Source organism: Trichechus manatus, unplaced genomic scaffold (genome assembly GCF_000243295.1).
Source record: "Trichechus manatus latirostris isolate Lorelei unplaced genomic scaffold, TriManLat1.0 scaffold00077, whole genome shotgun sequence".
NCBI classification, from domain to species: Eukaryota; Metazoa; Chordata; class Mammalia; order Sirenia; family Trichechidae; genus Trichechus; species Trichechus manatus.
Window position 1 is genome coordinate 9,866,414 of NW_004444013.1, and position 144,179 is coordinate 10,010,592.

At 46.2% G+C, this 144,179-nt stretch overlaps 2 protein-coding genes across 2 annotated transcripts; one reads left to right on the forward strand and one right to left on the reverse strand.

Moving 5' to 3' along the window:
- Positions 1 to 7,636: 7,636 nt before the first annotated feature.
- On the reverse strand, positions 7,637 to 71,960 carry LOC101351427 (myosin-16-like). The gene is given in 46 exon segments (XM_012556777.1): positions 7,637 to 7,837; positions 10,136 to 10,336; positions 10,939 to 11,109; positions 12,632 to 12,757; positions 14,100 to 14,246; positions 14,248 to 14,304; positions 15,169 to 15,361; positions 18,933 to 19,036; positions 19,113 to 19,249; positions 19,788 to 19,875; positions 19,877 to 19,974; positions 19,977 to 20,013; positions 21,350 to 21,482; positions 22,869 to 23,065; positions 23,404 to 23,531; position 24,750; positions 25,225 to 25,341; positions 26,649 to 26,894; positions 27,152 to 27,238; positions 27,999 to 28,055; positions 28,672 to 28,762; positions 30,632 to 30,777; positions 30,996 to 31,082; positions 32,858 to 32,962; positions 33,879 to 34,105; positions 35,894 to 36,071; positions 37,603 to 37,684; positions 39,013 to 39,149; positions 42,725 to 42,845; positions 44,020 to 44,137; positions 44,523 to 44,610; positions 46,520 to 46,578; positions 49,064 to 49,190; positions 50,890 to 51,063; positions 52,524 to 52,694; positions 54,249 to 54,517; positions 55,346 to 55,484; positions 56,491 to 56,594; positions 58,402 to 58,500; positions 58,866 to 58,929; positions 60,291 to 60,389; positions 62,859 to 62,955; positions 63,279 to 63,306; positions 64,516 to 64,672; positions 67,471 to 67,614; positions 71,751 to 71,960. Coding segments are annotated over 46 exon segments (5,847 nt in total).
- Positions 71,961 to 107,173: 35,213 nt separating this feature from the next.
- On the forward strand, positions 107,174 to 142,764 carry KPNA7 (karyopherin subunit alpha 7). The gene is made up of 9 exons (XM_004380858.1): positions 107,174 to 107,239; positions 109,484 to 109,612; positions 115,937 to 116,019; positions 116,448 to 116,716; positions 118,690 to 118,772; positions 122,484 to 122,747; positions 125,121 to 125,354; positions 129,388 to 129,570; positions 142,558 to 142,764. Exons 1-9 carry the CDS (start codon positions 107,174 to 107,176, stop codon positions 142,762 to 142,764), a joined length of 1,518 nt encoding a protein of 505 aa, XP_004380915.1.
- Positions 142,765 to 144,179: the final 1,415 nt, after the last annotated feature.

The window sequence follows — 144,179 nt, forward strand, 5'->3', positions numbered from 1 at the left end:
GTTGCCGTTCGGTTAATCCCAACTCATAGCAACCTTGTAGAACAGAGTAAAACTGCCCCATAGGGTTTCCAAGAAGCAACTGGTGGATTTGAACTGCCCAACTGTTCGTTAGCAGCCAAGCTCTTAACCACTGCACCACCAGGGCTTCATATATGTAGATGTTGTTGTTAGGTGCTGTTGAGTCAGTTCCAACTAATAGTGACCCTATGTACAACAGAATGAAACACTGCCTGGTCCTTCACCATCCTCACAACTGTTGTTATGCTTGAGCCCATTGTTGTAGCCACCGTGTCAATCCATCTCATTGAGGGTCTTTCTCTTTTTTGCTGACCCTCTACTCTACCAAGCATGATGTCCTTCTCCAGGGACTGGTCCCTCCTGATAATATGTCCAAAGTATGCGAGACAAAGTCTTGCATCCTCGCTTCTAATGCGCATTCTGGCTGTACTTCCTCCAAGACAGATTTATTTATTCTTCTGGCAGTCCATGGTATATTTCAATATTCTTCACCAACACCATAATTCAAAGGCATCAATTCTTCTTCGGTCTTCTTTATTCATTGTCCAGCTTTCACATGCCTATGAAGTGATTGAAAACACCATGGCTTGGGTCAGGCGCACCTTACTCCTTAGAGTGGCATCTTTGCTTTTTAACACTTTAAAGAGATCTTTTGTAGCAGATTTGCCCAGTGCAATGCGTTGCTTGATTTCTTGACTGTTGCTTCCGTGGGCGTTGATTTTGGATCCAAGTAAAATGAAATCCTTTACAACTTCAATCTTTCTCCATTTATCATGATATTGCTTATTGGTCCAGTTGTGAGGATTTTTGTTTTCTTTATGTCGAGGTGTAATCCATACTGAAGGCTGTGGTTTTTGAACTTCATCAATAAGTGCTTCAAGTCTTATTCACTTTCAGCAAGCAAGGTTGTGTCATCTGCATATAGCAGGTTGTTAATGAGTCTTCCTCCAATCCTGATGCTGAGTTCTTCTTCATATAGTCCAGCTTCTCAGATTATTTGTTCAGCATACAGATTGAATAAGTACGGTAAAAGGATACAACCCTGACGCACACGTTTCCTGACTTTAACCATGCAGTATCCCCTTGCTGTGTCTGAACAGCTGCCTCCTGGTCTATGTATACGTTCTGCATGAGCACAACTAAGTGTTCTGGAATTCCCATTCTTCTCAATGTTACCCATAATTTGTTATGATCCACGCAGACGAATGCCTTTGTATAGTCAATAAAATACAGGTAAACGTCTTTCTGGTATTCTCTACTTTCAGCCATGATCCATCTGACATCAGCAATGATATCCCTTGTTCCACATCCTCTTCTGAATCTGGCTTGAATTTCTGGCAGTTCCCGGCCAATCTACTGCTGCAACCACTTTTGTCGCCAGCCAAGCTCCCTCAGGTGGACTGAGTGTTGAAGTCCCATGGAATGCTCGAAGAAACTTAGCAAGGATCTAACTGTCATGCACAATAGGCTCTGTGCCAAGCTGTCTTGTTTAACTTCACATTCCTATGAGGCAGATGCTGTTAGGATTCCCCATTTAGTAGTTGAAGAAACAGAAGGTTGGATAGATTAAGTTGTCCTGCTGGGAAAGTGGAACCCATATCTGTCTGGTTTCAGACTGTAAGGATTAGACTTGTTTTATGTAATCACAGAAATGAAGGCTAGAACAAAATGAGGGGAAAATATAAGGAAGCATATTCTGGTTCAATATCAGGTGGCATGTTTTGACTGTGATCATCAATCAAAGCTGAATGGGCTGCCTTTTTCAGGTATTAAGTTTCTCACCGGAGTGCCTGGGTGGTGCAAACGTTAACCATTAATGTGCTCCGCTATTAACCAAAAGGTTGGAGGTTTGAGTGTACCCAGAGGCACCTCCGAAGAAAGTCCTGGTGATCTACTTCTGAGAAATCAGCCATTGAAAAGCCTGTGGAGCACAGTTCTACTCTGACACACATGGGGTCACCATGAGTTGGAATCGACTCGATGACAGCTATTTTTTCTTTTAACGTTCTCATCCCTGGAAGGGTTCGAGTAGATGTTGGACTACCATTTGTTCAGTGATGTTATGGATGGGAATACCAAACTTGCTGAGAGTTGGACTAGATGTCCTCTGAATGTGCCTTTCAGCTTTAAAAGTCTAATTTAATTCTAAGATTAAGTGATTTGGTATTTCCCGGGAAATCTACACGCTCAGCAGTTGTAGACCCTGCCACCAGAGTGCAGTGTCTCCACATTTGGTCCAGCTGCACGGAAGGAACAAAATGGGTTTCCCTTGCGAGCTGCCTGGAGAGCACCAAGGTTAGAACCATCACAAGGGCGATGTGGCCCTGTGTGAAGATGGAAAAATAGCCACCAAAGAGATATTAGTATCCCTCTCCTCACCACCCCGAATAATCGACCCTTCTTGATTTCTGTCTGCCAGTGGGTTGGAGAGGAGTCAACGTGCTGAAAGGGAAAGGTAAGTCATGCCATTTCCGGAGAGCCAGGAAGGTGTGCTTTGAGGGCTGTGAGCCAGCAAGGAGCCCCCCACTCACTGCACTGTCCCCAACCCACCCACGTACTCGAAAGTGAGGAGAGGAACAGGGTTGGGGAGTGTTAGAAGGCAACAGTGGAAACCCTGTCACATAAGGGAGGGTTAAAGGACCTGGGGATATTCAGCCTGGAGAAGAGAAATCGTAGAGGGACTATGAGAACTGTCTTCCATGGCGCTGGGTATCAAAACCAGGGTCAGCAAGTAGACACCACCAGGGGGCAGGTCTCAGCTTGATTTATGGAAAAACTTCCTGTCAAAGCGAGGAAGGACTACCTTAGGAGACAGTATGTTCTCCATCATTCATTCACTCTACAGACATTTATCACATGCTCACTTCAGGCCTCGCTCTCTCTAGGAGCTGAGGATACAGCAGTGAACAGAACACACAAAACAGCCTGGCCTTACAGAGCTGACGTGCCTGTATCTGAAATCCTGGGAGACACTGAGGCAGAGATGTGAGCCACATGAGACGTTAGCCTGGACATGTCTTAGCATCCCTTCTGACCTGAGAGTCTATGATTCCGTAACTCTCAGCTTTAGGAAGTCTAGGTTGTCTTCATTTCTCTGATAAACCTGTTATGGTTTGAATGGTGTCCCCCAAAAGATATGTTGAAGCCCTAAGCCCTAGTACCTGTGAATGTGACCTTCTTTGGAAACAGGATCTTTGAAGATGTTATCAGTTAAGTTAACATGAGGCCATACAGGAGTAGGGTAGGTCCTAACCCATCTGAGTGATGTTCTTATAAAGGAGAAGAGACACAGAAAGACATACAGATAAAGATGCAGCTACAAACCTAAGAACGCCAAGGAACACCTGGGGCTACCAGAAGCCAGAGGAGACAAGACAGATCTTCCCCTAGAGCTTTCGGAGAGAAGATAGCCCTGCCAACACCCTGAATTTGGACTCCTTGCCTCCAGAACCGTGAAACAGCAAATTTCTGTATTTTGTTATGGTAGCCTGAGGAAACTAATACAGACTCTTTCAAAAATTGCAAAGAACCTCACCAAGACTGCATAGTTTTCACAGTTTCTAATAGAAACATGTACTATGAATTAGGACCTAAGGATACAAAGAAACTCTGATATATTGTAATTATAAAAATTGCCTTTGGATTTGAAAGTCTCAGAAAAATTAAATCCTGCAGTTAAAAACAAACTCCATCCCCAGTCAGGTCTATTTTTCACGTTACTTTTATTTTAGTTCCATTGGGCAAAACATTAAAATTGTCCACACGAGGGATTATTTCTAGAGAACAGCCAGGTCACACAGACATTACGTATTCCGTTCTTGACATGAACATGTAGGATCTCAGCTAAAACAGACCCATTGCCACTGTCATCCAAATGCATACACAGCTTGATGCTGCCTCAGAAAAGCCCTCTAATGACTGCATAGTTACACCCCCAAGCTCATCTTCCCACATAGCTCTCTTCCTTCTTCGGTGCCTGTCTCTTTCTGTCTCACACTTTCCTTTACATAGTAAACATTCCTCGGGTAGACCCAGTTTTCCATTTTCACATTATCTTCCTCTCAATGGGCTGCTGTTCAGATCTGTATCACCTTGGAAGGAGAGAGAGACATACAGAGAGAAAAAAAGGAAGTCCATGTGGGTAAGAGCTGAGATTTCTTTTTTATTTTTTTTAATTTTTAAAATTTTATTGTGGACCTCCATCAGACTGAGTCCATGACAACTAGGGGGTGCCCAGCTATCCACCACCAACTGCTCTAACAGGGATCACAATAGAGGGTCTCGGACACAGCTGGATGAAAAATGTAGAACAAAAATATAATTCATTAAAAAAAAAAAAAAAAAGACCAGACTTACTGGTCTGACAGAGACTGGAGAAAGCCTGAGAGTATGGCCCCCAGACACGCTTTTAGCTCAGTAATGAAGTCACTCCTGAGGTTCACCCTTCAGTCAAAGATTAGACAGACCCACAAAACAAAACAAAACTAAATGGGCACACCAGCCCAGGTTCAAGGACTAGAAGGCAGGAGGGGCAGGAAGGCTGGTAATGGGGAGCCCAAGGTTGAGAAGGAGAGAGTGTTGACATGTCGTGGGGTTGGCAACCAATGTCACAAAACAATATGTGTATTAATTGTTTAATGAGAAACTAGTTTGCTCTGTAAACCTTCATCAAAAGTACAATAAAGAAAAATTTAAAAAAAATTTATTGTGAAAATATATACCACAAAACATATGCCAGTACAACAATTTCTACATGTATAATTCAGTGACATTGATTACTTTCTTCAAGTTGTGCAACCATTCAAGAACTGAGATTTCTGACACCTTTGCACCCTTCTTTCTACAAAGACAGCTCCCTCCCCGAGGTGCCTAGGCCACTTCTGCACAGATTTCCGTCCTTGTAACCAACGCCCTTAAATCATACCTGGCTTGCTCTGCATGAGGTTATGAAGGTTTTGGGACCCCTTGTTTGGGCTTAACATGCCCGAGTAGGCTGAACTCTACACATGCTGTCCAGGGGCCAGAGTGTGACCCGCTGGGACACAGGGCTTGCCGTGAGCCTGCCTGTGGTGTCTCATGAAGGACAAAAAGGCTTGCTTTGCTATTGTGATGTGAGCATTTTCACAAGAAAGAAAAACTAGAGCTCATCACACTCACAAATAGATTTTAAAAATTAGCAAGATTACTTTATGAAGACTACTGAATTCTTGCACCCAATGGACAGCCTCACGTCTTCACAGCCTCACCTCTGCCGACCCCGCTCATCTCTTCTCCCTCACTGTCCAGCTCTCCTGCCTCCTCCGGAGCCCCTGTGCTCCAATCATGCTGAACCCTGTGCACCTCCCATCTCTTCACTTTTGCATGTGTCTGGAATTCCCTTCTGTCCTTCTCTGCCTGGTGAAGGATCTGCTTTATTTATTCTTTGTAATTTCTAATCTGTAGGAAACCCATACTTTGGTAAAATACACTGATGATGCACTTGGATGTCATGGCAGTGTCAACTGCTATGAACAAGCAAACAAAAAAACAAAGTAGTTGCTGTCGAGTCACTCTGACTCACGGTGACCCCGTGTGTGTCAGAGTAGAACTGCTCTCCATAGAGTTTCAATAGCTGATTTCTCAGAAGCAGATTGCCAGGCCTTTCTTCCGAGGTGCCTCTGGGTGGACTTGAACCTCCAACCTTTCAGTTAGCAACCGAGTGCATTAACTGTTTGCACCACCAAGGGACTCGCAAAGGAGATAGTTACATATTGATCATAGTACTCATCTAGAGGCAAGCCTCTGACTTCCTTAACTTCCTGCGATAAACTTTATATAAGAGTTGGAGAATGAAGAAAACGATTAGGTGTCCCATTTTTTTCCTTCTTTTGCAAATGGTAAGATAAGGCTCAGCTTAAATTCAAAGGTCACTGGGGTTATCACTTCTGACTAAAACCCGAACTGACCTCCAGTCCCCACAGGGAGCTGCAAGTGTTGCGGGGGGGCGGGGGGGCACCTCACCCTCACCACGGGCTGATGCAATCACATGCTTGAACATGAGACTGGAAATAATTCCCAGAGTCCGTGAGGTCAGACAATGGCACCTAGGGTCCGCCCGAGCCACATCTCTGAGGCTGAGCTGTCCTGGTTAATCCCAGACAGAGGACAGAGGACAACCATATCCGTCTCCACAGTAATTATAAACGGGGGATTGCCTTTTAATAGCTTGAGGCTTGTGTGACCTTAACAAGCCACTGAACTTCTCTGAGCTCATTTTCCTCACCTGACAGATGAGGATAGGGTATATAAGAGAGTGAAAAGCATTTACCACGTGCAGTGCCTGGCCCTTGTAAAAGCTGGAGAAATCTCTGTTCCCTGGTATCATATTTCTGGAAAGAGAGATTTCTACTACAGCAATGGTTCTCACACTTGATCCTGCATCTGAATTACCTGGAGGGCTTATTAAACCTCAGATTCCGGCCCACCCCCAGAGCTTCTCATCCCGTAGGTCCTAATAATTTGCATTTCTAAGAAGTTCCCAGGTGATGCTGATGTTGCTTGTCCTGGGGACCACATTTTGGGAACCACTGCTCTAGAATCATATTCTGTGCCTCTCTCCTCACCTCTCCTCTCATGGAGGAAGAATGACTTACTCTGTTTTAAAGAAGGAACAAGGAAGGTAGGGCAGAGCCCCTTCTGGCCTCCTTTTAGATCTACCTGCGGAGCTGATGAGTTCTGGCTGGTCCTCCTGTATTTTTTTCCAAATGGTTCTGAACTAAGGGGAGTAAGAAAGGACTATTTTAAATCCCCCCTGCACTTAGTGCTCAATAAATGGTAGCTGCTATTATTATCAGTCTTAGAAGAAATACAACCAAAATGCTCCTTAGAAGCAAGGATGGTGAGACTTTGACTTGCTTACTTTGGACACATCATCAGGAAAGACAAATCGCTAGAAAAACACATCAAGTTTGGTAAAGTAGAGGGTCAGTAGAAACAAAGGAAATCCTCGGTGAAACAGATGAACACAATAGCCATAACAATGGACTCAAACGTACCAATGATTATGAAGATGGAGCAGGATCGGACAATGTTTTGTTCTGTTATACATAAGATCACCAGGAGTTGGAGTCAATTCAATGGCAACTAACAATGACAACATTAGAAACCTAAATTCAACCAGTGTTAGTGGAATCCTCAATGGATAATGGTATTGTGGGGGATATGAAAGATGAATATACTCACTGTCTATAAGCTTGCCTATGTCCCTATAGTTCTCCAATGAAAACAAACATGTACTAAGCACCTATTTGCCAGGCCTAGTGTTGGGGCGGGAGGTGTCAAGCAGTATCAGACATGGAACCTGCCTTCAGAGAGCTCCCAATTGGAAGGGAGAATATCATGACCACCACCACCTGTGATGCAGGTGGACAGTATCATGCCTGAGGGCTGTAAGAATCCACAGAGGGAGTGTTGCAGCTGAATAGATGAGGGCAGCTTTGGGATTTCCATTGCAGCAGATCAGGATGTGGATCAGGGCAGAGAAGTGGGAAGGAGCAAAGCAGGTGCAGGGAAGGTGTGCTTGGAGTGTGGGGAAGAGAGTGGAGTCCACACCTACCGGCTGTGGCAGAGGACATGGGCCTCACTCCTCAGAAAGGGTTTTGGAGGAGCCTGCCTTGGACACCTGGATGATCTCCACAGAGGTGATGCCTTTGCTGGCCATGCGGTGTCTGGTGCGCAGCGTGTTCAGCGTGGTCTCTGCCGTTCCTGCCCGCTCCTCAGCATCATCCAGTTCGTGCACTGTCTTCCTGTATCTTGCCAGGGTCTGGTTGGCCTGCTCCTCCTGTGAAAAGGGCATGGTGGAAAATGGGCGTAAACCTGGCTGGCTCTTTTTAAAGTTACACATGAACGTATAAAGAGTCCAGTAAGGCTTGCTACAAAACCAAGGCTTTGAACCTGTTCTGCCTGGCTTAGCTATGGCTGACAATGGGAACCTGAATGGATCCAAATTTTTAAAATGTGGGTAAAGCAGAACAATAGGTGGAATGGGAAAAATTACAGGTTGAAGCCCTGCTAGAAACTTAATCTCCTTCTTAGAAAACAAGGGCAGCATGCACATTGCATAGCAACCAAATCTCTTGACCTGCAGAGTTGGAAACAGTGATGGCCCACTCAAAGATGGTGGCTGACTGTGCTGCCTTCAATGTGTGTCACTCTTCTCAGTGCTGGCCATAATCCAGTATCACAAATCAGGCTCCTGAAAGGACTCACTATGCCTGCTCGGAGTCTCCCATTCCAGGGCTTCAACCCGTAATTTTTCCCGTTCAGTTTACCGTTCTGCTTCGCGCAAATTTTAAAAATTTGGGTCTGTTTTGATTTCACTTGATTGGCCATGACTGAACCGGTTTGAAGTCCTATACAAAACACAGGCAGTCGGAGAAACTGTGTCCAGGGAGGAGAGGGGAGTATATGGCAACTCTCTGTACTTTCTGCACAGTTTTTCTGTAGCTCCAAACTGCTCTAAAAAACAAAGTCTGTATAAAATAAAATAAAATAAAATAAAACAGACACACGTAAAACACAGAAGTCCTGGGAGGCATCTTCTTGCTCCCTGGGAACAACTGCTTTCGACACTTTTAGCTGATTCTTCTTGGCCTTGACATCCATTTCTAAATAAAATGTGTTTCTGTTGCTCCTCCTGCACTTTGTAGTTTTAGGCATTATCTTTTGGTGCCCCACTATGGAAGATTAGGATTTAGTGCCTCCCCTAATCCCACCACACATTTCCCACCCCCTCAAAATACAGTCGATTTTCATTATTCACGGATTTCATATTTGCAAATTTGTTTACTCACTAAAATGTATCTGTAACCCCAAAATCGATATATGTGGCGTCATTCATGGACATGTGCAGAGCAGTGAAAAGTTTGTCTCTGGACATGCATGTTCCCAGCTGAGGTCAAGCAATGCTCTGCCTTCTTGTTTTAGCTCTCACACTGTAAACAAGTGTCCTTTTTGTGATCTATTTAGTGCCATGTTTTTCACATTTTTGTGCTTTTTTTGGTGATTTAGCTGTTTAAGATGATCCCCAAGCATAGTGATGAAGTGCTGTTCCTAAGCCCAAGAAAGCTGTGATGTGCCTTACTGAGAGAATATGTATGTTAGATAAGCTTTGTTCAGGCATGAGTTATAGTACTGTTGGCTGTGAGTTCAATGTTAACGAATTGAGAATGTATATTAAATAAGGTGTCTTCAAATAGAGACACATAAAAGACAATTGATCGATGAAAATGTTGTGACCAGAGGCTTGCAGGATCCAACCTTGTATTTCCTCTAGCAACAGTGGTTTAATGTTTGCTAATTCAGCATTTGCAGCGACCTTATAGAACATAACTACCACAGATAATGAGAATCAACAGTAGTTGTGGTGTAATTTTGGTTACAGCAATATTTACTGTAAGTCTGGCCTTTATTGAGCCCTTTGGGCAGGGTATTGGGTACGTTAGTGCCTACGGATTCAATGTGGTAGCCCCAGAACCAGCAGCAAATGGTGACGGAGTCAAGTATTTATGTCCTGGGAGGCAGGTGGACCTGTGGGTGTAGGGCTGAAACTTGAAACCACCATTTGCTAACAATCTAACTTTGACTTTGACATCTACTAACATAATGTAGCAGTACCACACTCTGGGTGTGCACCTCACCTGTGAAATGAATTAATATTATCAACCTTCCTGCCCCAGAGTTGGGAGGATCAAACAAGTGAAGGTCCTTGGTAAAGAGTACAACCAGGAAGGAGAGATTATCCTTGCTACAGGCCAAGAGAGTCAGTGAAACAGGACAAAGGTAACAAAGACCTTCTATGGGGCTTAGATCATACCCTACAGTAGTGACTTCAGTTAATGTGGGAGTTCTTAGGGGATGGTTCTGTTTTTTACATTTTCTTATCTCCAGTGTGGAGTGTTTGGTCCACTTCCCACACTCACATAGCAATGACAAAGTACCATGGACGCCAGGCTCACAGGAGTCATATTTTGGCCAATAGTTGATTTCCTTCCCTGCAGTTAATCCTAATCAAGGCTCGAGACCTGGGCTGGGAAGCAAAAGGAAGGGGGAGGGACAGGGCCACATGGCAAGCACCCACCACCTCCTCAATCTGCCGCTTGTAGACCTTCAGCTTGTTCTGCAGCTTCTCCACCAGCTCCTGCATGCGCTGGTTGGTCTTGTGGTCCTCCTCCATCTGGAAGACCAGCTCCTTGAGGCGGCGCTCATTCTTGCTCAGCGTCTTGACTGTCTCCGTGTGCTGTTTCTGCTCACCGTCCAGCTCTGTCTCTAATTCCTTGATCTGAGGGAGGAAAAGGAGAATACAGCTGAGTGAGCTTGTGCTTTGGAACTTCTAAGCACGGTGGGCTTGGATGAGGGTGTTGTCACTACAGGGTCTACTTCCTGCCCAGGAGTGAGCGAGCAGAGCCCTGGACAGGCTCTGCCTTTTGCGGGTCCTGTTGTGGTTGTCAGACAGTCACTTTCCCCTGAGCCTTAAGCTTCCGCCTCTGGGAAATGGAGAGAGACAGGAGGTTGGACCAGGTGACGGAAATTTCTGGAAACTTTTGGCTCTGACATTCTGTGATAATATGATGAAGGCTTGTTTTCTTTAAGTGAGTAATAACAGACAGGAATAATGTTGTGTGCAGAGACTCATCTGTAAGAATTAATGATAGAAGCCACTGTTCTGCTTTGGACATTCTAGGGAGAAAGGTGACTGGGAGAGAAAGAGGAGGAGAGACCTTTGGATAAATAAATTAGAGCTGTTTCTTAATTTCCTTTTCTTTCCTAATATTTGCATAGCCCAGCCCCTTGTGAAATGCAGGGCACAATTTTGGCAAAAGACATGCAGCCCTGGCCTCATCTCCCTTTCTCTTCCATGGCTTAGCTCAGCTTTGCCCTCACCCTGGCCTCCAGCTTCAGGATTGTACGCTTCCCTCCTTTCAGAGCCAGCTGCTCGGTCTCCTCCATCTTGGCCTGCAAGTCTTTGATGTTGGCCTCATAGTTCTTCTTGATTTTCTCCAGGTGCATGCAGTGGTCCTGCTCTTGCCGGAGTTCTTCTGCCATGCGGGTAGCCTGGGGAAGGAGACGAGTGTGAGTTGCAGCTGGGTAGCTGTTATGGGTTGATTTATGTCCCCCCAAAAAGAAATGTTCAAGTCCTAACCTCTGGTACCTGTAAATGTGACCTTATTTGGAAATAGGGACTTTGCAGATATAATTAGTTAATATGAAGTCATACCGGAGTAGGGTGGGCCCTAATCCAATACAGCTAGTGTCTTTGTTAAAAAAGGAAGAGACAGAGAGAGAGACAAGCACACAGGGGGAATGGCCATACGAAGACAGAGGCAGAAATTGGAGTGATGCTGCCACAAGCCAAGGAATGCCTGGGGCTATTGGAAGCTGGAAGAGACAAAGAAGGATTTTTCCTCTAGAGCCTTCACAGAGAACACGGCCCTGCTGGCACACTGAATTTGAACTTCTAGCCTCCAGAACTGTGAGGGAATAAATTTCTGTTGTTTTAAGCTACCCAGGTCGTGGTACTTGGTCACAGCCACCCTAGGAAACTAATAGAGTAACTAATACTAATCCAGGCTCATGGCACCTTTGAGGGAGGACGGACCCTGTCTTCCCAGTCTCTGGGGAACCACGTGGTTGATGAGAGAACCCTTGGTTGACATGCTGCCGAGGTCTGATGGAGGTGGCTGCCCCATGCTTCTGTGTCCCTCTCAGTGAAAGGGGAGAGGGCAGGCTCATGTACCCACAACCTAGCCTCCCAACTCCATGGAATCCCACCAGCCTGTTCCACTCAAGCCAAGCTCTTTGCTATGTCTCCAAGAGGGACACAGCACAGAGGGCGGGAAAAGCACAGGATCTGGAGTTGGAAGATCTAGGTCTGCATCCACCCACCTATGAGACCTTTGGTGAGTCGTTCATCCCTTCTGAACCCCCTAACTCTTGCATCCATTCAACAAATATTCACGGAGGGGCTACTGTGTGCCAGGCATGAGTCTATGCTCTCAGGATGTAGCACTAAATAAGACCAACAGTGTTCCTGTCCTCATGGAATTTCAATCAAGTGGGAGGAGGCTGACAATAAAAATCATATTCCCTCATCTTCAAAGTGGGAATAAATAGTACGTACCACCCAAGGCTGATGCAAGGATCCAAAGGGATGTTGGAGTGAAAACACTCAGTCAAGCAACTCTGTGTCTGAGCCTCCAGGCCTGGCTCCCATCCCCCTTTCACTAACCCCTCCTTTAAGTCTGGTTTAATGCTCATCCTTGCCAAAAAGCTGCCCAGATAGGCCCACTTAGATGGCTCCTTTGATCTGAGTCACCTGGCCTCTGCTCTAATCTCTTCCTTGATGTTGTAGAACTTGTAATCATTCCCTACTTGCTTGTGTTTGGCTTCTCAGAAAAGGCTTCTGACTCTTCCAGAGCAGGGACCACACCCCCTGCAACAGAGCACCATGACTCCAAATGACTTATTCCTGGAGGAGGTGGCAGTCCCTGCCTAGGGTGGCCTGGTCCTTGGCAAGCGTCCTGAGCCCAGTTGCCCAGGCCCCTCACCCACCAGCAGCAGCAGGACCTGCACTTACGTCTGTCATGGCTTTCTTGGCCCTCTCGTCAACTGAGCAGAACTCACTGATGAGCTCCTCCTGTTTGTTGGAGATGCGCTGGATGTGAGACTCCAGCTTGCGCTTGACCACAAGGAGGCTTTGGTTCTGGAGGAGGCAACAAAGACAGATGTAAGCCAGAGATCTTCATGACCCTTCCTGTTTCCAGGGAAGGAAACAACCCTCTCCCAGACACGCTTCCCAGACTCCCCAGCAGGTAATGGCCCTAGACCCTCTGCTTGGGGTGAGAGTCTCTCCCCTGCATTCCTCTCTGGGACTTAGAGCAGAGTTCGCATCATGAGTGGCCCTGGAATAACAACATTTAGGCCTGGGGTGGGTGGCAGCTCTGGAACAATTCAGAACTCAGAGCTGGGAAAAGCCAGATTCAAGCCCTGGCACTTGCACCTACACAGATAAATCCCTTACTGTCTGGGCTTCGGTCTTCTTATCTATATCATGGGGGTATAATCCCTAAACCTCTCATGCATATTTTTTCTTTTGGTGAATTCACATAAGTTGATAAGTAAGAAAGGGTTTTAGAAATGAGGCTGGTGAGGGGCTGCACTGGGAGTAGTAAGAAATTCTAGTGTCATCACTGCCAGCAGACGCGGGTCCCAGATGCTGACTGTGGATAAGCCACTCCACTCTCTGGACTACAGTTTTTCATTTGTAAAACCAATGTCAGACTATGGACTATTCCAGTTCCCTTCCAGTTCTAAAGTTCTATCGTCAGCTACACTGGGGGTCATGGTGGTTCTCAAAATTGGCTACATCATCAGAATCCCCTGTGGAGTTTCTAAAAATTCCAATTTCAGGGCCCCCACCATAACCTCGCTGGATCAGATTCCGTAGGGGAGGGCCTGGGACTTTGTCTTTTAAAAGCTCTGCAGGAGAATAGAATTTCAAATTCTTGTGGACCCCAGACTTTCTGGAGCCATGGAGGCTGGATGAACCCCAAAATAATTGCCTTGACATAATCTTTAAACCTTAAACCAAAAATTTCTCCTGAAGTCTTCAAAAAACCAAATAATAGTTTAGCTTAACTAGTCAAAAATGTCTGCCTTGAGCATTGTGCTATTTTAAGAACTATCTAAATTACAACAGCAACTCGAAAGATTAGATAGGAAACTTACAGGGCAGTGAGTTTATGTTATTGGGGGAGGAACAATTCAGAAAGGCAGAGTGAGAATGGTTGCACAACTTGAATGTAGTCAGTGTCACTGAATTGTACGTGCAGAAACTGTTGAATTGGTGTAGGTTTTGCTATGTATATTCTCAAAAAAAAAAAGGTTCCGTAGGTGAGCTCTGAGGATTTGCCAGGTGGGGAGGGGGCACTGCGTGCCACTGAGTTTTAAGGGGGACCCCTGCGGTTGGGGTACCATCCCAGCCTCTCCCCAGCCTCCCCAGTATGAGTCCGTGTGTCACCAGCCAGGGGGCCCTGCTGTCCTACCTGGACATTGAGCTCGTTGTGCCTCCCGGTGATCTCCACCACCTCCTGCTCCAGCAGCTTGCGTGAGCGCTCGCTGCCCTCCAGGGCGGAGCGCACCTCCTCCAGCTCCGTCTGCAGCAGGCTCAGGCGCCACTCCTGCAAGTTTTTACTGCTCCCACAGCTCCTCATGCTGCCAGGCGTCCTCATCCATCTGGACCTGCAGGTCCTGTGGGGCAGGATGGCAAAAGGGCCCACCTGAGCAGATTGCCTGGGGGCTGGCCAGGCTTGAGGGTGTGCTGATCATGGTGGGCCAGGCTCTGCAGGGAGCTGGGAGGAAGAGTTCACTGACTGGTTATGGCCTAGCTAGGCCAGGGCCCAGGAGTCCAGAGGACTTGTACAACGGGTGGTCAGCATGAGCTCAACCCTTTCATGATGGCAGAATGCCTGGTGTTTCCAGCAGGGCCTTCTCAAGGAGGCCTGCCCTGATGACCTTTGACAATTACTCCCTGCCCGCCTTCCCCTGCCCTCTTATTTCTCTGTAGCACTTATCACCATTTTTAATACTACAGTTTAACTTATTTGTTGCTTATTGTCTAGCTGCAGGGGCATTTGTCTGTTTTGTCCACTCTCATACCCCTGGGCAGGGCAGGGCAGGCCATCCATAACCATGTGTCAAATGCATGAATCTAGCTGTGCTTTACAAACAGGCAACGACATGGGGCTATAAAGGGGACTTCAACTCTATTTGTGTTGATTTCTTAGGGTGAGTCGTGGCTACAGGGATGTTTGTTATGTTCTCTGTTTTGTATGTCTGAAATAGTTTAAAATAAATTAAAAATGGCTGAGGCTCCACTTCCTGTTTCCCTTTGTTCTTCCTTCTTTCCCGTTGTCCAGGATAAGGACTTTGGTGGTTGGCACTCTCGTTTATAGACTACCTGAGTCCCTTCCCCAGCAGACTCTCAGCCGCCTCATGTTCACGCTCTCATTCCTTCATTCGTGTTACAGACATGTATGGAACCAGCTCCCTGCAAGCCTGCAGGCTCGGGGATGGCTTGCTCTGTGGTTAGTCCCTCCTCCCGCAGAGGGCTACCTTGATTTGCTGCTGCAGCCTTTTCAGTGTCTTCACCAGCTCGCTGTTATTCTTGTTGGCGTGGTCCAGCTGGATTTCCATCTCATCCAAGTCTGTTTCCATCTTCTTCTTGAGTCGGAGTGCCTCGGCCCAGCCCTTGGCCTCTGCCTCCAGGCTGGCCTGCAAGGACTCGATGGTCCACTGGTGGTTCTTCCTGCAAGTTGGAGCAAAGAAGACCGTGGCACCCTGCGCCTGCCGTTCAGTCTGTGCTGAGCAACCTTTCTATGTGAAAGGCCTCGGGGCGTCAGTGTGGGTATGGCCACCATGTTATGAAATTAAACAAACTGAAATTAAACCCTTAAAGGGGTTGAGTGGGGGAGCATCGTGCTTTGGGGAAAGGAAAGGAAGGTAACGTCTACTGAATATTTACCATGTGTCCTGTGTAATCTCAGGAGCCCTGGTGATGCAGCAGTTAAGAGCTTGGCTGCTAACCAAAAAGTTGACAGTTTGAATCCACCAGCTGCTCCTGGGAAACCCTATGGGGCAGTTCTACTCTGTCCTATAGGGTCATTATGAGTTGGAATCAACTCAACGGCAAAAGGTTTTTTGGTTTATGTAATCTCAATTCATCTAACATGCAAAACAGCCCTGCAAGGAAACTGAGGCTGCAGATGCTGAAACATGTGCCCAAGGTCCCCGTGTAGTCCACATTGGAAAAAAACGAGGTGCTTAGGCCCCTGTTTTTCCCATTGTACAATGTGGGCTTTGGCCATACAAGTCACATTTGTTTCTCTCTTCAAAACAACAGTTATTAATTGAAGGTATTCAATATATAATAATTATATCATAATCAATATAATAAACACTTCCATAAAACCCTCATATGAGTTGTATTAATCTCCTTTTATAGGATGAGACCAGATGAGGTAACTTAGGTGTTCAATAAACACTTCTTGAATTGAGGAAAATAAATGTTTTGCATGGTACAGTTTCTGCCCTTTCAGAAATGCTCAGCCCTAACTGTGTTCACCTCAGCTCAACCCTGAATGCCCTCCACATACAGGCACGTCGCTGGGTGTGCAGCACCTTGAGATGTCTTAAATCTGCAGATATGGGGGAAGATATCATAACATTCTCGTAAGTGAATAAAATTGTGATTCACCTTGATTTAAAAAATAAATACAAGCAAAATTTGGAAAACATTGTTGAAAGAAATTAAAGAAGATCTAAATATATAGAAAGATATTCCACACCCATAACTGGAAGACTTAATATTGCTAAGAGGGCAATACTCCCCAAATTGATCTACAAATTATACACATCTCCTATCAAAATTCCAGCTAGCTTCATTGCAGAAATTGATAAGCTGATCCTAAAATTCATATGGAAATGCAAGGGACCTAGAATAACCAAAACAACGTTAAAAAAGACAAAGTTGGAGGACTCACCCTTCCCAGTTTGAAAGCTTACTACAAAGCCACAGTGATCAAGACAGTGTGTACCAGCATAAGGATAGACATGCAGATCAATGGAATAGAATTGAGAGTCCACAAATAAACCCTCAGATTTATGGTCAATTGATAAATCTTTGTGACCTTGGATTAGACAATGGTTTTTTAGATATGACACCTAAAGCAAAGCAACCAAAGAAAAACAGATAAATTGGGCTACATCAAAAACAAAAACTTCTGCGCTTCAAAGGACACCATGAAAAAAATGAAAAGACAACCTACAGAATGGGAGAAAATATTTTCAAATCATTTATCTGATAAGGGTCTAGGATCCAGAATACAAAAAGAACTCTTACAACTCAAAGATAAAAAGACAAATCATCCAATTTAAAAAATAGGTAAAGGACTTGAACAGACATTTCTGCAAAGAAGATGTACATATGGCCAATAAGCACAAGAAGATGCTCAGCATCATTAGCCATCAGGGAAATCACACCCACTAGGATGGCTATTGTTAAAAGGGCAGATAATAACTGTTTGGGAGGAGGTGGAGAAATTGGAACCCTCGTATGCTGCTGGTGAGAATATAACGGTGCCACCACTTTGGAAAACAGTCTGGCAGTTTCTCAAAAAGTTAAACATAGAATTACCATAAAACCAAAAAACCAAACCCATTGCCATCAAGTCAATTCCAACTCACAGTGACCCTATAGGACAGAGTAGAACTGCCCCATAACTGCCAACCTTTTGGTTAGCAGCCTGAGCTCTTAACCACTGTGCCACCAGGGCCCCTGGAATTACCATATGACCCAGAAATTCTACTCCTAGGTATACATCCAAGAGAAATGAAAACATATGTCCACATAAAAACTTGTACATGAATGCACCAAACCAAACAAACAAACAAACGAACAAAAAACCCCAAACCCATTGCTACTGAGTCGATTCTGACTCACAGTGACCCTATAGGGCAGAGTAGAACTGCCCCACAGGGTTTCCAAGGAGTGGCTGGTGGATTTCAACTGCTTACTTTTTGGTTAGCAGCCAAGCTCTTAACCACTGCACCACTAGGGCTCTACATGAATGCATATAGCTGCATTATTCATAATAGTCCAAAAGTGGAAACAACCCAAATGTCCATCAACTGATGGATAAACAAAATGTGCTATATCCATACAGTGGAATTATTCAGCCATAAAAAGGAATAAAGTACCGATACATGTTACAACATGGCTGAACCTTGAAAACATTATGCTAAGTGAAAGAAGCCATTCCCAAAAGACCACATATTGTATGATTCTATTTATATGAAATGCCCAGAATAGACAAATCCATAGAGACAGAACGTAGATTAGTGGTTGCTTAGAGCTGGGGGAGATGGAAGAAATGGGGAGAGCTGCTTTTGTGGGTAATGAAAATGTTCTAACACTGATTGTAGCGATGGTTGCATATACTAAAAACCATTGAATCATCCTCTTAAAATATGTGAATTGCATGGTATGTGATTTATATCTCAATAAAGCTCTTACAAAAAAAAGAAAAAAACAACAACCCCCCCGCCCCGACAAGCCACATATTGGCATCGCCAGAAATTTAGGGTGAGGGCCAGGGTTGCCCTCCCGGTGGCTATGGCTACGACCCTCCTAGAAGGAGGTTTTGTGCAGGACATAAAATCAAGAGTGACAGGATGTCAGGAGGATCGTCTGCTGCCAGCAGGCAGGTTAGGCAGGGTGCCAAAGCGGACAGTTGCAAATGTGTCGGTCTGCGGAGAATCACAACAAATCGCATTTCTGTAAACTAAAACCTAGGAGTGAGTCCAAAGTTTTCTTGAAATTTGGTCACTGAATTAAAAAACAAAAACAAAAAAACCCTTCAAATCCAGCACTCCCACTCCTTAGCACTACAACAAACCAATTTTTTCGTGAAGTACGTGGATGTTTTCTAAGAGTTTGTTAACATCAATGGTGATGTATCTGTATTGCTTTGCAGGCTACAATGTGCTTTCCTACCTACAATCTCATTTAGTCTTCACCACATTCTGGAGAGATCATGAAGAAGCTGTCATCTTTCCCATCTGTTAGATGGGATAATTGCACCTATGTCATGGGGTTTTGTGACAGTTCACTGAAATACTGAATCTCAAAAGTATTTGTAAACCATAGAGTGCCACATCAGTGTAAGTTGCTATCGTTGTTCCCATTTTACAGATGAGGAAACTGAGGTTTAAAGAGGTTCACCTAAATTGCACAAGGTCACATGACTAGTAGGTGGCAGAGACCCAGGTTTCCTGACTCTACTCCATCATGCAACCCCCTATCCCTTCAGCCCCCGTACCTTGTAGCTTCAAATTCCTCTTCTTTCTCATGGATTCTCTGGTCAATGTTAGCTTTCACCTGAGCCAGTTCCAGCTGAATTCGAATCACCTTGCTGTCTTCAACCTGCCAGGAATATAAACATCAGGTCTACGGTCCCTGGACGGGGGTCCAGCACCCAAAACAACGGCCGTGTGGTTACCTCCAGGGAAGACTCCGCTTCCTCCGGAGCCACCTGGAGTTCTTCCTTCTCATTCTCCAGTTTTTTCTTCAACTTCTGCAGCTCATGCACACTCCGTCCTCCCTCGCCCAGCTGATCAATTAGGTCCTTTATCTCCTCTGAGGAAGGAATATTCTGGTTAATAAAACACCTAGGGACCACTAACTTTCCAGGGTCGTGGCATGTGGCTCAGACATGCCTCAGTGGGGTTAAGACCCACCCAGCCTTGAATCAAAAAGGAAGCAATTTACTCTAAACCATAGACTATGGGGCCTTTCAGGGCTTCGACGTTGGAGAACACTGGATTCAAGCTCCTCTTTTTATAGATGAGGGGTTAAGGCCTAGAGAAGAGGGAGCAAGCACGGAGCAGCTTTGGGGCCAGTGCCCAGGACTCTCCTACACACTAAGGCCCTCCTTTCCCAGCCATTCCAGGGGCTCAAAACCAACCCCACAAGAATACCCCTGGGAAGACTTTCTGATCTCCTTCCTTCACTCCTCTGCTGCTCACCCAAAGGAACTCCTGGGCACCTGCAGCACCTCAGAGCAGGTATAAATCTCTGGCTACAACCAAGGGTGTCCAAGAAATGCAAGTGTTTTGCTGTGTCCATGACCAAACTCAGCCTCTAGCTGAAGCCTCCTTCCCATGGTGTGCTGAACACTCAGACTCTCTCTGCAGGGTCTTGTTCTCCTTCTTGACCGACTCCAGGTGCTCCAGGGACTCCTCGTAGGTGGTCTTGATCTTGAAAGCTCTCCGTCATGTACATGCAGCACTCCTGCGAGCTGTCCACCTCCACCTGCAGCTCCTCACACTTCTGCTGCCACTCAGCCAGCATCTTGTCGAAGACCGCTGCTTCTTGTCCAGGGCGGCGGCTGCAGCATTGGCCTGGGGTGAGGTGGAGAGGGTCTCCTGGGTCTGCTTTCCTGTCCCACCCACGTCTCTTGCCTCGCCGTCCTGCAAGCCGCTTCCTTTCCTCCACCTCCCTAGTAACTCCAGTGACCACCGACTTCTTGGGATTTGGGATATAATTCTACGTTTATGGCACAACCACAGGAAGAGCTGTGCTCCAGTTCTAAAACTTCTCCTCAGTGTGTGGCCTTGGGCAAAATCCACCTTCTCTTCCTAGGCTAGAATTTTCCTGGGTGTGAGGTGAGGGGTTTGGGCTACAGCGGCCCTCCTGGATTTATGACATTTGGCCTAACTCCCCACAACTGATTTATCTATAATGTGATAATATATCACTGTGCAGTACAGAGATGGGTTTGGTTATTATTTTTCTTGTGAATCAAAGCTGACTGTTCTTAGACTTTGTTTTCTCATAGACCTTCCATCTTGTTTATAACTCCCCAGTAACTATGTTTTTGCTGTCATGAAATATTAGATTTTATAATTTTTTGCCTCATTTCTTCACTTGAGGGGGGAACCTTTGTGAGTTTTAGAACTTTTTTTTCCCTGAAGTCTCTCTTGTGGATTTCACTTCATGCCTATGTGGCCACTGGATTCAGCCACGCTCTCTGAGTCAGCTGCAACCTAGCCCCCACCCCTGCTGGCATAAAGCAATGTTCTCTCTAAACCAAGATTGGTAATTGTGTGCCAGTGTAAATTTTATTTAGTTCTGCTAAAAAAAAAAAAAAGTTGTTATCGAGTCAATTTTGACTCATGGTGACCCCACATGTATCAGAGGAGACCTGTGCTCCATAGGGTTTTTAATGGCTGATTTTTCAGAAGTAGATTGCCAGGCCTTTCTTCCAAGGTGCCTGGGGGTTGACTTGAATCTTCAACCTTCCGGTTAGTAGCCTAGCACATTAACCATTTGCACTACCCAGGGACTCCTATTTAGTTCTGCTAGAAACTGGAAAATCAGTCTGAACTAGGGAAGCAAACAGGAATGTTTGGCCATACAAAGTGGAACGTGGTTTATGCAAGAGAATGGGGAACAGGGAAGATAATGCTACATGATTTCCTGAACTAAGCTTTATTGTTATCAGGGATCTCCTTAAGTAGTGGCTTGTTGATTTTTAAGATCTCAGAAGAGTTTATAAATACATGTTCAAACAGGAGCCCGTGTCCAGCGGGCTTGTGAATACAAATCCTGTGCTCGACCCTCTCGGACCACCTGTTACTTCCTGACTACCCCAGCCGTGTGATAGTCTCTCCCCCAGACTCGCTGTGAGCCTTGGCCCCAATACAGAAGCAGCCTTTGAGCTTTTGGACCTCTGACCTTCCCTAAGTTGACGGTGAGGTCCTCGACTTCGGCCTGGAGTCTCTGCTTATTTTTCTTGAGGGAGGCGGCCCGGGCCTGGGCAGTTTCAGCTGCCTCTTCCACCTCCTGGAGCCTGGCAGCCAGCTTCCTCCTGCAGAAGAGGGCCAAAGGGATGGTCAAGGAAATACAGAAGCCCATGGTCACAGCCTCTCCGCTACCAAGCATGGGGCCTCTCTGTGCTGGACAGATGGACCACGCCACGTGCATGAGATGGAGCTCTGGGGTCATGTTAGAAAAGATTTAAACAAAATGGAGAGTGTTTAGAGGAAAGCAAGCACAGTCCATTCATTTTTTCATTCATTCATCAGGTGTTATTGTTCCTTCTCTGTGCCAAGTACTGTTCTAGGCAGTGAATAAAACAGACTAAAAGCCCTGCCCTCAGGAAACTTCTGTTCTAGTAGGGAAGACATACAATACAGAACATATAGAACATCAGACAGTGGTAAGTGCTAGGAAGACAAATAAAGCAGGGAAGGGGATAGAGAGTCCAGGCTGGGAGGGAGTGATGGCGAATTTAAAGGAAGGGTCAAGGAAGGCTGGCTGAGAGGGGACACATAAGCAAAGGCCCATGGGAAAGGAGGACAAGAGACCTGGAGGTGTTTGGGGAAGAGGGTCCAGGCAAGGGATTGAGGTTTAGATTTTGTGAGAATGGGTTTAGCTGAGGAGCAGGAGTCTTTGGGTGGGACCAGGCAGCTCCCAGCAGCTCTCAATAGAAGAGCTAGAAGGCAGGAGGTGGAAGTTACAGGAAGGCAGATTTAGGCTCAAGAGTTGGGTTGGCTGGAAGGCACTGTGCTTGTTGTTATCATGTCACTGGAACATCCAGTGCACAGAAGGGACAGGTAAGCAGGCGGGCATCGCCTTCCTTGCCTGGGCCCAGAGGGGCTCACACACAGGGCTTTCCTGGATGCAGGGGCCACAGGCACCCAAGGCAGCCTCTTATGCAAGAAAGTGGCTGGTAGCCACATTCAGGTGTGCTCGGCCTCATTTCCTCAGGTCCCTCAAGCAGGAGGTCTGCATCCCTAATTTGCAAATGTGGAGGAAAGCTCAAAGGAGTTGGGTGTTTGCTACAGAGCTGGTAAGCTGGCAGAGCGAGGCCTTTGCTGCTGAGCATGGTCCATGCTCCCCTGGCATGGCCCCAGACCCACTGAATGGCCTCATGCCTTTCAGCAAGGCCTGCAGACACTTCTTGAGCTCATCAGCATCAAGAAGCCCTGACTGGAGGTGGAGCCCCAGCTCCTGACCCACTGAAGAGAACCTAGGCACATCAAGGTGGATAAGAGGGTCCTTAAAAAAGGGAGACTGAAGACTGGCTGGTGCATGCAGTGGATATTCTGCTGAGTGGACACTCTTCCCTGTCCTGAGAGGATCCCATGAACGTGCTTCCCTTGGGCTTGGCCCTGGCTTCAGCAGTGGCCTGCATGGTGGTGAGATGCCAGTGCCCGCCTGCCTGGCCTGCCCAACACCAGGTGACGCTCACTTGGTCTCCTCTAGCTCCTTGGTCCTCTGGATGGCGTCAGTCTTGTATTTGGTCCTCCAGGTGGTCACCTCCGTGTTGAGCTTGGACATGAGGCGCTGAAGCTCTGACTTCCCGCCCTGCTCCTCCTCCAGCTGCTCCTTCAGCAGGTCCAGGTCATGCTTGGTGTTGGCCAGACTCACCGTGGCAGTGCTGCGAGACTGTGAGGACAAGCCCGTCAGAGCCCCGGGGGTCTCTCTACAGCCCCCAGGGCCTCTGCTTAGAAAGACATAACATTTAATCAACAGTGGCAGAAAGTGAAGCGGGGAAAGCAACCCTTATAATTCTACCATCCAAACCATCAGGATTCTGCTTTCCTTGTTCTCGTCTGGTTACTGTCCACAGGGATACATAATCTCATCTAGTTGTACACACAGCATCCTACAGTTTTGTAGTTAAGGTTTTACTTGTTATTACATCAAATGGTTTTCATGTTCCTCCTTCGCCTTATAACATCCTTTAAGGAGGCAGCTCGCCTTCACTCCCAACCCAAACACACCTTCGACTCTTCATCCAGCTGCCTCTTGTAATCATCCACTTGTGACGTCAGAGATGTCTTTATCCTCAGGGTCTGGTTGAGGCGGCTCTGGGATTCTTCATGTTCCCAGCTCACTTCACTGTTTTCAGCTGGGCAGGAAGAGCATTGAAGAAATATTGGAAGAAGAACTGGCTTCCCAGACAGATCCTCAGTCCCCCAAGACATTGCTCCTAAAGTACTCAGTATGGCGGCTTGGCCAGCTGAGATGGCCAACTGGGAATTTCAGTGAGCCACCATACTGGCCACCCAAATTAGGTGATCCCAGGTGGGGAGCAAGCGTAGGGTCACCAACATCCAGGTGACTTGCATGGGGTAAGGGGTCTCCAGATAGCGAAGCACTCCCCCAACTGGCCCCCCGCCCATAGCTATCAAGAGATTCAGCAAAGGAGTTTGAAGAAAACAGTGGGGCTGAGAACTGTAGAATGTAACAGTTCCAGAACCTACACTTGTGTTCTTTGTGAAGTGTTTGTCAGAGCCAGAGGCCAGGAAGAGGCTCATGAGCCAAAGAGAAAGTGCAAGAATTTCCAATCTACTCTGTAAGCCATTAGTTTTGTGACCCTGTGCAAGTCACTTCATCTCACTGGGCCTCAGTTTTCTTATCCATAAAATGGAGGGTTTTTAAAAAATATATACAGAATATATTTTATTGAGTTACAATTGACATACAGTGAAATTCAGAGATCTTAATTGCACACTACTATGATTTTTGACAAATGCATAAACCTGTATAACCCACACCTCCAACAAGATATAGAGCATTTTTATTTGGGGGTATTGATTTTTGAAAGTGTTCCAAATGTGGAAAATAAGGCAAAAGGATGTCTGCAAGTTCTCTTGATGTCACACCGGAGCCCTGTCTAACAGGCCTATCCTTCTAAGGAGTATTTAATTCTCTGGGGGAATGCACCTTTGACTGTTTACCCTTGATTAGGGCCCAGCCTCTACAAAGTTCGATGTTAGCTTGTATATTGATAAGTTGCAAATTATTTTTGTCCTAGAGAAGCAAAGGATTTCTGCTGGTAGGAGGAAAACAAAAAACCAAAAACCCAGAAGTTACAGTGTTATTGTCCTGTAGGACAGTAACCAGTTTTGCATTTAATTTAGCAAAGTTATTTTAGTTTAGCATTCATCTCCTGACTATGTAAATCTGTCCCTTAAAGTACGCTTTGAAGATTGCTTTACTAATTCTCTGGTTCTCTTATTAATGAGTTAAATAAATCTTTGACACATGTTCACTTTATATTAGTATGTATGTGAGTCACATTTTAAAATGTTTGAAAATTGTATATTTTTCCAGCACGAAGGACCCTCCTCCTGACAGCACAGGGGCAGCTGAGAGACTTGATATGAAAATGCTTTAAATAGTGTTTTCTGCTTTACAACGTGAAGACATTACTTTGAATACTCAACCAGTTGTAACCATTTGCCATCGAATGGATTATGGCTCATGGCAACCCCATGTGTGTCAGAGTAGAACTGTGCTCCATAGGGTTTTCAATGGCTGATTTTTTGGATGTAGATCACCAGGCCTTTCTTCTGAGGCGCCTCTAGGTGGATTTGAACCTCCAGCCTTTTGGTTAGCAGCTGAGCCTGCTAACCATTGGCACTACCCAGGGACTCCTAGAATGCTCAGTGGGTGGAGTATTGTCTTATCACAAGGAGATGAGAGCTCTGGGGAGGGGACCCAGGTATTTTCCTTTGTCTCCTTGTGGGACCCCAACTCCTTTCCATGCACTCTTCCTCAGGGAAGCTGCGAGGGCGTGTGGGGGGTGGTGAGCACACCTTGGAGGCGGTCCTGATAGCATTGATTTCCACTTGGTTTCTCTCCAGCTCAGCCACCTTGGAGTTGGCTTTCGACAAATTATCTTCCAGCTTCCGGATGTGGACCTCGGCGTTCATCTGCTTGGGAAGAATGAACCCAGTGCAGGGGTGAGGAGGCCCAGGCCAAGCCCTCCTGGCTTCCCACCAGGACTAGTGCCCTGCCTACCTTTCTGTTCTTCCAGCGCAGCCTCCAGGCTGCTGCGCCTAGTCTTTCTAGAACACAAAGCTGACACGGCCCTGTCCCTGGCTCACTGTGATCATCAACACGAACCCAGAGCCTTAGCTTGGCACCATGCCCTCACTCTCTGGCCCATCTCCCTTTGTAGCCACTCCAGACCCCTGCGGACCACACCCAGTAAGAAGACACAGTGGGCCAGTTTAAGGGAAAATGCTAACATTAGTGTCGAGGTCTGTAGAACTAGGAAGAGACCTCAAGAGGGTCTGAAGTTTGGGAACACTGTGGTTGGCTGGAATCGGGACCCCTGGGGCGTGGGTCGCTCTGCTCACCTGTGGAGCCCCCGCCGAGTCACGATGGTGCTCTTCATGTGGCAGGCGCTTGACACATGCATGTTGAACCGCTTGTTGATTTTCTTTGTCATGTGTGATGGTCACTTTTATGTGTCAACTTGGCTAGGCTATAGGACCCAGTTATTTAATCAGACCATAATCTAGGGGTTGCTGTGCAGGCATTTTGTAGATGTGGCTAACATTACGATCAATTGACTCTAAGTCAAGGTGATTATTCTTGATACCGTGGGTAGGCCTCATCCAATCAGCTGAAGGCCTTAAAAGTAAAAACAGGTTTCCTGGAGAGAAGGAATTCTGCCTCAAAACTGTAACAGACATCCTGCTGGAGTTTCCAGCCTGGTGTCTGACCTATGGATTTTGGATGCACAGCCCCCACAATCCCATGAGCCAGTTCCTTAAAATAAATATTCTCTCTCTCTTTCCATGTATACATATGTGTGTATGTACGTACGTATATATATCCTATTGGTTATGTTTCTCTGAAGAACCCTAATACATCACACATCACTTTTTCTTTGCATTGTGGTGATTTATGCATTTGTTATCCCTCTCCTAGTAGTCTCTAACCCCTTGAGGACATGGGCATAATAATGTAGTAACAGTCATAATAGCTAACATTTACTGAACTTTTCTTATGTGCCAGGGACTGTTCTAGCTCCCACAACGGTGTTATGGAGTAGGGATTATTACCCCCATTTTACAGACGAGGAAATGGAGGCACAGTTAGGTCATGTAAACTTGGGTGAGGTCTGTGATGGATTCATCTTGGCTTCCTTCACAGCATCTAGAACATGCCTCGGGCCTGGTGCGGGCCTGGCCAGCGTCGCTGTGGCTCTGGGGGAGAAGGTCTCCGTTACCCTGGACTTCTGCATGGTCTCCATGCTGGCGTTGAGGTAGTCGATCTCAGCCTTCATGACCTGCTTGTCCTTCTCCAGCTTGGACTTGACCCTCTGCAGGTTCTCCACGTGCTCTGTCAGCGTGGCCATGGAGTCCATGTGCTTTCTGCGCAGTGTGGAGGCCGTCGCCTCGCTCTGCAGGGCCGCCTCCTCCAGCTTGCGCCACAGCTTCAGCAGCTAGGCCTCCCGCTTGAGGTTCTGCTCGATCTGGGCATGGGGTGGGGACAAGAGGGCTTAGCAGCTGGGCGCCCTTGGGTCACTCAAGGCCCCCTGCGTCCATCAACCCCACTGAGCCCAGAACAAAGTGGACCCACTCGGCTCCTCACAGTCCTGGCCTCTATTCCTTGGTTTCTCCTAAAGTTAGCCCCAGGAATTCAGCAAGAAATAGCCGGTCTTTATCTACTACTCATCACTGGGAGTCTCCCTGCAGGCAGAGCTGGGGTCCTGGCCCCCAGGAGGGGTACCTGAGCAGACGTGGCTCCACCAGCCTCCTCCAGCCTGTTGCTGAGGTCTTCAAGGTCCCGGGACAAGTCGCTGTATTGTTTTTCCACCTGGGGTACATTTGGGAAAGAAAGTCATACAGATTAAGCTGTCTATGAACCCCTTTCTCTAGTCAAGACAGAGATTCCTACATTGTGTCTGTGAGGTAGGGGTGTATGTGCCTGGACTGGGGTGGTCCTGTGTCCTCCCTGCCACCCCATCCACTCAGTGAAGGATACTGTCCCTCCTTCTCCCTGCACTGGGTGGGTGTTAGTGCCCATCCTAAGCCCCCAGCCCACTTTGGCTCAATCTGGAACCCTACATCCAAATAAAGCATGCCTCCCTGCACCAGTGTGAATTATCTTCCACCAGCTCTGGCCTCACCCTTCTCTGGGATCCCCGCCCTCAAGCTCCTTCCTCACTTTGCTCTTTCTAACATATGCCCTTTACTTCTGCACCTCTGTACCTGTGCAGGAAGGGGCTATTTTATTCCCTTTGCCTGCAAATTCCTCCCCTGTGTCAGGCTCTCCGGTGTTGAACTGAGTGTCTGAGTTCCCACTCGAACGTTGCCCCATCCGCCCACCCCAGGCGCAACTAGCTCTTCTCTCTGGGCTCACACCACATGTAGCATCTTTGTGTCTTGCATCTTAATTAATGTGTACATGCTGCAGTGTCCAGCACATAGTAGGTGCTCAAGAAACAACTAGGCCTTTTAATTGGGAAGCCTGTCCTCCTCTCTATTGTTTTCCTGAGTAGAAGTTCTACTTATGGTCGGGTTTCCGCTGGCAGCAGATGCTTTGACTTGAGAAGAGGTAACAGCCTTTCACTTACCTTGGCTTTCATTGCCCTCTTGGCTTCCAGTTCTTTCTCCAGGTCCTTGATGCGGGCCTAGCAGACACACAAACAGACAGAGCAAGGGGGGATTCATCTCTTCCCTGTGAAGTTAGGAAGTTACCCACTTAGCCTTTTAGGATTGAGAGGAGAGAAGGGAGCTAAGCATATGACGGCCACCATCACAAGGAGAGAGAAGCAGCACAGAGAGCAAGTGCAAAGGTCCTGAGGCAGGAAGGAGCCTGGCGTGTTGGAGGCCCAGCAAGGAGCCAGCACGGCTAGACAGAATGGTGGGAGGATAGGAGGTGACAAGGTCAGGGGCTGGATCGTGGAGGGCCTTGTAGCCATGGTGAGGACTTTGGATTTGACTCTGCTGATTCGTGCAAAGAGCTCAAAAGAGAAAAAAACAAATAACAACTAAACCTGTTGTCATCAAGTTGATTCTGACTCATAGTGTCCCTATAGGACAGAGCAGAAGTACCCCAAGGGTTTTCTTGGCTGTAATCTTTCCAGAAGCAGACTACCACGTCTTTCTCCAGCAAAGCAGCTGGTGGATTCAAACTGCTGACCTGGTTAGCAGCCGAGTGCTCTAACCACTGCACCACCAGGGTTCCTATGCAAATGGCTCAGGGAATTCACAAGCAGAGTTTGGGCTGCTTGTTCCAGGACACACCTGGTGTTCCTTCAGTTTCCGCTGCAGGGTGGAATTCAGAGACTGCTTGTCCTCAGATTTAGAGTTGCCAGAATTGATTTCCATGTCTCGCCTTTAACAGAAGGTTTGGTCTCCTGAGCAGACTGTAAGGATGGACCAGCAAGCTAGAGAGTGAACAAGCCTGGGCTGCCTCCGAGAGGGCCATGAGCCTGCTGAAACCCACTCCTCACACCCCACTACCGACCCCGGCCTTCTGGGGCGACAGGCAGGGAAATGACCTTCTTACCCATGGAGAAGTCAGACCCTGGCATCTGCGCCGCAGGCTTGTCACTCATTCACTCATTCATTCACACATTTATTAATCTTGAGCACCTACTACGTGCCAGACGTGGTTCTGGGTTCTGGGGACACATCAGTGAACAAACGGGACAGAAATCACAGCGCTGGCGCAGCTTACATTCTAGGGGCTGCAGAATCACACTAACGCTTTGATATTTTGGCAAAAATTTTCCTCCAGAAACTTTTCACATAAGGCTCCGTCCTGCTGCTGTGTGAGTTCCAGGCCCAAGGAGCCACGTGTGGGGGCTAATATGCCAGAAACCAAGCAGGCAAGGAGGGTAGGCAGAGTCACAGTTTCTGAGCGGGCCACAGGAGAAATGAGCTGAAATATGGATTTCAGCTACACACGCAGCTCATGGCAGTCTGCAATGTTTTAAAACTGCCTTAGTAAAACAGACTTCAAAGACACACTGACCGAATTCTACCTCCTGCACCATTTCCTCATTTGACTCCTCAGTCCACCCCCTCGGCTACTGAGCTTCAGGTTCTCGCCTGGAGCCTCCCACTGTCTTCCTGCCTACACTTTTGTTCCACTCCATCTCTCCTCCACATTACTGCCAGAGTGATATATATTTTTAAGTTGTGGTAAAATATATATAACATAAAATTTGCCATTTTAACCGTTTTTAAGTGTACAGTTCAGTGGCGTTAATGACATTCACAATGTTGTACAATCACCACTATCTATTTGTAAAACACTTTCATCACTCCAAACAGAAACTCTGTACCCAAGAATCGATAACTCCCCATTGCCCTAGCTCCCCAGCCTCTGGTAACCGCTAATCCACTTTCTGTCTCTATGCATTTGCCTGTTCTAGATATTTCATGTAAGTGGGATCATACGATATTTGTCCTTTGACGTCTTTCACTCAGTATGTTTCCAAGTTTTATCCATGTTGTAGCATGTATTAGGACTTCATTCCTTTTGACGGCTGAATAATATTCCATCGTATGGATGTACCGTATTTTGTTTATCCATTCAACTGTTGATGGACATTTGGATCATTTCCACCTTTTGGGTATTGCAAATAGTGCTGTAATTGACATTGGTGCACAAGTATGTATCTGAATTCCTGCTTTTAAGTCTTTGGGGGCAATGCAATACCTAGGAGGAGAATTACTGGGGCCAGAGTGGTATTGACAAATAGTCCCTCATTTCCTTGTTATCTTTGGGATCCCGGTTCATATATTTCTACAAAGCCTCCCTGTCCCTGGTGCAGATGCATTGCTTAGTCTTCAGGGCTCCCAGAGCAGCTCTACGAGTCTCCATTCCAGCTCCCAACATGCATGGCATGAGCCTGGGGGCTTGCTGCGGACAGGGAAATGCCTACTCCTCCCTGTCCTCCCTGTATCCCCGTGCCGGGCGTGCAGCAGATGCTCAGGACACGCACTACCATCTGCGCATGCAGGAAACACCGCTAGTCTATCCTGACTCATGGCGACCCCATGTGTGTCAGAGTAGAACTGCTCTATAGTGTTTTCAGTGGCTGATTTTTTTGGAAGTAGATCTCCAGGCCTTTCTTCTGAGGCACCTCTGGGTGGGCTCAGACTGCCAACCTTTAGGCTAGTAGCTGAGCATGTTAACCATTTGCACCACCCAGGGACTCCCTAGGAAATGAAATGAATGACCACATAGACATACTTTTTTACCACCTCCTCCAGATCCAGCTTGGACCTCTCCATCTCATTGAGGTTATCGATGGTCGTCTTCAAGTCACTCTCGGCTTTCTGGCGAGCCTTCTCCACCTCCGCCCGGATCTTCTTTTCTTGCTCCCAGTTGTCCTCCAGCTATGGAGACAAGAAACGCAAGAGAAGTTAGTGGAGGGCAGTGTGAGGCCCACTGCAATACGGAGCTGTACTCAGCCTAGCTCCTTGGCCGTGGCTCCTGAAAGGACCTCTTGCCTTGAGGGATGTGTCAGTCCAGTGCCCAAAACTTGTCTGAGGACTGAGCCCAGGGGCCAGCTTGACCCCGGGTTGTAGAAGCAGCCCCAGCACCTGGGCCTTACCTGGTGGATCTGAGTACTGAGCTTGCTGTTGTTCTTGGTCAGGTGGTTCACCTTGTCTTCTTCAGCTTGCAGGTCGTCCAGGGTTTTCTGGAAAGAAAGATACACATGTGTGGCCCATGAGGCATTGCAGCTAAACAGACCTGGTTCTCCACTGGCCCCAGGACTTTGGGAGTTAAGGTGACTTCAACTACAGGGCACCTGCTCCTGTTGGGCACTGGATGAGGCCAGGCAGACCCAAGCATCTGTCAGCTGCAAGTGGGCGCTCCGGAGGTGAGAGGCTCTCATTCCCCCACAGGGCCCATAGGAAACCTGTGGGTGCTTCTGGTTGTCACAATGATGGGTCCCCACTGGCATTGAGCGGGTGGGCCCAGGGATGCTAGATGTCCCACCTGTCTTTGGAAAATCGGCACCATGAAGGATAATAAATCTGCAATCCACACGATCAAAGTCCCACCCAAGTACTCATGGGAGTAAAACAACCATTTAAAACCTCTGAACCTAGAACCCAGCACCACTTTACATGTAGCTGCACAAATTTCATTTATTTACCATACACTGTTTAAAGAATGATCTACCATAAAAACTGAGAGATTTCTTTGTTGTTCAAAACTTTACCAAGAGTTCTTCCGTTTTGTAAAATTGCACCAGTGATAGCAGCCCCACCTTGCTGTCTGAGTCCCCAACTCTCCCAGGCCACCTGCATTTGTGGTGTCCCAGCTCCCTGCTCACTGTGTCTCCTACAGCCTGACAGCCACGTTATTTATTCTAAATTACATCCCATTTATCTCTCCTTTATATCAAAGGGCATTACATGGACTTTTTTGAAGTTATGTATTAGTCGTATTGTTTACAATTTTTATTTTGGGATAGTAAGAGAACATTCCAAAATATGTGTTATAAAAGGAGACTTTGGGTCTGACGGAGTGCCCGGGTGGTGCAAAGAGTTTGCTCAGCTGTTAACTGAAAGGTTGGAGGTTCGAGTCTACCTAGAGGTGCCTTGGAAGAAAGGCCTGGTGATCTACTTCCAAAAAATCAGCCACTGAAAATCCCATGGAGTACAGTTCTACTCTGACACACATGAGGTCGCCATGAGTCAGAACTGACTCCATGACAACTTTTTTTTTTTTTGAGGGGGGAAAGGGGGTCTGATAGAATTTAGAATCGCAGTCTAAGAGGAGGTAATTCCAGAGGCAGCAGAGAGAGCAGTTTAGGGGACTCATTGTAGATTCGAGGTGTCAGCAAACATAGGAACGAGGGACCACTATCTGGCTCTGGGCTTCCACCTGCCATTTGCACCTGGTGTCCTCAGAGCTAAGCCGTGCTCCTTGGCCCATTAGCATTTGCGGCCTGAGGGAGCTTGCTCTGCTTTCAGGAGCCTGAACTCTTAATGGCAGCCGTTGGAAAATGGGGGGTGGGTCTCCTCATAACCTCAAGAACCTGTGGCCTGTTGTTACAATGATGCATCAGGGTCTCTGGGGCTTTAGAGCTTATAAGACACTCCCACGTACTCACTCCACTTCATCCTTGGAACTCTGGACTCTACCTCCCATTTTGCCTGGGACCACCCTGACTCACGCTCTCAGCATAATTACTAAGTGCTCCCCTTCCACTCTCAAAACTGTCCTAGTTTGGGCGACAATCACACGGTCACCCTGCTTATCACAAACCTGTAATGAAGGCAGCAAGATGTGGCCCCACCCTTGTACTGATGAAGGGAGAGCTAGGGAGATCCCCTAACTTCCTTGAAGCCCCCTAGCTAAGGGGCAGCAAAGCCAGGATTTGAACCAGGTCTCCAGTCTCCCCAACAATGTGGCCTATTCTGAGCTCCACCTCCCGCCCAGGGGAGGGCCAGGTGGCTCTACCTGGTGCAGCTCCTCCAGAGCCCACTTCTCTTTCTGGAGCTTGGCGATGGAGTCTTCACGGAGTGAGAGGTCCCTGGTCAGGGTGTGGACCTTATGCTCCAGGGCCTGGAAACCGGGGTGGAAATGCGAGACGGGGTGTTTATAGCTAGAAACAGCCTCTGTAAGGAGGAGAACAGGGTAGGCATCTGCTCTGTGGTGGTCCTCAGCACTCAGGGTCACCTGGGAGAAATCCCAATGCCAGGGCTCACCCCAGACCAACTGAGTCAGGTCCTGGGGGTAGAAGCGAGCAGCGAGAACCACCAATTCTTGCCTCTGCTACTCAAAGCCTGGTCCTCAGACCGTCAGCAGTGGTATTGCCTGGACACCCAGAACTGCGGACCAGGATCTGCATCTTACCAAGAGCCAGCTGATTTGGGTGCACCTCAAAGTTTGAAAAGCACAGGTTTGGGCAGAATCTACCTTAGCCTGTGTGGAGACCCGACCACATGTGAGGCCAAGAGTTAGTCAGAAGGTGTCAGGAGCCAGAGAGGCTTTTGGGAAGGGGAAAGGGTAGACATGGTGCTGAAGGGAAGAACATTCTGTGAAGGGCCCCAGAGAGGCTGAGTGGATGCAGGCTGGCCCAGACAGTATAGCTGCTGTGGGGCACAGCTGGTGGGGGGAAATCCTGGTCACGGGGAGGGCTAGCAAGGCCTCACGTCCTTGCGTTTGTGTGGCTGTCCCAATGATGGCACCAGCTTTTTTTCCTTTTATCAGATCTTCCCAGTAGAACTCTCTCTGCACCTGTGGAAATGTTCTCTGTCTAAGCCATACAATACAGCAGCACTGGCAACATGTGGCTACTGAGCCCTTGAGGTGTGGCCAGAGGAACTGAATTTTAAATTGCTTTGAATTAATTTACATTAAAAAGGCCATTTGTGGCTGCCGTAAGGGCAGCAGGACTCTGCAGGCTACGGGTTGGTGACTGTCTGCAGGGTTAGTGGCTGACGGTGCCCTGGCCCGAGAGGAGCATGGTAGGCCTCACCTGCTTCTCCTTCTCTGTCTTGGCCAGTGTGGTCTCAAGGTGCTCCAGGTCGCGCTGCAGGTCGCTCATCTCCCCCTCCAGCTTGTGCTTGGTGGCGCTCAGCAAGGCCAATATGCCTTCCTGTTCCTCTAGCCGCTCCCCCATATCGGAGATCTGGCTCTCCAGCTCCATCTTGGTCTTCATCAACTGGGTGAGGCGCTCCTCTGCGTCCATCAGGTTCTCTTGTTCTTGTTAGAAAAGAGCCACAGTCAGGGTGGGGGCAGTAAAATCCTGCTCCAGGCTCCTGCAAGTGACCCAACACCACCACCAAGATGGCGGACAAGCCTTGGCCTTACAGTCCCCAAACAAATGTGTCCTGGGGGCTGGGCTGTCTCTGAGCTCCATTGTAGCTGTACGACACAGCAGAGTGTAGGAAGACCTCGCTGCTCAGAGCTGGTGCCTGGACCAGCAGCATCACCTGGGAGCTGCTTAGGATGCAGAACCTCAAGCCCCCCCTCCTCCGCCCCCGACTTTCTGCATCCAAAAGTGCAATGTCACAAGCCCCGAGGCATCCAGATGCACATTAAGGTTTTGGAAGCAGGGGTCCAGGAGAAATCGAGGGTGCTCAGGCAGGACACTGTGGTCAGTTCGGGCTCCGCCACCCCAACTGCTGGCCCCCCGGGTAAGCTCACGTTTGCATCCATTAGTGGAGGGTGGGATACCTGCCCCAATGACACCATTGCTTTAGCCCTTTTGTGTTAAGGAACCATTTAGCATACAGCGTTTCTCCTCACAACAACCTGTGAAGTAAGCAAGGCAGGTATTACTATCTGCTCCTGTTCAGAGAGGAGGGGACGGAAGCCCAGAGGGAGTGCGTTGTAAGTCACAGGGACAGTAAATGGCAGAGGAAGGACAACCTGGGCCTCATAGCTCTGATCTGATACTCTCTCCAGTGTGGTATCCACTGGGGTCTCCCCCAAATGGGGTCAGGTATAAAAAAGCACTGGCCGCTGAGTCAAAAGACCGGACCAGCAGCATAACTTTTGGTTAAGTGGCATAACTTTACTGAGAATCAATTATTTGTCTTTAAAATGAGGGCAATGATCATTGTGAGGTGTAAAAGGGACGGAACACGTGGAGGTGGCTTGGAATGGAAGGTAAATTTTATTACTGTTGTCTGACTCGGCCTCAGTCTTCCCCAATATAAAATGCAGATATTGATTCGAGTGGTGTCTCAGAGGTATTGAGAGGCTACAGGGAAATGATATTAGAGGTGACTTTGGGAAAAATGGAAGGACAAGTGCGAGAGCTGGACACCCTCGGCGCACTCAGGAGCTGGCCATGCAGCGCAGAAAAGGCTTGAATCCCTTCCAGTCAGGGGTTTTCTGCTGGTGGGCTTGTGACCTTAACCAAGTCTCTAACTGTCTGCAAGCTGAGTTTTTCCCTCTGTATGTTACAAGTGAAAATCAGGTTCCTTATAAGTTGGTTGGGAGGGTCAAATTAGAGAAGGAACAAGAAAGCCCTAGCGGATCATATCCGTGAACACAGGTTTCCATACTGGAATGCTGGAGTGAGAGGCACCTGGTGAATGCCTGTCAGGCACCCTATGTGATCCATTTCCTGTGTTCTTCCTCATGGGGTTCCCACTTGGCTGGCAAGGAAAAGAGAGGCTCAGAAGGCAAGGCATTCGGAGAGCGGGGCTCTGGCTCCAGGGGGCGCTCTTGCCACCACTTCATGTTGCCTCAGCCTCATCCCTCGACACACGGACGGTATCTGCGAGTACCCAGCCAGCTGCTGTGGGCCAACAGGAATTCGGTGGAGACTTTCTGATAGTTGGTTCAAGGGTGGTTTTGCAATGAAAGGAAAGAAAGGGCTGGGGAATTTCCCAGTGGTTGGGCCAGACAGATTTTTCAGAAAAGCTCACCTCTCCCTCCGTCTCTCCTGTCTTCCTTCTGTGGCCCTGACTCCCAACCACCCTGGGGTGCTGGGCAGCTGCCAATGTCCCCTAGCCCCTACCCTCCCTTGGGGGACCCCACGTACAGCCTGCAGCTGGATGGTGAGGTCATTCTTCTCCTGGCTAAGCGTGGCTGTTTCCTCCTCCAGGTCCTTGACCTTACTCATCAATTCCTGCGTCTTGGACATGGCCACCCTCAGCTCCTCCTCCTCGGCCTTCGTCTCCTCCTCTTGCCGAGCCACATGCAGGAGCGGCTTGACCTGGCGACAAGCAACATCATTGAGGAGTTAGGAGGGGGGCTTTCTTTCCCAGGGAGCCAGGTGGTGGGGCATGAGGTCTCTGCCTCGGGCTCTGCAGCTGTGAGTTCACACCCCCGTCCCGGTGGACACCAGCTCTTGCTGTAGCTGGGAGGTTGGAATCTCTCCACACAGATGCCGACAGGCCGAGCTCCTTTCTGTAGAGCATCCCTACCCTCCATGCAGAAGGGCCATCTTACTTAGGACCAATTCTTAGGATGCGCTTGGAGCCTGAGAGACATGAGCTGAGGTGTCCTCAGCATCTAGGTGCGCCCAAGCCTCACATCCACTCCATTCGGTATGTATGCACCAGGAGGCCTGGCTAAATTCTCTGGCTTTGGTTTCCTTCCTTTTCACCCTTACTGATTCCTCTCTTCTCTCCTCTCCTCCCCTCTCTTTCCTTTCCCTTTCCTTTTCCTCCTCCTCTCTTTTTTCATCTTCTCTGCAACATGAAGTCCCAACTCTCAGCCTGGCCTTCTGTGATGAGGCCTTGCCCTCTGCCCTGACTCAATGGCTACTTCCTGCCTCTGGCCTTGGCCCCTGCTGCCCCATCTCTGCAGGGCTAGGCCTTCTTTGGCTCCCATTGGGAGCAGTGGCCCCTGGTCTGTACCCGCAGCATCTGCCTGGACCACTGAGTGCATCTGGCACCTCTCACCTGCCTCTGAGCGCCTGGGCGATGAGGTCCTGTTGCCTGTATTGTTCCACCCTTCTGGGCTGCAGGCTCCTCAAGGTCTCCCTCCTGCCTGTCTATGTCCTGACAGCACCCGGCAGAGGGGGCAGGACAGGCTGTCTGTGAATATTTCCTGAGTCAATGGATTCTTTTCCCAGGAGGGCACTGCCGGGTGGGTTCGAACCACCAACCTTTAGGTTGGTAGCCATTGCCGTGTTGCTGTCAAGTCAACAAGTACAAACTGTTTGCACCACCAGGAGCCTTGTCCAGGGCCCGTTCCCGTTTAGTGATGGCCACAGAGCAGGATGCCAGTACCCAAGTGTGGTCTAACCTGCATGGAGTAGGTGGCTCCTGGCCTCCTGCATTGTACAACAGCACCAGGTTGCTTGGGGTGCCCACAGCCCCTCCACTGGCTGACTCACACTGACCTCACTACTGTCTCAGAAGAACCTGAGAGGCCAAACCCGTGATTTCTGGAGCGCCCTCCAGCCTGATGACTCATGGGAGGAGTTGAAATGTCTCAACGTGCCCAGGTGCAAGGGGCCGATAACCAAGCCCACTTTTTTTTTGGAGGGGGATAGGGAAGCTCTCTCCATCCTAAATGGATTTTATTTTGAGAGATGAGGTGGAAGGTGGGGAAGACGCATCATGATTTATCTTAGGGAGGAATTAGCCTGTCTGGGTGGTAGCTAGACTCCTGCATCTTGTCTCCAAAGTGTCCTCATTTTCAGTCTATTCCTGTGGCCTCCTAGCCTCATGAGGTGCCTCCACCCAGAACCGAGGACCCCAGCTCCCAGGCAGCTGGCCCGGCCCCTCGGCCCTCACCTTATTGAAGAGCTTCCACCAGCCCCAGAAACGCAGCTGCAGGAACTTGCGTACATTCCCCTGGATGACTCTCAGGCCAATTCTGCAAAAAGAACCAGCGGTTGCGTGGGTTAAAATGAAGGTATCAACTCAGCAGGTCCACTCCTAGGTGTATACCCAAAAGATTTGAAAGCGGTAACTCAAACGGATACGTGTAGACCAATGTTCACTGCAGCACTGTTCCCGATATTCACAAGGTAGAAACAACCTAAAGGTTCATCAACAGATTAATGGAGAAACAAAAAGTAGTCTATCCGTGCAACGGAGTAGTACTCAACCATAAAGAGGAATGAAGTCCTGATACATGCCACGTCCTGGATAAACCTTGAAAACATTATCCAGAGGGAAATAAACCGGACCCAAAAGGACAAGTATTGTATGAACCCACTTATATGAAATATATAGATTAGGCAAGTGCGTAGGGACAATTTATTGGTGGTTACGGGGCGGGGAGAGGAGGCAATGGAGCATTATTGCTTGAGGACTACTGAGTTTCTGTTTGAGATGATGGTTATACAACATGGGAAATGATACTGCCAGCCTCCCCAGTCTTCTGCCCACAGCCAGCAGGGATGGACCGAGCTGTTTTTTAATTATCATCTTAGGAAATGGCTGGATTCTAAGGGCAGGTATTTGGAGCGAGAATTCCTGAGTCCTAATCACCAGAAGCCCTGGTAGTGCAAATGGCTAAGTGTTCAGCTGCTAATGGAAAAGTTGGTGGTTTGAATCCACCAGCGGCTCCACAGGAGACAGTTGTGGTGGTCTGCTTCTGTAAAAATTAAAAAACCCAAAACCATTCTCATAGCAACCCTATAGGATAGAGTAGAACTGCCCCACAGGGTTTCCAAGGGGCGGCTGGTGGATTTGAACTGCCAACCTTTTGGTTAGCAGTCGATTTCTTAACTGCTGCACCACCAGGGCTCCTCTGTAAAGATTACAGCCTATGGGGCAGTTCTACTCTGTCACATGGGGTTGTTATGAGTCAGAATCGACTCGATGCACACAACAACAATCCTGACTCCTACAAGAAATTGGCCCAGTCCCTTAACCCCTCTGACCTCAGTTTCCTCGTCTGTAAAATGGGGTACCAGGCCTACCACGGCCCTCTCACAGCTTCCTTCTAAGGATCAAGGAAGGGGAAGGCTGTGAAAGCAGCTTGTGAACCGTAAAGGTCCCTCCGTCTGAGTCTGTAAAAAGAAAGATTATTTGTTGGTCCCCAAACAGTGTCCTTTGGGCTAGCAAAGACATTGACGTCCACCTCTCATCCCACCACGCCATGTGGCTAATGGAGTTGACCACTGTGTGTGTGTGGTGCCCGGTCATTCTGGGTGGCTTCAGTGGCCCTTCCCTGTTGGTGTCAGTGAGGGCGACCTTCTTTCCAGCATCTTCTTGAACTCGACCCTCATGAGGAAGCCTCGGAGGCGGCACTGCAATGTGGTCATGATCTTGGCCAGACGCTCGTCCCGCATGTCCTCAAGCTTGGCCAGAATGCCCGCTTGGAAGAACACCTTGGGGGAGAGACACCTGGCTAAGAAAGCCCAGCTTTTACGCCACGGCAGCCATAGGGCAGGGGGGTTAAATCAAAGACCTAGAGGGTCAGAAGGGTCCTTAAAAGTTAAAAGTCCTGTTGAATGAGAAACTAATTTGCTCTGTAAACTTTCACCTAAAGCACACACAAAAGTTAAAAGCCCCGTCTGCTGCAGATGCTTGAGGCTCCTCGGAAATAGCTGGCCTCATCTGCCCACCTCTAACAGCAGGCCCGCGGCCAGCCTCAGCATCTGTTTCTTCTTGCCTGGGTGCATGTTGGATTCTCCCAGAGTCAGGTCCTGGCTTTGCACTGACTAGCTGGGATACATCCTAAAGCTTCAGCTTCTCGTCTGTGAAATGGGTTGCTGGTCCCTTGCTCAGAGGGTTGCTATAGGGATTAAATGAGATAATGGATGGAAAAGTACATCTGTAACCAGCAAAGCTCTAAGTAACATGTCATCTATCATTAAAATCGTCTTTGTTATGGTGAATGCCAGGCAGCCAGGCTGGCAAAGAGTGTACTCATACCGGAGTAGAAAAACCCAAACCAAACCCATTGCTGACGAGTTGATTCTGATTCATAGCGACCCTACAGGACAGAGTTGAACTGCCCCCATAGGGTTTCCAAGGAGCAGCTGGTGGATTTGAACTGCTGACCTTTTGGTTATTAGCCAAACTTTTAACCACGGCACCACCAGGACTCCATACTGGTGTAGGGCAGGTTCTAATCCAAACGGAGTGGTATCCTTATCGAAGAGGACAGACAGACAGACAGAGGGAGCCAGAGATTGCAGTTATGTTCAGCTGCAAGCCAAGGAACACCTGGGGTTACCAGAAGCCAAGAGAGACAAGTAGTATCTTCCCCTAGAGCCTTCAGAGAGAACACAGGCCTGCCAACACCTTGAATTTGGACTCCTCGCCTCTAGAACCGTGAAACAATAAACCACCCAAGCCCATGGGTGGCACAAGTGGTTAAGCACTTGGCTACTAACCGATAGGTTTGCAGTTCAAATCCACCCAGAGGCACCCTGGAAGAAAGGTCTTGCGATCTACTTCCAAAACATCAGCCACTGGAAACCCTATGGAACATAATTCTACTTGGACACACAAGGGGTCACCTTGAGTCCGAATCAACTCAACAGCAATGGATTTATAAAGCACTGGAACTTGGTTATGGAAGTCCCAGGAAACAAATACAGGCTTGATTTCATAAAGTACTTCTTGCTATTTCAAAATGCATTGGGGTTAGGTTTGGTCTTTGACGAGCGCAAGGGGAGCATGTGGGTGGTGAGGGGACCACATGAGCCAGCAGCCGGGGTAGGAGGGACACAGTTTGCAGGCAGCCCGTTCTCTGTCCTGCCCCTGCTGCCAGAGTCCACCTGGCCCTGTGGGTGCCAAGCTGCCCTAGCATCCTAGGCTGTCACCTGGACCTGAGCTGCTGCACCTTGAGCAATAGCGGGATGCAGTTCATTCTCCCCAGGCAACGGCTGTGTCAGATATGGGGCCCATGACCAGCAACAGTGGTGTCTGGCCCCAGCTTTGTCCTCCCTCATTCTGTGAAACAGGGTGTGTCACCTCCATCCCCTCTCTGGGTTCCCTTAAGTTTCTCATATGTCAAATGTGAGGTGGGGAAAAGAGGGGCCAACTGGTCTCTGAGGTTCTTTCCAGTTCAAGTATTCCGTGACTCTGTGACAAAACCTGAAGCGTTCCCCATAAGTCAGTTGAGCCACAGGCAGCATGTCTTCATTGTGAAGGAAGCCAAAGTGAACAGTTCTGGCAGATTCTAGAGTGGTATCACAATTGTGCAAACCTAGAGTGGTACAAAGCAAGCCCTAGGGAGCTAGGGACTCCTGGTCACTGTCATATCCCCAGAGCCTAGAACCCTGTCTGGCATGCAGTATGTGCTCAGTAAGTCACCAGCTGCGTTGCGTGAGTCACCAGCTGCGTTGGGTGCACACACACGGGGGGCTTTCACGAGCACCACCCCACAACAGGCCGTGTAGATGGTGTCTGCCTGGCTCACACTAGGCTCGGAGAGGTTATTGCTCCAGGCTACACAGAGGTAAAGCCAGTGCTCCTCCTGTGTGACCCTGGCTGTTACACTGGAGTGCAGTGGCAGATGGATACCTACACCACTGGCTTAGCTGACCCTCACCACCCCAACAGGACTCTACAGGGCCAGAAAATGGGATAGAAGCAGAGAGCAGCCAGGCCTTGTGAGTCAGGGTCAGACAGTCCCTCCATGTGAGTCAGCCCCGACTCACTGGCCAGCTAGGGCGGGCTCGCTGTGTGGCTGGGCTGGGATTACGGTGACTTCATCCCGCAGCCCCTCCCATGTACCTACTGCCATGCTGGGTCAAATCCAGACCTTGATTCCGATTGGCTCTTTTTATTCTGCGAACTTTGGGGCTCATACAGTACTAAGGGGCAGTGGTGCTCCAGTGGCAGAATTCTTGACTTCCATGCAGGAGACTTGTGTTCAATTCCTGGCCAATGCACTTCATGTGCAGCCACCACCTGTCCCTCAGTGGAGGCTTGTGTGTTGCTATAATGCTGAATAGGTTTCAGAGTAACTTCCAGACTAAGATGGACTAGGAAGAAAGGCCTGGTGATCTACTTCTGAAAATCAGCCAGTGAAAACCCTATGGATTACAATGGTCTGATCCACAGCCAATCATGGGGATGGTGTAGGACCAGGCAGCTTTTTGTTCTGTTGTGCATGGGGTCACTGAGTTGGGTCCGACTCAATGGCAGCTAACAGCAACAGTACTAAGAAATAGTCTACCATGATGCCCGGCTTCCACCAATGACCGCCCTGACAGGGAACACAACACCGAGTCCCTGACGGAGCAGGAGAAAAGTGGGGTGCAGAACTCAAATGTACATAAAAAGACCAGACTTAATGGTCTGACTGAGACTGGAGGAACCCCAGAAGACATGGCTCCCAGACTCTCTGTTAACGCAGAACTAAAACCATTCCCGAAGCCAACTCTTCAGACAAAGATTAGACTGGACTATAAAACATAAAGTGATACGTGAAGAGTATGCTTCTTAGTTCAAGTAGATACATGAGACTAAATGGGCAGCTCCTGTCTGGAAATGGGATGAGAAGGCAGAAAGGGACAGGAGCTGGTTGAATGGACACAGGAAATCTGGCGTGGAAAGGCAGAGTGTGCTGTCACATTATAGGGAGAGCAACTAGGGTCACATAACAATGTATGTATAAATTTTTGTATGAGAAACTAACTTAAGCTGTAAACTTTCACCTAAAGCACAATAAAAAAATAATAAAAAAAGAAATAGTCTACCATTTGCTAAGTACCACTCTGTTCTAAGTTGGGTTCTCACACGTTACTACTAATCACCCCGAATCCCATGCAATTGATATTATCAGCTCAGATTTTTCAGAGGAGGAAACGAAGTCTCCTAGCAGCTGAGGGACTTGCCCAAGGCGGGCATCTGGTCAATGGCTGAGTTGGGAGTCACAGTCTGAAGCCACCTTCTTGGGACAAGACTGAGTGGGTATAAGGAAGGAACACCCCCTGGAAGACCCTACCTTGGTATGTCAAATTTTGTATTCGTTCACATCCAGGTCAATGGCCTTGAGCAGTAGCTCTGAGGCCTTCTTGTTGTCCGCAAAGCCCTGAGGAATCACATTGGGGTTCAGCACTTGGTACCTGGTGGGAGAGAAACAGCCAGCAGTCATCATCACAGCCAAGCCAGCAGCACTTGAAGCCCGTTCACACCATGAGACGGTCTTTGAGACAAGTGTTAGGCTTATTTTACAGATGCTCCAGGCAGGTGGGGTGGGACCAACAGGAGGCTTTGGGGCAAGGGCTACAGTTTGGGAGTGAACGTTGGTGTAGTTGGGGGATCACAGACGGAGTGTTCCTAGAAGTGAAGAAACCACAGTCCTTTCCTTCATGATAGAGCTTGGGGTAGAGGAGAGAGCATGGTCCAGGCATAGGAGAACTGCTTCTTTCCCTGACAAAGCAGCCCCCTTTGTGATCTTGGACAAGTTCTTTGCCCATTAGGGACTTCAGAGGGCTTTGGACAAGATGGCCTTTAGTGACCCTTTCTGCTCCATCAATCTAAGGTCCTAGCAAGTAGGGAAGACAGAAGTAAGACAATCCCTATGGTGGGGGTCTTAGTTTGGGTAAGAAGTAGACCCTGAGACAAGGATTCAAGTGCAAGTAGTTTACTTGGGAGGTGGCAGAGGGAGGAAGTGGGGCAGGGAAGTCAATAAAAGCCATGTTATCAAGCTGCTATTCACAATGGGAATGCAGTCCTTCTGGGGACCACTTGAGCAGTCACATACTAGAGCCAGCTCACACAGGCTTACAAGAGCTGATTGTGGGCACCTCTTTCTAACTCCACATTCAGTGACGTCACACTGGTAGCTTGAAATCAGCCATGGTGGGAGTATTTATACCATGGAAATAGGCAGACACTACAAATCAGAGCTTGAACACAAACAACACCAACAAAACCTAGAGAGCCTATTGTTAAACATTTACGAGCACATGCCCACCAGCATGGTGAGGGAGCTGAAGTACTTGTATACCATCTCTCCTCAGTCATTGGTTGAGAGCTGCTCGTGGGGAGGCATTACTTTCTGGCACCTCCAGCCTGCCAAATGGGGGGCAAAGCAGGCTCCAGCAACCAGAGAAAGCAAACAAATCTAGGTGCTGTCGGCTGAAAGTTAGGTCAACGTATACTAAAGGAGTAGCTTGGGGCAGTATTGATACGGCACCCATAGTGTCTGCTACGATGGGACTTTCTATTTATAGACTAGTCAGTACCATAGAAAACTGAAAAGGGCACTCAAGGCCTCAGGAAGACCCCACTCACCTCTGTTTGAACTCTGGGTACTGCAGCCTGTTGGGGAAGCCCTTCCTGCAAATACAGATGCCCTCCAAGACACTGTTGCAAGCCAGCTGGTGCATGATGAGGTGGGCATCCACCACGCCTGCCAAAAGTGAGGGCACAGGATGGACAGTAACTACCCTGGGATGGTACAGGCCACTCCTGGCCACTCAAGGGGGCTGAATTGACCATCCACGTCATCCACCCCAGTCTCTTCCCATTGCTGTCTCCTGGAATCCCAGGTCTCCCACAATTCAGCCAAAGCCCGAGGGCTCTTCTGAGTGTGACTTCTGGCTGGGAGGGCACCCCTCTGTTTTACAAAGCAGCTAGAGCACTATTTTCGGGTGATCCATTGTTGGGGATCCTCTCAGTGCCCTGTTTTACCCCCATCAGCCCTGGTGATTAGAGGTGGACTCAATTTTCAGAACAAACACTAACTTTGCAGATCCCGAGGATTTCCAGCAGGGAGACCCTTCCCTGCGATGCACCTGATTGCTTGAACTCATGGGGGACAATACAGCGGACAAAGTGGGGAGACGTGCTGTGGAGGGTGGTCATCAGCTTGTTCAGCTGCTCCTGGGGGTGGAGGAGAAAGAGAGTGAGTGAGTAAAGCTCAGCATTGGCGTTGCAGGACACCACGCTCAGAAGAGGTCATTTATTTAAAATTTAATTTATTAAATTAAATTTAAAATTCAGTTCTTCAATGACACGGGCCACTTTTCAAGGGCTCAATAGCCACACGTGTCTAGTGGCTGCATACTGGATGGCAGAGAGTGGATCATTATTGCAGAAAGTTTTTTTTTTTTTTTTGCTTCTGGAATCTTACCGTTTATCATTTTAATGGGTCCAGGGTGCTTGCAGCAGCCCCCATGTCTCTACCTGAGTTGCATCACCCCACGCCATCCCTCATTTTTAGTTCCCATTTTGAATTCATTTTCAGTCCACACTCCAGGTGCCCTCTCTTCCAGGCAGGCGGAAAGTCCTGCTGCAAGGTAGGTAACCACTCTTTGTTCTTGGCCAGGATTCTGTCTGGGTTAGGACTTAGGTATTTGCCCTCCTGCTGCCAGCTGTCACACAGCCCTACAGACAAAAGTCTAGGTTCTTAAAGGCTACCATGTTAGTGATTCCCCAGCTCTGTCCATACTGAGCTGGTTTCCTGCCACTTATTTATTATTGTGCTTTAGGTTTAATTTTTAGCTCAAATTAATTTCTTATTCAAAAATTTATACACATATTGTTTTGTGATATTGGTTGTAATACCCACAATGTGACAGCATGCCCCCCTTCCCACTCGGTGTTCCCTGTGTCCATTCATCCAGTTCCTGTCCCTTCCTGCCTTCTTGTCTTGCTTTTGGACAGATTTTGCGCATTTGGCCCCATATATTCGATTAAACAAAGAAACATGTTCCCCACGTGTGTTATTTTTTTGTTTTATAGGCCAGTCTAATCTTTGTCTGAAAAGTAGGCTTCGGGAATGGTTTCAGTCCTGGGTTAGCAGAGTGGCCGGAGGCCACAGTTTCGGGAGTTCCTCCAGTCTCTGTCAGACCCGTAAGCCTGATCTTTTTACATGCATTTGAATTCTGTTCTACATATTTCTCCCACTCTGTCCAGGACTCTGTTGTGATCCCTGACAGAGCAGTCACTGGTGGTAGCCTGGCACCATCTAGTTTTTCTCGTCTCAGGCTGGTGGAGTCTCTGGTTCATGTGGTCCTTTAGTCCTTTGGGTTCATATTTTCCTTGTGTCTTTGGTTTTCTTCATTTCCTTTGCTTTGGATGGGATGGAACTAATAGATGTATCTTAGATGCCCACTCACAAGCTTGCAGGAAGTATTATTGGATAGTACTGCTCTCAAAATCCAGTAACTTGCCCAAGATGACATAATCTATAAGAAATGGGGCCCAGGGCTGACTCATTGTAGAACCTCATTACTAGAAGGAAGCATAGTGCTGTGTGGACAAATTCCACCCATTGTTAACCTCCCTAATGGACTTTCCTAATGGATGATTCATCCTCCTCTATTTGCGTGCCTCCAGTGCAGTGGGCCCACTCTGCCTTGGGGCAGCCTTGCCCTCGGAAAGTGCTGAAATCTCTCTTCTTGCAACACTTCGTCTGTGGCTGCACTTCTTCACAACACGTTTTCAGTCACGCCCAAATTTGTGGACGTTTTGACAAGTCCCCAAGACCTACCAGCCAACTCTGGGGCACAAGATCTCAGGCATTAATATTTTGATTTGCTGTGCTGGGCAAGTTCCTTTACCCTCTGGGTTTCAGTCTGAAGAACAACACAGTCAGATGGGATCATTTCTAATGGTCTTTTCTACCCTACAGTCCTGTGGCCTGTTCGGAAGAAAACAGACTCCTCAGATTACAGAGGTGATCCCAGGCAGAGGAATGAAATCATCGTGTCCTTGGCAATGTGGTGGCAGGCAGGCCACCACACCATCAGAAGAGAAGGTGGGTGGCCTCTGGGGTAGCCCGACTCACCCTGTAGAAGTTGGAGACTATCATGAAGGAGGACCCTCTCTTCTGCTTCTTCCTTCCAGCTAAGAAAGAGAGACAAGGACAGGGCAGGAAGCCCCAGTAAGTGCTCTGTGCCAAATGACATGCATTTTCTTGTTCTAAAGAGACTTATCTTGGGACTAGATGAGGTGGGACCCTCACACAAGGAAAATGAGTTCTGGGCAGACAGTAGGCAAATGGATTGACTGTGATGTGATTGTCAAAAGAGGTGCTTAGCCTCCTGGAGAGTGTGCAGCTTCTTGTGATTTAGGCTGGCACAAGGCTCTCCCTTGGTGACAAGTTGCTCTCATTTTCTGGGGAGGAGGAAAAGCCCATAGACCAGCTGGAGAGCGTGTATGTAGGCGGTAAGATGGCTCTGGGTCCAAGGAGATTTATAGTGGTGCAAATCGTTAATGTGCTCAGCTGCTAACAAAAGGTTGGTGGCTTTAGTCCACCCAGATGTGCCTTGGAAGAAAGACCTGGTGATTGACTTCCAAAAAATCAGCCATTGAAAACCTATGGAGTGGGTTATTTACTAACTAGATACTAGATAAGAATTATCTTAGGTGAAGGGAAGGGCAGCACACACTACAGGGGAAGTCACCACAACTGGACTAAATCAGAGCTAAGAAGTTTCCTGAATACAATCAAACACTTTGAGAGACAGAGTAGCAGGGGTAGGAGTCTGGGGACCATGCTTTCAGGGGACATCTAGGTCAATTGGCATAACAAAGCTTATTAAGAAAATGTTCTGCATGCTACTTTGGTGAGTGGCGTCTGGGGTCTTAAAAGCTTCCAAGTGGCCATCTAAGATGCATCAATTGGTCCCAAACACCTGGAATAAAGGAGATTGAAGAACACCAAAGACCCAAGGAAAGTATTAGCCCAAGAGATGGAAAGGGCCACATAAACCAGAGACTTCATCAGCCTAAGACCAGAAGAACTAGACGGTGCCCAGCTACCACCAATGACCACCCTGACAGGGAACACAACAGAGAGTCCCTGATGGAGCAGGGAAAGGGTGGGATGCAGAACTTAAATTCTAGTAAGAAGACCAGACTTAATGGTCTGATGGAGACTGGCGGAACCCTGGAAAGCATGGCCCCCAGATTCTCTATCAGCCCAGAAGTAAAATAATTTCCGAGCCCAACTCTTCAGACAGGGATTGGACTGGACTGTGGGACAAAAAGTGATAATCGTGAGGAGTGTGTCTCTTAGCTCAAGCAGATGCAAGAGACTAAACAGGCAGCTTCTGTCCGGAGGTGAGATGGGAAGGCAGAGAGGGTTAGGAGCTGTTTGAATGGACATGGGGAATCAGGGGTGGAAAGAAGGAGTATGCTGTCACAGGATGGGGACAACAATTAGGGTCACATAACAATGTATGTATAAATTTTTGTATGAGAGACTAACTTGAAATGTAAACTTCATTTAAACTACAATAAAAAAGAAAAAGAAAAGAAAACTTAGAGCACAGTTCAACTCTGACACCTGTGAAGTCTCCATGAGTAAGAATTGATCCAGTGGCAGCTGGTATATTGGTAATGCCTGCTGAGCTGCACCCCCACTGGGAGGCTTCCACCCAGAGCAGTTCCCTATGGGCCAGCTGACTTCTACTGAGTAGTATGCAGGGCTGGCTGGGCTTGGGATTTGCCTCAGACATAGAACGCAGAGCAGAAAATAAGCACAGGGCATTTGGTGTCAATTTTTCTAAAGCAGTGTTGCTCCACCTAGGGGCCAGTGACCAATTCAGCTGGTGGAAGCTCCCAGAATGCATCCATAGCCCTCTATTGCAATATCTTCCATGGCCTACCTCAAGCCACTTGTCACTCATTCATTCATTCAACAAATCTTTGTTCAGCCTACTGAAAGTCCAGTCATCTATCTACTCTAACAGCCATACATTTGTTTCTTCGTGAAACTCCTAGAGTTCTTGTTGGGGATTACTCAGTAGATGTCAGCTCAAGTTATCTTACTTACTTTTGCAACTAGGCATGGTATGTATAACCAAAAACAAAAAACCAAATCCACTGCTGTCGAGTTGAGTCTGACTCATAGCAACCCCAAGGACAGAGCAGAATTGCCCCATAGGGTTTCCAAGGCTGTAATCTTTACAGAATCAGATTGCTACATGTTTCTCTGGTGAAGCAGCTGGTGGGTTCAAACTGCCAACCTCTTGGTTAGCAGACAAGTGCTTTAACCACTGTGCCACCAGGGCTCCTATGGTATGTATAAACATATGCACATACACTTAAAATATGCTGTACTTCTCCTGCCAAACTGGAAGCTTCTAGAGGCTAGTGATCACATCTTATATCTTTGCCCCAACACAGATGTTTGTTGAATTTTAGTGGAAAGGAGATGAGTTGAATTTTGAGGCTTAAGCTTTGGGGAACTGGTCTTCAGAGAGCAAAGCACTAAAAATGCCCTCTCTGCTCTTAAGGATAAGAGAGTTTTGTTTCCTTCTTTCCATTTTGGCAACTAAAGAGCATTGGCAGAGGGAGACTGGACACAACAAGGAATCAGGCATACTTAGAGCCTGCTCTTCTTTGAAGAGAAGGGCGAGGATCGCGACGGTCGATTTCTGGAACAAGCCCACCACGGTTTCATTCAGGGGGTCTTTGTTCTTCTCCAGCCAGCCCATGATGTTGTAACCCACCTGGAGAGGGGCAAACATGAAGGGGTGAATTTCAGGACCCAACTCTCCCTTTCCAGTTCCACAGCTAAGACCTCCATCTACAGCTCTACCATGCTCTGGGCTCCTAGGACCAATATTGAGCCCCATTTCCTTGGGTTATAGTTCTTGTCCTGATGACTTACCTGGTATCCTTGGTGTTCCTGAACACCATTCTCTGTTGGCCCTGAGGCTGCTCCTTGCTTTCCCAGGCATTTTCAGTTGGCCTCCCTGGGACATCTCATCTCTGAGCTTTGCCCATAAACCAGGTTACTCTCTCCTGAGCTGCGACCTGTCATTACCTCTTGGATGTTTTGCTGGTCACACTGAACCTCCCTGACCCCTGGATCTTCTTCTACCCAAGTATCCTGATTTTCCAGGTCCTGCCCTTACTGTCAGTGCCTGGCCATGGACAGTGGAATCCCGAGCTACATAAAGAACTCTTTGAAGGGGCATTTTCCTCTCTTTGCTAAGGAGCACGCACTCCCTCTCACAACACGGTAGGGCCATTGCCTGGTGGAAGGGGGCTCCACCCATCAAGAAATGGGGTTTATACCTGTCTGGGTAACTGGATAGCCACTAATTCCTGTTTCCCATTTTGTCATGCAGCCCCATCTGGAGGGACAAGAAGGAAGGAGCCTTTCAGACCCTTCTACCTGGGTTCAGAGAACCCAAGGCAAGTAGATGGGACACCAAAACCTTTGAGCTTTCCATCTCCTACGCAGAAAATAGATATTCATCATTCCTGGGCCTTATTTTAGAGCCTTCTTGCAAGTGGAGGTTCTGTTCGATCCTGAATATTCCATTGCTATACATACAGAGCTCTTCTAATTTCAGCGTGGGGAGTGGAAGGGAGAGAGACACTGTAATTAGGCCCCTAACCTGTTGTTTGCTCAAGGTATCAGCAAAATCCATTTTGTGAGTAGTTGGTATTGTTATGGTTGGTAATATTACAAAATCTTGGCCCTGTTACTCAATGCAGTAGCAGCTTTCCTCAAAGCTCTGTCCTGAGGCTGTTGCTTCCTGCAGCTAAACCCACGGACAACTCCACAAATCTGGTGGTAACAGGGGCGTTGTGTTTATGCCACTGTTGAAATCCCAAGGAAGCCATACACATTCTTATCAGCTGGCTGAACAAAAGTTGCCTCCCTTATTAATTATTCTAATAGAACCTGAGTTCTGGTTGCACTTAATTCCCCTCTTGCCCAAGGTCTAAGTTTGTCATGAGTGAAAAAGCCACTCCATAGATGTCACCTTGTTGGTTTGGCGGCCATGGGCTGTCAGAGGGATGAATCATTTCATTGGGGAATAATTAATGGGCTCATGGAAAATTTTTTTTTTCCTTTATGCAAGTGTTATCACTTCTAGCCAAGGCTGGGGTTCAGCTGTCAAACCAGGGAACACAGACAATGGGGTGGCCCTGGAGGGCCAGGTTGGACAGCACAGACCCCCGACTGCTTCCCAACAGGCATCCTTGGCCAGATTGATTTGGCATTCTCAGATGAGGGATTGACGAGGAAGTATGAGTCAGAGTTTGTTTCAGTCAGCTGTGCCCTCAGCTGTACTGTCATAGCGCTAATTGGAAGCAAGAAACTTCTAGAAGGGCATGTCAGGATGAGCCTCAACTGTGAGAGTGGTTGAACAGCAGTCAATGGCCACAGAGAAGGTCGAGGCTAGTACTTACAGTACCTGTGTAGTGGACGAGCTCGAAGTGGGCCCCGTGCCCCTTGCCCCCCTTGGGCTTGAGGAAGTTGCTGGACTTGCCCAGGCAGTTATCATACAGGACTGCCTTGAACGTGGCGTCCGTGGCTTTGGGGAAGACGTTCTGCTCCTCCAAGATGGAGAAAATACCCATGGGCTAGGAGGGAGGGGAAGAGAAGGAGGGGATGGCATCAGAAGAGGCTGCAGGATCCACAAGAGACCATGCCAGTGTTGGATTGGTTGCAGGGGTGCAATGTGCACCCATATGGCTGTCCCAGACTTCTGGGAATGGCATCTGGCTCTCCATGGGCACGTCTGCTGCAAATGCCACGGCCACCTACGCTTGAAAGAGGCTACAATTCATCAAGCCCCACAGGCCCCATTGTTTCTCAAAGGGAAGACTGAGGCCTGAAGGGGCCCAATGGCTTGCCTAATGCCAATCCCACCCGAAGAGTGGCTGTGGAGTAGCTCAGCCCTCAGCACAACAGTGAAATCAATGACAGCTGTCCTCTCTGCTTTGAATTCTCTTTTACGGGCTCCTCCTTGTCCCCACGGACCATCCTGGCTACCCAGTGCTGTGCTGTTCCAGGCCTCTTCTCAGACGGAAAAGGGGAGCTCATAAACAATGTTAGTGACTTACTATGCCCCCATCCATGGAGGGTGTGGATTTGAAAAGACTTCTGGAAGAAGGCAGTGCTTAATCGCAACGCTCAGCAGTGAGATTTTGGGCTCTGACAGGTGGACGGGGAGATGTTTATAGGTGTCAGGGGCGGCGGGGACGGGAATCTGTTCACACGGCCTGGTTTGGGAGACTGCTTTCCCAGGGGGCTCAGCTGGCCTGCAGGGGAGGCTCTTGGCTGCCTTGTTGATTGATTCTCCTCTGTGACTGGCCCAAGGACGTGCCTCAGAGATGAGATATACTCTTTCTTTCTCTTATTTTTTAACTTTTCATCTTGAGATAATTTCAGGCTTGCAAAAATAGTACAAAGAATTCCCACATACCTTCACCCAGCTTCTCCAAATGTTAGCACCTGTCATAGCCATCATGTAATAATGAAAGCCAAGAGATTAACATTGATACCACACTACGAACAGACTTCATTCACATTTTCTCAACTGTCTGATTAATGTTCTCTTCCTGCATTTAATCAAATGGTATGTATTCTTGAACTAGGGCATTTGCTAAAACAGTATGTGTGGTGTGATTATAAGCAAAACGATTCAATGACTTGAGTTAGAGCCTGGGTGTGCCACTCACAGGCTGTGTGACCTTGGACAAGTGGCTTCCCTTCTCTGTGCCTCAATCAACATGACATGTTCCCATCTGTGAAATAAGTATAATAAAAGTACCTCCCCCCACTGCCAATAAGGTAGGTTGTGATTGTCCATTGAGTTCAAGCATACAAGCTCAAACAACAGTGGCCATTGCAGTGGCTGTTGTACCCATTTTACAGAGGGGGAGACAGAGGTGAGACCAAAGTAGCTCATCAGCCATGTTGCTGACTGCCCTGATACCAGGTGCTGCCTTGCCACGGGCCCCAGTGAAATGCTCCCTTAGGCGTGCCTAGGTTAGGGCCTTGGCTTCACTCCAAGCCGCTCCTTCAAGAAGCAAGTTACCTTTTCCAGGAGGTCAATACAGGCCTGCAGGTCAAGGCCAAAGTCAATGAAGACCCATTCGATGCCCTCCCTCTTGTACTCCTCCTGCTCCAGCACGAACATGTGGTGGTTGAAGAACTGTTGTAGCTTCTCGTTGGTGAAGTTGATGCACAGTTGCTCAAAGATGTTGAACTGCGGCGGGAGGGCAGAAGGAGGCGAGTCAGCACAGACACTGGGTCTCTCCTGGGAGAGAGTGAGCCATTAGCACCGAGACAATTTGGCAGGGCCCACCAGTGCCAGGTGCTGCCCTACCTGCCTTAAAATCTACCATCCGTTACCGCTGCCCGCATCTGCCCTAGTTGAGGTACAGAGTAGTTTAAGCACCTGCTTTGGCCCACATGGTGGGGATGCTGGGGCCCAAGGCAGCCAGACTCTAGCACCCCATGGCTACCAAAAATCACTGTGGAAAGAACTATTTTTCCCCCCTAGGGATGTAAATCATCCGATGCTTCATGGATCTGACCCACTGTGTGACTTTGGGCTATTTTTTTTTTTTTCCTCTCTAGTTTATCTCATCCTCATTTGTAGGATGAAGAGGTTTGATGAGTTTACAAGCCATTTATTTTTTTTAAATCAGAGGGAAAAAAAGCTTTCTCCAAATGAAACTGCATGCTGAGGCCCCCTGTAAAAACAGGTGAAAGGGGAGATGTCATTGCAATCACAGCAGCTACATTCATGAAGTGAGTAATATGTGCTAAAAAACCTCACAAGGAAAGAGTGATTACTGAGGCACACAGCTTAGAAGTGGCTGAGCTGGGATTCAAACCCTGGTTGTCATTTCCAGTAACTGTACTGTTAGCTCAAGGGTGCCCTCCTTCTTCCCTTGCCTCACCCCTGCTAGTCCTCAATGGCTCCCCAGGACTTCAGGAATTACGGTTTGGAAACTCTTTCTAAGGCTTCTTCTACCCGTGAAATGAAATGATCCTATTGGATACAGCATCCAAATTATCCTTTTAAAGCCTGAAAGAAATTAGGCTGTTTTTAAAAAATATCTGCCTGCAGCTAGTAGAAATCTTAGAATAATGGGACAGTGGAGCTGAACTGGACCTTAGAGATCATCTCTTCCAAACCGTTCATTTTACAGTTGAGAAAACTGAGATTCAGAGAAGGGCAGTCACTTTCCCAAGGCCACACAGCTAGTTGGTTGCCGACCTGAGACCAGAACTAGATCTACTGACTCCTAATCATTGTGTCACCAAATTACATAGGTAAAATCCTTCTGACCTGCAACGCTAGTCTTATGATGAGACCTGAGACCATTTTTGTGAGCAAGAAGTGGAGGTCACCCATCACATGCTGGTAAATCAGCTTTCTCTCAAAAAAAAAAAAAAATTTTTTTTTTTTTTGATTTGCAGTGTTTGCCAATTTCCATGGTGTTAATACTCATACCACGGCCAATTTCAAACTGTCAACGTGACATCAACCGGCTCACAAAATTCCTAAAAACTGTGTTTGTACAGGCTGGCTCCATGGTTCTATCCATTATGTTTACACCATTGTTTATAATTTGGTGCCACGGAAATGAAGATGGATCTTTCTGGAGTCCAAAAGTCAGAGACCCAGTGACAAGCTGAGATGGGCTTGCCACAGACCTAAGGTGAGAAACAAGAAAACCACGGTGAAAAGTAGCTTATAAAAGGACGATGGTCACCCCAAAACAGAAACCAAACATGAGCCCAGACACACCTCAAAGATCTCAAAGCTGGCATTGTCCAGCACCCCGGTGAAGCACTGCCTCTGCATCTTGGTGTCCAAGGTCTTGTTAATCCTGACCACCAGCCACTTGAACATCTTGTCATAGACGGCCTTGCCCAGAGCCCCAATGGAGTTGTTGCACTGCTCCATGTTCTGGCCCTTTTGTACAAACTCATTGCCTACTTTGACCTGGGGTCTGGTGATGCCCTTCTGGAGCGCCCCAGAAATGAGACCCATGAGATGGGCAACTTTGTTGGCCACTGAGTAGGGATGGAAAAAGCAGATGAATGAAAGAAAGACGGCACCATGCTCAGGAAAAACCTACCACCATCTATTGTGGCTGAGGAGGAGACTGGAGGATACCTCATTTTGCCAGTGAGAAAACAGAGGTCTGAGGTAGTTTCCACACTTGCTCAAGGTCAAATGGAAAAGCAAGGTGTAGAAAATGTTATGGACTGAATTACACCCCTCCCAAAATATATGTTGAAGTCCTAACCCCTGTACCTGTAAATGTGACCTTGTTTGGAAATAGGGTTTTTCTTTTGCTATCCGTGAAGTCAAACCAGGTTACACTGGAGTAGAGTGAGCCCTAATCCTAATCCCTTCTGAATGGTGTTTTACAAAGGGGAAGAACAGACACAAAGAGAGTCACACATAAGGAGAAAACAGCATGTGAGGACCATTTACAAGCCAAGGAACGCCAAGGAACACAGAAGCTGAGAGAGATAAGGAAGGATCTTCCCCTAGAGTGGACAGAGAAAGAACATGGCCCTACCAACACCTTGAATTTGGACTTCCAGCCTCCAGAACTGTGAGATAATAAATTTCTGTTCTTTAAAGCCACCCGCTTTGTGGTATTTTGTCATGGCAGCCCTAGGACACTGAGTCAGAAACCAAGACCATGTCTCTGGCTCTCTATCTCGCCTCTCAGGGAGTACTGCTGTCTGGACTTGGAGCCAAGAAGGAGCTGTTTGCAGCCTCTGTTTCACCTGAGAACCCAAGGCGTGTCTCTGAAATGTCCACGAAACCCTGGAGAACGGGGAAGCCCTGCCACCAGCTGCCTCGTCTCTGACCAGCCAGATACCTACCCTCGGTGGTATCCACTTCAGCTTGCTCCTCTCGGGGCTTCTGCTTGAACTTCATGTTCCCAAAGGGCATGACCACCCTGGTCAGCTTACAGACGCCAATCTTCTCCTCGGCAGTGAAGCCCAGCACGTCAAATGCAACCTAAGAGGCAACAGGGAGGAGAAAGTCAACGAGAAACTCCTGGCTTCTTGTCCCACATAGCAGAGGCCGTGGCTGCCACTCTAGGCAAGGCATGGGCTCTGGACGTCAGACACAGCCCGACCAGGGGGAGGCCTGTTTTCCTGCAAGGAGCTCAGAGCAGATGCTTTGCAAAATACCCATTTTATTTATTTAATCTCTCTGCAAAAGGGGGATTATGGGTGGTTGTGAGAATTAAATCAAAATGATGTGTAAAATTTTTAGTACAGTGCTTGACATATAGTAAGGGCTCAATAAATGTGAAGTCTTATTATAATGGAGTCCCTAGGTACTGGAAATGGTTAACGCACTCAGCTGCTAACCAAAAGGATGGAGGTTTGAGTCCATCTAGAGGTCCCTCAGAAGAAAGGTCTGTTAATCTACTACCGAAAAATCAGCCATGAAAAACCCTATGGAGCACAGTTCTACTCTGATACACAAGGGGTTGCCATGAGTTAGGGTTGACTCAATGGCAACTGGTTTGGTATTATTATTATTACCTTTGTTGTTATTGTTAAGGCTTCCTGAGAGGTAGTAGGGGAGGAGGAAGACACAGATGAATCAGGAATCAAGGCTGTTGTCAAAGAGGAAAAAGGGCCTAGAACAGAGAGCGCCTAGAACTATCCTAACAGAAGTCTCAGGTGCTCCGTGCCATTAAGAGAGGGAGAGAGTGTACAGTGGGCCCTGAGGGGACAAGAAGGTCACTTCTAGCTGGGATGGGAGGAGGAAAAGCTGTGTGGAGTTGATGACCCTTTAAGTCTGTATGGAATTCTAGTTCAACAAACAGAAACCCTGCTTGCACAGTGGGCTTGGGATAAATACCAACTCCAGTCCCAGAAATCTCTGAGGAAGAATCTAGGATGCTGCTTGACACTTTGAGGGGCCCTCAAAGCTGGTGGCCATGGTGCAGCGCCCCAGCATTTCTGTCGTGGTTCCTCCCGTCTTTTGCTGGTCACCACTCCCGACTCACATCTGTGATCTGCAGCTCCTCCCCGTCGTCCATGTTGCCCACCGTGGTCACGCCTTGGCTCACCCAGTGGTACTCCTTGGGGTTGGGGACCAGCAGCAGACTTTCTGCCGAGAGAAGGAGGGTAGCGTAACAGCTTGGTGACAGGTGGTTTTCTTCTCTTTCATTGTTATCATCTCTAAATGCCTCTCATGTGCCTGCCAGGCATGACGGTGGGCACCATGGGGGTTATAGAGGCGAATGAGACTGGATTATCCAGAGTCATGGCAGGACTTGGACAGGGCTACACGAGGAGCAGTAGAGGGGCAAGAGGGTCGAAGGAACTCAGCTGTGTCCTCTGTCACTTGGCCCAGTACCTGGCACCTAGTAGGCGCCCAATAGATATTTTTGGAATAAATGAATCCTTATCTCCCATAAAGAGTAGGTCACACTCTAAGGCAGAAGGTAACATAATGACTGCAAGGGGCAATACAATCACTTGTATATGATACACATGGGAGTGTTGTCCCTTCCACAAGGAAATACGCTCACTCCGATTGTTCTTGAAATGTGTGCCTCTATTGGGCTGTCTTTGTTTTTTTCACTTTTGAAAGAGACATGGGCACAAGAAATATTTTCCTTTCATTTCATCTCCACTGGCACCTCGGAAGACAGGCTTGGCAATCTGCTTCCAAAAGGTCACAGCCTTGAAAACTCTATGGATCAGTTCTACTCTGCACACATGGGGTTGCCATGAGTCAGAATTGACTTGACGGCAACTAACAACAACAACAAATTGAGAAAAACTACAGGGCAAGAAGGAAGATAAATATGGTGGCTGCCACTCTGCTCCAGCATCAGGGAGGCAACAGGGCTTGGCAGGGAGTGTGGTGAACAGAAGTGCTTGTGCTCCATCCAAATGGGTGCCAACACTTAGCTGCCCTGATTAATGCCCCATGGGGAGCGCACCCAGGACTACCAGATCTTCTGCTACTCCACGAGGAGCCAGAAAACTGGATTTTATGTGAAGTCCTCCAGTTGCAAAATATCACCCATGAATTAAAAAGCGCACTATGTCCAACACAAGGAAAGCCCACTGGGGCTGGGAGATGGTGACCAGTGCCCTAGTCCAGAGGCTGGGTTAGGAGGTATGTATGGGAGACTGATTCTTCATCTCTTTCTCCATCTTACATCCTGAACAGGACTGCCATGGACAGCTGAGCATGTTGGGCCCTGCCCAGGGGAACCCAGCCGAGAGGCTGTGTACGCTCAGCTTGCCGAGCAGCTGTGTGTGCTTAGCTTGCTGAGCTATGCACCCGGTGTGGACCGTGTCTACTCAGAGGAGAGCCTGTTGCTACGTTATAGGCAAGAACTGTAACCCTAGTGGTGCAAACGGTCAAGCACTTGATTGTTAACCTAAAGGTTGACGGTTCGAGCCCACCCAGCGCCTCCATGGGAGAAAGACCTAGCGATCTGCTTCTGTAAAGACTACAGCCAAGAAAACCCTATGAGGCAGTTCTTCTCTGTCACATGGGATTGCTATGAGCCAGCATCGACTCGATGGCACCTAAACACAACACTCCCAGGGCTAACTGCCGTCATGGGCTGACCCCACTGCTGCTGTCTGAGCATCGGGCCCCAGGGCCACAGGTCTGTGAAAACCCCACATGCAAGGTCCATGTCTCCACCGTGAACCACAGGCATCTCACGTTCCCTCCCAAAGTCCCATCTGTGAAATGGCCAATGATGGTGTTCGGTCTCACAAGACGGTTGTGAGGTTGAAATGTGTGAGAAGAACTCAGAAAAAGTTCCCTGTGATCCATTCACATAACTCCAGGGGTCCCACGAGACCCTCCGCAAAGGAGAATTCTTTTGTTGCTGAAAAGAGAGGAAAAGCGAGTTAAGGGACAGGTGGGCAGACATAAAGATCGTTACCAATAAGTTCAGGCTTCTTGTTGGAGAGAATCTGGTAGAAAATGTGGTAGCTTCTCTCGGCTGACTGCTGTGAGAAGACCCGAGATTTCTCTAAGAGATCTGAGGAGGAACAAGCAGAGATGCCAGTAAGTGCAGACCCATCCCACCTGGAGCGCAGATTCTGTGGAGAGCAGCGCTTCCCTCTCCAGGAAGTCCAGGGCAATCTCCAGTCACAGACCCATTTCTTCCCTCATCCTCCAGACACACAGCCTCAGGGAGCAGTTCAGGAGCAGGCCCAGCCTCCTGGGTGGGCCACAGGTCCGTGCTCAGAGGGCCCCACATTTGGTTTAATGCCCCGCTGGTGCCATCTGGACATTCTTAACGCTTTTTGAACAAGTAGCCCTGTGTTTTTATTTTGCATTGGGCCTTGCAAATGATGTTGCTGGCCCTGCCTGGAAGACCCCTCCCTCAGGGGCCTGACTTACAGCTCTCGATGTCAGCTTCAGCCAGTTTGCCCGTTGTTCCAAAGAGGATTCGGATGCACTTGCCCTGGGCAGGGAGGAGAGGGGAGAGGTCATGAGGGAGAACTAATGTAACTTTAGAGCAATACGTGGCCGGGTTTGGCTGCAGGTTGCTCATCGGCAGACCCCCTGAATTCTAAGAAAGCTGTGGTGGATAGACCTGGGCCTGATGTCACTGTAGGTGGACCTCTATGTGGACTTCCCATGTAGATGGGCAGACAAAGGGATGGACAGGCCTCAGAACTAAATCTAGGGTCTGTGCAGTAGCCTATAGTTTGGGGACATTGGTGGGGGAGAAGAGCCCTCAGCAGCAGGCTGGAACCCTTTGGAATTCTGTTTAGAGATTAGGCATTGTGGGAATTTTGGCCAGCCAGCCAGGTTAGGGGGGAGGGGAACACTCTACATTCTCCTTAGAAAGAGGTATCTCATTCCTCTCTCTGACTTTTGGCAGAACCACAAACAGATTCTCCTGAAAGTAGGAATCTCAGTGCAGTGGTTAAATGTTTGGCTGCTAACTGAAAGGTCAGTTGTTTGAACCTACCAGCTACTCCGAGGGAGAAAAGATCTGGCGTTTTAGCCTAGGAAACTCTGTGGGGCAGTTCTACTCTGTCCTGTAGGGTCACTACGAGTTGATATCTACTTGATGACATACAACATAACAATATGTCTCTATGTGGTGTCACTGGGTGATGGAAATGGTTAATGTGCTCGGCTGCTAACCAAAAGATTGGTGGTTTGAGTCCACCTAGAGGCACTTCAAAAGAAAGGCCTGGCAATCTAGTTCTGAAAACCCTATGGACAGCAGTTCTACGCTGACGTTCATGGGGTTGACTCAACAGCAACTGGTTTTTATGTTCTTATCTAGGCTGGTCCTGTTTGCCCTCACCTCTATTCCTCCCCAAAGGACCAACACCCCCAGCCCTGTTTTCCCAGGCTCCCGTATCGGCTAACTGGGTTCAGCCAATGGGATTCCCAGTAGGAGACTGGGGAGTTGGGAGGGAAAGACCAGGGTATTTCTCCTCCTGGGATGGCATCTTGGGCCATGCTGAGCTCCCTCTGTGACTCCAGCTCCCACCTGGGGGCAGCACCTCTCCTCCATCCCTGCAGCCTGGAGGTGGCTGTGACTTCTTGCTGTTGCAAATCTCTGTCTGGTTCACCATCTCCTGTTTGACTTCTTGACCCCTCCATCCCGTGCTACCAGGTCTCTGCACTAAAGCCCCCCAACTTAAATATTGACATGGGTGCTGTTTGCTGACTAAACCCTGGCTGATAACTCTAGAAATCTCTGGGGAGGAGACGCCAGGACTTTCCTCATCCCATCTCAGTGTTTAAATTGCCTCGGTCCCTGTCTTGCCACCCCGGGGGTCACGGCTGGCTGCTGTTGCTCACACTTATGAAGCGAGAGGAGTTGTTGTTCCTGGTGGTCTTGGCATTCCCAAAGGCTTCCAGCACAGGGTTCGCCTGGATGATTTGATCCTCCAGGGACCCCTGACCCAGAAAGAAACAGAAGGTGATGGCCGGTTGGCCGTGGGCTGGGAGCCCAGGGCTGAGGGACGGGGCTTTCAAATGACAAGGGCTTATGCTCCAGGAACTTAGCAGGGGAAGGACCGTGGGGAGGACAGGGAATCAGGGCTGGAGGGTCCTCAGGGAGGACGGCCATTGCCTGACAACGTTTGTCCCTCTGCAGTCCCCCAGCATCAGGAGGGGCGCTAGGGACACTGGGGACACTGGCAGAACATCAACCTTGTGTTTTTTTTTTTTTAATTAACAAAGAGAATGGTTGGGCCAAAATATACGAAGATTAGTTTTAAAAAATTGTGATAAAATATATATAACATTAGGAAAAAAGATAGGGGTAAGCGTTGCCCAACATGAAGAGTGTAACCAATGTCATTGAATTGTACATGTAGAAACTATTGAACTGGCCTATGCTTTGTTGTATATAAGGAGATCTGGTGGCCTAGTGGTTAAGTGCTCGGCTGCTAACCAAAAGGTTGGTGGTTCAAACCCACCAGCCACTCTTTGGGAGAAAGATGTGGCAGTCAGCATCTGTAAAGATTTATAGCCTTGGAAACCCTATGGTACAGTCTACTCTGTCCTCCAGGTTCACTATGAGTCAGAATCTACTCGACAGCAGTGAGTTTTTGGTGAGGGTTGTTGTCTATATTTTCACCATACACACACACACAGAAAAATGTTTGTTGTTGTTAGGTGCTGTCGAGTTGGTTCCAACTAACAGCAACCCTATGTACACTGCCCAGTCCTGTGCCACCCTCACAATCTTTGCTATGTTTGAGTCCATTGTTGCAGTCACTGTGTCAATCCATCTAGTTGAGGGTCTTCCTCGTTTCTGCTGACCCTCTTCTTTACCAAGTACGATGTCCTTCTCCAGGGACTGGTCCCTCCTGATAACATGTCCAGAGTATGTGAGATGAAGTCTTGCCATCCTCACTTCTAAGGGGCATCCTGGTTGTACTTCTTCCAAGACAGATTTGCTTGTTCTTCTGGCAGTCCATGGTACACTCAATATTCTTTGCCAACACCGTAAGTCAAATGCATCACTTCTTCTTAAGTCTTCCTATTCATTGTCCAGCTTTTGCATGCACATGAGGCAATTGAAAATACCATGACTTGGGTCAGGCACACCGTAGTGACATCTTTGCTTTTTAACACTTTAAAGAGGTCTTTTGCAGCAGATTTGCCCAATGCAATAGGTCGTTTGATTTCTTGACTTCTGCTTTTATGGGTATTGATTGTGGATCCAGGTAAAATGAAATCACTGACAACTTCAATTTTTTCTTCGTTTATCATGATGTTGCTTATTGGTCCAGTTGTGAGGATTTTTGTTTTCTATATGTTGAGGTGTAATCCATACTGAAGGCTGTAGTCTTTGATCTTCATCAGTAAGTGCTTCAAGTCCTCTTTACTTTCAGCAAGCAAGATTCTGTCATCTGCATGTTGCAGGTGGTTAATGAGTCTTCCTCCAATCCTGATGCCCCGTTCTTCTTCATATAGTCCAGTTTCTCAGATTATTTGCTCAGCATACAGATTGAATAAGTATGGTGAAAGGATACGGCCCTGATGCACACCTTCCTGATTTTAAACCACGCAGTATCCCCTTGTTCTGTTCAAAAGACTGCCTCTTGGTCTATGTACAGGTTTCACATGAGCACAGTTAAGTGTTCTGGAATTCCCATTCTTCATAATGTTATCCATAATTTATTAAGATCCACCCAGTGGAATGCCTTTGCATAGTCAATAAAACACAGGTAAACATCTTTCTGGTATTCTCTGGTATTCTGGTAAATATATAACATCAAATTTGCCATTTTAATCATTTTTAAATGTACAGGTCAATGACATGAATTATATTCCACCATGTTGTGGAGTCATCACCACCATCTATTTCCAGAAGTGTTTCATTTCCCCAAACAGAAACTCGGTGCCCTTCCTCGGCTTTGGTTCTCAGCTGTTGTTGCCTCACTTTGCTGTGGGCTGAGATCCCCGAGCCCTTCCCCAGGCTTCCTTGGTCTTCCTCTGAAGTTCTTCTTTTCTCTGGTCGCTTTTAAGGCTGCAGCCAGCAGGCCCCAGCTTATGCTCGTTGCCCCCAGGGGCTGCCGGGGCCTGGAAAGCAGCTTCAGGAGGCGCCCACTTTCCCTGTATCTTGCCTGTCCCAGCAGAAGTGACTTGCAGCCGGCTCTTCTAGAAGCAGATGTGGCCTGGGGCAGCAAATCAGTCCTGCAGGAAGAGCCTTTGTCAGCTTGGCCGCCTTCTCCTTGTGTGACCCCACTCAAGTCACGTCTCTCTAAGCCTCAGTTTCATGATCTGTAAAATGGCCCTAACTCCAGAGCGGCCATGAGGATGAAGTGAGCTCTGCTGGGTGAACCTGAAGACAGAAGAGGGCTGGGGGAGGGGAGTGGGAGGCTACAGAACCCCAGTCCTCCCAGCCAGCCATACCTTCCCATCCGCGGACTGTTTGCCAGTTCCTCCAATGTTGGCAAAGTACTGAATGACCTTCTTTGTGTTCCCCATCTTGCCAGCACCAGATTCTCCACTGCAGGTGGAAACCGGGAGCAGATGTGAGCCGGAAGAGGGGGATTGGCCGCAGAGAAGAGAAGCAATAGAAAGGCACAGGCTGAACATGGTCACATTCTGCCCCACCTACCGCCCCTGCCTGGATAGCAAGCAGGTGGGAGGACTTGGGGACATGGAACCCCCCACCCCCACCATCAATTAGCAGGTGCAGACTTACTTGTCCTGTTAAGACTGATTGCCACCTGCAGGGTTTGTCTCTTAATTATAAGAAGGCTTAATTAGATGCATAAGACACCACCCTAATTACACGTATACAGACTGAGAGATGGAAGAGACACTTACGTGATTAGCATAGACTGATTTTCACGATCTGTTGGGAAGGAAACAGCAATAGGAAGAGGTAATTAGGAAACATTTAGAAACCAGGCATTTGATAACATCTCAGACAAACAGCACACCCTGCATACCACCCACTGCTGTGCTCTATGGCCGAAAACCAGAACCCTGGGAGACCAGTGGCCATGTACCCATTACTAGAGTACGTCCCTGCCAAAGGGCCAAGAGTTTACCAGCTACTCCATTTCTACCAGCCTGGTCTCTTAGCCATAAAGCTACCTGTCATAAACAACATAAAGAGAAATAATAATAAAAATCACATGACCCAGCAATTCCTCTCCTGGGTATCTACCAAAAAGACGTGAAAGCAAAGACACAAATAGATACTTGTACACCACTGTTCATTGCAGCACTGTTCACAATAGACAAAAGGTGGAAACAGCCCAAGTGTCCAACAGCAGATGAATGGATAAACAAGACGTGATATGCATACACACACACACGTAGATATATATGAATATTATTTAGTCATAAAGAGAAATGAAGTTCTGATACATGTTACTACATGAAGGAACCTTGAAAACATTACGCTGGGGGAAGTCAGCCAGACACAAAAGGGCAAATATTGTATGAATCCACTGATATGAAACATCTACGATAGGCAAATGCATAGAAATGGAGAGTATATTAGAGGTTAGCAGGGGCTGAGGAGAGGGGGGCAATGGGGAGTTATTGCTTTATGGGCACAGAGTTTGTATTTGGGATGATGAAAGGGTTTGGGAAGTAGATAGTGGTTGATTGTTGCACAACATTGTGAATTATATATTTAAAATGGTTAAAATGGAAAATTTTATTTTATATATATTACCTCAATAAAGAAAATTCATGTAATGGGGCCACTATACCATACAACAGAAAAATATATGTAATGGCCATGAGTGTTGATTTGAATTCTGGGCCAGTAACTTAACTCTACATTCCACGTCTTTGTGAAGTTTAAGTGAAATAGGGCATGAGGTAGGGCTGATACTTAGCAAGTGCTCAGTACATTTTTTGAGCACGGGTGCCTTGTATTAATATTACCTGTTGCTGCTGCTCAACATTTAGCAAAGAACTTCAACTGGTGGTTCAAGATTAGGGTCGGGGACTGGCTAGCGTGAGTTCTAATGTGTTTGGAGATGCATTGGCAAAGGAATGCATGTCGTCAGCCGCACCCATCCCAGTGGACCCACGCCCCACCTACCCATGAGCATATCATGGTAGGCGTTGTCAGAGATGGAGAAGAGGTGGGGTGGCATCTCTGTATGCTTCTTGCCCTTGTACATGTTGGCCACACGGGCCGCATTGATGGGCAGCCATTTGTAGGGGTTGACCGTCACGCAGAACAAGCCTGAGTAGGTCTGGTGGGAAGGAAGGAAGATGTTTAGCTGGCCCTTTCTCTTGGTGCCCTCTTCCCCAGTTGCATTTTCTCAGCTTCCTTAGGACCTCAGCATGTTGTTATCACTGGCTAGAGGTCATGGCCAGTCTGGAAAGATATGGTGGTCTCTTCTCTGGGGGCGAAGTCAGTGTCTATTCATTAAGCAAAATGAGCTTCCCTTTGTTTCATTTTCTTTTGGTCTAATTATTTGAATAGGTAATACAGTCCTGTATGGATAGATACACAGTCAACAGTCCTTCCATCTGCCCAGGCCTGCCACCCTCCATGGTGACCACCATGGTTAGTTGCTTACACACTCTTGCTTGGTTTGTGATGCATATACAAACAAACTGAGAGACACATTCCTATCTCCCACTGTTTTTAAAAGAAAAAAATGGTATTCTGTAATACTGTTCTAGATCTTGCTTTTTCCACTTCATATATCTGTGGGATTTTTCCATAGAGTCACGGAGAGATCTCTGTGGTGTTTCAACAGCTGTGGTGTCCTCCACGGGGTAGACAGACCACAGACGCTTACTGGCTTGCAGCTAAGCCTGATAGACTCTTAAAAAGAGATACAAGTTTCTCTTTTCATTCCAAGGCACATTTGTAAAAAAAAGAAAAAAGAAAAAATTATCCTGTAAGAAGAATGAGGTAGTAAAAGAAATTGTCTGAGGGAAAAGAACAACTGAGGACAGAAAATGACCAAATCAGTGGATTCCAAACTTTCCCTTCTTCCTGCTGGTCCTTCACGTTGACCTCTGAGGCCCCCACCTACGTGCCTCTTTTTGATTCAATTTAAAAACCTTCCTCTTTGGTCCGAGTGGGAATAAATACCCCCTGTTTCTCCTTAGCATAGCTAGAATATGTTGAGTTTTCAGAAGGAAACTTATTAAATAGAAAGCAAAGGAAACCAAAGTCTCAGAGACTGAACTAATCTACAGAGCTAACGTAGAGGGTCACCAAAAAAAGAAAGATCCTCAAGGAGATGAATTGACACAGTGGCTGCAACAATGGATTCAAGCATAACAACGATTGTGAGAACGGTGCAGGACCCGGGCAGTGTTTCGTTCTGTTGTACATGGGGTCACCGTGAGTCGGAACTAACTCGACGGCACCTAACAACTACAACAGAGCTAATAGCCTACATGAGTCACAGCCTTGTCTACCCTGAGACCACCAGCACTAGATGGTGCCCTGCTACCACTACCAACCACTGTGATCAGGGCCACAGTAGATGGATCCTGATAGAATGGGAGAAAATCGTGGACCAGAACTCAGGTTCTTAAAAAGTCCAGACTTACTGGACCAGTTGAGACTAAAAGACTCCCTGAGACTGTTGCCCTTAGATACTCTTTAAACCTTGAACCAAAATTATCCCCCGAGGTCACCTTTTAGCAAAATAACAGATTAGCACACAAAATAAAAGATACTACCTGTGAGTACGGGGCTCCATTAATAAACCATCTGTGTGAGACTAAAAGGTCAGCAATTACTCTAAAGTAAAGATAAGAAGTTAAGGGGGTGGGGAAACTAGAGCACTGGAAATGGAACTACCAGAATGCAATTCAAGAGAACCCTGACTCATTGTGAAAAATGTAACTAATGTCACTGAACAATTTGTGTAGAAATTGTCAGATGGGAACATAATCTGCTGCGTAAACTTTCATGAAAAATGCAATAAAATCTTATTTAAAAAATAATAATAAATAGAAAGCAATCCTAGGAAAGAGAAGCAAAGATAAAGAGAATCCATTTGAAGATTTGAGAGTATGCTGCACAGTGTCCCATCCAGGGACACCAGCCACCAAGTCACTCCTTCTCTGCAGCTCTATCTTAGAGGGGGGAGGAGAAGGCAGGTAGACAGTTTGGTCCCTGCTTTGGTTAGAATAAAAAGAAGAGCCCCCTCAACACACACACACACTCCCTCCCTTGCAGGAGAGACACAGAGAGAAGTATTTGGGGCCGCTGTGGAGGATTTCCCACTTGCCAGAGTTGTTCAACCAGCCATTCGTCAAGAGGTGCATGAATTTAAGAGGTGACTTCCTGCTCTGGTCCCTTAGGCTACACTCCACAGTGCCTGGCAATCCCTTCTCAGTCCAAACAGACAAACAGAAATGAAATCTTGAAGAGAACTCTTGAAGGACGAAGACTGTGTCCCTCCCAAGTTCCTCATGCTGCATTTAAATGCCACTTTCTCATGTTTAGGCCTCAGCTCTTTGAGCACCCTGCCTAGGACAGTGCTCAATGTTTGGTGAATAGATGGATGGGTGGCTGGATGGGTGGCTGGATGGATGGGTGGATGGATGGATGGATGGATAGATGGATGGATGGATGGATGGATAGATGGATGGATGGATGGATGGTTGGATGGATGGGTGGATGGATGGATGGGTGGGTGGGTAGATGGGTGGGTGGGTGGATGGATGGGTTCGTAGATGGATGGATGGATGGATAGATGAACAGGGAGGGACTTCTAAGGCCATATGAAGTCACTAGGGGAAAAATAATGTTTTGATTGGAGAGTTTGGGAGGGGTGGGGAGGAAGACTTCTGTGACAACCTCAGCAAAAGATCTTTCAGCTGCCCATGGAGACGATGTCACCACTGAGATGCAGAAGGCTTTGGGTGGAAGTTCTAACTTGTTGAAAACATGGTCCCTGAGCCCTTGTCCAACTCATAATTTCTATCATGAACTGAGAGGGTAGACTAGCTCTTCCCCTCATTGGAACAGGTGCAGAAGGTCCATGTCCCCCTGCCGCCCGACCCACTGGGCACTCACATAGATCCTCATGCTGGTGTAGCGTTGGCGTAGATTGTTCAAGATGCTGGCCTCGTTCAAGAAGGTCATGTCTGCCATGTCACCGGCCTGGTAGAATTTGGGAGGGTTCATCTGCTGGACATCATCCCTCTTCAAGGTGAGCGCCTGGAGGGTCAAGACACAGCAGCACACCCGTTAGGAATGGGAATTAGGCAGTAGAGCTGTACAGGCACAGGGCACCACACCCTCTCTGGCAACCTGGAAGGAGCACTGGAGCTGGAGTCAGGCATCCAGTGGGCCCAACTCCTGGTCCAGCCATGTCCACTCTGCAACTTGGGACCAGGAGGGACTTCTGCAACTGCCACATGAGCCTTAATTGCCTCCCCTCGGAAGTAGGGATTCCATTGGCCTCCTTGGCAGGTGCTGAGAGAATGACATGAATCTAAGTGTGATCATGTAAAAATACCTTGTGAACTGTGAAGGCCCTCCTATGTTACGGAGCACCCCTAGCCCACGCTCCTCTCCCAGCCAAGTCCATTCTGGAAGTTGGTGGGAGCTTGCTCTTCCATCCCAGGGACTCTTTACAAGGATATGAGTCTTGGCTCTCTGCCTTGAGAACTAGAGGTGGTTTCAAAAGAGCAGTGAACTTTTCCTTTTTTTTCTTTAAAGACATTCCTCTGTTCTCACCAAACCACCTTGAAGGATAAAATTGAAATCAAATAAGGAGACAAGAAAAAAAGCAACACAACAAAGAGCGTTCAACAGCAGATGTGTTAGAGTGAAAATAACCACTTGCCATCGAGTTGATTTCGACTCATGGCGACCCCATATGTTTCAGAGTAGAACTGTTCCATAGGGTTTTCAAGGCTGTGCTCTTTCAGAAGCAGATCACCAGGCCTTTCTTCTGAGGTGCCTGTAGGTGGGTTCAAACCACCAACATTTCCATTAGTAGTCAAATGCTTAACCTTTTGCACCTCCCAGGGACTAGAATAAAAATAGTCCTGCGCTAAGTGTCAGGAAAGGATCTTTGGTGGTGCAATGGTTAAGCGCTTGGCTGCTAACTGAAAGGTTGACAGTTCAAACTCACCCAGTAGCTCTGCAGGAGAAAAGACTTGGTGATCTGCTTCTGTAAAGATTATAGCCTAGAAAACCCTATGGTGCAATTCTACTCTGTCACATGGGGTTGCTATAAGTCGGAATTGACTCAACAGCACCCAACAACAACAAGGGTCAGGAGCTCCTGTGCAAAGTGGGGTGAATCCTTTCCCCATCTTCACCCCACTTCCTTCTGTAAATAAAAACTAGTGCCAGCTCTTAAATTCCAGCATGTAGAACCAAAACTTAAGACTTGGGGTCCAGAAAACAAATGTCTTTCAGCTGCCTACAGCCTTCAAGGCTCCAGCACATGCTGGGATTTCTGGCACTGTAAATAATTGAGGAGTACAATAAGCGAATAATTTGAAATCTTGACAGTTCTGGAAAATCCACACAGTAATGGTCACCGCACCTCTAGTAAATCAAGCTGGGCTTTATTCAGAGTTCATTTCTAGTAATTTGCTCATCTCTGGACCTCACCCCTATGCGAACACTTCTCTTCCAGCTTCTATGGAGGAATGGAAGGCCTTTGTCTTTAGTTTACAGCCAGGTGAGCCAGCTCCACAGACTCAGTCTTTTCTGTCCCAAACCCAGCTGGTTGCCTTGTCCACTGTGGATGCTCAAAGAAGCTATGTGTTTTCCTTAAATGCACATCCAAACTGAGGCCTCTGGATCTCCCTCCCATTGTGCATCATTCCTTGCAAACTGCAATGCTCTGCTTTTCTAGAAAGTATGTTTCTTCTGAGAATTAAGCTTGACTTTCATGTTCAAACTCACCCAGACACAGCCTCATCGCTCTCCTGCCAGGCCCCTAGAAGGCAGTTGGGAAGAAAAGCTATCCTGCAAGTTCTGATCTTCAAAGGTCTTTGGCTTCTCTTATGAGTGACATGAACCAAGGACTGACCTCAAACTCTCCCTTCACCGCCCACCACAGAGACATGGCATGGGTGTTCGAGTAAGATACAGCTGGATTTGAGTCCAAGTTCATCATTTGCTTTCTTTGTGATCTTGGGCAAGTTACTTAAAGCCTCCTTGATCCTCATTTTTCATCCTCTGCCAAACAGGACCAATAAATCCTACTACATAAGGTTGTTGAAAGGATTATACAAAATGTTAGGGGTTTGCCACAGGGTTGTTGTTTGTTATTAGCTGCCATTGAGTCGGCCCCTGACTCATGACAACCCCCATGCACAACAGAACAAAGTGCTGCCCTTCCCTGCACTATCCCCATGATCAGTTGCGGATCAGACTGTTGTGATCCACAGGGTTTTCACTGGCTGATTTGTGGAAGTAGATCACCAAGATTTTCTTCCCAGTCTGTCTTAGACTGGAAGTGCCACTGAAACCAGTTCAGCATCATAGCAACACTCAAGCCTCCAATGACAGATGCGTGGTGGCTGCACATGAAGTGCATTGAACAGGAATTGAACCTGAGTCTTCTGCATGGAAGGTGAGAATTCTATCACTGAACCACCAACACCACAGGGTAGGGGTTTAATAAATTAAAAATAATTTTTTTTCAAACAAAATGTATGAAGCTCATATTTCTGTGGGTTAGCAATTTGGCCTGGGCTCAGCAGGGTGATTCTTCTGGCCTCAGATGGGTTTACTCATGTACCTGCAGTCAGTTACCAGTGAGCTAGGTGGCTCCGTTCTGGGTTCACTGGTTGTCATCTGGGCCAAGGGGGTGACTGGGCTCTCATCCTCAAGCAGGCTAGTTCATACTAGCTGGGTAGCATTCCAAGAGCAAGGGCAGAAATTGTTAAGTCTCTTGAGACCTAGACTCAGAACGGCACACCATCATGTCTGCTACATTCTATTTGATAAAGCAAGCCACGAGGCCAGCTTAAATCACTAGTAGGGGTAGGGGAGTAGGGGTACACTCCGTCTCTTGATGGTGGGAGCTGCAAAGTCGCATTGCAGCTGCCACTGATGCAAGAAATGGTGTTGGTTTGTGGTCACGTTTGTCATCTACCACATTCCCTAAGAAACCCCTTCCCTCCACTATCAGGACCTGTTTCTCTACATCAAACCAAAATCACTCTTCATCTTATTCGCAACTTAAATCAAATCTTCTACCCTCCTCTCAAGTCACACCTGATGGTCAGGCACAACGCAGATCAACAGGGGGAGTGATGTGCTGGTAAACCAGCCCTCTGGGAAAATAAGCCCCAATGTGTAGCATTTGCCAATTTTCATGGTGTAAAGACAGTCAGTCCTCATATTTGTGGGTTATATATTCGTGAATTGGCCTTTATTTTTGCTAAAAACACTCGTGGAGCTTTCACATTCACGTGCAGACATGCACATGTGCAGAGTGGTGAAAAATTCCCAGGTGAGGTTGAATGAGGCTGGATCACCATTTGCTAAGTCAGTGTTTATGGGGAGTTTATGAAACATAACCAAAAAAACCCCAAAACCAGTTTCCAACTCATGGTGACTCCATGTGTATCAGAGTAGAACTGTGGCTGCGACCTTTTGGAAGTAGATCACCAGGCCTTTCTTCGGAGGCGCCTCTGGGTGACTTTCAGTTAGTAGCAGAGCGCCTAACCATTTGTGCCAGCCAGGGACATAATGACTGTGAATAATGAGGATCAAATATGCTTCCATCTTGGCTGATATCAAGTTACCAAAGGCTTAACAACTGACTGCATAGCCCCCAAGTGTTTAGTGATGGACCCTCACAAGCCAGGACAAGCCAGCTCCAGTGCGCCACTGCCACGTAGGGAACCACCGTCTGTTGCTCATACAGATGAAGAGCTCACCCAGGTGGACCAGGGTGTTCCAAGTCCCTGTCTCACATTCCTCATGCCGTCAAGGGCCATGGGACACAGAGTGAGACTGCTGGCAGGTGAGATGCCCACTCACTGTTAGAAAATAGATTCCATGTGAGAGCTGTTTGGGACTTTAAAGATAAGGAATGTGCATGCTAACCCCTTAGACGTGTGTCTGGTTGTGGAATTGACAAAGTGCATCATATGTCCTCTCTCACGGTCATCTCTACTGGAATGGAGCCAAAGCTTGGAGAAGGGAAGCATCTTGCTTGAGTGTAGTCGAGTCTGGACTTGAACCCAGCATGCGTGACTCACTTGGGGGTTTCTGCTCTTTTGTCCACCCTGCCTCTTGAGCAGAAGTGTGTCCAGTCAAGGCTGGCTGCCTGCCTCTCCCAAAGCTCAGTTTCATCCTGGAGATTACCGCCCACTTACCTGGTTGGTGACCGTCTTTACAGTGACCTGGTCGCCCTGTTCAGACTGGATCTCCCCAGCAATGAAGTCCTCCTTCTCGTCTTTGACCAAGCAGGACCTCTTGATGTCGTAGGGCTTGTTCATGGCTTCAATCCTCTCCTTCTCGAGAGGAGCCAAGCAGGGCATTGGGTCCACATCTTCCAAACATTCCCCTTTTTGTGCACCAGGCATTGCGGCTTAGCTGAGGGCAGAGCAGGCAGGAACCGAGGACAGGAACCAGGACTTCCCTTGGTGCTGTAAGGGAAAGCAAAGACTGGGTGCTGAGGGTGGGGGACAGGCTGCAGCAAATGCCCCGAGCTCAACAGGGGTTGCTTCTCTCATGTTACATTGGATGTCTTGGTGCTTTTAGGTTGTAATAACCAAGAACAAGAAATAAGCTAATAACTCCTCCCAGTTGTGTGCTATGTCCGCCATCTCATATATTCCTCACACTAAGACTGTGAGGTAGGGATCGGGAAGCCCAGTCAGTGGAGGAGAAGACTAGGATCATGAGAGGTTAAAGAAAGATTTTTTAACCAATCCGTCAAAAAACCCGTTGCCGTCAAGTCAATTCTGATTCATAGCGACTCTATAGGACAGAGTAGAACTGCCCCATAGGGTTTACAAGGAGCAGCTGGTAGATTTGAACTGCTGATCTTTTTGGTTAGCAGCCAAACACCTAACCACTGCACCACCAGAGCCCTAGTTTCTTAACCACTGTTTATGAAATTGGTCAGGAAAACAATTACCTCTTGGTTTTTACTTCCTTTCAGGTATGAATGGAGCTGGCAAATCATAGCAGTACCACAGTGCCTGTGGCTTATCTCCAATAGAAATTGTAGCTCTTGTCCTATCATTTTAAAGTAGTTGCCAAAAAAAAAAAAAAAAGCAAACCAAACCCATTGCCATCGAGTCGATTCTGACTCATAGCGACCCTACAGAGTAGAACTGCCCCATGGGGTTTCCAAGGAGAAGTTGGTGGATTCGAACTGTCGACCGTTTGGTTAGCAGCCGTGGCTCTTACCAGGGCTCCAAAGCAGTCACAGACATCTCAAAATATTATTTACTCTCATCTCAACTTTGAAAGTATGGTCCTATTAGGCCCTCAGTTAGATTGTGTTAATTAAGAAGTACACAAATTACTACTCTATTGCAAATTGTTTTTTTAATATTTTGATAATAGTATTTCAGTACCATTGGTTTCCTTTGCAACCCTCTGTATTTCATTTTATATATTTAAAAACACTAATCTGAGCAGGAGTCCACAGGCTTTGCCAGATGCCAAATGGGCCCCTTATATAAAATGACAGCCTGGGGTAAATGATTACTTCTCCTAAAATGAGGCCACTATGGGGTCAAGCCTAGGACTCTGCTTCCACACCCAGACAGGTTCACTGAACCATCAGGAAGGTGGGGAACTAGGGACTCAAAGGAGTAAAGAGAGGTCAGGAGCCTCCCGATTTGCCTTGGGGGTGAAGAACCTTCTGGAAAGCTTGGGAAGGGTATGGCTCTGAGCCCCTTTGCCAGAGATACTGTTCTCAAGATCAAGAGTACAGTTTCCATCTTTAAATAAGTCATCTGTGGATCAAGGGTCTCCTGACTGTGCCCTGGGCCCCTGCTATACCCTACCGCCCTCAGGGATCTTCTCCAGTGTCTGCTGCCAAGGCCCCTCGTGTTTCTGAAAGAGGCTGAGCTAAAACAGGCAAGTGGGGGAGGCAAAGCCTGACCTTGCCCCTCAAGTTGCCATCTCCCTTTAGGGTCCGGCATAGAGCGTTCTGGTTAGAGCCTGGGTTCCCCACCCCCAAATCTGGGCCATGGCACAGAAAACAAGAATAAGAGGAGGAGGGCGGGGCCTGTGCCTTCTTGGACCGCAGACCCCTTTGGCAGTCTTGTGTTGCCCGTAGTCTCATTGGAAAAAACCATTTTAAATTTAGGTAATAGAACACAAGGATTACCAGGGAAACCGATGATATTAAAGGAAAATTATGAAAAAATTAAAAATGCATGATATGGGAATGTACGTGCTTCTTCACTAGCACATTAAATAACAATCTAGCAGCAAGTCTAATAACTACTGTGGTTTTGAAGCAAGAGTGAGAACTAACAATATTTTGAGATATCTGCAACAGTTGTAATATGATGTGAAAATATTGGGGGTTTCCATCACTGACACAAGTCTCGGGTACTACTGATTTGGTACTGTTTCTTAACCCGAATGGGAAAACAATTTCATCATGATTTTTACTATCTTTGACTGAAACTTATCATCTCCTCCCCTTTTTAATGCAGGCACAGATTAAAAAGCACTGCCAGTATTTTCAAACGGTTAATGCGCTTGGCTGCTAACTGAAAGGTTGGAGGTTCAAGTTCACCCACAGGTGCCTCAGAAGAAAGGCCTGGTGATCTACTTCCAAAAAAATCATCCATTGAAAACCCTATGGAGCACAGTTCTATGCTGACACACACAGGGTTGCCATGAGTTGGAATCAGCTCTACAGCAAACGGTTAGTTCCAGGTTAAGGACACCTGCCTAATCCCTCCTGTATCCCATTATCGTGGAGGAGCACTGGGCCGGGAGTCCTCCACTTCTGCAGATTGCGTCTTCACTGGGCATCCAGGAGATGTAGATCTCACTTAGCTCTGTCACTTCGATCGCTCAGTCACCTCTTTGGACCACCTTCTCCCCTTTCTGGAAGCTACAGATCACTCTAGAAGCTTCCTTTTATCATTTATTTCCCCTGACGGCTCAATTTCAGTATCTTTTTACGCCTCATTTTCCTGGTTCTGCTTTAACATAGGTGGAAGTCACCAGGGAGAGGAGACCAAAATCCACATAAAAAGGAAATGCAGGTCCCGGCAAAGTCATTTTAAAATTCATTAGACTTGTCATTAAAACAACTGCCCACATCAGAGGGCTGTGTTCCTTTTTAATAGTTTTAATGGGGAGGTGGAGGCAAGATATTCTCCTTTGTTTATTCCAATTAGGATTTTTTTTTTTTTAAACGGGGCTTCTGTGTGAACCACAAGTTAAGGGGTCCCCAATGGTGTCCTGTCCTGGTGACCCAGGACACAGACCCCTCCGGCCAGGTGCTGCCCACAAGAGCGGTGCAAGCCTCTCAGCGACCCAGCCGGTGATGACCCCACCTCCCAGGCCCCCCAGCATCCAAACCACTCCTGTCTCCCCTAACAACAGCCCTTCCCAGGCATTTCTGATAACCAAGACCATTTTTTAAAAATCATGAGCCACAAAACATGCAAACAATTCAGCATTTGGAATGTGAAGGCTGGATCTGCGTTCGAATCCTGACTGCTCCTATCTCACGGTGGAATGCCATGCAAGTCCTGGCAGTTCTCTGGACCTGTCTCCTCACCTGTACGGTGGGCATGAACTTGGAGGATTGAATGGAATGCCACCTGTGTACCTGGGGCAGGCAGGTGCTCTAGAAACACTTGCCCCTAGCTCCCCTCACTAATCCCTCATTATAACGCCCGCTTTCCCTGGTGGTGCTGCCAAGTCTCCTCTATAGCAAGCACCACCGTCTCCTCTCTATACTCCCTCCCCGTTTCCACCTTCCCCAGCATCCCCTGTGGTACCTACCTGAGACCACACTGGGAGAGCCTGGGTTCCTCTCTGAGTCTGGCTATTCCCTTTTATACCTGCCCACCAGGTCTGAGCCAGCAAAACCTTAAAAAAGAAGAGAACACCTCAGGGCCCCAGGGACCCAGCTGGTCTCGCCTTCCAGGGCCTGCCTGGATGCTGTGGGTCCCTCAGGGGGGATCAGTGAACGCCTGGTTCTTGGGGCATTCCGCTTCCTCCCATTACCCTAATGGGGAGACTGATGACCTCAGCTTGGGGGTGCAAGCTGTGGGCAGAAATAGAACAGCTGGCGAATGAGTTTTCCTCTTAAAGCTACAACAGCTGGCTTCTCAAGGAGAAAGACTCGGGGTGACTCCTCCAAAGCCATGGTACCTATGAGTCCAGATAGCCAATTGGTTGATGACTTTGCCCCCTTTCACACGCTCAGGCCGAAAGGGTCAGGGTCAGCCTGGACTTCTCTTGTCTGATCATGGCAATGGTCCACCCCAGGCCACCATGGCCCACAGAAGCCATGTGTCATAATGGCACGGTGCCAGCCTTGAGCACAGAAGCCCTGCCTTGAGTTCCTCTGAGGTGTCCCATGCATTGCGTGACTTTGAGCAAGTCCTTGCCCGCTCTGGACTTCCTTTCCCGTCTGTAAAATGGGGTGGCTGCATGGATGGCCTCTAGGAGTCCTCTGTGCTCTGCTCAAGTTTGGAGGCGGGTTCTGGGTCTTCAGGGAGAAACTTGGTGCGGGAAGGGGGAGAAGTTCTTCCTGGCATCCACTGTCACTCCTATCTGTACCTGCTCAGATATTAGTTCACCCTTAAAGGAAAAAGGGACCTACATGAGCATAGAGCTGATTTCCTTTTGTGTCTGTCTGGGTTCAAAGGGCCATTGGTGGTTCAATGGCAGAATTCTCATCTTCTGTGTGGGAGACCCGAGTTCAGTTCCCGTTCACTGTACCTTGTGAGCAGCGACTACCCATCTGTCAGTGGAGACTTGTGTGTTGCTATGATGCTGAAGCGGTTTCAGCAAAGCTTCCAGACTAAGACAGACTAGGAAGAAAGGCCTGGCAATCTACTTCCAAAAGCCAGCCAACGAAAATCCTATGGATTACAACCGTCTGATCTGCAAGCAGTCTCGGAGATGGCACAGGACTAGGCAGCATTTCGCTCTGTTGTGTGCAGGATCTCCATGAGTCCGGGGCCGATTCAATGGCAACTAACAACCACGACAACCACGACAACTACCTGGGGTCTGTGTCTCGGAAGCAGCTCCTTCAACCCCAAAGAACTTTCTATGTGGTACATATATTTTTCAAATACTTTCTATTACCATTGGTACAGCAATCCCCTTAGAAGTGCATTACTGTATTTTGACGACCAGACTCCACCAACCGAAGAATTGTACTCGTAAGCAATCACGTCACCCACTCTATCCCAAGCACCTGCTCTGCCCTGAGGGTCAACCTCACTTCTCCCAAACTGGGCCTCAGTTTCCCCATAGGTAAAATATGCTTTTGGCCGAGAGGGCCCCCACGCACAGCTGTGGGCTTGGGGAGACCAGGGCTCTGCCTGCCACAGCAATGCCATTCCTGCCGGCCTCAGTGGAACTGTTTTGTGGGCAGATCTTTGCCCGGAAGTCTGATTTGTAAACAGATAAAAGGGGAGCTGCTCTGAGCCTTATTCACGATAGTCAAAAGGTGGAAACAACCCAAGTGTGCATCAACAGATGAATGGATACACAAAACGTGGTCCATCCGTAGAATGGAATGTTAGTCAGCCATAAAGAGAAATGAGTCCTGATAGATGCTATGACATGCATGAATCTTGAAAACATGTTGACTGAAATAAGCCAGACACGAAAGGACGAATATTGTGTGGTCCCAGTTATGTGAAATATCTAGAACAGGCAAATGTATAAAGACCAAAGTGGATTGGTGGTGGTCAGGGGTGGGGGGAGAAGGGGGTGAGGAGTTAGTTTTTAAAAAAGAAGAAAACAATTTTGCCAAAAAAAAAATTAGTGAGGGTACAAACAATTTGGATGAAAAAGCTCAGCTGAATCACAGAACATTTTGCGCAATTGGAGATTCCCACATCATGTTCAAGCACACATGGAGTATTCATGAAAATTAATCATACACTTGAAGAAAAAAGTGGGGCCGATGAGCTAGGACTTCCTTTTAGCAGATGAGAAAGCAGAGACTCAGAGGGGTGAAGCAATGTGTCCAAATGCACACAGTGAGTCAGCGTCTGAGACTTGGCTCTGTTTTTCTTTCTAGCCCTTATCACGCTCCAACAATGCATTAGATATTGATTCAATTATTTCTTGGTCTTTCCCTCCCTAGAATGTCCCTGGCGCCTTGGAGGACTGTGATAGGATACCTGGGAGAGGCTGCCGGTGGAAGGCCCCCTCTAGCATCGAGGCCTAGAGTCCATCCTCAGGACGCCTCCACTCAAATCCTGGGCCCCAGGGTGCTTCCGGCTGGTCTGCGCAGGATGGCCACCCTCTACTTGGGGGCAGGAGCCGCTGAGAAGGAGCTGGACCCCGCCTGCCACGTCTCTGGGAGGGGATATTCACAGGGGGAGGTCCACTGGGGTCCCTGCATAGAGTTTAATGGAGAGGCTATTTATTGCGGTGGGTTAAGGGAAACCCACAGGAATGGCAAGGCCACCACAGCCCTGGAAGCAGCTGTAGGAGAAGCTGTGGCCCTCGGGGGGACTGAGCACCTACTGCCCAACCACACACAGCCAGCCAAGGGCATGGGCACCTCTCCCCTCCTGCTCTCCCATCTCCTCCTGCCATCTCCTAGGGCCAAACCACCCAGAAGTTGGAGAGCAGGATCTAGGGATGCAGCTGAGGCCACATATGGTGGTGAAGGTTGGGAAATGGATCTGGAGGAGCAAACGCAGGACATCCAGCTCCCAGCCAGGGTGGCTAGAGCTGCCCCTTGGTCTCTTGTGGTTTGAGTTTCTCACAGGGGGCTCTGATGGTCAGCATTCCAGATGTTCCACTTCAGTGAGTGTGCTTGGTCTGAGGAAGTCCCAGGGCTCTGCTGTTGGAGGCTCTGAAAGCAATTGTCAGGGGATACTACCTCTCACGGAGCCCTGGTGGCAAAATGGTTAAGCACTCGACTGCTAACTGAAAGGTTACTGGTTCAAACCCATCCAGTGGCTCCACAGGAGAAAGACCTGGTGATCTGCTCCCGTAAAGATTGTTGTTATTGTTGTTAGGTGCTGTTGAGTGGGTTCCAACTCACAGCAAATCTACGTACAACAGAACGAAGCACTGCCTGGTCCTGCGCCATCCTCACAATCGTTGCTATGTTTGAGCCCATTGTTGCAGCCACTTTGTCAATCCATCTAGCTGAGGGGCTTCCTCTTTTTTGCTGACCCTCTACTTTACCAAGCATGATGTCCTTCTCCGGGACTGGTCCCTCCTGTTAACATGTCCAAAGTCTGTGAGACGAAGTCTTGCCATCCTTGCTTCTAAGGAGCATTCTGGCTGTACTTCTTCCAAGACAGATTTGTTTGTTCTTCTGGCAGTCCATGGTATATTGAAGACTACAGCCTAGGAAATCCTATGGGGAGGTTCTACTCTGTCATATAGGTTCGATATTCGACTCAATGGTACACAGCAACAATAACACTACCTCAGCTGTTAACCGAAAGGTTGGAGGTTAAAATCCACCAAGAGGCACCTAGGAAGAAAAGCCTGGTGACCTATTTCCAAAAAATCAGCCATTGCAAACCCTATGGAACACAGCTCTACTCTGACGCACATGAGGTCACCATGAGCAGGAATTGACTCCAGGGCAACTGGTTTTCCAATATAAAGCAAGTGCTTAAATCTCTTGGTGGGGGAGGTGGGTAGGAAGGACTCCTCTGGAGTTATGGGCTGGTGTTGGCACAACAATAAAAACACAGGGCTCCCACATCCATTAGCTCATTTTGATCCTTCCAACAACCTGGGCAGGTGGGTGGGGCAGGTAGGTTTAGCAGATGAGAATACAGAGGCTCAGAGGGCTGAAGCAATGTGTGCAAAGACACACACTGAGTCAGTGTCTGAGGCTTGGCTATTTTTCTTTCTAGGCCATATAACTCTCCAACAATGCATTAGGTATTGATTATTATTTCTTGGCTCTTTCTCTTTCTAAAATGGAAGTGTGGTGGGGGCCGGGACTTGGCCTGGTGTCTTTACCAGGAGGCAGCAGAATGTGGTGGTCAAGAGTTTGGACTCTGAAACCTGATTCACAGAGTTTGAGTCCCAGCTTTGCCCCTTCCTCTATCTGTGACCCCTCTGTGCCTCAATTTTTTACCTGTAAAGTGGGGATAATAGTGATACTTACCAAATAGGGTTGTTTGGAGAATTCATTGAGTTAGTGTATGTAAAATGCCTAGCATATATTGTTGTTGCTGTTAGGTGCTGTCAAGTTGATTTTCAACTCACAGCAACCACATGTGACAGACTAGAACACCCCATAGTGTTTTCTAGGCTATAATCTTTACCAGAAGGAGCCCCGGTTGTGCAGTGGTCAAGCATTCAGCTGCTAACTGAAACATTGGTGGTTCAAACCCACCAGCCACTCTGTGGGAGAAAGATGCGGCAGTCGGCCTCAGTCAAGACTACCACCTTGGATACCTTATGGGGCAGTTCTACTCCGTCCTATAGGGTCGCTATGAGTTGGAATTGACTCGACAGCACCGGGTTTTGGTTTGGTTTGGAATCTTTACGAGAGCAGATCACCAGGTCTTTCTCCCTCGGAGCCGATGGGTGAGTTCAAGCTGTCGGTTAGCAGCTGAGTGCTTAACCATTGTGCCACCAGGGCTCCTTTAGCACATATTAGACAATCAGTATTTAGCGAACGAACGAAAGCCAGGTCTGTGTGGTGGGAATGACGACTGTAAGCAGAGTGTTCTGTCTGGGTGGAAGCTGAGATGGGAGTGGTTCTTGGCATCCATATCCAGAAGCCCCTGGGCTTGGCAAATGCAGAGAGCTGGGCCCTGACTGCCCCAAAGCAGCCCGCTTAGGAAATAAGCTTGCTAGCACTTGCGTTTCAATCTCTCGCTCCTCCCCTCCCCATCTTCCTCATTTTCCTCACTTCCTTATTGAGTTCTGCACTGGGTTCTTTGCTAGACACAAGGAGGGTATAAAATCAATAGACACTTCCTCAAAGAAGCCCTGGTGGCGCAGTGGTTAAATGCTCAGCTGCTAACCAAAACTCAGTGGTTCAAACCCACGGAGATGCTTTGTGGGAGAAAGACCTGACGATCTGCTCCCATAAAGATTACAGCCTAGTCCTCACAGAGAATAGAACAGAGAGTCCCTGATGGAGCAGGAGAACCCAAATTCACATAAAAAAGCTAGACTTAATGTTCTGACTGAGACTAGAGGAGCCCCAGAAAACATGGCCCCTGTACTCTCTGTTAACCCAGAACTAAAACCATCCCTAAAGCCAACTCTTCAGACAGATTAGACTGGACTGTGGGACATAAAATGATCCTTGTGAAGAGTGTACTTCTTAGTTCAAGTAAATACACGAGACTAAATGGGCAGCTCCTGTCTGGAGGCGAGACGAGAAGGCAGAAAGGGACAGGAACTAGTTGAATGGACATGGGAAACCCGGGGTGGAAAGGGGGAGTGGTGCCGTCACATTACAGGGATTGCAACTAGGGTCACATAACAATGTGTGTATAAATTTTTATATGAGGAATTAACTTGAGCTGTAAACTTTCACCTAAAGCACAATTAAAAAAAAAAAAAAAGATTACAGCCTAGGAAACCCTATGGGGCAGTTCTACTCTGTCACGTGGACTCACTATGAGTGGAAATCAACTGGACGTCACTCAACAACAGAAACAGACACTTTCTCTGCTTTGGAGGAGTTTGTGTGGGTCCTCTCTGCCTTTCATGCGGAAGAGCTGCAATGAGGCAGACAGAGCGTGGGGCCAAGGAGCTAAGGGAGGTAAGGGTGGAGGAGTGACGTCAGGATCAATCCTGTGCCCTCTGTCCCTTCTGCCAGCCCAAGGGCCCACCGTACTCAGTGCCCTTGGAGGGGCCCCCACTCCAGGCCCAGAACCTGAGATGAAACCGAGTTCTAAGTCAATGCTTGTTGAAGGAAATCGAACCCTTGTCCAGCTCCAGAGCCAGGAAGCTGAAGCTAGAGATGTCCTACTGTGTACCAGGCCCTGGGCTAGGTACCAGCTGCTCCTGGAACAGCCCCCTTTCTATGAGGCAAAGCTCCAGCTGTCCCTGCAGTCCTTTCCCAGCCCATGAGAGCCCCTGTGGGTCAACAGCCAACAGTCACTCACTCATCATATGCACAGAGCACCCACAGTTGCCCTGTGCTCAGTCCTGCTGCGCACGAGACTGCCCGCCATCATGCTTAAAACGGAAAGTGGTATCTTTATCCAACTGGACGCTAAGTGTTAGCTTCTAGAGCCTTCTTAGACCCTGGAAGCCTCTCAAGTGGAAAGAGTTCCATGGCTTTGAGTCTCAGTTCTGACTTTGGGTGAGGCACCTAACCTCTATGAGCCTCCACTTCTTCACTATTAAAAAAAGAAAACAAAAAACCCGTTGCCGTCAGAGTCAATTCTGACTCATAGCGACCCTATAGGACAGAGTAGAACTACCTTATACGGTTTCCAAGGCTATAAATCTTTATGGAAGCAGACTGCTACATCTTTCTCCCAACGAGCGGCTGGTGGGTTCAAACCACTGACCTTTCGGTTAGCAGCCAAGCGCTTAACCACTGAGCCACTAGGCCTCCTGCTTCTTCACTGTAACATGAGAATAATAACAATGACAGCTTACCTCACTGAACTGATGAAACAAACAAGGGGGATTATGGGCCTGAATATGCTTTTTAGTTTTAATTTCCCTAATGACTAATGATGTTGAGCATCTTTTCATGTGCTTATTTTCCACCCATATATCGTCTTTGGTGAAGTGCTTGTTCAAATCTTTTGTCTATTTTTTATTATTGGGCAATTGGTTTTCTTATAATTGAGTTTTGAACATTCTTTATATATGCTAGATGGGGGCCTTTGTCGGGTATGTGATTTGTAAATGTTTTCTCCTGGTCTGAGGCTTCTCTTGGAAATGCTTTTTTAAGCTTTGATATGTTGCCTCCATGATAAGGGTCCCCTCAAATGACTCAGAATGGAGATCCCAAGAAATTCTGGCTCCATCTGTTTCTGCTGATCTTCCCTTGAGCTGGCTGGGCAGCTCTGAGCAAGGTCAAGTGGTGGTTCCCGAAAGTTCTGATAACTTTGCTCCGGGGCTGCGTGTGGAGGGGAGAGGACGCAGCCACACAGCCAGGATATATTTGTCATGCCTGGGGTGTTCCTCAGGCGGTTTCTACAGGTGTCTGCAGGGTCATGTCCTGAGCCTGCCTGCCCTCCTCCCCTCATGGGAGCATCCCATTGCCACCTCAGACCGTCCCAGCCCCACATTCCACAGCGTTTAGATGTGCAGGTTATTGCTGGGCTGCTGGGGTGGGGTCAGCTGGACCCATGCCTTCACGGTGTTCAGGCTCCAGAACTCTCTGATCTGGAGAAGAGAGGGCTGAGATGAACCTGGGCTACTGGCCTCGACCTCCAGCCTGGGCCTGGAGTGGTGCCCAGCAGGCACTGTCCGCCCCAGGCTCTGTCAGGGACTCCCTGGGAGACCCCTTCAGGAGCCCATCAAAGTCCACCTCCCTTCCTCTCTACTCCCTTCTCTCTCCCATTCTCCCTCTTTTTCCTTCCTTCCCTTCTTCCCTCCCTTCCTTCTTTTCTTCCTTCTACCTCTCTCCCTCCCTCCCTCCTCTCTCCTCCCCCCTTCCATTATTTATCAAGCATCTGCTCTGTCCCAGGCTCTGTTCTATGCACTGAGGACACAGCAGTGAACAAAACAGACAAAAATCCTGCCCTTCAGGAGCAGGGAGATGAACAGTAAACCCAGCCTACAGTGTGTCAGATGGTGATGCGTGCTATGGGGAGCAGCAGAGCAGAGAAGGGGATTCGGGAGGGTTAGGGGATGTGATTTTGAACATGGGTCTCTGAGAAGATAACATTTGAGTAGAGAATTGAATGGAACCAGGGAGAGAGGCATGAGAGTGGCTGGGGAAGGCAATCTACATAGACAGGGCAGCAGGTGCAAGGGCCCTGAGGCTGGGTGTGCCCGGGCAATGGAGGAACAGGGTAGCTGCAGTGGAAGGGACAAGGGAGAGTGGGGGGCAGGCAGATCTTGGAGTTAATGGGCGTTCCGAATGAGGAAGACCTCGTGAGCCTGGAATCGTCTTCGGAGTGGGATGGGGGCTTTGAGCAGAGCAGGTCTGAGTCCTCCTCATCTCCAGTGCTGGCCCCTTCACTCCTGTGGTACCATTTTGCTAAGAAAGTTGTTCCAGACTGGGTCACAGGAAGCCTGTCTTAGTTAGCTAGTGCTGCTGTGACAGAAATGGGTGGCTTCAAAGAGCAGAAATGTATTTTCTCACAGTTCAGGGGCTAAACATCCAAACTAGGGTCTCGGCCTCATTGATTTCTGCCTTATCGTTAGCCCTGGCCATGTCTTGGTTCCTTGGCTTGTAAATGATCCTCACATGTATCTGTCTTGCTGAGTTACTGCATCTCTGTGTCTACCGTGCTTTTTTTTATAACTCAGAAGTGATTAGATTTAGAACCCATCCTACTCTGGTGTGATCTAATTAACATAACAAAGAAAACTCTATTTCCAAACAGGATTACATCCACAGGTATAGGCCTTAGCATTCCAATGCATATTTTAGGGGAACACAATTCAATCCACAACAAAGCCCATGTCTTGGACCTGGGCCCTTTGACCCCAAGGCCCACTCATCCTCAGCAGACGGTTCTAGTGCGTTCGGACACCAGGCTGCAAGCTGGTGCCTGCAGTTCCCTGCTGCTTAGAAGAACGGCCTAGAGACCCCAATCACTGTTGACAGCACATCCTCCAACTGGCTTGTGTGGACTGTGCATTAGGATCTACTGGGGAAAGTGTTAAACATGCAGATTCCCAGGCTCCACCCTCGATCTGCCCAGTCAGACTGTTTGGGTGTGGGCCCCAGGAATCTGCATTTTAACAAACTTCCAGTGATCCTAAAGTTTGGACACCATGACAGTAGAGGATGATTGGAAAATGCCTGATGAGCCCCATGGCTGTGGGTAAGTGATCACTTCGTCTTCGATTTTTAACCACCTCATGGGTGTTTTAGTCATCTAGTGCTGCTCTAACAGAAATACCACAGGTGGATGGCTTTAACAAAGAGAAATTTATTCTCTCACAGTCCAGTAGGCTACAAGTCCAAATTCAGGGCATCAGCTCCAGGGGAACGCTTTCTCTGTCGGCTCTGGAGGAAGGTCCTTGTGATGCATCAGTCTTCCTTTGGCCTGAGAGCATCTCAGCACAGGAACCTCAGGTCCAAAGGACACACTCTGCTCCCAGCACTGCTTTCTTGGTGGTGAGAGGTTCCCATGTGTCTCTGTTCGCTTCTGTCTTTTATGTCTCAAAAGAGATTGGATTAAGACACTATCCAATCTTGTATACCTCATCAGTATAACTGCCGCTGATCCATCTTATTAGATCATAGTGACTGAATTTACAACACATAAGGAAATCACATCAGATTACAAAATGGTACAGTTATACAACACTGGAAATCATGACCCAGCCAGGTTGACAGATATTTTGGGGGGACACAGTTCAATCCATGACAATGGGTATATGGTGTATTGTGTGTAGGTTCTAGAGATAATATGTCTGGCATATAGTTGGTGCTCAATAAATGATACCTAACATTATTATTATTATAAAAAATCATATATACAGGGAGAGTCATTGTTTAGTGGGCACTGAGTTTCTGTTAATGGGTGGAATAATTCAGAAAAGGATAGTGGTGATGATTGTACAACATGAGCAATGTAATCCATGTCACTGAATTGTAAAAATTCAATGTGTAAAAATTATTGAATTGGCAAAAGTTTTGCTATATATATTTTTACCACAATAAATTAAGAACAAATAGGGGATTAGATATGTAAAATACATTATGTCTATACTATGAAATATTAACCTGTTGCCATCCAGACGATTCCAACTCATAGTGACCCTATAGAGCAGAGTAGAACTGCCCCATAGGTTTCCAAAACTGTAGTCTTTACGGAAGCAGACTGCCACATCTTTCTCCCAAGGAGAAGCTGGTGGGTTCAAACAGCTGACCTTTCAGTTACAGCCGAGTGCGTAACCACTGTGCCATCAGGGCTCCTTAGTGAAATATTATACCACCATTAATATACATATTATAGACACACAATAAAATCATATATGCCTGCAATGAAACATTACTCAGCCAGAAAAAGGAATGAACTACTGATTCAGGCTACAACATGGATAACCCTGAAAATGCTGTGCTGGGTAAAAGAAGCCAGGCTCAAAACGCCACATTGTCTGGTTTCATTTATATGAAATATCCAGAATAGGCAAATCCTTTGAGACAGAAAGTAGATTAGAGGTTACTATAGGGTCGCTGCGAGTCAGAATCGACTGGACGGCAACGGGGTTTTTTTTTTTTTTTTCTAGGGGTGGGAAGTGCTGAGAAAATGAGGAGTTATTGCTCAATGGGTACAGAGTTTCTTTTTGGGGTGATGAAAACGTTTTGGAAATGAGTAGTATGATGGTTGTACAATACTGTGAATATAATTAACGCCACTGAGTTGTACACTTGAAAGGGTTAAAATGGCAAGTTTTACGGCATACGTATTTTACTACAATAAAACTTAAATAAAGAATAAAAAAAGATGATGGTTGAAAAAAAAATCTTCCTTGCTTGCTGGTCTCCTCCCATGGAGCCATGGCCCGTCTGTCTGTCTCGAAGCACTTGGGATATGATGAGAAAACACTGTTTCCAGAAGTTGAACAACTAGATTCAAGTCCCAGCCCAACCACAGAGCAGGCAGGGGAAACCTCCTTGCGAACAGTGGGATGCTGTGCCAACACCAACATCCATGCCCCTCGGGGATCCCTGCCTGCAGTCAGACAGCTCTGCGCTAAAGCAGCCTTCTCTGACTTTCCTTAGAAGGGAGCCGGCAGTAGGGGGGGAGATTCTGTAGGAAGCTGCTCTTGGGATGGCCAAACAAATCAAACATTGTAAGAGTGAAAAACTGAGAGCAAAAAGTTGGAAACAACCTAAATGCCCATCAGTAGCCAAACCAAAACCAGTTGCTGTCGAATTGATGTCCAATTCATGGCGACCCCATGAGTGCAGAGTAGAACTGTGCTCCATAGAGTTTTTAAGGCTGAGGTCTTTGGAAGCAAATATCTGGCCTTTCTTCTGAGCTGCCTCTGGGTGGGTTTGAACCGCCAACCTTTTAGTTAGTAGTCAAGCACTTAACCATTTGCACCACCCAGGACTCTCCTTCAGTAGAGGATTAGTTAAACAAATTTGTTTAGTAGTATTATTGTTGCTAGTTGCCATTAGGCTCCAACTCATGGTGATCTTATGTATAACAACAAAATGTTGCCTGGTCCTGCACCATCTTCAGGATCATTGGTATGTTTGAGTCCACTGTTGCAGCCATCGTGTCCTTCTATCTCACTGAGGGTCTCCCTCTCTCTCATTGGCCTTCCACTTTACCAAGTATGATGTCCTTATCCAGTGTTTGGTCCCTCCTGATGATGTGTCCAAAACAAGCAAGTCGAAATCTTGGACAGTATTCTGTGATCCTTGGGGTTTTCATTGGCTAATTTTCAGAAGTAGATCGTCAAGCTGTCCTTTCTAGTCTGTCTTGGTCTGGAAGCTCAGTTGAAACCCGTCCATCATGGGTGACCCTGCTGGTATTTGAAATACCGGTGGCATAGCTTCCAGCATCATAGCAATAGGCAAGCCACCATAGTATGACAAACTGCCAGACAGGGGTGGTTATTTAGTAGTACCTCCATACAATGGAATATTTTTAGGTATGTACACATGCATGTATGTATGTATTTAATTTGGTGAAGATATAAACAGAAAAAATACATCAATTCAACAATTTCTACATGTAAAATTCAGTGACATTGGTTACATTCTTCAAGTCATGCTACCTTTCTCAATATCCTTTTCTGAATTGTTCTACCATCATCAACACAAACTCACTGTCCCCTAAGCTTCTCATCTAACCTTTCGAGTTGCTGTTGTCAATTTGATCTTGTATAGATAATTCTTTAAAAGAACACAGTGCTCAAGGTGGACATTCTTTTCTAATTAAGCTGAACTATGGTTTGATGACTTTAGGGGTTAGTTTTGGTTTAAGTAAAGATTTCCTCAAGGCAATAGTTCGAGGGGTCATCCAGCCTCAATGGCTCCAGAAAGTCTGGATTGACTGTAATACTTTTTAACTGACAATGTAAGTTCATGTTTGTTGGCACGGACCAATGCCCACAGCATACTGTTGGGTTTAAAAAAAAAGGTTCTGGAACAGCTTGACCCCATTTTTGTACAATGGCATCTGCGTGAACAGATGCACAGAGAGCTATCTGAAAGAGGCTCAGCCAGGTGATCACACCCATTGGCTCTGGATTTCAGGTGATTTTTTTTTTAAGCCTCCTTTAAACTTACCACTGTTGCCTGATTTTTTTTTTTTTTTTCAATGAGAAGGACTCTTTTAATAACCTGTAATTATAGTTTAGGAAAAAAGGGAAATAAATACCTATCAAATGTGTCTCAAATGTGTCATTTTTATGTTTTGTTTGTGGTAAAAATATACATGTAACAAAACATTTGCCATTTCAACATTTTTTACATGTACAATTTAGTGACATTAATTACAATCATCATGTTGTGCGACCATCACCCCTGTCTATTTCCAAATTTTTTCCATCACTCTTAACAGAAACTCAGTGCCCCCTAAGCAATGACTCCTGCCCCTGGTAACCACTAATAAACTGGTCTCTATGCATTTGCCTATTCTAGATATTTTACATAAGTAGGATCATATAATATTTGTCCTTTTGTGACTGGCTTACTTCATTCATCTTTTCCATTTTTGAACCTGGGGTGGTGGGTGGAGGGTCCTTCCTGGTGTGCTCCGGAAGCCACATTCTCAGCTGTTGTTTGTTCCTGTGGAGGAAGGGAATCAGTGCCCTCCTAGGAGGGCTGAGGGATGGCACATTGGCAGATGGGGAGAGTTCGCTGTGTGCTCCTTGAAGACCAAACATGGACACAGAGCCTGGACCCACAAATAGCCCCTTGCACCAGAGACCCTTGGAATTTTGCAAGGTCATCTCAGGGAGGGCAGAGCCTGAGTAGGCCACTGCTGGAAACTTCCTCTCAGGCTCTGGAAAGGAAGATGGGGCTAAGGACAGCCTCCTCTGAGCACCATGCTCCAGAATTGGGACAAAGATGAACCTGGGGCAGGGAGTTCTCCGAAGTCAGTCTAGCTTGGAGATTCTGATTCTAAGCCAACTGGAGATTTCCTAATTACTCTTGAGTTACATGGGATCCCAGAAATATGGTGGCCAAGGCAGCTGAAGACAGATTTCTCCAGGTGTACAGCTGCATATCTTAACTTTATTTCATACTACATTTAGACTTATATCTCAATTTGATTTTATTTGGCAAAAAGTGTCATTTTCATTCTATAATCTCACAAATATCTAAAAAATCTTTCCAACTTTTCATTTCTCCCAGCATCATTTCTTGTCATCAAGAAATATTTTTTATTTTTCCAAAGGAGAGAGTCTGTTAACTTTCTGGGTATCTCCTAAGGTCAAATGAAACCTGGGTCTGAATCAGTTGGATTGAAACCCCAGCTCAGCCAGCTAACCTCATTTATTTATCCATCCATGCATCCATCCATCCATTCACTCATCCATCCATCCATCCATCCATCCATCCACCACATATTTATGGTGCTCCTCCTGGGGCCAGAACCTGGGCTGGAGTGAACTTTGGCCTTATTCTCCTCAACTGTACTTTGGGGGACACTTGTCCCCTGCAGAGCTATCATGGGCAGTGGGGGCATTGTGTTGAGCATATGGTGCTGTCTTTGAATACCTTCCTCACAGGAGGGTTTGTCAAAATCAAGTGAAGTGAGCGGCCATCTAAGATACTATGCTAGTCTCACCCCATCTGGAGCAAGGGAGAATGAAGAAAACCAAAGACACAAGGGAAAGATTAGTCCAAAAGACTAATGGACCACAACTACCACGGCCTCCAACAGACTGAGTCCGGCACAACTAGAAGGTGCCTGGCTACCACCACTGACTGCTTTGACAGGGATCACAAAAGAGGGTCCCAGACAGAGCTGAAGAAAAATGTAGAACAAAATTCTAACTTACAAAAAAAAAAAAAAGACCAGACTTACTGGTCTAACAGAGACTGGAGAAACCCCAATAGTATGGCCCCTGGACACCCTTATAGCTCAGTAATGAAGTCACCCCTGAGGCTCACCCTTCAGCCAAAGATTAGACAGGCCCATAAAACAAAATGAGACTAAAGGGGCACACCAGCCCAGGGGCAAGGATGAGAAGCCAGGAGGGGACAGGAAAGCTGGTAATGGGAAACCCAAAGTTGAGAAGGGGAGAGTGTTGACATGTGGGATTGGCAACCAATGTCACAAAACAATATGCATATTAATTGTTTAATGAGAAACTAGTTTGCTCTATAAACCTTCACCTAAACTACAAGAAACCCCCAAAACTATGGCCCCAAGATGCTCTGTTAACCCAGAACTGAGACCATTCCCGAAGCCCACTCTTCAGACAAAGATTAGACAGCACTATAAAACAAAAAATAATATACATGAGGAGTGTGCTTCTTAGTTCATTCAGATACACGAGACCAGATGAGTGACTCCTGTCCAGAGGCAGGATGAGAAGGCAGGAAGGGACAGGAACTGGTTGAATGGACATGGGGAACCTAGGGTGGAAAGGAGGAGTGTGCTGTCACATTGTAAGGATTGCAACTAATGTCACAAAACAACATGTGTATAAATTTTTGTATGAGAAATTACCTTGAGCTGTAAACTTTCACCTAAAATACAAAAACAAACAAACCCAAGTGGAGTAGTGTGGGGTGGGGGGAGAGAGAACCAGTTGCCATCGAGTCAATTCCGACGCATGGTGACCCCATGTGTGTCGGAGTAGAACTGTACTCCCTAGGGTTCAATGGTTGCTGTTTCAGAAACAGATCACCAGGCGTTTCTTCTAAAGCACCTCTGGGTGGACTTGAACCTCCAGCCTTTCAGTGTGCACCACCCAGGGTCTCCATACATGGAGAAGGCATTATAAGCAGTAATGTCCTTGACCAATCTGGCCCATAGAATAGGGAGCAATGTAGTACATGGGTTAGGACCATTGCTCTGTCCTCTAACCCCGGCTCTGCCACCCTCTAGCCATGCTCCTGGGGCACATCATTTAACCTCCTTGGGCCTCAGTTACCTCATCTGTGACGTGGGCATGACTGCCACCCGTCTCACATACAAGGTTTCAGTGAGAAAATCCATTTGCGTGGTACCCTCTCAGTGCTCAGTGTCAGCCCTCCTGATGTCAGGGGAGGCCTGGCCCCACCGCCATCTTCCAGGTGCCCCTTTACTCTTTCCTGCCTCTCACTGCAGTGCTGGGGTGAAGGACCAGGACCCAGGACACATTCATCATATTCAAGGCAAGAAGCTGCAGGGAAGGCAGGGTTGGTTGTCAATGGCCCGTCTTTATATCACAATGCTCTGTGAAATCAGTTTGGGCAAGAAAACCAGTTCTGCCTTGTCCACCTTCCCTGTCTCATTTGTTCTCCATAGGTGGATGGAGATGGCACTGAGGGATGGAAACCTGGCCCCATCACTGTCACCCCCACCTGGGAAGGCGCTCCTCAAGCAGAAACAAGAGGGCTTTATAGGGTGGACCCACTTCCCTCTTCTCTCCACGGCCAAGGTTGAGTGGGCCCCACCGTCTCTCCCTGGGATGGTGTAAAAGGCTGCACATCTGTCATGGATTGAATTGTATCCCCCCAAAATATCTGTCAACTTGGTTATGCCATGATTACCAGTATTGTGCGATTGTCCACTGTTTTGTCATCTGATGTGATTTTCCTATGTGTTGTAAATCCTGCCTGTATGGCATTAATGAGGCAGGATTAGAGGCAGTAATGTTAATGAGGCAGAACTCAATCTACAAGATTGGGTTATGTCTTAAGACAATCTCTTTTGAGATATAAAAGAGAGACACGAGCGGAGAGACATGGGGACCTCATACCACCAAGAAAGTAGAGCCAGGAGCGTGCGTCCTTTGGACCCGGGGTCCCTGCACTGAGAAGCTCCTAGAGTGGGGAAGACTGATGACGAGGACCTTGCCCCAGAGCCAACAGACAGAGAAAACCTCCTTTGGAGCTGGCACCCGGAATCCAGACCTCTAGCCTCCTATACTGTGAGAGAATAAATTTCTCTTTGTTAAAGCCATCCATTTGTGGTATTTCTGTTATAGCAGCACTAGATAACTAAGACGTCTAACTCCGGGACCTCGTTGGCTTCCTCCATTGCATTCCCACTACTGGTGTGAACCCAACAGTCATAGCTCCGTGAGGGCAAAGTTGGCACTCTGTCCACCATGTATCCTCAGCGCCTGCACAGGTGGCAGAGAGAGAGGTGGATCAATGAAAGGATGGACAAAGCCTCCACCCACCCATCAGAGGGATCCCTGCCCAGGTAGGTCCCTCTGCTTCTCAGAGTCATCAGTGGCTCGCTGTTGCCTGGAGGACCAGGGAGATTCCTCAGGTTGGAGGTCAAGGTCCTCATTCTTCCTCAAACATATCTGTGGCTCGGCAAAGCTGGCGCACTCCCCATTTCTCAAATATGTTCTCGTCTTTGTCCAGTTTTCTTACGTTGGGGTGCAGCTACTTAGATCACCCACCATCAGCACATCCCATCTGCTGAGATCTGCAAGGGCCTGGAGCTCCCTTGACCTCGGTCCCGAGGGACCCTCTCAAAGCTGTTATGCATTGAACGGTGTTCCCACAAAGACAGGCTGAAGTCCTAACCCCTGGCACCTGTGAACTTGACCTTGTTTGGAAATGGAGTCTAAGAAGGTGTCACCAGTTAAATTAACACGAGGCCATCCTGGAGTGGAGTGGGTCCTGCTCCAGTCAAATGGTGTCCTTATAACAGAGACACGGAGACGGACGGAGGAAGGACGGCCAAGTGAAGATGCAGCTACAAGCCAAGGACACCTGGGCTACCAGACGCTGGGACAGAGAAGACAGGTTCCTCCCCTCAAGAGAGACGTGGCCCTGCAGACCCCCTGATGGTGGACTCCCAGTCTCCAGAACCGTGAGACAATACACTTCTGTTCTTATAAGCCGCCTACTTTGTGGTATTTTGTTACCACAGCCCCAGGAAACTAACAGAGACGGTGTCAGGAGAAAGCCTGGCACGACTCCAGACTCCCGGTGTGATTTGTGCTTCCGCTGTTCAGAGGCCCCAAAGCAGAGTAAATTCTATAAACTGCCCCACCCTAGAGAAGAAAGCACTTAGGACAAGCAGGCAGATGAGAGGACTTGAGGGCAACGGTGCCGGCCAGGCCCATAAAACACATACCTAGAAAACACCTACTGTGATGAGGGACGGGGGTTCCAGTCTTACTGGAGGACCCCAGATAAGATAAATAATCAGCCTTCGGTTTCCTTTTGCTGACTTTTTTTTCCCCCTCTCTTTCATTCCCCCCCCCCCCCGCATGATATCCCCTTTCCTCCTCATTGCCTCCTTCTGGGCCAAAGAGCATCTACTAAGAATCTAAAATTAGTTCCTTAAAGTTCAGCATCTTGTCAAGCTTAAGTCAGCCTAGACTTTTGCGCAGGCATCTGCGCACGCGCACACGCACGCGCACACTCTCTCTGAGGCTATGCACGTTGACAGCTGCGTTTGTTAGGAGCCAATGGATTTTCAAATACTGACCTCAAGCACAAGACCTTCTCTGAATCCCCTGAGGAACTGTGACATCAACTTTCCAAATCAGGGATTCTTTTTTTTTTTAATCCTTTTTATATCCAAAACAAAAAAACAAATCCGCTGCTGCCAAGTCGATTCTGACTCATGGCGACCCCATGTGTTACAGAGTAGAACTGAGCTCCGTAGGGTTTTCTTGGCTGTAATCCTTATGGAAGTAGGTCGCCAGTCCTTTCTTCTGTGGTGCCTCTGGGTGGGTTCGAATGACCTGCCTTTAGGTTAGTAGCCCAGAGCAAAGTGTTTGCGTCAAATAAATGGCGTATTTATACATTAATTGCCAGCAGTGGACCGAGTTGGGGTGCTAGAAGCAGTTGGCTGGGGATGCAGACAGCAAGGGGATAACTGGAGAGAAGTTAAAAATAATCCTTGAACCGAGTAGAAGTCAGCCTGCTTTTTATTACCACCCTGCTCTGGTGATTATAAACTATGTCGATGGTAAATACTCCTCCCTGCTAGGGAGGACTGTTCCTTTTTCACCCTCCTTTTGGGATGCCACCATAAAAAACATCGCTAACAGCATTAATGATACTACCAAAACATGAAAAAAAATTGCTTTTGTTTTAAAGGAAGATATCAGGCCTGATCCCAGCACTGGGCAGTAGAGCATCAAGAGGAAGGTGGAGCCACACATATCTGGCCCTCCCTCAGTGGGTGACCTTAGGCAAGTCACCTGGATGTCTGCAGCCTCAGTTTCTCCCTCTGTGAAATGGGTCAGACAATTCCTACCATGTCAGAAGAAGCTAGCCAGGCAAACAAACCCAACCAGGCAATTCAGTCAGGAGAATTTAATGCAAGAATGTGTTGGAGAGGCGTTAAAGGAGTGGGAAGAGCCACTAGACCAGTGGGCAAGTGGCCCCCAGTGGTCAGCCTGGGGCAGAGGCTGGGACCACTGAGGAGACAGGCTCAGTGGAAGGTGGGGCTGATGTTGTGATGGAGGAAGGCATGGGGCAGGGGTGGATGATGTCAGGTTCCTAGCCTGGGGACAGTGCAGCTCTTACACAGTTTAGGAGTCGGGGAGGCACCAGGGGCCCCCATTTCAGGACTCTGCTTCCACCCAAAGTGCTTTTCCTTTTGCTTTTCTGAGCCCTCTGGGCAGCTACTGTGGGCACTGTTGTAAAGAGCTGATTTATTCAAAGGATGTGGCTTGATGCTTGGCTTGGGAAGAGTAGCAAACACTGTCCACTGTCCACCCTGGTGCATCCTGAGTGATGGGGAAGGACTGCAGTGGGTCCTTGGACACCGGTAAGACTGTTAGGGGGCAGTGGGAGGGCCTGGTGTTATGGATTGAATTGTGTCCCTCCAACAGATATGTTGAAGTCCTAACCCCTGTACCTGTGAACTTGATTTTGTTTGGAAATAAGGTCTTTGAAGATGTTATCAGTTATCACGAGGTCATACTGGAGTAGGGTGGGTCCTAATCCAGTCTGAGGGGTGTCCTTATAAAAGAGAAGAGACACAGAGACACAGAGGGAAGACAGCCATGTGAAGACACAAGTAGGGATTGGAGTGATGCATCTAGAAGCCAAGGAATGCCAAGGATTGCCAGGAACCACCAGAAGCTAGGAAGAGGCAAGGAAGGATCTCCCCCTAGAGCCTTTGGAGAGAACGTGGCCCTGTCAACACCCTGAATTTGGACTTCTAGCCTTTAGAACTGTGAGGGAATAAATTTCTGTTCTTATAAGCCACCTACTTTGTGGTACTTTGTTATGGAAGCCTTGGGAAACTAAGATAGTGTCCAGCCCTGAACTCCACACTCGACTCAGCATAGTGAGCGGCGCCTGCCTCAGCCACCGCGAGTCCCAGGCTTTCTCCTTCCTCTTCTCCCTCCCATAACCAAAGAGCCCTTCTCTCTCCACTCTCACTGTCGGGGCCCTGGCCACCATCAACTCTCACCCAGAAGATTCCAACCAGCTCCTAACTGCTCCTCCCCACTTAGCCCCACCCTGGAAACAATCCTCTCCTGCCTCCCCAAGGCTAGATGGAATATTCTAAAATGAAATACAAAGAACAATGATTGGTTTTGTTAGGTATGATCACTGTATGTATTTCGGTTTTAGTTTTTATAGTCCCTACCTGTTAGTGATTTGCTCTGAAATATCTATGGGTGAAATGATGAGATATTTGAGATTCCCTTTAAAACACACCAACAAAATCAGTAAATACAAAATAAAAATGGAGGACAGGAAGAAGAAATAGGAGTGGCTGTGCTGGTAATTGTATGGAAGTAACTGTTGAACGTGGATGATAGGTACTTGAGAATTCCCTTATACCATCTTTTCTACATTTATGTGTTTGGAAATTTCCTTAATAAAAAATGTAAAAAACAATGCAACCCAAATGAGTTGAGAACGTGTGTCCACATAAAAACCTGCACACAAAAGTCGATAGCAGCTTTACTCAACATTATCCAAAATGGAAGTCACCAAGATGTCCTTTCAGTAACCAAAAAAACCTTGTTGCTGTCAAGTTGCTTCCAACTCATAGAGATCTGATAGGAGAGGATAGAACTGCCCATAGGGTTTCTAAGGCTGTGATCTTTATGGGAGCAGATTGCCAAATCTTTTCTCCCGCAGAGCGGCTGGTGGGTTCGAACCACTGACCTTTTGACCTTTCGGTTAGCAGCAGAGCGCTTAACCACAGCGCCACCAGGGCTTCTTATGTCCTTCAACAGATGAATGGAAAAACCAACTGTGGTACGTCCATACAATGGAATATTATTCAGCCATGAAAAAAAAACTAGGAAAAGACATGGAACCTTAAATACATGTAGCTAATTGAAAGAAGTCAGTCTGAAAAGACTACGTAGTGTGTGATTCCAACTATACGACATTCTGGAGGAGGCAAAACTATGAGACAAATGATTAGTGGTTGGCAGGGGCTGAGGGAAGGGGATGAATAGGTGGATCACAGGACACTTTTAGGGCAGTGAAACTATTCTGTATGATACTGTAATGGTGGACACGTGACATTACATTAGTCAAAACCCATAGGGCTGTATAATACAAAGAGTGAGCCTAATGTAAGCTGTGAACTATGTTGTTGTTGTTAGGTACCCTTGAGTCAGTTCTGACTCGTAGCGACCTTATGTACAACAAAACGAAACGCTGCCCTGTCCTGCGCCATCCTCACAGTCGTTGCTGTTTGAACCCATTGTTAAAAGCCACTGTGTCAATCCATCTCGTTGAAGGTCTTCCTCTTTTTCGATGACCCTCTACATTATCAAGCTTGATGTCTTTCTCCAGGGTCTGGTCCCTCCTGATAACATGTCCAAAGTATGTGAGACAAAGCCTCTCTATCCTCTTCTTCCGAAGAGCACTCTGGCTGGATTCCTTCCAAGACAGACTTATTCATTCTTCTGGCAGTCCATGGTCTATTCAATATTCTTCACCAACACAGTAATTCAAAGGCATCAATTCTTCTTCAGTCTTCCTTATTCATTGTCCAGCTTTCGCATGCATATGAGGTGATTGAAAATATCATGGCTTGGGTCAGGCACACCTTAGGCCTCAAAGTGACATCTTTGCTTTTCAACATTTTTAAAGAAGTCTTTCGCAGCAGATTTGCCCAATGCAATACACGGCTTGATTTCTTGACTGTTGCTTCCACGGGCATTGATTGTGGATCCAAGTAAAATGAAATCCTTGACAACTTCAATGTTTTCTCCATTTATCACGATATTGCTTATTCCAGTTGTGAGGATTTTTGTTTCCTTGGACTATAGTTAATTATAATGTACCAATATGGGTTCATCAATTGTAACAAATGTACAACAAGAACGTAAGATGTAATAGGAGTAAACCCAGAACTGCTCTAAAATATAGTCTATTAAAAATAAAATCAATAAAATAACAGCAAGAATACCTAGGGATGTATTGTTGTGTGCTGTCAAGTGGATTTCTACTCATAGTGACCCCATGTGACAGAGTAGAAGTGCCCCACAGTGTTTCCTTGGCTGTAATCTTTACAGGGGATCCCTGGTGGGGCAGTGGTTAAGAGCTCGCTCGGCTGCTAATCAAAAGGCCGGCAGTTTCAGTCCACCAGCTGCTCCCTGGAAACCCTATGCAGCAGTTCCACTCTGTCCTATAGGGTCACTGTGAGTTGGACTGGACTTGATGGCAATGGGTTTTTGGTTTTAATCTTTGCAGAATCAGATCACCAGGTCTTTCTCCAGTAAAGCAGCTGGGTGGGTTCGAGCTGCCAATCTTTCAGTTAGCAGCTGAACGCTTAACTGTTGTGCCACTAAGACTTGTTGCCCGTGGAGTTGATTCAGACTCATAGCGACCCTATAAGACAAAGCAGAACTGCCCTGTAGGGTTTCCAGGGCCGTAATCTTTACGGAAGCTGACTGCCATCTTTCTCCCACGGTTAACAGCCCAGCATTTTAACCCAGGGCTCCTTCTAGGGATATATACATTAAAGAAAAAGAAAAAAAAGCAATGCAAACAGGAGCCCATCACAAGCCTGCTGAAAGCCTCAGTGGCCCCCCCGCTGCTCTCAGGACCAAGGCCCAACGGGCTTTCAGGGAGTGCGGGACAAGGTGGGGGGTGGGGGGTGGGTCTACCCACCCAGCCAGCAGAGTATTTCGGCACTGACAGTGTTTCTGAATTCCTGACTCACAATGATAATAAAAATTAAATGGACTTCTAGTCAGTGTTATTGTTGACTTAAAATTCCCTATGGAGAGTGCAACCCACGTCCCCTTACCTGTACCAGGGTGGACCACTCCCACTGGCCCTCCCTCATGCACCAGGCCATCCTTGACCTGCCAGCTGCCCCCACTGTCCGTCCAGTAAGACCGAATGGTCTGTTTGTTCCCATGGGAGCCGTTGCTATTTTTCCTAGGCTGTTCCCTCTGCCTGGAGCCCCTTTCTCACAGCTTTTTCACCTGCTATCTCCTCCTTTTCCTAAGGACTTAGCACAGATATCACTCTTCCAGGAAGCCCTCCCTGATTGCTCCTGCCCCCTGCTGCTTCAGTCTCTGTCCTGCTTCCACTTGGCTGAGAGGGTCCATCTCTGCTTCTGGGCTGGGAGGGTGGGGACTAGGTCATCTCCTTCACTGTCGCATTGCCAGGGCCTGGCACGGAGTAGAGACTCAGCAAACACTTTTTAAATTAAACCATGAAACTTTGTGCCTATTTCCATTTTAATATGGCGCAGGACCCGTTCTCAACACCACCCAATCTTTGTGCCTGCCTGGAGGGACAAAGTTTTACAAACTGTTCAACAGCAGGTTTAAGCCAATATGCCAATTTGAGGACAAGACCACTCACTCCAGCCAGCTCCCAGTGGCCTTCAGCTTCCAGAACACAAACCCTTCCCAAGAGGGTGATGTCCTGGTGTTTTTTTAACAATTCACCCAACAGCCTCAAGTGGCCACACCTGCAGGGACCGAAGGTGCACAGAGCCTCTAATCCCTCATCTGCACTGGAGAATCATCTGGGGAGCCCAGGTCTCACCCCAGACCAATTAAGTCAGCGTCTCTGGGCAGGGCCCAGGCAACAGTGTTTTCTAAGCTCCCCAGGTGGTTCCAATGCACACCCTCCTGGGCTAAGAACCATTGATTTTGGTCAGAATCAGCTTGTGGGGCAAGGCCCGATTCCTCGAAACACCTGCCGCCTGCTGAGGGCATTTAAGGCTAACCAGTGTGCTGGGGCCACACGGCTCCCTGCGAGGTGAGTGTGGGGCACAGGGGCTCTGGGGCCGCTGTGTCCTCTCTGAGCTTTCCCCCGCTGTTTGGATATCGACTGGACATTTCACTCTTGTTCTGGGAGCCTTGGGGCGGCGGTTGTGTTCCTGCTTTCTAAACGGGGCTCCTCACAGGGTCGTGCCCAAAGCCGGTGGGTGGCCAGAGGGACCGCTCTGGGAACCCAGGCCGCTGTACCTCCTTACTGAGATTAACGTCGGTTCTCAGAAACTGTTAAGTGGCCCTTGGCTTGTTCTGGGATGGGTAAGAAGGGTTGGCAGTGGTTGAAGATCACCACCCTGCTGAGCCCATCGTGCCACTACAGGCGGGCCTAGAGCCGGTCCCACCTCGCCCAGCAGACTGTCCATCTTGTGTGCCCTGCACCTGTGCTGAGGTTCCCTGTGGGAATTGTTCTGCCCCATTCCAACCCCTCTCGAGAAGCCTTTCCAGGCCTGGGAGGCAGGATCAGCCTGGGTCGAGGCCGGCCGGTCTCCTGCGTCCTTCCTTGCCTGGTGCTGCCTGCCCTCTGGGTCAAGCCCTGCAGGGAGGCCCAGCGTGGAATCTGCAACCAACAGTGAGTCTCGTCCATGTTGGTAAAGCCCTTGTTGTTGTTAGTTGCCCTCAAGTTGGCTCCGACCGATGGTGACCTCATGTACAACAGAATGAAATGTTGCTCAGTCCTGCTCCATCTTCATGATCGTTGGTATGTTTGAGTCCATTGTAGTGATTATTGTGTCAGTCCACCTCATGGAGGGTTTCCCTCATTTTCCCTGGCCCTGTACTTTACCAAACAGGTTTTCCTTTTCACCCTGTAGGTGAAGACCTACCTGGAGCCAAAGAATGCCGAGGTACAGCCCTGTCCCTCTGTGTGGCTCTGGCCAGTGCTCCAGAGGCACAGCCTCTCTCCCCCCACAGAGGCAGGTGGTGGGCCTCCTTGGGTCCGTGTCGCAGTTCAAACTCCCACTGAGAATTTGCACTTCCACCCCACCTATACTGAATCAGAATCTACAGTTTAATAAGATCCTCAGGTGATTCTTATGTATAACTTCCTGGGAACTTGTTAGAAATGCAAATTCTCAGCAGAGGTTCAAACCTGAGAGCTGATTCAAAGCCTTGCTTAGGGCTGAGATTGTTGGCTTGGATCCCTCAAAGTCTCCTTCCTGGAGAGTAAGCCTCATGCACTCCAAACCAGTGTATGGTTTTAGTTTTAAAAAAAAAAACCCTTTTGTTTAAGGAATTGGCTGTTACTGGTGTCAACTTGAATGTACTGACATCGAAAGAGGGTCAAGGTACAGATGAAGTGGAAAAACATGTTGCAAAACAGCGTGTCTATCAAGATCCCCTTCTATAATTAGTGTGTCAGTATGTGTGCGGAGGGGCTCGGGCCCACGCAGGGTGGTGTGAGTGTCTAAGGGTTAACTTGGGGGACGAGTGGGGTTATTAGGAGTTACCAACCAGTTGCCATGGAGTCAACTCCAACTCATGGTGACCCCATGTGTGGCAGAGTAGAACTATGCTCCACAGGGTTTTCAGTGGCTGATTTCTTGGAAGTAGATTGTCAGGCCTTCTGAGGTGCCTCTGGATGGGCTTGACCCTCCAACCTGTCAGTTAGCAGCTGAGTGTGTTAACTATTTGCACCACAATCCAAGATTTCCTATTAGGAGTTAGCTGTCAATAGATTTCTGAAGCATTTGAATTTTTTAAGCCATGTGTGGGTTACTTTAAAATCAGAAGAATACTGCTTTATAGAAGCCAACTGTCGAACGATGACACTTGTCTTAGTTTAAAATAGTTCTCGGTTCATGAAAGATGTTCCCAGTAAAAATTGAGCTAGAGAAGTATGCACAGACTAAACAGAAGCGGTCTGGAAGGCTCCATCCAGAGAAAGTGACTCAGCCCCATTCACAAGACTTGGAAGTCCCCAGTGTCCCCTCACCCAACAGGAATGCAAGGGAAAGAGTAGCTTGGGGGCCTGGGTGACCATGTGCCCAGCCAAGTCTCTTGGCTGGGCCTCTGAGGAGCTCGGAGAAGCCACCTGATGGCCCCATGGCAGGCGGGGAGCAGCCAAGCTGGCCTAACGCTCCTGTGGGTTTGCCCTGGTGGAAGGAAGGGGCTTTCTTCATCGGTGTATGTTAGTTCCCTAGTTCTGCCACAACAGAAATATTGCAAGTGGGTGGTTTTAAAGAACAGAAATTTATTTTCTCACAGATTCGGAGGCTAAAAGTCCAAAGCAGGGCCTCAGCCATGTCAGTTACTTCTATGGGCCTCTCTTCCTAGTTTTTGGTGTCTGTTGGCAATCCTTGGCATTCCTTTGCTCGTAGCGGGTCCTTACATGGTGTATGTCTTCCCTCTGTGTGTCTGTGTCTATTCTGCTGTTTTTATAACTCAGAAGTGATTAGGTTTAGGATCCACCCTACTCTGCTATGACCTCATTAACATAACCAAAGACTAAAACAAGGTCACAGGTACAAAGGCCAGGACTTCAACATATATTTTGGGGAAACACAATTCAATCCATAGCAGGCTATCTTCAGCAAACTGGTACCCAAAGTGAGTAGAAGCATGGACAGCTGCCAGCCCATTTGAAGTGGATTCTACCAGGGAGGGGAGCTCAGGCCTGGGGTCTGCCTCCACCCCCAAAGCCGCCTCCTAGCAGCTTCAGAGGAGGAAATCTCCCTCTTCTGCGGCCAAGAGAAGTGGCGCTGCCTCTAACTTGGTGTTAGCTGAGGACCCTGAGGGCAAGATCCAGGCAGTGAGGCTTAGATCGGTCAGTTCTATGTCCCCTTCCTTGATGAAAATGTCCAGTGGTGCCACATTAAAATCCAAACTGAACCAGTTGCTGTTGAGTCGATTACGACTCATGGCGACCCCATGTGTTGCAGAGTAGAGCTGCACTCCCTTGGGTTTTCAATGGCTATGGCCTTTTGGAAGCAAGTCACTAAGCCTTTCTTCCAAGGCACCATGCGTGTGTTCAAACTGCCAATCTTTCAGTTAGTAGTTGAATGCTTAACCATTTGTTCCACCCAGGGACTCCTGGTGCCACATTAGACTCGCTGATTAGTGATGTCACAGGCTTCCTGGGACTTGCCACAACCGGCTCATTCCTAGGAGTGAATGCACTTGGAGGGAGTGAATTTCTTTTGGGGGTGGACACAGCAGTAGGAAGATGGTTTTAATCTGTTTTTTTTTTTTTTTGCAATAGTGATTGGGTTTTTTGGGGAGGAGGCGTAATGTTTTGGGTTGGTTGGTTTGTTAAATCTATTTGTAAGACGACTTCCTTTTTAGAGGGTTCTTACTTGGGAGAAGATGGATATATGCTCAAACCTCAAAAATAAAATTCTTCAGGAGCCAGGGGCTAGGGATCTTCCACTAAATGGCAGCCTCGTTTCTGGAGCTGCTGCTCAGGAAGGGTTGGTACGGTTTCTGTACATAGTGTCACCCTCAGACTTGTATTATGAGGATAATGTCCATGATGGTAGAGATGGCCCTGTGGGGGAGCAGATGGAGAACTGGAGCTCTGCCCAGGCCTCCAGCAGCTGGTAACAGAACTAAGACCTGGAGCCCTGCTAACTATAAACGGGGGCTTCAAACCAGTTTGTTCTGGTTTGAACCCCTGCTGAGAATTTGCATTTCTAACAAGTTCCCAGGTGATGCTAATGCAGCTGGTTAGAGACCAATTCTGAGACCCACTAGTAGAGCAGTGGTTCTCAAAATTTATTATACATAAGAATCACCTGGGGATCTTGTTAAACTATAGATTCTGATTCAGTATATCTGGGGTGGAAATGCAAATTTTCAGCAAGGGTTCAAACCAGAACAAACCAGTTCTAAGCTCTGTTATAAACTCAGGGCCCCATTCAGGGGCTTTGGAATCAGACTGAGCTAGGTTGGAGTTCTGGCTCTAATGCTTACAGCTATGGGAACTTTGGGAAATTACTTCTTTTGAGACGATTTCCCCACCCGTGAAACTGGGATGTTGTCTACCTTAGTATGAGCTGTTGTCCCATATAATCCTGAGTGCCCGATGGTTTTGGGCACACAATAAGCATCTTTTGGCCATTGTGCCCTGACAAAAGGCCCATGATACTGGTTACTCCAGACAGGAAATGCTATGTCTTCCTCAAAAAGTGAAAGATAAAATTACCATTATTGTTTTTGTTGTTGTTGCATTGTGCTTTCAAGTCAATTCTGACTCATGGTGACTCACTCAAGAAATTCTACTCTTATGTACTGTATACTATAAAGAATTGAAAGCAGGGACTCAAACAGGTATTTGTACACCAATGTTCACTGCAGCATTATTCACAATAGCCAAAAGGTAGAAACAACCCAAAAGTCTATCAACAGATGAACGGATAAACAAAACATGATCCACGTGTACAATGGAATATTACTCAGCCATAAAGAAAAATGAAGTTCTGATAGATGCTACAATATGGATGAACCTTGAAAACATGCTGTGTGAAAGAAGCCAGACATAAAAGGATAAATATTGTATGATTCTACTTAAATCACATGTCTGGAGCAGGCAAATCTGTAGAGACAGAAAGTACATTAGAGGTTATCAGAGCCTGGAGGAGAGAGGAGAGTAGGGATTATTGCTTAATGGGTACAAAGTTTCTGTTTGGAATGGTGAAAAAATTTTGGAAATAGGAAATGGTGATAGTTGCACAACATTGTGAATATAATTATTGCCACTGAATTCTACACTTAAAAATGGTGGAAATGGCAACTTTTATAGTATATGTTTTTTACAAAAATAAAATAAAAACAAATTGAAGTGCCTTAGATCCTTAGACTTAGACCCTTTCCAGGGTTCCTGATGGTCTCCTTTGGGCCAGGGATTCTGTGTCATTACCAGGCCTCTTCAGGGGAGGAAATACTATACATCTTACCTCTTGGAAATCTAGGATGTAACTTCCCATTTACACACAAATCTCTAGATTCCAACTGATGATCCTCTTGACATTGGTTATGACAGCAACTGGAAAACTCATTTTGAGATGGTGTTTTAAAAACTACCATGACTAATAGCAATTATTTACTTTATAGTAAAAAAGAGTAACCCCTTTCTTCCTTATGGGGCAGAATTTGAAATGACTTAAAAATGAGTGAAAGGATAGAACATTGTTACTCTCTGGCCTGGAACTTCCGGTGCAGAGATTGTCCTGTGACACACTTCTCTTCCCTTCTAGATGCCCTGGGTTCTGGTGTGTTGCTGGGAATAAAGCTGCCTTCAACTGGAGCTTTTACTGAACTAATCTAAAGCCTGGGATTGTCTTAAGCAAGTTTCTATGACGTGGTCCTTCTGGTAAATGGGCAGCAAATGAAGGATTTGTGGATGTCATTTGGGACCCTCTATATTCCACGTCTTGTGTGGACTTGACTTTGGTAACAGAATGGTTGAGAGCCTCGTTAATGTTCTTTGGAACCATTGTGGCACTCTCTACCTCTGAGAAGTTCTGTTCTTGGTGAATTCCAGGAAGTAATTTGCATTTCCCACTCTCAGATTTGCAGACAAGTTGTTAGCTATTCTTGCCCAAGCTCCAGAGGAGACTAGAACATTAAAGCAGGAGAAGTACCAAGATGAAGCCCAGAAAGACTGAGCGGGCTGATGGTCTGCCTCTGCTATGAGAGTCAGCTGATGTGTTTTCCTGCAGCTCCAGTCTTGCTGTGGCAGCCTGCTGGCCCTTTGGTTGAGGAACTTGCCCCTGTCCCAGTTGCCACTGTTCCAAGTAGTCCCTCTAACGTTATCATTCTGTTGTTCTATCTCAACCTCCTGGTCGCTTGCTGGTTCTGTTCTCTTGCTCTCTGATATGAGTGTGATCAAGACTCAATCCTTGTTCTCCTGCTCTCAGAGTCGTCTCTTATTAAGACATCAGTCTTGGATCTAAACTCACCCATGAACTTCTCCAAGTTGTTTACACAGACCCATCCAAACTGCTATGTCTAAATTAGGCTTTCCTGCCAAAATTGTTTCCAGCTGTTATCCACTCACAAATAGAGTCTATTGGTCTTCTGTAGCCTGTTTTCTCCTTTTTATAATGTAGTCTGAACCATCCTGTATACTTGGAAACAGGTGGATATTTACTGCATGTGTCTAAGAAATGTCATTCCCTTTTGCCTTGTAGAAAGTTCAACTTGGCCTGATTTGAGTAATTTCTTCTGAGTGCCAACTCCCTTTGCCATCTTAACACCACTGTCCTTCAACAAATTTTTGAGTACATGCTATGTGCTGTGCATTGTGAAGGGGCCAAGGAATTGAACCTAAGACACACATGGTCCCATTTTCTTTGAAAATAGGGGGAAGAAGATGGACAAATAAGAAAATAGTAGTGTAAAAGCTGTAGAGAAAATGAAAAGAGTCAATTGAGAAAATACTTAGTCTCATCCAGTTGTCACCAAGTTGTCCAACTCATGGCCACCTCATGTGTGTCAGGTTAGAGCTGTGCTCCATAGGGTTTTCAATGGCTGATTTTTCAGAAGTAGATCGCCAGGGCTTTCTTCCAAGTTGCCTCTGGGTGGACTCAAACTTCCAACCTTTTGGTTAATAGCCAAGCTTAACCGTTTGCACCACCCAGGGACTCCTAGAGTCTTAGATAGGTAAGACTTCTAGAGGTGATGTTTAAGCTGAAATTGCATGACAAAGAGCTAATTATGCAGAGATTTTGGGAGAACATCTGTAGAAGGAACAGCTTGTCCCAAGTCCCTCAGTGTGGTCTTAAAAGCTAGCGAGAGGCCATCTAAGATGCATCAATTGGTCCCAACCCAGCTGGAGTAAAAGAGAATGAAGAACACTAAAGTCACAAGGAAAGTATTAGCCCAAGAGGCACAAAGGGCCACATAAACCTGAGACTGCATCAGCCTGAGACCAGAAGAACTAGATGGTACCTGGCTACCACCAATGACCACCCTGACAGGGAACACAACAGAAAGTCACTGATGGAGCAGGAGAAAAGTGCCGGCGCAGAACTCAAATTCTAGTGAAAAGACCAGACTTAATGATCTGACTGAGACTGGAGGAACCCCAGAAAGCATGGCCCCTGGACTCTCTGTCAGTCCAGAACTGAAACTATTCCCGAGGCCGACTCTTCAGCCAAAGATTAGACTGAACTGTAGGACATAGTGATAGTCATGAGGATTGGGCATCTTGGCTCAAGTAGATACATGAGACTAAATGGGCGGCTCCTGTCCAGAGGTGAGATGAGAAGGCAGAGAGGGTCAGGAGCTGGTTGAGTCGACACAGGAAATCTGGGGTAGAAAGGAGGAGTGTGCTGTCACAGCGTGGGCAGAGCAGTTAGGGTCACATAACAATGTATAAATTTTTGTACGAGAGACTAACTTGAATCGTAAACTTTCACTTAAAATACAACAATAAAATAAAAAGCTTCAAAGTCTCTCAATGTGGGAAAAGCTTGGTATACTTGATAACAGAAGGCTAGAAGGTCTAGAGCCAGTGATCAAGGAAAGAGTTGTTGGAGAGGAGGTAGGCTGGGGCTAGCTCACGCTGGGTATCATAAGGAGTCTGAGTTATCTTCTAAGCTCAGTGGGCAGCCAGTAGAAGGTTTTGAAATAGAGGAGTTACATGCTGAGATTCTTTTCTTTAAAAGATTACATGACTGCTGTGTAGAGGATGGAGTGGGACAAGGCAATGGTAGAGGCAGGGTGACCAGCTGGGAGGTAATTGCAGTAGTGTAGGTGATAAGATGGTGGTGGCTTGTACCAGGGTGGAGGCCATCTACCAACAATCTAGAAGGAGTGAGTCACGTTAGAGACTGTTCTGACCAAACGTGCTGGTGGGCTGAGCGTGGGAGCAATGGGTCATTGTCCTAATGCAGCCTGGCTGGGTTCCTCACCATCCTACAGATCTTCCCTGTACAAAATTCCTGAAAGGGTTCTGTGCTCGTCTTCCAGGCCCATCCTAGCTGTCAAAGGCCCAGTTCAAGCCAAACTGCCTCTAAAAGTTTCCCTTAGTACTGTTTCAAGAGCTCCCATGGTGCTCATTGCCCATTGAGCTGATATGGTGATGCCTACAGAAGCTACTCCCCATTCCACTGTGAGCCCTAAAGGTTTACAGCCAGATTGCTTTACTGTATTAACCCACACACTGGGCACTGAAAATCTCTTTGGAACTGTCCTACCTACAGGTGATTTACTTCTTCCAGTCAGTATGCCGACTTTAGAAGCTCCAGAAGAGAGGCTAAGGAAATTTAAGTACCGAGGCAAAGATGCATCGGTGAGTATGAAGCAACTACCTCTCTCTATCAAGGGCTACCCCCCCCCCCAAAAAAAAGAAAAACCAAACCCATTGCCGTTGAGTCAATTCCGACTCATAGTCACCCTATAGGACAAAGCTGAACTGCCCTATAGGGTTTCCAAACAGTGGCTGGTAGATTCGAACTGCTGACCTTTTGGTTAGCAGCCAAGCTCTTAACCACCTTGCCACCAGGGCTCCTATCAAGGGCTACTGCAGTAAAAAGCACGTGGTTGAAATGTCAAAAATTGGATGTAGAATTGGAGGGATGGGCAAATATAGCAAAATGATCATTGTAAATAGGTACATGGGTAGTCACTGAATACTTCTTTCAACTTTTCTGTATGTTTGAAACTTTCATAATAAATATTGAGGTGGGGAGGAAAAAAGCCCGTGGACAACTGGGGACTCAAATGAAGACCTCCGTGTGATCTTGAAACTAACTTCAGAACTTCAGTCTCTTAATCTATAAAACAGGGCTGCTATCTACGTCTTAGGATTTGGATAGCAGGTTCAAATGCCTGGCATGTAGAGGTTAGCCGTAGCTGATCATGCCAGTGAGTCTAACCAAGGGGCTAAAATGTTTGGGATGCAGGTATGGCCAACAAGCATGGCACAGCCTTGCAGAAGTAGAACTCAGAACTGAAGCATCTACCCTGTTCTCCTCGCTGCTGGGGTGAAAGGGAGGGCCTGGGGCAGGGAACCTGCTCTGTGTGTTGATGTCTGTAGCTCCCATTTGGGCTCTCTGGTCCCATAGTGGTCTGGCTTTAGCTCTGCATCCTACATCTATGTAGTTCAATCAAGGTATCGTATACAATTTGCTATACCTTGGGAATCTGAAAGGCAGCTGAGAATGAAGGAAGCAAAAAGTCATAGCAGCCTGGTCAGGACATTGTCGGAAGCCAAATCGCTCTTATAGTAATCTGTTCCTCTGTCCCTTCATCCCATTTTTGATGCACCTGCTTCCAAGACCACCGTAGAGTAAAGAAAACAAACTAGAACAAAGGAATTAAATGGTCTTATGTGGAGAGCACCGGGAAGGGCCAACCAGATGGGAAGGGAGAAGTCAAAGGTACAAACCCCTCCACAGTCAGGGCTCCCTTAGTGAATGGGCAACAGTACAACTGGCTTGATAGGCAATGAAGGTGTTTCTGCATTGTCATTTAACATCATGATGACCCTATTTTCAAGCAAGCATTAAACAGTTTTCTGTAGCTTGTTTAAGGAACCGGAAGTATCTAATATATATTTACTTCCTTATAAGCAATACTTGGGATAGTGGTGGTTCAGTGGTAGAATTCTCTCCTCCCTTGCAGGAGATCTGGGTTCGATTCCCGACCAGTGCACCTCACGCACAGCCACCACCCATCTGTCAGTGGTGGTTTGCACGTGACTATGATGCTGAACAGGTTTCAGCAAAGCTTCCACACTAAGATGGACTAGGGAGAAAGGCCTGGCAGTCTACTTCTGAAAATCATTTGATGAAAACCCTATCGATCACAGTGGTCCGATCTGCAACTGATCACAGGGATGGCACAACACCCGGCAGCATTTTGTTCCATTGTGCATGGGGTCGCCATGAGTCGGGATAACTCGACAGCAGCTAACGACAACATAATATTTAAAAGCCTTCAACCTAAACCCCATTTATCCAGAAAGGTTACATCATTTCCCAAGGTTCTCATTACCATGAAGTCTGTTAGTTTGATTGATACAAGGAGAAGAGTGTTTGATCTTAATGTCCCTTGGTCTGGCATCCAAGTGAAGCTCCTAGGACTGGATTAAGGCTTGAGTGACCTATAGACCAATATCACAAGGGTGTATGGGGCCTGGACATTTCCTTAATTGTCCCCAGCTCCATCTGTCTCCCCACAGTTAGGAGGTCCAGGAGGTAGCAATCCTCTTCAGGATCTAATTCACATCAGTGAAGATGTGCTCAGGCTCGGGGCAACGGGATGTTTGTTCAAATGTCTTCAGAGCTAAGACTCCTATTGAGGGTATGCATTTGCTTCCTTGAATTTGGGAGGAAGATTGAATATTTTTCTAGATACGGTATAGAAGGAGAGAGCCGAGGAAATATACAGGGCTGGGGCTATTTGCTAGCTGTGTGTCTTCCAGCCTGTTGCATCTGTAAAAATCAATGCTTTCAAGCTTGTTCTAAAGACTCAGCATGCTAACTCCTGACTCCCGGCTCTAAGTGCTCACGTTCTTTCTATTCCTTACTAGATGAGGCGGCAACAGCGGATGGTGGTCAGTCTGGAGCTCCGGAAGGCCAAGAAGGACGAGCAAGCCCTAAAGAGAAGGAACATCACTGATCTCTCCCCCAACCCAAGTTCTGAGAAACTGGCCAAAGCGGTGTGTCAGAACGTGGCGTTTAGAGCAGCTGTGTGTAAAATACGGCCTTAGCAAATGTCTCTGGCTTGAATGTATTTAATAGATTCAGAGACTTACAGGCTGTAACTTAGGGTCTCTAAGGAAAGCAGAGGAGTCCCTGGGTGGTACAAACAGTTAACATGCTTGGCTGCTAACCAAAAGGTTGGAGTTTCATGTCCACCCAGAGGCGCCTTGGAAGAAAGGCCTGGTGATCTACTTCTGAAAAATCAGCCATTGAAAACCCTGTGAAGACAGTTTTAACCTGACACACATGGGGTTGCCATGTGTCGGAGTCAATTCAGTGGCAACTGGTACAGGTTAAGGAAAGAAGCAGAGAGAGAATTGTTAGCAGAAGGCTAACAGCCATCACTCCTGTGGCTGTGGGTCTGTGGGATCTATGTTCTAATGGGGGATGGAGAAGGTGCCATTTCTAGTGGAGAATTCAATTGCCCTCCCTAAGCCTGGAAAGTTAGGAAATGAGGGTTTCTGAAGATTATTTCTCAGTTGAGGCGTTCAGTCACTGGACACAGAAAGTTTGCCTAAGCTTGGATGCTGCCCTGTGTCTTCAGTTCTCCATCTACTCCAACCTCAGTAAACATAAATCCTGGCTTGACTTCAAGGGCAGGACTGTTCTCATGAATCCTTTTCAGGAACTCCAATAACGTTGTATTTCCATGTGTCTTACGTACGTCACTCTCTGTCTTGTTAACTATCTGTGGGCATCATCTGTATCCTGCCAGAGATGATTCAAGTATTGCCAAGTGGATCTAAAGATATATTACTGTTCATTGAATGAAATGGGTACAGTCGTTCTATGCATTGCCATAGGAATCTGAGCCATATCACTTTTAGCTTCATTTCTATCCTCAAGCTACTGTTCTTTGCATTTGTCTAGAGTAATTGGAAAGCGCTGGTGGTGTGATCATTAAAGCGTTTGGCTGCTAACCAAAAGGTTGGCAGTTTGAACCAACTCGCTGCTCCACAGGAGAAAGATGTGGCAGTCTGCTCCCATAGATTGCAGCTTTGGAAACACTATGGGGCAGTTCTATTCTGTCCCGTAGGATTGCTAGGAGTTGGAATTGACTTGACGGCAATGGGTTTGGTTTTTGTGGGTGGCGCAACTGTTAACATGCTCAACTGCTAACCAAAAGGTTGTAGGTTCAAGTCCACTGGGGCTCCTAGGTGATGCAAATGGTTTGTGCTCAGCTGCTAACCTAAAGGTTGCTGGTTCAAACTCACCCAGCAGTACCATGAAAGAAAAGGCCTGGCGATCGGCTTCCCTTAAGATTACAGACAAGAAAACCCTATGTCAAATGCTCACGGACTCCAGGCTTTCTGGAGCTATGGGGACTGAATGAACCCCTGAAATTATTGCCCTCAGATAATCTTTAAAACTTAAGCCAAAACTTAAGCATCTTGGAAGAAAGGCCTGACAATCTGCTTCTGAAAAATCAGTCATTGAAAAATCTATGGAGCATAGTTCTACTCTGACACACATGGTGCTACCATGAGTTGGAGTTGATTCAATGGCAAGCGGTTAGTCCCTAGGACTTTTCCTTCCAAGGAAGACAGAACTGTGACACAACACTATGAGAAAAGGAATTGTTTTTCTTTTTAGCCCAGATTAAAAAACAAGCCAAAAAAAAAAGCAGTTGTCACTGAGTTGATTCCAACTCATGGTGACCCCTGTGTTGCAGAGTAGAACTGTGCTCCATAGGGTTTTCATGGCTATTACCTTTCAAAAACAGCACATTTCAAATATAGCACTTTTTTTTTAATCCATTCATTGCTTGATGGACATTTGGGTTGTTTCTACTCTGGGGCTATTATGAATAATGCTAAGGCCCCTTTAGGCCAAAAAACCAAACTTATTACCATCAAGTCGATTCCAACTCATAGCAACCCTATAGGATAGAGTAGAACTACCCCATAGGATTTCCAAGGAGTGGCTGATGGATTCAAACTGCTGACCTTTTGGTTAGCAGCCAAGCTATTAACTACTGCGCCACCAGGGCTCCTAGGCGATACAAATGGTTTGTGCTCGGCTGCTAACCTAAAGGTTGCTAGTTTGAACTTACCCAGCGGTACCGTGAAAGAAAAGGCCTGGCGATCGGCTTCCCTTAAGATTACAGACAAGAAAACCCTATGTCAAATGCTCATGGACTCCAGGCTTTCTGGAGCTATGGAGACTGAATGAACCCCTGAAATTATTGCCCTGAGATAATCTTTAAAACTTAAGCCAAAACTATCCCCTGATGTCTTCTGAAAACCAAACGATAGTTTGGCTTAACTAGTAAAAAATGCCTCCCTTGAGCATTGTGCTCTTTTAAGACTATCTGTATGGGATCAAAATGACAACAGCAACTGGAAAGATAGGAACCTTAGGGGGTGGTGAGTTTATGTTAATGGGAGAGGAACAGCTCAGAAAAGGAGGGTGAGAGTGGTTGTACGACATGAAGAATGTAATCAACGTCACCGAATTGCACACATAGAAACTGTTGAATTGATTTTGCTGTGTATAGTCACAACAAAATATTTCAGCCTAGAAAACCCTATAGGGCAGCTATACTCTGTAACGTGGAGTTGTCATGAGTTAGAATCGACTTGACGCAACTAACAACAAACCCTATGAACAATGCTGTTACGAGCATTCACGTACAAGTTTTTGTGTGAACATATGTTTTCATTTTTCTTGATTATATCTAGGAGTGGAATTGCTGGGTCATAATATATAACACTATGTTTAACTCTTTGAGGAACGGCCAGACTCTTTTTCAAAGTGGCTGTATCATTTTACATTCCCACCAGAGGTGTATAAGGGGTCCAGTTTCTTTACATCGTTGTCAACACTTATATTTGTCCATCTTTTTTTATTATAGCCATCCATTATAGTGGTTGTGAAGTGGTATCTCATTGTGGTTTTGACTTACATTTCCCTGATGGCTAATGATACTGAGCGTATTTTATGTGTTTATTGGCCATTTCTACCTCTTCTTTGGAAAAATGTCTATTTAAATCTTTTATTAGTTTTTAAAAATCACATTCTTTGTCTTTTTATTATCTCTTGTAAAAATTCTCTATGTACTTTAGATAGTAGATCCTTATCATATATGATTTGCAAATATTTTCTCCCATTCTGTGGGTTGTCTTTTCATTTTCTTGATGGTGTCCCTTGACAACAGTTTTTTAATTTCGATGAAGTCCAATTATCCCCCCATCCCTTTAGTTACTTGTTCTTTAGATGTCATATCTAAGAAACCCTTGCCTAACCTAAGGTCACAAAGATGTATGCCTGTGTTCCTTTCAATGAGTTAATATATTTTTAGCTCTTAAATCCATTTTTTAAATAATTTTTGTATATGGTATGAGGTAGGAGTCCAACTTCATTCTTTCGCATGTGGATAATCAGTTGTCCTAGAACCGTTTGTTGAAGACTATTCTCTCGATCATTGATTGTCTTGACACCATTGTCAAAAATCAATTGACAGTAAATGTGAGGGTTTATTTCTGGACTTGCAATTCTATTTGATCTATATGTCTACCCTTATATTGGGACCGCACTATCTTGATTACTGTGGATTTGTAGTAAGTTTTGAAATTGGAACTTTATTCTACTTTTCAAGATTGTTTTGACTATTCTGGGTCCATAGAATCTCCATATGAATTTTAGGGTCATCTTGTCAATTTCTTCAATATGGGCAGCTTAGATTTTGATAGGGATTGTGTGGAATCTGTAGAACATTTGTTATCTTAACGATATTAAGTATTCCAATTCACAAACAGGATATCTCTTTCCATACGTTTAGTCTTTAATTTTTGTTGTTTTTAAGTGTACAAGTCTTGGAATTCTTTCACTAAATGTATTACTAAGTATTTTATTCTTTTTGATGTTGTAAATGAAATTGTTTAATTTCAATTTCAGATTGTCAGTATATATTGCTAGTATATGGAAATAAAATTAATTTTTGTATATTGATCCTACAACTTTGCTGAACTTGTTTATTAGCTCTAAATGTTATTTGTGGATTCCTGAAGATTTTCTGTATACAAGATAATGTCATCTGCAAATAGAAATCGTTTTAGTTCTTCCTTTTCAATATGGATGATTTTTATTTATTTTTGCCTAATTGCCCTGTGTAGAACCTCCAGTACAATGCTAAATAGAAGTGGCAAGAGTAGACATTCTTGTCTTGTTCTTGATCTGAGGGGAAAAGCTTTCAATCTTTTCTCCATTAAGTATGATGGTAGCTGTGGGTTTTTCATAGATGCCCTTTATCAGGCAGAGAGTATTCTTTTCTATTCCAAGTTTGAACGTTTTTATCATGAAAGTGTCCTTGATTTTGTCAAATGCTTTTTCTACATCTTTTGAGATGATTATGTGAGTTTTTTCCTTTATTACATTAATATGGTGTATTACATTGATTTTCATATGTTGAACAAACTTTATATTTCTGGAATAATGTATATATACACTTGGTCAGGGTGTATAATCATTTTTTGTTGTTGTTACTAGACTTGGTTTGCTATATTTAATACTTTGAGGATTTTTGCATCTATATTCACCAGGGATCTTATTTTATAGTTTTCTTATGATGTCTTTATCTGGTTTTGGTATCCGGGTAATACTGGCATCATAGAATGAGTTGAGAAGTGTTTCCTCTTCTGTTTTTTGGAAGAGTTTGTGAAGGATTAGTGTTACTTCTCCTTCAAATGTTTGGAAAAAATTCACCAGTAAACCCATCTGGGCTTGGGCTTTTCTTTAAATTAATAATTTAAATATTTTAAGTGTTTTTTTAAATTAATAATTCAATCTCTTTAAGAGATTGCCAGTAATTCAGTTGACTCTTCTTGAGTTAATTTTGGTAGTTTGTGTTTCCAGGACTTTGTCTGTTTCATCTATATTATCTAATTTGTTGACCTGCAATTGTTCCCTTATAATCCTTGTTATTTCCATAAAGTCAATAGTAATATCCTCACTTTTCATTCCTGATTTTAGTAATTTGAATCTTCTCTCTTTTTTTTGACTTGGTCATTCTAGCTAAGGGTTTGTCAATTTCATTGCTCTTTTAGATAATCAACTTTTGGTCTTATTGATTTTTCTATATTTCCCACATTCTTTCATTTATTTCCATTCTAGTCTTTATTATTTCCTTCTTTCTGCTTGCTTTGGGTTTAATTTGCTCTTATTTTAAAAGTTTTTTTTTTTAAGGTGTAAAATTAAATTACTGATTTGAGATCATTCTTCTTTTTTAATATAGACATTTATAGCTATAAATTTGTTTCTAAGCCCTGCTTTAGCTGTATCCCAGAACTTTTGGTATGTTGTATCTTTATTTTCATTCATCACGTAGTATTTTCTAATTTCCCTTGTGTTTTTTTTTTCTTCGAGCCATTGGTTATTCAAGAGCGTATTGTTTAATTTTCACATATTTGTGAATTTCCCAAGTTTCCTTCTGTTACTGATTTCTAATTTCATTTCACCGTGGTCAAAGAACATAGTTTGTATGATTTCAATCCTTTTAAATTTGTTGAGATGCTTTATGGCCTAGCACATTGTCTATCCTGGAGAATGTTCCATGTGTACTTGAAAAGAGCATGTATTCTGCCATAGTTGGGAGAATGCCTAGTCAGGTACAATAAAGAGAACTTTGCAAGTGAAGTTTTCCAGGGAACCACCAGACAGGTCAGATAATGACAATTCTCTGGGAATAAGGTTTTGAAGGCGTACCAACCCCAATTTATTTTTTCCAGTGGCTGCCAGGCTGTTGGTTTTCACCATGATTTGGGGCTGTTGGTTTCCAAAGCTACCGTGGAGCTGGAGAGGGGGCAGCAGGAATAAAGCAGCTTAAAATCTCACAGAATTTAACTGCTCTTACCAAGATCCAGTCTTTTTCTTGAATAAACACTTCCTGGCTTGAATAAACCAAATTGCTGCAAGACATTAGTTAATTTCTAGAATTCTGAAAAAATTGATTCTGACCATTTTTGCAGTTGTCTTGTTGGCTTTTGTGGAGGAAGAATTTTCAGAGGTCCTCACTCTGCCATTTTGTGCTGATGTCCATTAGCATGCTCTTGCCACATGCCTTTAAAGAGATACTGGGGATCCAAGGATGATAACAATTAACCTCCTCCAGTGCATGGAATCCTGTGGGACCGCCAGTGTCTTTTCCCTCCTTAACATGGACTAGTGTGCAGGAAGGGGCATCCTGTTCAAGCCAGCCTGTTCTAATCAGACAGATGATTAGACTAGATGACCTTCACCATTCCTTTTGGCAGAGACTCTGACCTGAATGCCTCTCCTTGCAGGTCAGCCTCACCCTGGATGAAATAGTCAGTCGTGTGAATGGCACAGACCCGCACCTATGTTTCCAGGCCACCCAGGCAGCCAGGTATCACCAGAGAGACTCTTGCTGTTTGCTGGCTTAGAGCTAGAAATGAGCTCAGTAGCCTATTTGATTTCTTGGCAGTGGCAAAATGCCCACAAAATACAAAAGTGTAGTCCTTCCAGAAGTGAGACTCAATTGCTACTTTACGCTGTCCTTGAGGACAACTTAAAATATGCAGTGTGTTGTCAGAGATGAATTGCTTCATTTAAATTGGCCTCTATAGGAATCTCTGCTCATAGATAATACCTGTAGAGAAAATGTTGCTTCATCACTACCCAGTTCTATGGGCTCAGCTCTAAGGTACTGAGAGCTCTGGCCCAGCTGTTTGTCTTACTTGATTGATAGTTAGGAATGCCGACCACATCTACAAGGGAGGTTCTTACTACCCGCCTTTATGTGACTTGTTTCTTTAATTCTCTTTCATTGCATAGGAAAATGCTGTCCCAGGAAAGGAACCCTGCTCTAAAACTGATTGTTGAAGCAGGGCTTGTCCCCAGGCTGGTGGAGTTCCTGAAGTCTTCCCTTTACCCCAGCTTGCAGTTTGAGGCAGCCTGGGCTCTGACCAACATTGCTTCAGGGCCGTCAGAGCTGACCCAAGCTGTTGTGGAAGGAGGTGCCGTCCAGCCCTTGATTGAGCTCCTGTCTTCCCCTGATGTGGCTGTGTGTGAACAGGCAGTGTGGGCTCTTGGTAATATAGCAGGTGAGCCTCTCCCCTTAGTGGGCTAAGAAAAGTGGTCCAGGCACGCGGCAGGTATGGAAACCCTTTGGGCAGTGTGGTGGGCCTAATATTCTGGAACCCCTGCCAGGATTGTTGTTGTTAGTTGCTGTCAAGTCAGCTCCAAGTCACGGTGACCTTATGTATAACAGAATGAAACATTACCTGGTTCTGCGCCATCTTCATAATCGTTGGTACGTTTGAGCCCATTGCTGCAGCTATTGTGTCAATCCATCTCATTGAGGGTTTCCTTCATTTTTGCAGATCTCTACCAAACATGATGTCCTTTTCTAATGATTGGCCTCCCAGGATAAATACCTAGAAATGCTGGCAGAAGTACAACAAGCCTTTTCAAAATTCAGAACCAAGTTTAGAAGCCAAAAAAAAAAAAAAGAATCTGAAAGCAGAGTGATAGGGTGTGTGCTGAAGCTACAGGTTCCTGGGGACATCTGCCAATACCTGGGTCCTAATGGCCTCAGGAAACCCTGGTGGTGCAGTGGTTAACAGATTGGCTGCTAACCAAGAGGTCAGCAGTTCGAATCCACCAGCTGCTCCTTGGAAATCATATGGGGCAGTTCTACTCTGTCCTATAGGGTCCATTATGAGTCAGAATCGACTCAGCGGCAATGGGTTTGGTTTTTAATGGCTTCAGGGACAAAAGATAGGGTCTCTGGGGGGAAAAACAGTTTGTGCTGGACTACTAATGAAAAGCTTGGTTGTTTGAACCCACCCAGCGGTGCCATAGAAAAAAGGCCTGGTGATCTGCCTCCGTAAAGATTACAGCCAAAAAAACCCTATGGAGCTCAGTTTTACTTTGTAACACATGCGGTCACCATGAATCAGAATCATCTCAACGGCTTCAGGAACAAAAGATAAGGCTTTGGCCTGGGCAACACAGGCGGTTGTGACAAAACCTTGCATAACCCGGGACCTTAAAAGGACTATACTTTCACTGAAGTATACCTCCATTGAAAGTTGCCAAGGGAAGACATAAAAAAAGTGTGTTACTCTGGCTTGGGATAAAGTCTTCCCTGAGAACTCGATCATATGAGTACCATCATGGATTTGGGGCTTTATTCTTCCACACTCTAGGAAAGTACAAGCTAAGGAATTAGTGCTGCAGGGTTAGAAGCCCTACCCTCACCCCAGATTCCTGACTGAAATAAATGAAATACTTTCTGGGGAAACAAACTCAATTGGGCCCCTCAGGATTTCGACAAATTACGATCAGCCAGATATTAGCAATTTGAAGTTCAGAGAAGGAACCACCCACCATGACCGAATGAGCAGAAACAAACAGGATGATTAGAACTTCAAGGACTTGAGATACTGGAATTAGCAGCTACAGAATACAAACTCAGTCTGTTTTTGATGTGCTTGCAGACATAAAGCACCTATCCCAGAGACTTTCTGTCTCTCATTTTGCATGGGTCAGTAGGGAACAGGCAAGATTGGGTGGTGTAAGGTTACTGATGCCTTGCCTGATGGCTAAAGAATACACACCGAGACTTCTAGAGTCTAACATTGGTCATCAAGCCCAAGAAGCAGACAGTGGAACGCCAGCACCTATTGATTTTCCAGATTTTGCTTTGAGTTGCATTTGGAGGTTACGGCCCCATGTCGAAGTCTTCTGGGAAGACAGCTTTGTTTTCCTGAGAGCCATGCTGTGAAATGCAGCCAGCATTCAGAGTACACTCCCTGGGCCTTTCTATGTCCATAGCCTCTGCTTATAGCAGCTGTTGCTGTGTGGCATCTCTGCTTTCCATGTCAAGCTTGTCCAACCAACCAATACCTTACAGACTCAGGATCTCATATGTGGCTATCCTATCTACTTGCCAAACCCAAGAATGAGTTTAGATCTCTCACCTGTTGAGCAGACCTTTTTTTTTTTTTCTTTTTTTAAAACTAGTCACCAACCCCAGGGTTTCTCTTTGTGTCATGCTCTGATCTACTTGTAGGTGACAGCCCGGAGCTCAGAGACATTGTTATCTCAAGCAATGCCGTCCCGCATCTGCTGGCCTTGGTTTCATCAACCGTATCAGTGAGTGTCTTTAAATTAGAAACCTAGCTAGGTGACAAACTCTCAAGGTTGGGAAATCTGGGGGGAGGAGGTCCAAATCAATACTAGATCATGTGGCTGCTGCTCCTTATAACTGGCCCTTTACAACAGCATTTGTGAACAAGGTCCAGTACTCAGTATCATTTTGGCTAAAGATTGACCCGGGTTTGTCCGTAGGGGCCAGTAGTGCTGACCTTTCTTCTGGGGTATTGGAAGAGGTCCGTTAAAGTTTTTCTAAGCTTAACATCCTGCAAAAGTAGATGAGATTGAGTTCATTTGAGGGTACAGACAGATTTAATGGCTCTTCAGTTCTGTTCATGGGTAATAGGGTATAGGTTTGGAGTTAGAGTCAAAGTTGATTGATGTGGCAATAATAGAGGACTCCCTGGATCAGGAATTAAATTTGGGTTTGATTTACCACAAACAGAAATGAAGACGAGGTAGCTTTGCAAATTCAAGGGAATCCAAAGAAGATATAGAAAGACCAATAAGCACATGAAAAGATATTCATCATTATTAGCCACTAGAAAAATCCATATCAAAACCACAATGAGACACCACCTCACACCCACTAAGATAGCTTTCATTAAAGAAAAAAAAACAAGCGTAGGTGAGGATGTAAAGAAATTGTGTATTGCTGGTCGGAATGTAAAATGGTGCAACTCTGTAAAAAATAGTTTGATGGTTCTTCAAAAAGTTAAACATAGAACTACCATATGAACCAGCAGTTCCACTCCTAGGTATATGCCCCAAAAAATTGAAAACAGGAACTCAAACAGATACTTCTACACCAGTGTTCATAGCAGTACTATTCACAGTAGCCAAAAGGTAGAAACAACCCAACTGTCCATCAACAGATGAATGGACAAGCCAAAAATAGTATATACAATGCAATGGAATATTATTCAGCCATAAAAAGGAATGAAGTGCTGATACATGCTACAACATGCATCAACCTTGCAGACATTATGATAACTGAAATAAGTCAGACACAAAACAACAAATATTGTATGATTTGTGCTTATCTGAAATATCCGTTGCTGTTGTTAGCTACCGTCCAGCCGACCCTGACTCATGGCTTGGGTGGTGCAAACAATTTGCAGTGACTGGCCCTAACCAGAAGGTTGGTGGCTCTAACCTACCCAGTAGCTCCACAGAAGAAAGGCTTGACATCTGCTTCTGTAAAGATTACAGCCAAGAAAACCCTATGGAGCAGTTCTACTCTGAAACACATGGGGTCACTATGAAATATCTAGAATAGGCAAATTCATAGAGATAGAAAGTAGATTAGACATTGCCAGGGAAAGTGGGAAAGGGGAGTTAACTGCTTAGTGGGTAGTGAATTTCTGTTTGGTATGATGAAAAAGTTTTGAAAATAGATATTGATGATGATTACACAACACTGTGAGTGTAATTAATGCCACTGAAATGTACAGTGAAAATGGTTAAAATGACATAATTCATGTTATATGTATCTTAACACAATTTAAAAAAAAAAACAAAACTGAGGGAATATGTTCAAAGACCTCGATATGGGAGGAAACCTGATATGGTGGAACTAGAAGAAGCTAGCATGACCAAGGGAGTTTGCAGGGAGAGAACAGTGTAAGAAAACAAGTCAAAACGGGCAGCTTCTGTCCAGAGGTGAGATGGGAAGGCAGAGAGAGTCAGAAGCTGGTTGAATGGACATGGGGAATCAGGGGTGGAAAGGAGGAGTGTGCTGTCACAGTATGGGGAGAGCAATTAGAGTCACATAACAATGTATGTATAAATTTTTGTATGGGAGACTAACTTGAAATATAAACTTCATTTAAAATTTTTTTGAATGAACCCAAGGTAGAAAAGGGGAGAGTGTGGACATGTCATGGGGTTGGTAACCAATGTCACAAAACAGTATGTGTATGAATTGTTTAATGAGAAACTAGAGTGCTCTCTAAACCTTCATCTAAAGTACAATAAAAAAAAATTAAAAGAAAAAAGAAAACGAGTTAGTTTAGATATCATCCTGCTAGCAATGGGACGTCTTTGGAGGATGTCAAGACAGGAAGTAATGAGGTCTGGTCTTTCAGAAAGACCCTTCTGGCTGCTTGATGTAGGGTTGTAGCAGAAGGATGTGGTCAAGTGCGTTGACCTGGGATGCTGATGTGCTAGACATGGTAAAACCAAAAACCAAACCTGTCGCAGTCGAGTAAATTCTGACTCTAAGTCACTCTATAGGACAGAGTACAACTGCCCCATAGGGTTTCCAAGGCTGTAATCTTTACAGAAGCAGACTGCCACATCTTTCTCCCGCAGAGCAACTGGTAGGTTCGAACTGCTGACCTTTCGGTCAGCAGCAGAGCGCTTAACTGCTACACCATGAGGGCTCCCAACTAGGCATGGTATGGAGACAGAAAGAAGCAAGGACGCTGTCAGGTTTCAGGTTAGGTCATTTAGATGATTGTTCTTCTACAGAAATGGGAAAGATGGAGGGAGGAAGGAAGTGAGTTAGAGGCATCATTGCAGTGAGCTCAAGTAGAGGGAAATGCAGGTTCAGGTGAGTGTGTGTACATATAGTCATCCTGCTGGACAAGGTCACCTAGAGCAGGGGTCAGCAAACCTGATGTGGGCAGCTGCTTGTTTTTGTAAATAAAGTTTTATTGGAATATGGCCACACCCATTCATTTACATACTGACCGTGGCTGTTTTTGTGCTATATTGGCAGAGTTGAGTAGTTGCAACAGAGACTATTTGGCTTGCAATGCTGAAAATGTTTACTATCTGGACCTTTACAGAAAAACTTTGCCAACCCCTGACCTAGAGTATAAGGACAGCCTGGGCCCATGTTGCAGGGCCTCTAACATCCAGAGTTCAGGCAGCCTAACAAGAAGACTGAGAAAGAACAGCCCATTTGTCAACAGAAAACCAGTTTTGGTGTCACAGATGCCAAGAAGAGCTTTTTCAAAAGGAAATGGCTGGCTACTAAATACAGCTAACTTGAAGACAGTAACTTCAGGACTAAAAAGCAGCCATTGGATTGGGGAACTTGGAAGGAACCAATTTCCATCACTAACTACAAAAAAGTGGAGGCAGAAACCAGCCTAGACTGGTTTGAAGAACGAAGGAGAAGTTGTGAGGTAGACAGTGAATATAGACACATCTTTGAGGATGGACTATGAAAAATAGAAGTGGAATGATTGCTGGAGAGATGGCAAGGGAGGAATCTAGGTTGAAGAAGCCAGAAAGTATTTTCATGCTGGTGGGAGTGATCCAGAGGAGAGAGGTGACCCTGGGGCAGTCTTTAAAGGCAAGAAGGGATGGGGTCCAGAGGGGCTATAGGAAGACTGATCCTTGAATAGAAGAACAGAAATGTGATTATGACATGTTGGTAGAGTTATAGATTGGTGGGAAGACCAATTAACTCCTGCTTGATCTTGATTTTGTCAATAAAACATGAAATTAGGTCATCAGTTGAGTAGAGTGGGGAGGATGTTTTGAAGAATATAAGGGAACCTCCATCTAACACTTGAGTATGAAATTTAAAATTCGTTCTGTGGCCCTAGTCCATATCATTACCTAGAACAAGCTCCTATTGGAAGCGCAAAAGCTTTGGTTCATGCCTGTCAGTAATATTGATCACACATGGCAAGGACATGCCGTGCTTGCATTTTCTCTCCTTTGCCCCTGATGCTGAGAGCAATCTTTTTGTTACAGATCCCGTTTCTGCGTAATATCACGTGGACCTTGTCCAACCTGTGCCGGTACAAGAACCCATACCCTTGTGCAAAGGTTGTCAAGCAAATGCTACCTGTCCTCTTCTACCTCCTGCAACACCATGACACGGAGATTCTCTCGGATACCTGCTGGGCCCTGTCCTACCTCACTGATGGCTGCAATGAGCGCATCGGCCAAGTGGTTGGCACAGGGGTCCTGCCCAGGCTGGTGGAGCTCATGAAGAGCTCAGAACTCAGTATCTTGGTAAATATTGTCTCAGGTACCACGTGTCTCTATGAGGACCTTCAGCCTGGAGTCTATGAATCATAATTCCTTGTAGCAAATTCTGTTGTCCTCCACCTGCCCACCCCACCCACAGGCCTTCCACAATCAGCTCTAACCCTTTCCCTATAACAGAACTTGCCATCTGTAATTTCCTGGTCTTTGCCATTCTTTAGCCAAAGACTTGAATCAATTTTGATCTAAAATCTGGTGGGTATGAAGTAATTTAGGAGCCCTGGTGGCACGATGGCAAACACTAGGCTGCTAACTGAAAGGCTGGCAGTTTGAACCCACCCAGTGGTTCCACTGGAGAAAGACCTGGCAATCTGCATCTGTAAAGATGACAGCCGAGAAAACAATATGGGATAGTTCTAGTTCTACTTTGTCACATGGGGTTGCTATGAGTCAAAAATTGACTCAGTATCACCTAACGACAATAAGTAATTTACTCTTTCTTAATCTGATGACTACAAAATACAGAAAAGCACCAAATGAAAATTACTTATAATCTGACCACCCAGTAAAACTATTCTTTTACTGCATTTCCTTCCAGTGGTCTATACATGTAGACTTTAACAGGTTGGCTTATATAGGGTATATTTTTTAGGAGGTAAACCTCATTGTAATGTTTGAACTTCCTACCCATTGCTGTGGAGTCATTCTGACTCATGGAGATCCTATAGGACAGACTAGAACTGCCCCATAGGGTTTCCAAGGCTGTATATGGAAGCAAACTGCTGCATCTTTCTCTCACAGAGTGACTAGTGGATTCAAACTGCCAACCTCTTGGTTAGCAGCTGAGTGCTTAACCACTGCACCTGCTTGAGTAAAGATTTACAGTGTTGGAAACCCTATGGACAGTTCCACTCTGTCCTATAGGTTGCTATGATACAGAATTGACTTGATGGCAACAGGTTGAACTTACACAAGCATAAAAGGAAATTTTCTCTTATTCCCTTACAGTTTGTTCTTTTAGATTACTTCAAATGTAGATGAAAAGCAAGTAAAACCAAAGCGAGCACTTCGCTATTATTAAACAGGGTTAGTTACATAATATACTGCTTTGAAATGTGGGTATTTTATATTTAAGATGCCTCTAGTCTGCCGCTTTTGATTTCTATGCCTACTATTACATATTACATAGCCTTAACGATTATCTAGGGGCCCTGGTGGTGCAATGGTTAAGAGCTGCTAACAGAAAGGTCAGCAGTTCAAATCTACCTAGCAACTCCTCGGTAGAAAGACCTGGCAATCTGCTCCCATAAAGATTACAGCCTAAAAGACCCTATGGGGCAGCTCTACTCTGTCACATGGGGTCACTAGGAATCCAAATCAACTCAACGGCACCTAACAACAATAACAATGATTATCTATTCTGAGATTAGGATAGTATGTTAAGGGTGGTTTGTGGGTAGTGTTTGTAGGGGGAGTGTGAAGAATACTGTAAGAAACTGTTTATCCCAGGGGTCTGGAGCCCAGTTGAAGCTGTTCTGGCAAGGCTCTGATTGGGCTATAGCACAACTTATACCTCTTATCTGAGTAGCAGGCATGTGGTAATACAGGGTAGGAAAATTCTAGAACTGTCGATGGGCTGCGCTGGGGCTGCAACCTTGCTACTACAATACAGAGAAATGAAACTAAATCCACAGTCAATCCTCCTAGTTCAGGTGCTGTCTTGAGCCCAATTGTAGATCCATCTGGGGGACCTTCAGTGTCATTGCAAGGGGGTTTGTGAATACATCAAGAAATGCCACTGGGATCCCATTATCAAATACCAAAACATCAAACCTGTTGCCATCAAGTCCATTCTAACTCACGGTGATCCCATGGGCTCCATAGGGTTTTCTTGGCTGTAATCTTTACGGAAGCAGATCTCCAGGCCTTTCTTCCATGGCACCACTGGGTGGGTTTGAACCATCAACCTTTAGGTTAGTAGTCGAGCGCAAACTGTTTGTACCACCCCAGGACCTCCGGGATCTCATTAGCACCAATTAAATACACAGCAGAATCTTGACACTCTTACTAAACACGTACTCAGTAGAAATTATTACATGATAAACACTATATCAATTTAACGCTTTTCCCACTGTAAGGATATGAAAAAGATAGCATCATTCCTTGGTAAAGACATCCCTTGATCTCTCTCGCACTTGAGCCAGAGTGATTGGTAAGCTGACAATTACCTTTAAACTATGCAAACAGCCATGGATGAGCCGAATTAAAAAGGATCGTGGGTATCATCGTTGTCCACAGCTTCCAGAGAAGTATTAGCATAGCATGACTAATGTTTGGGAGAGCATCTTCTAAGGTGATAAATTTGCAGTATGTAGTTAACATCTAGCCTTGTTCTTCCAGACCCCCTCTCTCCGTACAGTGGGGAACATCGTCACAGGAACGGATCAGCAGACCCAGGTGGCCATTGATGCAGGCATGCTGAGTGTGCTGCCCCAGCTTCTAAGTCACCCTCGGTCCTCCATCCAGAAGGAGGCGGCCTGGGCCCTGAGCAACGTGGCTGCAGGGCCCTGCCAGCAAATCCAGCAGCTGATCACTCACGGCATGCTGCCTCCCTTGGTGGCTCTGCTGAAAAATGTAAGTCACATTCTGCAACACCCATGGCCAGAGACTACTTTCCAACCAGCCCTGTGTTGAACTCCTTTGGGAGTTCAGACACAGGCTAAGAAGCAAATTACAGTCGCGTCTCATTATTTGTGGTAGGTATGGTCTGTAACAGATGGTCTATAACAGAGCCCTGGTGGCCCAATGGTTAAGCGCTTGGCTATGCGTCAGTAGTTTGAACCCCCCACAAAGGTTCTGCCAGAGAAAGACCTGGCGATCAGCTCCGTAAAGATGACAGCCTAGGAAACCCTATGGGTCACTTCTATTCTGTCACATGGGTTCACTGAGTCCGAATTGACTCAACGGCACCTAACAACAACAACGTAGTCTATAAAGTCACCATGAACGCTGGATTAGTGAATACTGGACCATTGCTCTAGGAATAATGCAGGGTTAGGTGCCTGCAAGCCTCTGGTCACATTTTCATCAGCTGTCAGTATGTAACCTCTTTTTATGGTGCTTCTATTTAAAGACATGTTTTTTAATATAGATTGTTGTTTCATTAACATTGGACTCACGGCCAACAGCGCTGTAACTGGTGTCTGAACGAAGCTTATCTCACACACGTATTTCCTCCATCGGGCACATCACAGAACTCTTGCACTGAGGAGCGCTAGACAGCACGTCAGCACTAGGCAGGGCGGGGGGCGGAGCGCATTTTAAATGGTGAAATCACCAACAAAGCACAAAACTGAAAAATGTGGTGCTAAATAGACCATGAAAAGGACACTTGTTCACAGTATGAGTGCTGAGACAAGGCAGAGCGTTACCTCGTTCAGCCTCAGCTGGGAACACACGTTGTCTGGAGACTAAAAATTTTCCCCACTCCGTGCATGTCCATGAATGACCGCAAAAGCACCGAGAGTATGGATTGATTTGGGATTACAAGTAACTTCTAGCATGCAGGCGAGTTTGCAAATATGGAATCGGCAAATAATGAGGATCGACTGTAACTGAGATCACAACAAACTGATGAAATGTTAGTTTCCTAGCTTTCCCTGTAAAAGGAAGGGGCATCAATTTTGGAGAGCCCATTAAAAATTAGGAAGGCTAAAAGAGCATTGCACAATGAAAAGCGGACTCCACAGCTCAAATGTCCTGAAAAATCTTAAGCTGTTCAATATTGGCTCACCTCTATCTGGTGTTAAAAGAATGTACCATCTATCAACCAGCTAAGAAGGGAGTTTATTTTTTACTTGCTTACTTATATTTGTCTAGGGGAAAGAACAGGAAGAACATACCAGGTTACGGTGATGTTATATCACTGCAAAAAGGTGGTCTTTTCAGTATACAAATATATTTGATCCAAGTGTCAATATAAACAAAAAATCCAAATATAAACATAGAAATACAATAAAGTTTCCTTCTTCCTCCAGAGTCCCCACTTCCCTTCCCTAGGAGCAACTATTATCATTATTTCCTTTTGCCCCTTTCAACGAATGAGCTATGTTTAAACCATTTACACATGAAACAAGTCAGTAGTGTTTCCTGGGGTTGATGGGAGAGAGGGAGGTAGAGTAGAATGGGGAGAAGAAGCTACTGGCAGGGTTCCTGTTCTAAGGTTGGATGGTGGGTCCCCAGGTATGCACTAGGCATGAGGGGGAAAGTCCAGGTGTGAGACCCAAGTCACAGCAGCTTCTGATTTATTTGACACTTCCTATTATTTCTACTGTGAATCTATGATTCAGTGGTAGAATTCTCACATTCCACGTGGGAGACCCAGGTTCAATCCCTGGCCAATGCACCTCAGTGGAGGCTTGCTTGTTATGATGTTGAACAGGTTTTAGCAGAGCTTCCAGAATAAAGTGGACTAGGAAGAAAGGCCTAGTGATCTACTTCTGAAAATCAGCCAATGAAAACCCTATGGATCCCAACAGTCTGATCCACAACCAATCATGGAGCTGATGCAGGACCCAGCAGCATTTCGCTTCGTTGTGCATGGGGTCCCCTTGAATTGGGGCTAAATCAATGGTAGCTAACAACAAATTCTTTCTACTGAGGGTTTGTACATATTCTAATAAGAAACATCTGATTATGAATCAAGTAAGGTCTTATTTTAAGCTGTACCTTTTTAACTCTAACTTGCTTGGTTTTTGTTTCTGTTTGTTGTAAACTGAGGTTGCATTGTTTCCTGGCCATAAAATGGGAATAATGCCATTAATTGCCCAGGCTTTAAAGGATCCATGATAAAATACTCCCATATTGCTGGGCAAGGTGCTCTTTATATATGCAAGCAATTCATTAATCTACTAGATCACATTAGTGTGGCCAGCTATGGTGAAATGAGTTCCTTTATGTGGCCTTTTGCTTTGGTTGTTTGGAAAAACAGCTTGAGAGATTTCCCCCCTAAGCCCTGAAGAGTTACCTTTGCCCTGATTTCTACACCAGAGGGTTTACTTTTGCCCAGGTTGATTGACATTTCCTGGGTAGATTGTAAACAACTCAGTTTGATACTTTCTGCCTGGCCCTGAGCTTCAGCCTGCACTATCTGATTGGTGTGTACCTTGCAGGGATTGGTCAATAGACTATGTAAATGAGGTGAGTTGTAGCCCAGCCCTGCCTACTATGCAAATGAAGTATCTGTGGCCTACCAAGAGGGGATTGGTCAGTTCGTGGCCCTGGGTAGGAGGGTCATACCTTGAAATTTATGAGGATTTTGTATATATATTCAGCCAACCCCACAGAGGTTAGGCAGACAGAAAATAGAAGAGAAACAGCAGGAAGAAAGCAGAAAGAAGAAGCAGAGAGAAGAAGAAAAGAACCCCCTAAAAGAGTTGTAACATTGGCTAAGGAGTGTAACACTGAAGACAGAGGCCTGCAAGGGGCCTAGTGGCAGAGCTGGCAGCAACGGTTGACAGGGCCAAGAGGAGCTCAGAAAGCTATCCTGTGCTGAAGAAGGGAGACTTTGCTTACATGCTTCCTGATCCCGAGTTGTACACTGTTCCTTAATAAACCACTTAACTGTAAGTCTGGCCTATGAGTTCTGTGTGGCCATTGCAACAGATTATCAAATCCAGCAAAGAAGAGAGTGCCATGGGAGAGACAGCTGGTGTCAGAACTGGTAAAGTTTGGAGAGTGGAGGTATGTCTGACCTCTACCCCGTAAGGATCAGCCTTGGGCTGATCTTGATTCGCATTATCCCCCCTGAAGTTAGCTAGGTTCTGATGCTATTACTACCACCCTTTTATCCTAGCTTTGTAGCTATGGAGCTTCTTGTCCAAAGTCTTCACTGTGTCGGAAAGACTAGTAACGTAGACATCACCACCGCCATTTGCCGTCAAGTCTGACTCATAATGACCCCATATGTGTCAGAGTAGAACCATGCTCCATAGAATTTTACATGGCTGATTTTTCAGAAGTAAATCACTAGGCCTTTCTTCCAAGCAGCCTCTGGGTGGACTCAAACCTCTGAACTTTGGGTTAGCAGCTAAACATGTTAACCATTTACGCTACCCAGGAACTCCAGTGTAGATATAGGATAATATAATCTAAAATTCCAAGCAGAATTCCTGGTTCAATACAGATTGCCTAAGGAGCCCTGGTGGCACAATGGTTAAACGCTCTCTACTAACTGAAAAGTCAGCAGTTTGAACCCAATAGCTGCTCTGCAGGAGAAAAGGCCTGGTAATCTACTCCCATAAACATTACTAGGAATCCCTACATGCTGTCCGTTAGGGTCACTATGAGTTGGAGTCAACTTGACAGCATACAACAACAGCAACATAGATTACTTGGATTGGTTCTATTTTTCTCATAGCCTTGCTTAGGGAAATGAGTCTGTTTGACCCTAGAATCTCTAAGACCCTGTTCAAGTCTGCTTGCCTGATTCCTGCCTTCTCAAAGATGCTGTCTTCTCAAGAGAGAGAGGCAGGCTGCCAAGGTGCTGTATATAAATTGCACATATGTCCTGGCTGTCAGAAGCCTACCTAGACATTGGACCAAGTTGGCATCACTACATTTAGGCTCTTCATGATCTGTAAAGAATGTAAACGTTCTCTTTCTGCAGGGAGAATTTAAAGTCCAGAAAGAGGCTGTCTGGACGGTGGCTAACTTCACAACTGGGGGCACTGTGGACCAGTTGATCCAGCTTGTCCAGTCTGGGGTCTTGGAGCCACTGGTAAATCTGCTTAGTGTCCAAGACCCCAAAATTGTTCTCATCATCCTTGATGTCATCTCCTGTATTCTCCAGGTGAGCTTTCTGAGCAGGTTAGTAGCAGCCTCTAATTTTTTTTTTCTGATTTTCTTGATTTTTTTTATTGTGCTTTAGATGAAGGTTTATAGAGCAAATTAATTTCTCATTAAACAATACGTATATTGTTTTGTGACATTGGTTGCCAAGCCCACGACGTGTCAACACTCTCCCCTTCTCAACCTTGGGTTCCCCATTATCAGCTTTCCTATCCCCTCCTGCCTTGTCTTCCTTGCCCCTGGGCTGATGTGCACATTTAGTCTCGTTTTATGGGCCCATCTAATCTTTGGCTGAAGGGTGAACTTCAGGAGTGACTTCAGTACTAAGTTAAAAGGGTCGCTGGGGGCCATACTCTCAAGGTTTCTCCAGTGTCTGTCAGACCAGTAAGTCTGATCTTTTTTTGTGAGTTAGAATTTTGTTCTACATTTTTCTCCAGCTCTGTCTGGGACCCTCTATTGTGATCCCTGTCAGAGCAGTCAGTGGTGGTAGCCAGGCACCATCTAGTTGTGCTGGACTCAGTGTGGTGGAGGCTGTGGTAGTTGTGTTCCATTAGTCCTTTGGACTAATCTTTCCCTTGTGTCTATGGTTTTCTTCATTCTTCCTTGCTCCAGACGGGGTGAGACCGTGGAATATCTTAGATGGCTGCCCACAAGATTTTAAGGCCCCAGAAGCTACTCACCAAAGTAGGCTGTAAAACATTTTCTTTATAAACTATATTATGCTAGTTGAGCTAGATGTCCCCCAAGACCACGGTCACCAGCCCTCGGCCTAGTAATTCGGTCCCTCAGGGAGTTTGGATGTGTCTATGAAGCTTTCATGATCTTGCCTTGGTTAAGTTGTGCTGGCTTCCCTGGTATTATGTATCGTCTTACCCTTCACCAAAGTTACTACTTATCTATTGTCTATTTAGTGTTTTTCCCTCCCCACCCCCCCTTCCCTTGTAACTATCAAAGATTGTTTCTTTTTGTGTGTAAATCTTTTCGTGAGTTTTTATAACAGAGGTCTCACACAATATTTGTCCTTTTGTGATTGACTTATCCAACTCAGCATAATGACCTCCAGATTCATCCATGTTGTGAAATGTTTCGCAGATTCCTTGCTGTTCTTTATTGTTGCATAGTATTCCACTGTGTATACGTACCATAGTTTATCCGTTCATCTGTTGATGGGAACTTAGGTTGTTGCCATCTTTTTGCTATTGTGAATAATGCTGCAGTGAATATGAGTGTGCATACGTCTATTTGTGTGATGGCTCTTATTTCTCTAGTGTATATTCCTAGGAGTAGCATGCTGAATCGTACGGTATTTCTATTTCCAGCTTTGTAAGGAAGCGCTATATTGTTTTCCAAAATGGTTGTACCATTTTGCATTCCCAACAGCAGTGCATAAGAGTTCCAGTGTCCTTGAAGCCTCTCCAACATTTGTTATTTTCTGTTTTTTTGATTCATGCCAGTAATGTTGGAGTGAGATGGTATCTCATTGTAGTTCTGATTTGCATTTCTCTAATGGCTAGTGATCGTGAGCATTTCCTCATGTGTCTGTTAGCCATCTGAATGTCTTCTTTGATGAAGTGTCTGTTCATATCCTTTGTCCATTTTTTAATTGGATTACTTGTCTTTTTGTTGTAGAAGTGTTGGATTTTCTTGTAGATTTTAGAGATTAGAACTTGGTCTGATTTGTAATGGCCAAAAATTTCTTCCCAGTCTGTAGGTTCTCTTTTTACTCTTTCGGTGAAGTCTTTTGATGAGTGTGTTTAATTTTTAGAAGATCCAAGTTATCTAGCTTATCTTCTGGTGTTTGTGAATTGTTAGTTAATGGTTTGTATCCTGTTTATGCCATGTATTAGGGCCTCTAACGTTGACCCTATTTTTTCTTCTACGATCTTTATAGTTTTTGGGTTCATATTTAGGTCTTTGATCCATTTTAAATTACTTTTGTGTATGGTATGAGGTATGGATCCTGTTTCATTTTTTTGCAGATGGACATCTAGTTTTTCCAGCACTATTTGTTAAAAAGACTGTCTTCCCCATTTAATGGACTTTGGGCCTTTGCTGAAGATCAGGTGACCGTAGGTGGGTGCGTTTATGTCTGAGTTCTCAATTCTGTTCCATTGGTCAATGTGCTGTTGTTGTACCAGTACCAGGCTGTTTTGACTACTGTAGCTGTATAGCAGGTTCTGAGATCAGGTAGTGCGAGGCCCCTACTTTATTCTTCTTCTTCAATAGTGCTTTACTTATCCAAGGCCTTTCCCTTTCCATATAAAGTTAATGATCAGTTTTTCCATCTCATTAAAGAATGTTATTGTATTTGGATTGGGACTGAATTGTATTTGTAGACTGCTTTGGGTAAAATTGACATTTTCACAATGTTGAGTCTAAGTATCCATGAGTGTGGTATGTGTTTCCATTTATGTAGGTCTCTCTTGGTTTCTTGCAAGAGTGTTGTGTAGTTTTCTTTTTATAGGTCTTTTACATCCCTGGTTAGATTTATTCCTAAGTATTTTATTTTTTTAGGGGCTATTATAAATGGTATTGTTTTCCTGATTTCCTTTTCGTAGTTCTCTTTATTGGTGTATAGGAATCCAACTGATTTTTGTATATGTACCTTGTATCCTGCTATTCTACTGAATCTTTCTATTAGTTCCAGTAGTTTTCTCATGAAGTCTTTTGAGTTCTCTATATATAATATTATATCATCCAGAAATAGGGACAGTTTTACTTCTTTCTTACCAGTTTGGATGCCCTTTATTTCTTTTTCTTGCCTTATCACTCCAGCTAGGACTTCCAGCACAATGTTAAATAGGAGTGGTAATAAAGGGCATACTTGTCTTGTTCCTATTCTGAAGGGGAATGTTTTCAGCCTCTCTCCATTAAGAATGATGTTGGCAGCCTCCAAATTTGATTAAGACATTTCATTTTGTTCTTAAAATCCAAGTAAGATTCTCTACCTTACCGCTGTTCGCCCCCCTCCACATATTTCTATGCATAACAAAAACAAGAGGCCTTTCAAAAAAGGACCATCATCTTCATTTTCTCCAGTGACTCTCTTGTGCCAGGCCCTGTTTTAGACACTTGGGGCATGATAGAGCACAGTCCTTGCTCTCATGGAGCATACGTATTAGGGGCTGAGGGGACCCACACACCAGGTAGTATTATGGACTGAATTGTGTCCCCCCAAAATATGTGTTGGAATCCTAACCCCTACACCTATTCCTTTTGGGAATAGGATTTTCTTTGTTATGTTAATGAGACCACATCAGTGTAGAGTGTGTCCTAAACCAAATCACTTCTGAGTTATAAGGAGCAGCATAGACACAAAAAGAAGCGCACAGGTGAAGAGAAATGCCATGTGAAGATCATCGAGGAATAGAAGCTAAAAGAGACAAGGATTTCCCCAGAGCCAACAGAGAGAGAGAGCCTTCCCTAGAGCTGGTACCCTGAATTTGAACTTCTAGCCTTCTGAACTATGAGAAAATAGCTTATTTCTTTTCTTTAAAGCTGCTCACTTATAGTATTTCTGTTATAGCAGCACCAGGAAACTAAGGCAGGTAGAAAAGTCTGGATAAAGTAAAGCAGGTAAAGGGATAATAGTCACTGATGTCTTCGAGTTGAAAGGGGATATTGTTATATGCAGTGGTCAGAGAATGCTTCTCTGAGGAAGGACATTTGAGCAAAGACCTGAAAAAAGTGAGTGGTCTTGTGGATGTCTGGGGAAGAGCCTTCCATGCAAAAGGAATAGCAAGATAGGAGGACGCGACCGGAGCTGAGAAAAAGGGATGGAAAATGGTGGGTGATAAGGTTCAAGGCAGCCAGGTGCCAGTTATCAGTAGGGCCCATGAGAACTTCAACTTTTATTCTCAGTGAGACGGAGAAACCAATGGAAGGTTTATAGCAGGTGGAAAAAAAAGTCAGTGAGTCACCCAGTTTATTTAGAGGCTAAACCAAAGGATGTATTTGTAGGAGCCGCAAAATGCTAGCAAGGATAGATCTTAAGGGGCCACACTGGAGTTACTTTCCTACTTAGCTTCATGGCTGGGAAAATGGACTATACAGCACTGAAGTGTTACTCAAGAAAAGTCTTAGTCTTAGTGACCTAGTGCTGCTATAACACAAATACCACAAGTGGGTGGCTTTAAAGAACAGAAGTCTATTTTCTCACTGTTCTAGAGGCTAAAAGTCCAAATCAGGGTCTTGGCTGTGTCAATTCTTTGCTTGTCTGTAGTCCCAGGTTCCTTGACAATCCTCACATGGCATCTGTCTTACCCTGTGTGTATGTGTGTGTATGTGTCTGATCTGCTTTTTTACAGTCAAAAGTGATTAGGTTTATAACCCACCCTACTAGGGTGTGATCTAATTAACATAATAAAGAAAATCCTATTTCCCAAGAGAATCACATCCACAGGTTTAAAACCCATTGCCGTCAAGTCGATTCTGACTTATAACAACCCTATGGGACAGAGTAGAACTGCCCCATAGGGTTTCCAAGGAGCGGCTGGTGGATTTGAACTGCTGGCCTTGTGGTTAGCAGCTGAGTTCTTAACCACTGCGCCACTAGGGATCCATCCACAGGTATAGGGGTCAATATTCCAACACATATTTTGGAAAGACACAATTTAATCCATAACAGTCTTATTTCTGAAATAGAACAAGGTTAAACCAATATTTACATACTATTGTGTGAGTTATATATTGCTGTGTAGCAAATTACCCCTTAGTGGCTTAAAAAAATTACCATTATCTCACACAGTCTCTGAGTTATGAGTCTGGGGACAGCTTAGCTGGATGGTTCTGGCTCAGGGTCTCTCATGAGGTGGCAGTCAAGATGTAGCTGGGGCTGCCATCATCCACAGGCTTGACTGGGACTGGAGGATCACCTTCACGGTGGCTCACTCAGGTGCCTAGCAATTTACTCTTGCCATGTGGACCTCTCTGTAGAGCTGCTTGAGTGTCCTCACATCATGGCAACTGGCTTCCCCCAGAGCAAGATGAAGCCACAGTGTCTTCTGTGACCTCACCTTGGAGGTTACACTATCATTTCAACAATATCCTTTTGGTTACATGGGTCAGCCCTATGCATTGTGGGAGGGAAGTATAAAAGGGAGTGAATACCAGCAGGCAAGAATCATTAAGGACCATCTTAGAGGCTGGCTAGATTCATTTGGTTGAGATCCTTTTGTATACGATTGATCTATTTGAAAATCTTCAAAGTAACACCAGGGAACTACTTTTAAAAGCCCACTTTGAGCATTCTCTTCACTGAGTATCTTGGAAAGAATTGACCTGAGCCAAGACCAGACTTGAAACAGCCCAATTAGACACTGAGACTTTGTAACTTCATCTGTTTCTTTGAATGGTTGTTGGGTGCTGTCCAGTTGACTCCAACTCATGGTGACTGTGATGCTTAAGGTTGTGTGTCAACTTGGCACAGCCATGTTTCTCAGTGGTTTGGCAGTTGTATGATGTGATCACTTCCATGATGAGATTTGATACAATGTGATCATCTCCATGATGGGATCTGCTTTGAGTAGCCAATCAGTTGAAAGGGAGTTTCCTTGGGCATGTGGCCTGCATTGAACATAAGTGGACATTCTGGCAAGGCTCGTGGGCTTTTGCTCACTCTGGATCTTGCAGCTGGCTCCTGTTCATCTGACCACTAGTTCTTGGGACTTGAGCTGGCAGCTTACCTTGCCTGCCAGTCTTGGGATTCATAATCTTCGCAGCCTGTGAGCAAGAGCCCTGCGTTCTGACCTGCTGATCTTGGGTTTGCCAGCCCCTCTGGCTGCACAAATCAGGAGAAGCCTCTATCCTGACCCACGGACTTGGAACATTCCAGCCTCTACAACTGCGTGAGCACCATTTCCTTGATATAAATCTCCCTCTCTCTCTGTTTATACGCTTTACTGGTTTTGCTTCTCTGAAGAACCCAGCCTAAGACAGTGACCTTATTACGTATAACAGAATGAAATGTTGCCCAGTCCTCTACCATCCTCACAGTCATTGATATGTTTGAGTCCACTGACACAGCCACTGTGTTAATCCATCTCATTGAGGGTCTCCCTCTTTTTAGCTGACCCTCTACTTTACCATTCGCTTTGGCTACTCTGTGTGCAAGAGCAAGTTTCAGAGCTCTTCTTTTTGATGACCTCTTGCTTTCTTCATGTATGATGTCCTTGATATAATTCCACAACTTGTCTGGTCTTCAGTCATTAGTGTTCAGTGAGTCAAGTCTATTCTTGAAATGGTCTCCAAATTCAGGTGGGATATACTCAAGGTCATATATTGGTTCTCGTGGACTTGTTTTAATTTTCCTCAATTTCAACTTGAACTTGCGTATGAGCAATTGACAGTCTGTTCCACGGTCAGCCTCTGGCCTTGTTCTGACTGATGATACTCAGCTTTTCCATCATTTCTTTCCACAGATGTAGTCAATTTGATTCCTGTGTTTTCCGTCCAGTGAGGTCCATGTGTATAGTTGCCATTTATGTTGTTGAAAAAAAGTAATTGCAATGAATAAGTTGTTGGTTTTGCAAAATTCTATCACGCGATCCATGGTGTCCTTTCTATCATCAAGGCCATATTTTCCAACAACTAATCCTACTTTGTCTCCAACTTTCACATTCCAGTCACCAGTAATTATCAATGCATCTTTTTTGATCAATTTCAGACTGCAGAAGTTGGTAAAACTCTTCAATTTCCTCATCTTTGACATTAGTGGTTGATGTGTAAATTTGAATAATAGTCGTATTAACTGGTCTTCCTTGTAGGCGTATGGATATTATCCTATCACTGACAGTGTTGTACTTCAGGATAGATTTTGAAATATTGTTTTTTATGATGAATATGACACCATTTCTCTTCAATTTGTCATTCCTGGCATAATAGACCATATGATTGTCCAATTCAAAATGGTCAATACCAGTCCATTTCAGCTCATTAATGCCTAGGATATCTATCTTTATGTGTTCCATTTCATTTTTGATGGCTTTCAATTTTCCTAGATTCATACTTTGTACATTCTATGTCCCAATTATTAATGGATACTTTCAGCTGTTTCTTCTTATTTTGAGTTGTGCCACATCAGCAAATGATGTTCCCAAAAGCTTTACACCATCCACATTATTCAGATTGACTCTACTTTGAGGAGGCAGTTCTTCCTCAGTTGTATTTTGTGTGCCTTCCAACCTGAGGGGCTCATCTTCCGGCACTGTTAATCAAACAATGTTCTGCAGCTATTCATAAGGTTTTCACTGGCCAGTTTTTTCAGTAGTAGACTGCCGGGTCCTTCTTTCTAGTCTGTGTTAGGCTGGAAGCTCCACTGAAACCTGTCCACCATGGGTGACCCTACTGGTATTTGAAATACCAGTGGCATAGATTCCAGCATCACAGCAACACGAAAGCCACCATAGTACGACAAATTAACAGATTTCAAAGGGCGACTCGAGAATACAAAGTATTATAATAAAATGTGCAAAGACCTGGAGTTAGAAAACCAAAAGGAAAGAACACACTTGGCATTTCTCAAGCTGAAAGAACTGAAGAAAAAATTTAAGCCTCGAGTTGTAATATTGAGGGATTCTATGGGTAAGATATTAAATGATGCAGGAAGCATCAAAAGAAGATGGAAGGAATACACAGAGTCACTGTACCAAAAAGAATTGTTCGACTTTCAACCACTTAAGGAGGTAGCATATGATCAAGAACCGACAGTATTCAAGGAAGAAGGCCACGCTGCACTGAAGACATTGGAAAAAAACAAGACTCCAGGAGTTGACGGAATGCTAATTGAGATGTTTCAACAAATGGATGCAGCACTGCAGGTGCTCACTTGTCTGTGCCAAGAAATTTGAAAGATAGCTACCTGGCCAACCGACTGGCAGAAATCCATATTTGTGCCCATTCCAAAGAAAGGTGATCCAACAGAATGTGGAACTTATCGAACAATATCAGTAACGTCACATGCAAGTAAAATTTTGCTGAAGATGATTCAAAAATGGTTGCAGCAGTACATCAACAGGGAACTGCCAGAAATTCAACCTGGATTCATAAGAGGATGTGGAACATGGAATACTATTGCTGATGTCAGATGGTTCTTGGCTGAAAGCAGAGAATACCACAAAGATGTTTACCTGTGTTTTATTGACTATGCAAAGGCATTTGTCTGTGTGGATCTTAACAAATTATGGATAACATTGTGAAGAATGGGAATTCCAGAACACTTAGTTGTGCTCATGCAGAACCTGTGCATAGACCAAGAGGCAGTTGTTCAAACAGAACAAGGGGATACTACATGGTTTAAAATCAGGAAAGGTAGTGTCAGTGTTGTGGCCTTTCACTGTACTTGTTCAATCTGTATGCTGAGCAAATAATCTGAGAAGCTGGACTACATGAAGACGAACATAGCCTCAGGATTGGTGGAAGACTCGTTAACAACCTGCATTATGCTGATGATACAACCTTGCTTGCTGAAAGGGAAGAGGACTTGAAGCACTTACCGATAAAGATCAAAGTCTACAACCTTCAGTATGGATTACACCTCGACATAAAGAAAACAAAAATCCTCACAACTGGACCAGTAAGCAACATGATGACAAATGGAGAAAATATTGAAGTTGTGAAAGATTTCATTTTATTTAGATCCACAATCAACACCCATGGAAGCAGCAGTCGAGAAATCAAACAACGCATTGCATTGGGCAAATCTGTTGCAAAAGACTTCTTTAAAGTGTTAAAAAGCAAAGCTGTCACTTTGAGGACTAAGGTGTGCCTGACCCAAGCCATTTGTATGTATTTCAAAATTGTAAGTATTTCAATCACCTCATATGCATGTAAAAGCTGAACAATGAATAAGAAGGACTGAATAATTGATGCCTTTGAATTATGGTGTTACAAAGAATGTTGAATATACCATGGACTGCCAGAAGAATGAACAAGTCTGTCTTGGAAGTACAGCCAGAGTGTTCCTTGGAAGCAACGATAGTGAGACTTTTTCTTGTATTTTGGACTTGTTATCAGGAAGGACCATTCCCTGGAGAAGGACGTTATGCTTGGTAAAGTAGAGAGTCAGTGAAAAAGAGGAAGACCCTCAACGAGATGAATTGATACAGTGGCTGCAACAATGGGCTCAAACATAGCAATGATTGTGAGGATGGCGAAGGACCAGGCAATGTTTTGTTCTGTTGTACATAGGGTCGCTATGAGTCAGAATTGACTGGACAACACCTGACCACAAGCAACTGCTCTACCAAGCATGATGTCCTTCTGCAGTGATTGGTCCCTCCTGATGATGTGTCCAAAGTAAACAAGACAAATACCCATCGCTGCTTCTAAAAGGCTTTCTGCTTGTACTTCCTCTAAGACTGATTTGTTTGTTCTTCTGGTAGTCCGTGGTTTATGTCCTAGTTACCTAGTGCTGCTGTTACCTAGTGCTGCTATAACAGAAAATACTACATGTGGATAACTTTAACAAACAGAAATTTATTCTTTTACACTTGAGGAGGCTAGAAGTCCAAATTCAGAGCTCCCCCTCCATGGGAAAGCTTTCTTTCTGTCTGCTCTAGGGAAAGTCTTGTCATCAGTCTTCCCTGGTCTAGGAGCTTTTCAGCACAGGGACCCCACCACCTCCAAAGGACGTGCTCTGCTCCTGGCTCTTCTTGCTTGGTGGTAATGAGATCCCTCTCTCTGCTTGTTTCTCTCTTTTATATCTCAAAAGAGATTGACTCAAAATACAACCAAATTTTGCACATTGTGTCCTGCCTCATTAACATCAGAGGGTTAGGATTTACAACACATAGGATAATCACATAAGATCAGAAAATGGAGGACAATCACACAAAACTGGGAATCATGGCTTAGCCAAGTTGACACACATTTTTTGGGGGCACAATTCAACCCATAACAGTATATATTCAATATTCTTCGCCACCACTACAATTCGAATGTTCTTCTTCGGTCTTCCTTGTTCATTGTCTAGCTTTCATGTGCATATGAAGTAGTTGAAAATATGTGGCTTGGGTCAGGTACACCTTAGTTATCAAAGTGATGTCTTTGCTTTTTAAAATTTTAAAGAGGTCTTTTGCCACAGATTTGCCACAATGCAAATCTTTGAATTAAACACTTGGAATTTTGTCTTAGGAGAGCCCAGGTAAACCTCATCTGATAGACTAGCGAGGACCCCTGTATCAGAGAGAGGCACCTGGAACATCAGGTTAGAAAGATCTGGGTGGGACAGGAGAATGCTTGAGATGGGCAGCAGAGTGCTGCTGAGGTTCTTTGAAATAACTTCTGGGCCATTTGCTCTTCCATCCAGGTCCAAGATCCTTCTCCAGGGATCCTACTGTGTTACTTTCTCTTCGTCCTCCAGTTTCCAGTTTCTTTCAGAAGCCAAATGAGGACTGTGGCTTGTGCCTTAGTTTCTTTACACCAATTCAGTAACTCATTTTAGACCTACAGAAGGGACTGGAGAATGTCATATAAATGAACCAAAGATAGCCTCTGTGCATTGGCCCCAGATTGTTGACTTCATAGCAAGCTGAGGCCCATTAGCCCAAAAAAGCCCACCTGTGCCACGCTCAAATTTGTATACATCCAATTGTTTCAGAAATAGCCCAAATAAGCAGATTTTTAAGCCACTTTTCCATAGAACGAGTAGCCTGCTTTACTTACCCAATGAAACTGTGCCCCATATCGGCCAGCCCTAGATAAGATAAAGCCTTGTGGTTATGAGGACCCCCAGCTGCATCTGTCCTTCCGAGCTCTTTGACACAGAGACTCCCCATCTTGCTGCAAAGAGGACGTTGTGAAGGTGTACATAAGCCCCCCTCCTTCTCTTCCCTGGGTTTTCATGCCTTTTTTCCCTTTTGGTGGCTACATGCACAACTATCCTCTGGAAGCCCTCCTGCTGTGGGGACCACCCCCTGCATGCAGCTGTCAATGTGTTACCCAGTAAACAGCTTACTGTGCAACACTGCTATCTTTTTCATATCTGTTTCCTTCATCAGCCCCGAATTCCCTCAGACTCACTGCAGAGGATATCAAGGCTTAGACATACAGCCCAAACTCTCATCGGGTAAACAATGTGGTTTAAATAATGTTTCCTTGAGCCATAAAAACAAAAAACCCAAACCAGTTGCTGTTGACTCAGTTCCAACTCATGGCAGCCCCATGTGTGCAGAGTAGAACTGTGCTGCATAGGGTTTTCAAGGCTGTGACCTTTCAGAAAAAGATCACCAGGTCTTTTCTTCTGAGGCACCTCTGGGTGGGTTCAAACCTCCAACCTTTGGTTAGTAGCGGAGCACTTACCAGTTTGCACCAAATTTGATCCATAGGAGATTTTTTTATTACTGCTCCCAAAATAGCAAGCAGAGCCCTTCAAGATATGATGCCAAAGTACTTTCTTTATCTCTCTCTGCTTCTCCCAAATGTGCTGTTTAACCTAACTACACCCTCTTCCCATAATATGCAACGCTTTTATTCCTTCAAACCGCGGTAGTTACTGTTCCTTCTTTTGTGGATGTTGTTATCCTATGATCCATCTGGGCAGACTACTGTTCATTAAGAATTTGTTTATGTTACCACCATGATACCTCCCCAACCTTCCCTGCTTGTCTTCTATAACTTAAACCTATTACAGTTTACTGTATTATACTTAGGAGCCTGGATGGCCCAAGTGGTTTGTGATCAGCTGCTGACCTAGAGTTTGACAGTTCAAACCCACCCAGTGGCTCCATGGAAGAAAGGCCTGGTGATCTGCTTCCACAAAGATTACAGCTAAGAAAACCCTATGGAGCACTTTTACTCTAACATATGGGGTCACCATGAGTCAGGGCTGACTTGACAGGAGCTAACAGCAGTAGCAACATATTATAGCTATTATGCTATAACAATTACTTACTTATCTCCCCCAATAGTCTGAGTTACGAAAAGACCTTATCTAAATCACTCTGTATCTCTAGTTTTACGTGCTTCATCCATAGTATATGTATAAATGTCTGAGTGAATAAATAGCTCTGGATAATTACTCCAATGACTAGCATTGGATTAAATCCACTCCCATTACCTGCTTCCAAGGACTTCATTATTTGCCATGCCATGGCTTCTCTTACTAAGGGTCCCCTGTCTTGTAAGGATTCCAGGAAGTGCAGGGCCAGAGCATCTGCATTTACATAGCACTAATTTAACATCCTTTAAAACTGTGTTTAAAAGAATTTCCATTCATTAGAAGGTATCTACTAAATGGTGGTGGTGGTTGCCATTGAGTCAATTCTGACTGATGGCAACCCCATGTGTGTAGAGTAGAACTGCTCCACACGGTTTTCAAGGCTGTGACCTTTCGGAAGCAGACCATCAAGCCTGTCTTCCGAGGTACTTCTGAGTGGGTTTGAACAGCCAGCTTTTCAGCTAGTAGTCAAACACTTAACTGTGCCACTCAGAGGCAGTGACAGTGATGTACTCATGGAGGCTAGTTTATTCAGCAAAAGAAACCAGCCCACATAAGGTGATAGTCGAGAAACACTATATTTTGTACAATGAAAATAAACCTAAATGTATATAACATAAATATTCAAGATGGGAGGAAGACTGTATAACTTAAAATCAACTTGGGCAAAGTGAAACTGGAGTTGCCTATTCTGGAATGCTATAGCATCCGTTTACTAGAATGGGAGCCTTTGGTTTAATTCCACTGATAAAGCAAGGGATGTCTTCCACTGGGGTCCCTAGGGGTGCAAATGGTTAACATGCTTGGCTGCTAACCAAAAGACTGGAGATTTGAGTCTACCCAGAGGCACCTCAGAAGAAAGGTCTGGCCATCTACTTTTGAAAAACCAGGTGTTGAAAACCCTATGGAGCACAATTCTACTCTGACACATAGAGTCCATTCAACAGCCACGAGTAACTACTCCCTTCTGGGGTGAAGCTCGCTGTAGGGCTGACAGAGGCTATGTCATTAGGTCTGTGCCCAAAGTCTTATGTTCACTTATCCTGCTCACAGGCAGCAGAGAAACTCTTCAAGAAGGAGAAGTTATGTCTTCTGCTAGAAGAACTCGGTGGGATTGATAAAATTGAGGCTTTACAACTTCATGAGAACCGTCAGATTGGCCAGACTGCTTTGAACATTATCGAGAGCCACTTTTTTGAGGTAAACGACTTTGCAGTGGAAAGGGGTGCCCACATCTCCTGGTGGGCTGATCAGCAGTGATCCCCTGCCCATCTACCCAGTGCCTACGCTGCAGCGGTGAAGCAGATGACCAGACAGGTGGGCTTCTTACGATCCATCCTCCCAACTTAGGCCTGTGTTTCTCCCTGCTGCAGGTTGTATATGAGGCATTGGTGGGTCAGACGTAGAATTCTTGCCTTCAGTGTGGGAGGTTTGGTTTTGGTTTCTGCCCAGTTTTGCACGGGGTCGCTATGAGTCTAGGGTCGACTCATCAGTAGGTAATAACAACAACAAAAGCCATGTTGTGTGGGCTGCCTTTGAGTACTGGTTTCCCGGCCCCTTGGAGTTTTCTAGTCCCAAAGGAGCTTGTCCTGCTGTCGCTGGTTGAGAACTTTGCTTTACTTGGCTCGTTTTTTACAAAAGCAGGAAGGGAGAAAGAAGAGGAGGAGAAGATAGGATGCCAACATGACCTCTTACCAAAAAATACAAACAAGGCAGGCTGAACTTTTGAAAAACCATTTGGCTGCTTACTTATAGTTATTATACTGTAGGAAACCCTGGTGGTGTAGTGGTTAAGTGCTACAGCTGCTAACCAAAAGGTCAGCAGTTCAAATCCACCAGGTGCTCCTTGGAAACCCTATGGGGCAGTTCTACTCTGTCCTATAAGTTTGCTATGAGTCGGAACCAACTCAGTGGCAATGGGTTTTTTTTTTTTTTTTTAAAATTTATTATACTATAACAATTATTTACTTATCTCCCCCAATAGCCTGAGCTATGAAAAGACCTTATCTAAATCTCTGTGTCGCTAGTTCTTGTGCTTCACCCAGAGTATATTTACATGTCTGAGTGGATGGATAGCCCTGGGTGGTTTGGCCTTTCTAGAGTGCAGTGTTTGGAGATGAGCTCCACAAACAGTTTCTTTCCTGTTTTCTACAAGAGCAGGGACAGGGAATAATGATCAGATGGCTTTCGACATTTTTCACATGAGGAAGATGAGCTCAAAGTCCTTAACTGGCCAGGTAAACACGAGGCTAGGGGTTTACAGAGAGAGTGACACTTCTGCTCGGTGTCAAGCTTGAATCATCAGCAAGATCCTGGGCCATAAACAGGTTAGTGGTTGCTGCTAACTGGAGACCGCTAATCCTGGTTTAAGGAGCCCTGGTGACACAATGGTTAAGCACTCGGCTGCTAACCGAAGTTCGGTCATTTGAATCCAGTAGCCGTTTAGTGGGAGAAAGATGTGGCAGTAGCCTTGGAAATCCTGCGGGGCAGTTCTGTCACATAGGGTCACTATGAGTCAGAATCGACAACGGCAATGCGTAATCTTGGTTTGGGAGGGACAATAGCAGTTCAGGGGTAGAATTCTTGCCTTCCACATGGGTTCAATTCCTAGCCAATGTATCTCAAGCACAGCTACCACCCATCTGTCAGTGGAGGCTGGTGTGTTGCTATGATGC

Excerpts from the sequence above, each read along its gene's own strand:
- KPNA7 (XM_004380858.1), top strand. The coding sequence starts at position 107,174 with ATGCCGACTTTAGAAGCTCCAGAAGAGAGGCTAAGGAAATTTAAGTAC. Across the intron at positions 116,717-118,689 it reads GGCTCTTGGTAATATAGCAG|GTGACAGCCCGGAGCTCAGA; the intron begins GTGAGCCTCTCC and ends ATCTACTTGTAG. Across the intron at positions 118,773-122,483 it reads TGGTTTCATCAACCGTATCA|ATCCCGTTTCTGCGTAATAT; the intron begins GTGAGTGTCTTT and ends TTTTTGTTACAG.